The 143,248-nt window shown below is 44.6% G+C and overlaps 26 non-coding genes and 3 pseudogenes across 26 annotated transcripts; all 29 read right to left on the bottom strand.

Moving 5' to 3' along the window:
* Window positions 1-4,795: 4,795 nt before the first annotated feature.
* LOC147145342 (U1 spliceosomal RNA) lies at window positions 4,796-4,959 on the bottom strand. Its single transcript, XR_015087673.1, has one exon. It is a non-coding gene; the product is annotated as a U1 spliceosomal RNA (small nuclear RNA).
* Window positions 4,960-7,828: 2,869 nt separating this feature from the next.
* LOC147145341 (U2 spliceosomal RNA) lies at window positions 7,829-8,019 on the bottom strand. Its single transcript, XR_015087626.1, has one exon. It is a non-coding gene; the product is annotated as a U2 spliceosomal RNA (small nuclear RNA).
* Window positions 8,020-9,626: 1,607 nt separating this feature from the next.
* Window positions 9,627-9,790, bottom strand: LOC147145340 (U1 spliceosomal RNA). Its single transcript, XR_015087672.1, has one exon. It is a non-coding gene; the product is annotated as a U1 spliceosomal RNA (small nuclear RNA).
* A 2,841-nt stretch (window positions 9,791-12,631) lies between these two features.
* On the bottom strand, window positions 12,632-12,822 carry LOC147145339 (U2 spliceosomal RNA). The gene has a single exon (XR_015087629.1). It is a non-coding gene; the product is annotated as a U2 spliceosomal RNA (small nuclear RNA).
* Window positions 12,823-18,119: 5,297 nt separating this feature from the next.
* On the bottom strand, window positions 18,120-18,302 carry LOC147145338 (U2 spliceosomal RNA). Its single transcript, XR_015087640.1, has one exon. It is a non-coding gene; the product is annotated as a U2 spliceosomal RNA (small nuclear RNA).
* Window positions 18,303-34,537: 16,235 nt separating this feature from the next.
* Window positions 34,538-34,621, bottom strand: LOC147145337 (U2 spliceosomal RNA; annotated as a pseudogene).
* A 1,609-nt stretch (window positions 34,622-36,230) lies between these two features.
* LOC147145336 (U1 spliceosomal RNA) lies at window positions 36,231-36,394 on the bottom strand. Its single transcript, XR_015087704.1, has one exon. It is a non-coding gene; the product is annotated as a U1 spliceosomal RNA (small nuclear RNA).
* A 2,793-nt stretch (window positions 36,395-39,187) lies between these two features.
* LOC147145335 (U2 spliceosomal RNA) lies at window positions 39,188-39,375 on the bottom strand. Its single transcript, XR_015087653.1, has one exon. It is a non-coding gene; the product is annotated as a U2 spliceosomal RNA (small nuclear RNA).
* A 25,408-nt stretch (window positions 39,376-64,783) lies between these two features.
* On the bottom strand, window positions 64,784-64,867 carry LOC147145334 (U2 spliceosomal RNA; annotated as a pseudogene).
* A 1,609-nt stretch (window positions 64,868-66,476) lies between these two features.
* On the bottom strand, window positions 66,477-66,640 carry LOC147145333 (U1 spliceosomal RNA). Its single transcript, XR_015087703.1, has one exon. It is a non-coding gene; the product is annotated as a U1 spliceosomal RNA (small nuclear RNA).
* A 2,793-nt stretch (window positions 66,641-69,433) lies between these two features.
* On the bottom strand, window positions 69,434-69,621 carry LOC147145332 (U2 spliceosomal RNA). Its single transcript, XR_015087651.1, has one exon. It is a non-coding gene; the product is annotated as a U2 spliceosomal RNA (small nuclear RNA).
* Window positions 69,622-75,371: 5,750 nt separating this feature from the next.
* LOC147145331 (U2 spliceosomal RNA) lies at window positions 75,372-75,567 on the bottom strand. The gene has a single exon (XR_015087656.1). It is a non-coding gene; the product is annotated as a U2 spliceosomal RNA (small nuclear RNA).
* Window positions 75,568-77,182: 1,615 nt separating this feature from the next.
* Window positions 77,183-77,346, bottom strand: LOC147145330 (U1 spliceosomal RNA). Its single transcript, XR_015087668.1, has one exon. It is a non-coding gene; the product is annotated as a U1 spliceosomal RNA (small nuclear RNA).
* A 5,700-nt stretch (window positions 77,347-83,046) lies between these two features.
* LOC147145329 (U2 spliceosomal RNA) lies at window positions 83,047-83,224 on the bottom strand (annotated as a pseudogene).
* A 7,026-nt stretch (window positions 83,225-90,250) lies between these two features.
* On the bottom strand, window positions 90,251-90,414 carry LOC147145328 (U1 spliceosomal RNA). The gene has a single exon (XR_015087667.1). It is a non-coding gene; the product is annotated as a U1 spliceosomal RNA (small nuclear RNA).
* Window positions 90,415-93,357: 2,943 nt separating this feature from the next.
* LOC147145327 (U2 spliceosomal RNA) lies at window positions 93,358-93,548 on the bottom strand. Its single transcript, XR_015087614.1, has one exon. It is a non-coding gene; the product is annotated as a U2 spliceosomal RNA (small nuclear RNA).
* A 1,612-nt stretch (window positions 93,549-95,160) lies between these two features.
* LOC147145326 (U1 spliceosomal RNA) lies at window positions 95,161-95,324 on the bottom strand. The gene has a single exon (XR_015087666.1). It is a non-coding gene; the product is annotated as a U1 spliceosomal RNA (small nuclear RNA).
* A 2,866-nt stretch (window positions 95,325-98,190) lies between these two features.
* LOC147145325 (U2 spliceosomal RNA) lies at window positions 98,191-98,381 on the bottom strand. Its single transcript, XR_015087620.1, has one exon. It is a non-coding gene; the product is annotated as a U2 spliceosomal RNA (small nuclear RNA).
* Window positions 98,382-99,990: 1,609 nt separating this feature from the next.
* On the bottom strand, window positions 99,991-100,154 carry LOC147145324 (U1 spliceosomal RNA). The gene has a single exon (XR_015087658.1). It is a non-coding gene; the product is annotated as a U1 spliceosomal RNA (small nuclear RNA).
* A 7,624-nt stretch (window positions 100,155-107,778) lies between these two features.
* LOC147145323 (U2 spliceosomal RNA) lies at window positions 107,779-107,969 on the bottom strand. The gene has a single exon (XR_015087613.1). It is a non-coding gene; the product is annotated as a U2 spliceosomal RNA (small nuclear RNA).
* Window positions 107,970-109,587: 1,618 nt separating this feature from the next.
* LOC147145322 (U1 spliceosomal RNA) lies at window positions 109,588-109,751 on the bottom strand. Its single transcript, XR_015087652.1, has one exon. It is a non-coding gene; the product is annotated as a U1 spliceosomal RNA (small nuclear RNA).
* Window positions 109,752-115,644: 5,893 nt separating this feature from the next.
* LOC147145321 (U2 spliceosomal RNA) lies at window positions 115,645-115,835 on the bottom strand. The gene has a single exon (XR_015087611.1). It is a non-coding gene; the product is annotated as a U2 spliceosomal RNA (small nuclear RNA).
* Window positions 115,836-117,444: 1,609 nt separating this feature from the next.
* Window positions 117,445-117,608, bottom strand: LOC147145320 (U1 spliceosomal RNA). Its single transcript, XR_015087690.1, has one exon. It is a non-coding gene; the product is annotated as a U1 spliceosomal RNA (small nuclear RNA).
* A 6,149-nt stretch (window positions 117,609-123,757) lies between these two features.
* LOC147145319 (U1 spliceosomal RNA) lies at window positions 123,758-123,921 on the bottom strand. Its single transcript, XR_015087698.1, has one exon. It is a non-coding gene; the product is annotated as a U1 spliceosomal RNA (small nuclear RNA).
* Window positions 123,922-126,723: 2,802 nt separating this feature from the next.
* LOC147145318 (U2 spliceosomal RNA) lies at window positions 126,724-126,914 on the bottom strand. The gene has a single exon (XR_015087610.1). It is a non-coding gene; the product is annotated as a U2 spliceosomal RNA (small nuclear RNA).
* Window positions 126,915-128,532: 1,618 nt separating this feature from the next.
* On the bottom strand, window positions 128,533-128,696 carry LOC147145317 (U1 spliceosomal RNA). The gene has a single exon (XR_015087643.1). It is a non-coding gene; the product is annotated as a U1 spliceosomal RNA (small nuclear RNA).
* Window positions 128,697-132,305: 3,609 nt separating this feature from the next.
* LOC147145316 (U2 spliceosomal RNA) lies at window positions 132,306-132,496 on the bottom strand. Its single transcript, XR_015087609.1, has one exon. It is a non-coding gene; the product is annotated as a U2 spliceosomal RNA (small nuclear RNA).
* A 1,600-nt stretch (window positions 132,497-134,096) lies between these two features.
* On the bottom strand, window positions 134,097-134,260 carry LOC147145315 (U1 spliceosomal RNA). Its single transcript, XR_015087634.1, has one exon. It is a non-coding gene; the product is annotated as a U1 spliceosomal RNA (small nuclear RNA).
* Window positions 134,261-137,357: 3,097 nt separating this feature from the next.
* Window positions 137,358-137,542, bottom strand: LOC147145314 (U2 spliceosomal RNA). Its single transcript, XR_015087632.1, has one exon. It is a non-coding gene; the product is annotated as a U2 spliceosomal RNA (small nuclear RNA).
* Window positions 137,543-143,248: the final 5,706 nt, after the last annotated feature.

Below are 143,248 nucleotides of genomic sequence, written 5' to 3'. Positions count from 1 at the left end.
GGTCAGTCTTGTCTCCCTTTTTGTGCAATAGTGCGACTATCCCTACTCTGAAGCTATCTGGTAGTCGACTTGTTTTGTCCAACTCATTAAAAACAGTGATTAAATCTGGTGCCAACAAGTCCCAAAAGGTCAAATAGAACTCAAGGCTGAGGCCGTCCTCTCCTGGAGACTTTGCTTTTTTGAATTGTCTTACACATTTATTTATTTCCTCTCAGGTAAAATCTTGAGTTAATAACACTTTGTCAATCACGGTTTTCTCAATGAAATGTAATACTTCTGACATTGTCTCTAATTGAGTATCTTTCTTGTCATACAGTCTCTGGTAGTAAGTTTCGACTTCCTGGTTTATTTCACTGCTAATTTCCGTTATCACTCCATTTCCTTTTTGCAGCTTGAAGATACCCCCACCCTTGCTCATAATTTTTTTGAAGAAATACCTGGTACATTTTTCTCCTTCCTCTATTTCTTTTTCTTTGCTCCTTAATATTACGCCTCTACTTTTGATATTTGCTAGAAGTCTCAGTTCCTTTTTGACCTGTTTAATTTCCTCGTTAAAATTAATGCCCTTTTGTGATAAATTAAAATACCTTTGTAGTCTGTTTTGCAGGCCCAGCATGTGTTTCATTTCCTTCCTTCTTTTTTCCTTACCTGCTCTTTTAAAAAAGCTCTGAGTTCTTAGCTTTATCATTTCCCACCACTGTGCCCTCGATTCGTACAAGTCTTGAAGTGTTTGCCAGTCCTTGTACTGCTCCCTGTATTTAGCAACCAAGGCCTCATCCTCCAGCAGGGAGCAGTTCATCTTCCACAGTCCTCCTCCAATGGTGACACCAGAAGGCGGTGAAAGAGTACATGACAGTACTAGGTGGTCTGAGAAGAAAACAGGCGTTAATCTAGCATCCGTCGGTGGCCAATCACGTGTAAATATGTAGTCTATGCGAGAGGCTCTGGTGCTATCACTACTGAACCACGTGAAGCCCTCCTCTCTTGGATGCATGGTTTTAAAACAATCGTCTAATTTAAAAACCCGACACATGTCTTTCAGTAAAACAGATGTTTTGTCCACTTTAAAATCCTCCCCAGCTCCCTTTCTATCCCTTACAATTAAAACACAATTAAAATCCCCTCCCATAATTAATGGTACACGACCTAGCATGTGGGGCTGCAGGTTTTCTAAAAGTTCATACCTATCATGTTAATCATTAGACCCATAAATATTTAAAAGGTTAAAATCCTGTCCTATAAATGTTAGATGTGCTAACAGTGCTCGTCCATTTTCCACCACCGTGCTCCTTTTCACCTCAATTTGGGAATTGTTTATTAAAATGGCCACCCCGTCATTCCGATTTTCATTTGAGCCACTCCATAATGATGGGTGTGGCCACATTTCCTCCCACTGTTTGTAATTTCTTAAAAAAGGTAGACCACATTCTTGGATTAAAAACACATCAGACTTAATAGTTTTTAAAAAGGACAAGACGTTCTGGGCTCTAATCCTTGATTTCACACTTCTAACATTTATAGTTGAGAAGGTGAGAGTTGCAGGTATGATTTAAAATTAAAACACAAAAGGGAGTATTAAAACCGTCCATTAAGTTATTTCTCGGGACTGCAGTTCCTCCTTCATATGTACGGCAGGAGAGTTGGGTACATGATCATTTCTCCGAGAAACTTTTGGTGATGGTTTCTCACGCAACCTTAAATTCATGGTATTGTGACTTTTGGGCGTTGATTGCAATTTAATATTTAAAAAGGAGAGCTCATTTGGTGTGCTGCAGGGGAAAACTCTGGGCTCATCCACCTCACTGTCTGAGCTCCAAAGCTTTCCCCTCTTCTCTAAAGTCAAAGGGGACTCAGAAGACCTTTCAGATGCAAGCCTTTTAGATTTTTGTGCACAAGGGATCTGAGTGTCCTCACTGTCAGTCTGCTGTAAGATGGCTTCACTTGATTCGCTTGTGGGCGGGTCTTGCAACATGCCACTTTCTTCTGAGCTCCCTGTTGGTGGAGCCAATACATGCCCCTCCCCCTCCTCACCTGTTTCCTCTACTCCAATGACAGGTTTTGGAGGGAGATTTGAATTTTCCTGATGACTTCCAACTTGTTTGTTGCTTTCATTTCCATTAAGCTGTGGAGCCAATACACGCCCCTCCCCCTCCTCACCGGTTTCCTCTACTCCAATAACAGGTTTTGGAGGGAGATTTGAATTTTTCTGATGACTTTCAACATGTTTGTTGCCTTCATTTCCATTAAGATGTCCCATTTCTTTTCCGGCCTTCAATTTGTTGGCAAATGATTTTGGACAATTTCTGTAGAGGTGGTTTGATTCCCCACAGAGATTGCACTTTCTGCCATTGGTACATTCTTCAAAAGTATGCCCAATTACTCTACATTTCCCACAAATGATTTGCTCACATGCTTCTGCCAGGTGCCCGTGCTCACCACATTTGCGGCAGAGCTTGGGTTGACCTTGGTAGTGGATGTAGCCTCGGTTTTTGCCCAAGACTATCATGGATGGGAGATGTTTCAGGCCCTGGAAGCCCTGGGGGTCCTGCCATTGCTGGATGGGTACCCGCCAAGCGCAATTCCAAATGCCGTCCGCATCCCTCACCTTCACAACCTGACCTTTTACCGCGCAATATCTACCCAGCCAAAAACAAATGTCGTCTGCGTTAACTGTCTCATTGAACATTCTGACAATAACTGTTTTGGCAGCATTATCAGTCAGTTTCTCAACGTTAAACACAGAAAACTGGGCTTTTACTGTTTCAAACCAGGTTCAAAATTCTCAAAGGTTTGCAGCAGAATTAAAGCTAACATCAAATCTTTTACTGAACGGCAAAGTTATTATACAATTAAGCTGATTAGCTTTAAACTTTAAGGTCTGGACATCAACCTGGACATCCCCGGGGCCTCTCCACCAGTCTCCTAAAAGGTGAAGCGTACACTGTGGTGCCTCCGCATGCCGGCATAAGTGGCGACATGGTGGGAGGACCACAAAATGAAAGGAAACAAACAACTTAACGTCAGCACCAGACCTAAAACAAAGTGATTTTCAACACAAAACGTTAGGACAATATATCCCCCTGTGAATTAGCTATTTGCCACAACAGACGTAGAACACACAACCAAAGGAGGTGATCACAGACTTATCCAAGAGGCCGAGAAACGATAACTACATATCGGCACAGAGGTCCACTTCATTCCCGACCGGATGAGCTACAGTGACGGTGACAAACGTCAAATAGCCATAACAAACACATTTACAGCCCAAACAACAACTACACGCATTTTAGGTAATGACTAGTGCAACTGTGTTGTTTTTGCCCGCCTGCAAATGAAACGAAAGCTGAGCAATTGCTGGGTACTTTGGGTTATGTGGCCCAAAGTGTCCAATAGCAAAGCAGCAATACACGTGTCGTGGACATGTCTGGTGGACACTAATTTTGCTTGCGCTGAACCCAATGATAAGTTTAGGGCTGCACGATAAATCGAAATTTAATCGACGTCGAGGTTTGACCTGGCGCAATAATCCAATCGCAAGAAAGTGTCATTTTATATTCAAAAATGTATTTTTTTCCTCCCCTTTGGTGTTTGAGTGATAGACGTATTAGCCAACCAGAATTGTCGATGCTCGGGTTTGAATGGTACTGGCCAATCTATGGGGTCATTATTGAAGCAAAACCATTTACAAATGCGCATTTCAATCCACAAATGTGTAAAAAAAATCATATCCGTAAACACAGTCACAAATGCGTAACATGAAGTCACAAATGCCTATCGAGCATCCACAAATGCGTATTGAGAGTTTACCAGAGCTGGGCATTAGACCATTTTTTGTCTGTCCGGCCGCGACCCTCCACCCTTGACTTGGGTACCCTTACGGCCGCGACCCCTCGGCCATATTCATAAACATTGTCGGCCCCGTTCCGCCCTCCGACCAAAAAACAAAGCATCCACAATTGACATCTCTGCGGGAGAAATGCTCTAACGGCAGAGGCTTTTTAAAGATCATTAGCTGACTAATTTACAATTTGAACCCGCTGTGGACACGCTTCAATCTCGCCAGTAGTACTTAGCCAACGTGCGTGTGCTTACTTGCATTGCGAGCCCCGGGCTCGATTTATCGTATAATTATTTGGGTCAAACAGCAGCCAGAAGTCGTAGTCAAGTTACTTATTTATCTTCCACACTTCCCCTCCTTCAAAATAAAAGCATTCCAGCAAACCACTATACACAGCTGCTTGGCTATGGCGTATTTCACAATGCGTTAGTCATGTTAATCAATGTGGCATTTGTTTGTGTAAGAAGAGACGTGCAACAACAACGTGCGTTCAAGCGTGTTTGTGTTTCCTTATTTTCACATCACGTAACCCGCGCCTCCCACCTACAACTGGGGCATACTATTACAAGAGGAGGCGGGCGGTGCTGAGGGGCAATACCACAATCCCTATAACATCAGTTGTCGCTCGCGTCGACGCGGGAGTAGAAAGAAGCCTAAAAAGAAGCCTTTCACCGAGTAGGCTGAGATTAAATTCCACCGCCCCGCGAGCACGTCACACCCATGTGGGCGGAATAGTGGGCCCGACTAAAAGCCACTTGCTTAGTCCTGCTATTTATTAAAAATTTGTCAGCCGACACCAACCACCCCCCTGCCCAAAAAATGGGCATCCGGCGGGGCCTGAGGGTCCGTTTGACAAAACGGTTATGCCACAATTACTATCTGACAGATGTCATCCTACGATGCGCATCATGAAGAAGAAGAAGATATTGACAGGTGTGTTGATTTTGACAAAGTTATCAGGGGATAGCGCGAACGCAGTCCCCCACTACCAGAAATTGTGCAGTCGAGATTCCCACATTTGGGGAATTCGCAGGAGTCAGCACAGCCAGAGTGCAATGGCTGAGCCTCACCCTGGGTGAACCACCTTCTTGATCATGGTATCTCCCCTGCCAGGTAAGTATGAGTTGTCCTCCTCACCAAGGCCAACCTCTTTCGCACACACAGCTTCTTCAGTCACGGCTCATCTGCGAGACACGCGTCGACACATACGCACACATTCACACTGGATGATGCCTCACTCGTCCACCGGTTTAACCCTCCTGCGGTATTTGACCATTTCTTGGATATTTCAGATGAAAGAATTTTACATCAAAGCCAAAGCATAAAAAAATAACACGAGGGAGCTGAACTTTCACCCAGATGGCCAGAACATGCCGAAGTTCAAAATGGCACCATGCTGTCATTTTTAAAATGAGTCCTGCATGAGTTAGCTGGTTTCATTGTTTTAACTACGCAGGACGTATTTTGCCATTTTTTGTCCCATTGACTCCCATTATACAGCATGATTTTGGACTTACTGTAAACCTGGTGTGTTTTCGTGCATTTTCAATGAATACCCGATGAGTACATTGTGTGACGGGTCTACTAAACCGTGAAAATCGAAAATTGGAGTTTAGAGTGTTAACAGCCCTAATCCACCATGTGGCGCTAAAGAACAACTAATGATTTTGCTTCGAGATGACGTATGTGCTTGTGGCATGAGTTCGCGTGAGTCGATTTGTTGTGTATGTGCGTGCGTGCACATACAGGAATATACACTCACGTACACGTGCCTCAGCCGTGCGCGCGTGTGCAAGTGAAAACGCGCGCTCATATTGGAAAATGAAAATGCTGTATGCAAATCTCATTGCTTTCGCTGATGTATGCGCTGTGGGAGTGGCGCTCCATGCATAAAAAGCTGTATTGTGATTGACAAGAAACGTATGTGCATGCGTGCGAGCGCGTGAGCGTGTGTGTGCGTGTGTGCGTGTGTGTTTGTGAGTGTTTGTGAGATGAATGGGACAGTTATGACAAAGAGTATTTTAGTGAAGTAAGAGTACTTACCAAATGTTCATGTGTGGATATGAATGTATGCGCGTGCATGTGCGTGCGTGCACATGCACGGACGTTCACGCATACTCAAGACTTTCAGGCTGTGTACGTGTGTCTGCTTACATCAGCCCACAGACTTATACTGTGCAGTGAGAGTTTATGAGTCCCATTCTAAATCATGATTTTTGATGCATTGTAAACCTGATGTGTTTTCGTGCATTTTTCAATGATTACCGAATGAAACTATTGTGTGACGAGTGCACTACGCAGCCAAAGTATAAAATTAGTGTTGAGAGTGTGAACAGCCCTAATCCTCCAGGTGGCGCCAAGATAAGAACCTTCTAATTATGCTGGGGTCATCCCAGTAGCGTTTCTGCTTCCGGGGTGACATTGGCTGCCATTTGCTAAATTTTGCTTTGCCTTTTGCTGTGCCTTTTCAGACGTGTGTAAGTACACGCACATACGTTCACACGCGCCAGCCGTGCACGTGTGCAAAGGAATACGTGCGGTTGTGCTGGAGCTTAGAGGAATTTCACTTTAGGGGTTTGGCGGATGTCTTAACTACTTCATTATTTGTACCAAATTCAAATGATGTGTAGAGAGAGCGAGAGGGAACCAAATGAACATTAGAGTTTATTAACAATTGACTATTAATGACAAACAATTGGTTATTAATGAGTTGAGCCCCCGAATTAGTTAAATAATAAAATGTTCTGGCCAACGTTGCCGCGGTTACTGGAGGTTCTCCGCCGGCGAGTGAGCGAGTGCAACTGCTGCCGAACGTCGGGGAGGAGCTCCGCTGTCGGGGGCGGCCGACCGTTGTGACGACGGTGGACTCCGAAGACGCTGCCCAATCCAGCCGAGGCTCACAGCCTGCGCCTGCAGACGTGAAGACGTGCAGTGAGAACTTTAACAAAACGCACTTGTTGACTGAATGGTTCAGGGAATTTTGAAGTAAAAGAAAGCCAAAAATATTTTTTTAATTATATCAACTACAACCACGGCAAAGAGACTGTTGACCACCTGGACTAGTTGTCAGAGTTTGTTGTGATCAGATAGGATGGATAGATAGATAGGATGGATTGATAGATAGATAGATAGATAGATAGATAGATAGATAGATAGATAGATAGATAGATAGATAGATAGATAGATAGATAGATAGATAGATCGATAGAGAGAGAGAGATAAAGAGATAGATAGATAGATGGATAGAAACTATATATGTATGGAAGATAGAGAGAGAGAGATAGATAAAGAGAGAGATAGATAGATAGATGGATAGAAACTATATATGTATGGATTTGTCTGGTGCCACTGAACATTTTGAAAGTGAGAAAATATTCAGAAAAGATTGTGTCCATTTTTTGGTCAAAATACCGCAAGAGGCAGAAGGGTTGAATAGTATCGTTCAGTCAGTACATTACCTAAACCATTAGGAATGAGGTAAAATGAATCTGCAAAAACATTCCCATCATGCCTTGCTTCACTTCTACCAAGAATTCAAAGCGGGAATTGTCCCAGCCCCCATGCTTCACTTCCTGTTTCTTTGTGTGGTCAGGAACATAATTTTACGCTGCTGACATCGAGTGGTGTAACAGCATTTTAATAAAATTTGAAGTATGACAAATATCCTTGTTTACTTTAGCTCTTTTTGGAGTAGCGTGGGCAGAGCAAGACAATGTTTTCTTATGGTGGGAAACAAAGGTCTTTCTTGATAAAACTATGACTTTGTATTCTTTTAATTGTTTTTCTATCTTGAAAGGGAAAAAGATTAAAATAAAATACTAAACTATATCCTTCTGAAATGATATTGCAAACTTTCAACATCAGAAGTCTTGCCTTCACTTCTTAGGATACTGCAACATGGGGCATTCGTAATCATGAGTATTGGCTGCAATGACCGAAACACCACCGTGAAACGTCAGACCAAGTTTAATGCTTGTCGTTAACCAGCAGAGGGGGTGCACCATTCCTGGAGATACTGCAATACCAGGTCAATGCATGGAGTGGACAGAGCAAGCCCCTTTTCCATCTCCCAGTTCCAAAAATCAATTTAATATGTAGTCCCCAGATAGGAGACGTATCAGATATTAAACTGATAAGAACAGATACTACACTTGATCTTAGCCAAAAGGCCGAGAAGCGATAACTACATATCGGCACAGGGGTCCACTTCATTCACGACCGGATGAGCTACAGTGACGGTGACAAACGTCAAATAGCCATAACAAACACATTTACAGCCCAAACAACAACTACACGCATTTTAGGTAATGACTAGTGCAACTGTGTTGTTTTTGCCCGCCTGCAAATGAAACGAAAGCTGAGCAATTGCTGGGTACTTTGGGTTATGTGGCCCAAAGTGTCCAATAGCAAAGCAGCAATACACGTGTCGTGGACATGTCTGGTGGACACTAATTTTGCTTGCGCTGAACCCAATGATAAGTTTAGGGCTGCACGATAAATCGAAATTTAATCGACGTCGAGGTTTGACCTGGCGCATTAATCCAATCGCAAGAAAGTGTCATTTTATATTCAAAAATGTATTTTTTTCCTCCCCTTTGGTGTTTGAGTGATAGACGTATTAGCCAACCAGAATTGTCGATGCTCGGGTTTGAATGGTACTGGCCAATCTATGGGGTCATTATTGAAGCAAAACCATTTACAAATGCGCATTTCAATCCACAAATGTGTCAAAAAAATCATATCCGTAAACACAGTCACAAATGCCTATTGAGCATCCACAAATGCGTATTGAGAGTTTACCAGAGCTGGGCATTAGACCATTTTTTGTCTGTCCGGCCGCGACCCTCCACCCTTGACTTGGGTACCCTTACGGCCGCGACCCCTCGGCCATATTCATAAACATTGTCGGCCCCGTTCCGCCCTCCGACCAAAAAACAAAGCATCCACAATTGACATCTCCGCGGGAGAAATGCTCTAACGGCAGAGGCTTTTTAAAGATCATTAGCTGACTAATTTACAATTTGAACCCGCTGTGGACACGCTTCAATCTCGCCAGTAGTACTTAGCCAACGTGCGTGTGCTTACTTGCATTGCGAGCCCCGGGCTCGATTTATCGTATAATTATTTGGGTCAAACAGCAGCCAGAAGTCGTAGTCAAGTTACTTATTTATCTTCCACACTTCCCCTCCTTCAAAATAAAAGCATTCCAGCAAACCACTATACACAGCTGCTTGGCTATGGCGTATTTCACAATGCGTTAGTCATGTTAATCAATGTGGCATTTGTTTGTGTAAGAAGAGACGTGCAACAACAACGTGCGTTCAAGCGTGTTTGTGTTTCCTTATTTTCACATCACGTAACCCGCGCCTCCCACCTACAACTGGGGCATACTATTACAAGAGGAGGCGGGCGGTGCTGAGGGGCAATACCACAATCCCTATAACATCAGTTGTCGCTCGCGTCGACGCGGGAGTAGAAAGAAGCCTAAAAAGAAGCCTTTCACCGAGTAGGCTGAGATTAAATTCCACCGCCCCGCGAGCACGTCACACCCATGTGGGCGGAATAGTGGGCCCGACTAAAAGCCACTTGCTTAGTCCTGCTATTTATTAAAAATTTGTCAGCCGACACCAACCACCCCCCTGCCCAAAAAATGGGCATCCGGCGGGGCCTGAGGGTCCGTTTGACAAAACGGTTATGCCACAATTACTATCTGACAGATGTCATCCTACGATGCGCATCATGAAGAAGAAGAAGATATTGACAGGTGTGTTGATTTTGACAAAGTTATCAGGGGATAGCGCGAACGCAGTCCCCCACTACCAGAAATTGTGCAGTCGAGATTCCCACATTTGGGGAATTCGCAGGAGTCAGCACAGCCAGAGTGCAATGGCTGAGCCTCACCCTGGGTGAACCACCTTCTTGATCATGGTATCTCCCCTGCCAGGTAAGTATGAGTTGTCCTCCTCACCAAGGCCAACCTCTTTCGCACACACAGCTTCTTCAGTCACGGCTCATCTGCGAGACACGCGTCGACACATACGCACACATTCACACTGGATGATGCCTCACTCGTCCACCGGTTTAACCCTCCTGCGGTATTTGACCATTTCTTGGATATTTCAGATGAAAGAATTTTACATCAAAGCCAAAGCATAAAAAAATAACACGAGGGAGCTGAACTTTCACCCAGATGGCCAGAACATGCCGAAGTTCAAAATGGCACCATGCTGTCATTTTTAAAATGAGTCCTGCATGAGTTAGCTGGTTTCATTGTTTTAACTACGCAGGACGTATTTTGCCATTTTTTGTCCCATTGACTCCCATTATACAGCATGATTTTGGACTTACTGTAAACCTGGTGTGTTTTCGTGCATTTTCAATGAATACCCGATGAGTACATTGTGTGACGGGTCTACTAAACCGTGAAAATCGAAAATTGGAGTTTAGAGTGTTAACAGCCCTAATCCACCATGTGGCGCTAAAGAACAACTAATGATTTTGCTTCGAGATGACGTATGTGCTTGTGGCATGAGTTCGCGTGAGTCGATTTGTTGTGTATGTGCGTGCGTGCACATACAGGAATATACACTCACGTACACGTGCCTCAGCCGTGCGCGCGTGTGCAAGTGAAAACGCGCGCTCATATTGGAAAATGAAAATGCTGTATGCAAATCTCATTGCTTTCGCTGATGTATGCGCTGTGGGAGTGGCGCTCCATGCATAAAAAGCTGTATTGTGATTGACAAGAAACGTATGTGCATGCGTGCGAGCGCGTGAGCGTGTGTGTGCGTGTGTGCGTGTGTGTTTGTGAGTGTTTGTGAGATGAATGGGACAGTTATGACAAAGAGTATTTTAGTGAAGTAAGAGTACTTACCAAATGTTCATGTGTGGATATGAATGTATGCGCGTGCATGTGCGTGCGTGCACATGCACGGACGTTCACGCGCACTCAAGACTTTCAGGCTGTGTACGTGTGTCTGCTTACATCAGCCCACAGACCTATACTGTGCAGTGAGAGTTTATGAGTCCCATTCTAAATCATGATTTTTGATGCATTGTAAACCTGATGTGTTTTCGTGCATTTTTCAATGATTACCGAATGAAACTATTGTGTGACGAGTGCACTACGCAGCCAAAGTATAAAATTAGTGTTGAGAGTATGAACAGCCCTAATCCTCCAGGTGGCGCCAAGATAAGAACCTTCTAATTATGCTGGGGTCATCCCAGTAGCGTTTCTGCTTCCGGGGTGACATTGGCTGCCATTTGCTAAATTTTGCTTTGCCTTTTGCTGTGCCTTTTCAGACGTGTGTAAGTACACGCACATACGTTCACACGCGCCAGCCGTGCACGTGTGCAAAGGAATACGTGCGGTTGTGCTGGAGCTTAGAGGAATTTCACTTTAGGGGTTTGGCGGATGTCTTAACTACTTCATTATTTGTACCAAATTCAAATGATGTGTAGAGAGAGCGAGAGGGAACCAAATGAACATTAGAGTTTATTAACAATTGACTATTAATGACAAACAATTGGTTATTAATGAGTTGAGCCCCCGAATTAGTTAAATAATAAAATGTTCTGGCCAACGTTGCCGCGGTTACTGGAGGTTCTCCGCCGGCGAGTGAGCGAGTGCAACTGCTGCCGAACGTCGGGGAGGAGCTCCGCTGTCGGGGGCGGCCGACCGTTGTGACGACGGTGGACTCCGAAGACGCTGCCCAATCCAGCCGAGGCTCACAGCCTGCGCCTGCAGACGTGAAGACGTGCAGTGAGAACTTTAACAAAACGCACTTGTTGACTGAATGGTTCAGGGAATTTTGAAGGAAAAGAAAGCCAAAAATATTTTTTTAATTATATCAACTACAACCACGGCAAAGAGACTGTTGACCACCTGGACTAGTTGTCAGAGTTTGTTGTGATCAGATAGGATGGATAGATAGATAGGATGGATTGATAGATAGATAGATAGATAGATAGATAGATAGATAGATAGATAGATAGATAGATAGATAGAGAGAGAGAGAGAGATAAAGAGATAGATAGATAGATGGATAGAAACTATATATGTATGGAAGATAGAGAGAGAGAGATAGATAAAGAGAGAGATAGATAGATAGATGGATAGAAACTATATATGTATGGATTTGTCTGGTGCCACTGAACATTTTGAAAGTGAGAAAATATTCAGAAAAGATTGTGTCCATTTTTTGGTCAAAATACCGCAAGAGGCAGAAGGGTTGAATAGTATCGTTCAGTCAGTACATTACCTAAACCATTAGGAATGAGGTAAAATGAATCTGCAAAAACATTCCCATCATGCCTTGCTTCACTTCTACCAAGAATTCAAAGCGGGAATTGTCCCAGCCCCCATGCTTCACTTCCTGTTTCTTTGTGTGGTCAGGAACATAATTTTACGCTGCTGACATCGAGTGGTGTAACAGCATTTTAATAAAATTTGAAGTATGACAAATATCCTTGTTTACTTTAGCTCTTTTTGGAGTAGCGTGGGCAGAGCAAGACAATGTTTTCTTATGGTGGGAAACAAAGGTCTTTCTTGATAAAACTATGACTTTGTATTCTTTTAATTGTTTTTCTATCTTGAAAGGGAAAAAGATTAAAATAAAATACTAAACTATATCCTTCTGAAATGATATTGCAAACTTTCAACATCAGAAGTCTTGCCTTCACTTCTTAGGATACTGCGACATGGGGCATTCGTAATCATGAGTATTGGCTGCAAAGACCGAAACACCACCGTGAAACATCAGACCAAGTTTAATGCTTGTTGTTAACCAGCAGAGGGGGTGCACCATTCCTGGAGATACTGCAATACCAGGTCAATGCATGGAGTGGACGGAGCAAGCCCTTTCTCCATCTCCCAGTTCCAAAAATCAATTTAATATATAGTCCCCAGATAGGAGACGTATCAGATATTAAACTGATAAGAACAGATACTACACTTGATCTTAGCCAAAAGGCCGAGAAGCGATAACTACATATCGGCACAGGGGTCCACTTCATTCCCGACCGGATGAGCTACAGTGACGGTGACAAACGTCAAATAGCCATAACAAACACATTTACAGCCCAAACAACAACTACGCGCATTTTAGGTAATGACTAGTGCAACTGTGTTGTTTTTGCCCGCCTGCAAATGAAACGAAAGCTGAGCAATTGCTGGGTACTTTGGGTTATGTGGCCCAAAGTGTCCAATAGCAAAGCAGCAATACACGTGTCGTGGACATGTCTGGTGGACACTAATTTTGCTTGCGCTGAACCCAATGATAAGTTTAGGGCTGCACGATAAATCGAAATTTAATCGACGTCGAGGTTTGACCTGGCGCAATAATCCAATCGCAAGAAAGTGTCATTTTATATTCAAAAATGTATTTTTTTCCTCCCCTTTGGTGTTTGAGTGATAGACGTATTAGCCAACCAGAATTGTCGATGCTCGGGTTTGAATGGTACTGGCCAATCTATGGGGTCATTATTGAAGCAAAACCATTTACAAATGCGCATTTCAATCCACAAATGTGTCAAAAAAATCATATCCGTAAACACAGTCACAAATGCCTATTGAGCATCCACAAATGCGTATTGAGAGTTTACCAGAGCTGGGCATTAGACCATTTTTTGTCTGTCCGGCCGCGACCCTCCACCCTTGACTTGGGTACCCTTACGGCCGCGACCCCTCGGCCATATTCATAAACATTGTCGGCCCCGTTCCGCCCTCCGACCAAAAAACAAAGCATCCACAATTGACATCTCCGCGGGAGAAATGCTCTAACGGCAGAGGCTTTTTAAAGATCATTAGCTGACTAATTTACAATTTGAACCCGCTGTGGACACGCTTCAATCTCGCCAGTAGTACTTAGCCAACGTGCGTGTGCTTACTTGCATTGCGAGCCCCGGGCTCGATTTATCGTATAATTATTTGGGTCAAACAGCAGCCAGAAGTCGTAGTCAAGTTACTTATTTATCTTCCACACGTCCCCTCCTTCAAAATAAAAGCATTCCAGCAAACCACTATACACAGCTGCTTGGCTATGGCGTATTTCACAATGCGTTAGTCATGTTAATCAATGTGGCATTTGTTTGTGTAAGAAGAGACGTGCAACAACAACGTGCGTTCAAGCGTGTTTGTGTTTCCTTATTTTCACATCACGTAACCCGCGCCTCCCACCTACAACTGGGGCATACTATTACAAGAGGAGGCGGGGGGTGCTGAGGGGCAATACCACAATCCCTATAACATCAGTTGTCGCTCGCGTCGACGCGGGAGTAGAAAGAAGCCTAAAAAGAAGCCTTTCACCGAGTAGGCTGAGATTAAATTCCGCCGCCCCGCGAGCACGTCGCACCCATGAGGGCCGATTAGTGGGCCTGACTAAAAGCCACTTGCTTATGTGTTTTTGTTCTTTAATATTACTCTACCTCATACCTTTTTCGTATAATTGATAGTCGTAACTTGCGTAGCAATGGACACCCAAACTGCGGTATTCTTGCTGCTGCTGATGGCTATTTTTTGCGCGATCGTGTCCGGCGACTTGGCTCGGAGCCGAGCCCCCATTGTTTACAGCCGGAATCAGCTGTTAGCACTCCGTGCTAACCATGCGCCGGCTCCCGGGGCGAGACCCGATATCCCCCGTGAGCTGAGGAGGAAGAGACGGGGATCTCGTGCGGGGGTTAAACGCAGGGAAAGGAGGAGACGATACCATCCCGTCCTCCCGTCTGTTATCATGGGGAATGTTAGATCGCTCCCCAACAAGATGGACGAGCTAGCGGCGCTTACCCGGCACGAGAGGGACTTCCGGGAGGCTAGCCTGATGCTATTCACGGAGTCGTGGCTAACAACGCTAACACCGAACGCGGTCGTAGAATTGGACGGCTTCCAAACCATACGCGCGGACAGGACGCTGGAGAGTGGAAAGAGGAAAGGAGGAGGGCTGGCTGTGTTTGTGAACGATAGATGGTGTAATCCTGGGCACATCACGATTAAGGAGCAGCTTTGCAGCAGGGATATTGAGCTGCTAGCTGTTGGCATGAGGCCATTCTACATCCCGCGAGAGTTTAGTCACGTGATCGCGGTGACTGTCTACGTCCCACCAGCTGCCAGCAGCGACACAGCCTGTGATGTCTTGACTGCAGCAGTGAGCAGGCTACAAACACAGCACCCAAATGCCCTGGTACTCATCTCTGGTGACTTCAATCATGCCTCCCCTTCCTCCTCTCTGCCTTCATTCACACAGTATGTCACCTGCCACACCAGAGACAATAAAACACTGGACCTTTTCTATGCCAACACCAAGGAGGCATACACATCACTGCCCCTCCCCCCGCTGGGCAAAGCTGATCACAACCTGGTGGCTCTCCAGTCTGTGTACAAACCTCTGGTCCGCAGGCAGCCAGCTGTGACCCGCACGGTTCAGAGATGGTCTGGAGAGGCAGAGGAGGCCTTAAAGGACTGCTTCAGCACAACTGTGTGGGAAGTATTCAGCGATGCTCACGGGGAAGACATTAGTAGTCTAACGGACACTGTTACAGACTATATAAATTTCTGCATGGAGAACACCATACCCACCAGGACAGTAAGGTGTTTCTCCAACAACAAACCCTGGATCACACCAGACATAAAAGCTCTCCTGAAGGAGAAGAGGAGGGCTTTTGCGTCAGGCAACATAGAGGAGCGGAGGACTGTGCAGCGCCAGCTGAGGAGGAGGATCAGAGAGGGGAAAAGGTCCTACAGGAAGAGGATGGAGGAGCAGCTGCTGCAGAATAACGCCAGGGGAGTCTGGAGAGGCCTGAAGACCATCTCAGGCCACGGACAACCCAAGACCCGGAGTGGGGGGGACCTGCAGTGGGCAAATGAGCTAAATCTCTTTTTCAATAGGTTCGATCAGATGCCTGCCTCCACTCCGTCTCTCCTGCTGCAGTCTCCACCTACTCCTCCTGCTGGGCGTGTCACCCCCTCCCCTCTTTTCTCCACAGTCTCCAGCTCCCAGCTACACCAGATAGCCACCACTCCTTCCTGTCCAGCCTTGGCCTTCACAACATCTCAGGTGAGGAACCAGCTGAAGAAGATGAAGGCGAGGAAGGCAGCGGGTCCAGATGGCATCAGCCCCCAGCTCCTCAAATCCTGCGCAGACCAGCTGTGTGGAATTGTCCAGCACATGTTCAACCTGAGCCTGAAGCTGGGCAGGGTCCCCCAGCTATGGAAAACATCCTGCCTGGTCCCGGTGCCAAAGACCCCCCACCCGAAGGAGCTCAACAGCTTCAGACCAGTGGCGCTGACGTCTCACCTGATGAAGACCCTGGAGAGACTGGTCCTTGTCCACCTGCGCCCCCTGGTGAGCTCCTCAATGGACCCACTCCAGTTCGCATACCAGCCTGGCATCAGTGTGGATGATGCCATCATCTACCTCCTCCACACTTCACTCTCCCACCTGGAGAAGGCGGGGAGCACTCTGAGGATCATGTTCTTTGATTTCTCCAGTGCTTTCAACACCATCCAGCCCACCCTACTGGGAGACAAGCTGGAGCGGGCGGGGGTGGCGCACCACCTCACCACATGGATCCAGGACTACCTCACAAACCGGCCACAGTATGTGAGGACACAGGACTGTGTGTCTGACGTGCTCCTCTGCAGCACGGGGGCCCCACAGGGAACTGTCTTGGCTCCCTTCCTGTTCACCCTCTACACCTCGGACTTCAACTACAACACCCCTACCTGTCACCTGCAGAAGTTCTCTGACGACTCTGCGATTGTCGGCCTCATCACAGGCGGAGATGATCGGGAGTACAGAGAACTTACTCAGGGTTTTGTGGACTGGTGCCAGCAGAACCGCCTCCTGATCAATGCGGGGAAATCCAAAGAAATGGTGGTGGATTTCGGTAGGCGCCAGCACTCTTCACCTGCACCAGTGAACATCCGGGGAACAGATGTTGAGAGAGTCTCAACTTACAAGTACCTGGGTGTTCATCTGAACAATAAACTGGACTGGTGCGACAACACAGACGCCCTCTATAGGAAGAGTCAGAGCAGACTCTTCCTACTCAGGAGACTGAGGTCTTTTGGGGTTCAGGGGACACTCCTCAGGAACTTTTATGACTCGGTGGTTGCATCGGTCATCTTCCAGGGAGTGGTCACCTGGGCAGGCGGCGTCTCGGCCCGGGACAAGAAGCGGCTGGACAAACTGGTCAAGAGGGCCGGCTCTGTCCTGGGCTGCTCCCTGGACTCTGTGGACTCGGTGGGGGACAGGAGGATGTTGGCCAAGCTGTCATCAATGCTGGGCAACCCGGACCACCCCCTCCAGGGCACCCTAACAGCACTCCACAGCACCTTCAGTGACAGACTGTTACACCCTCGCTGTGCAAAGGAGAGATTCCGCCGTTCCTTCTTGCCTGCTGCTGTCAGACTCTTTAACAAGAACATTGTGTAGTCTCTACAAACTGGCGGTCATTAGTGCAATTGTGCAGTCCTGCACCTGAGCTCGTATCGTGCAATACCCAATATTCCCCACTACTGTAATACCGTGCAATACTCAACATTCCCCACTACTGTTAGTCTAGTTTTATTTTTATCCAATGCTGTTCCTTACATTTCACTACAGCACTGCAGCACTGTCACTTAGAGTATTTTTTCCTCTGTACTATGTACAGGCCGAAATGAGTGTTCCTCATATTTTTTATGTAGATGTAGGTTGGTGTGTATACACATGTGTATATACACATGTTACTGCGTATATCTACATAGGTTTGATTCTAAATGTTTGCCGTCAATGTTATACATTAATGGCCACATTATGCCGCCGCCCCTGTGTGACCTATATCTTTGCTACTGTAACAATGAAAATTTCCCCACTGTGGGATCAATAAAGGCATTCTTATTCTTATTCTTATTCTTTACACTGCTGACATCGAGTGGTGTAACAGCATTTTAATAAAATTTGAAGTATGACAAATATCCTTGTTTACTTTAGCTCTTTTTGGAGTAGCGTGGGCAGAGCAAGACAATGTTTTCTTATGGTGGGAAACAAAGGTCTTTCTTGATAAAACTATGACTTTGTATTCTTTTAATTGTTTTTCTATCTTGAAAGGGAAAAAGATTAAAATAAAATACTAAACTATATCCTTCTGAAATGATATCGCAAACTTTCAACATCAGAAGTCTTGCCTTCACTTCTTAGGATACTGCGACATGGGGCATTCGTAATCATGAGTATTGGCTGCAAAGACCGAAACACCACCGTGAAACGTCAGACCAAGTTTAATGCTTGTTGTTAACCAGCAGAGGGGGTGCACCATTCCTGGAGATGCTGCAATACCAGGTCGATGCATGGAGTGGACGGAGCAAGCCCCTTTTCCATCTCCCAGTTCCAAAAATCAATTTAATATATAGTCCCCAGATAGGAGACGTATCAGATATTAAACTGATAAGAACAGATTTTTTTCTTTTTTCTTTTGAACAAGTTTTATTGTTACAATGGACAAATGTTAGTCACATCTCTCCAATACGGAGCACAGCTCTATTCACAAAACAACATGTTCAAACAATATCCTTGTTAGCTTAAAAGTCATCATGTTAACCTTAATAATACCAGGTAAACTATGCATAATATACTGAAATTTAAAAGACAGATTAGATAGAACATATCGAGCCTGTTGTACAGAAGCGTAGTGTCCTTAGTAATTGGGACCTCATCCTACCCTTTCAAACAGCATTCCTCCGGTCCTCTCAGGGCGCCCATAGGAGTTCCTCACCCCTCTTGTTCCTTTTCAGCAGTCTCTCCCGGTGAACCAGACCGTCGCTGCCAAGACCTTTTATGTGTAGCTTCGGTTCCCTCCTCCGGGTGGGCACAGACGACTCTTCTTGGTGGCTGCGTCCTTGGCCTGCCGCCAGCAGCTGTCAGGGTAGCTGCGGCCATTCGGAGCACAGCCACAGGGGGGGTCTGTCTGTGTCTCCTTACCAGCAAGTTTCTGGAGGTCCAGATGGCGTCTTTGATGGCGGCGAGGGTGAGCCACTGCTTTTCAAAGTGTTCTTTAGGGTTTTCCAACTGGCTCACCCCATAGAGCACAAGCTGTGCGTTTAATGCCTCCCTTGCTGGCAAGTCCGGGAATTGTAGGTGGCCGGCTGTCGCCCACAGGTCTACAGCAGCACTGCACTCCCAGAGGAGGTGCCTCACCGACTCGTGGGCGCCACAACCAGGTCGGGGGCAATTTGAAGACGCTGACATTCCTCGGGAGTGCATAACGGACCTCACCGGGAGAATTTCATGGGCCACCATCCATGACAGGTCCCGAAGTCTGTTTGAGAGGGCAGGATGGTTGACATTGCGCCAAACCGTTGTGGGCTCACCAAATGCGAGGCCGGGAACTGGACTCACTGCTTCCCGCTTCTGCACAACAGAGATAAGAGATCTGTGATTTTTTAAAACATGACACTCTTCTTTTTCCAACTCAAACTTTCTTAAAAAATTCCTGATAAAAGAATAAAATGGTGGCAGATTAAAAGACACAGGGATTTTATGATCAGTCGGTATTAATTTTAGTTTCCGGAGGTATGAACCCATCCAGAAACGTGTCATTGCTTGGCTCTTCTGGGCACTTGATGGTTCAAGCGCATTTCTCAGGTGTAGGGCTACATATTGGCTCCCCAAGAAGAGATGGAGGTCCGGCACTCCTTTTCCTCCATTTTCCTTGGTTTTCTTCATGGTGTCTCTTTTCAGTCTCTCCCACTTGGACCCCCAGATAAAATGAAAGAAGGCGCGGTCCAAATCTAAAAGCACATTTCTTGTTGGGGTAAAAACAGAACTGGTCAATAAAAGCAAGGGTAGAATAACAGCTTTTATAATTAAAACTTTCCCCTCTATAGTCAGGTCTCTCAGCCCCCAAAAACCAAGTCTTTTTCTCACTTTCCCTATCACGTCACCCCAGTTTGTTTCCCCGCCCCCATCTTTGCCAAATTTGATCCCAAGTATTCTCTGGTCCGTTTGTATCAGTGTCAGGGGTAGTCCTGTCTTTTCTGTCGCGGTCCACGGTCCATAAAATTGTGCTTGGGTCTTAGCTCTATTGAGTTTTGACCCAGAGGCCCTTCCGTACCAGTCAGTCAAGTCCAAGGCCCTTGTCACAGATAAAAGATCTGAACACAGGATGTTAAAATCGTCCATGTACAAGATGCACTTTGTTGTAAGTCCTCCGCCCCCAGGGATACTCACCCCCTTAATCATTTTGTCCCGTCTCAAAATCTGTGCCAGTGGTTCTATGCATAAAACATAGAGGAGAGCAGATAAGGGACAGCCTTGACGCACACCTGAGTTAATCTGGACTGCTTTTGTCAAATTCCCATTAACCATGAATTTGCTGCTAATGTTCTGATACAGCAGTTCCACCCACCCTATAAACCTTTGGGGAAGACCCAATTTTTTCAATAGCCTAAAGAGGTATTGATGTGAAACTCGGTCGAAGGCCTTCTCAAAGTCCAAGTTTAAGATTACTAACCGCATATTTCTGTCTCTTGTGTAGCAAATTGTGTCCCGGATCAGCGTGAGGCTGTCTGTGATCTTCCTACCCGCTATGGCACAGGTTTGATCAGGGTCGATCAATTCGTCCAGTAAGACAGACAAACGCATAGCTAAAAGTTTACTAAAAAGTTTGCAATCAACATTTAAAAGCGTAATGGGTCGCCAGTTACCAAGGTCAGTCTTGTCTCCCTTTTTGTGCAATAGTGCGACTATCCCTACTCTGAAGCTATCTGGTAGTCGTCTTGTTTTGTCCAACTCATTAAAAACAGTGATTAAATCTGGTGCCAACAAGTCCCAAAAGGTCAAATAGAACTCAAGGCAGAGGCCGTCCTCTCCTGGAGACTTTGCTTTTTTGAATTGTCTTACACATTTATTTATTTCCTCTCGGGTAAAATCTTGAGTTAATAACACTTTGTCAGTCACGGTTTTCTCAATGAAATGTAATACTTCTGACATTGTCTCTAATTGAGTTTCTTTCTTGTCATACAGTCTCTGGTAGTAAGTTTCGACTTCCTGGTTTATTTCACTGCTAATTTCCGTTATCACTCCATTTCCTTTTTGCAGCTTGAAGATACCCCCACCCTTGCTCATAATTTTTTTGAAGAAATACCTGGTACATTTTTCTCCTTCCTCTATTTCTTTTTCTTTGCTCCTTAATATTACGCCTCTACTTTTGATATTTGCTAGAAGTCTCAGTTCCTTTTTGACCTGTTTAATTTCCTCATTAAAATTAATGCCCTTTTGTGATAAATTAAAATACCTTTGTAGTCTGTTTTGCAGGCCCAGCATGTGTTTCATTTCCTTCCTTCTTTTTTCCTTACCTGCTCTTTTAAAAAATCTCTGAGTTCTTAGCTTTATCATTTCCCACCACTGTGCCCTCGATTCGTACAAGTCTTGAAGTGTTTGCCAGTCCTTGTACTGCTCCCTGTATTTAGCAACCAAGGCCTCATCCTCCAGCAGGGAGCAGTTCATCTTCCACAGTCCTCCTCCAATGGTGACACCAGAAGGCGGTGAAAGAGTACATGACAGTACTAGGTGGTCTGAGAAGAAAACAGGCGTTAATCTAGCATCCGTCGGTGGCCAATCACGTGTAAATATGTAGTCTATGCGAGAGGCTCTGGTGCTATCACTACTGAACCACGTGAAGCCCTCCTCTCTTGGATGCATGGTTTTAAAACAATCGACTAATTTAAAAACCCGACACATGTCATTCAGTAAAACAGATGTTTTGTCCACTTTAAAATCCTCCCCAGCTCCCTTTCTATCCCTTATATTTAAAACACAATTAAAATCCCCTCCTATAATTAATGGTGCGCGACCTAGCATGTGGGGCTGCAGGTTTTCTAAAAGTTCATACCTATCATGTTTATCATTAGACCCATAAATATTTAAAAGGTTAAAATCCTGTCCTATAAATGTTAGGTGTGCGAACAGTGCTCGTCCATTTTCCACCACCGTGCTCCTTTTAACCTCAATTTGGGAATTGTTTATTAAAATGGCCACCCCGTCATTTCGATTTTCATTTGAGCCACTCCATAATGATGGGTGTGGCCACATTTCCTCCCACTGTTTGTAATTTCTTAAAAAAGGTAGACCACATTCTTGGATTAAAAACACATCAGACTTAATAGTTTTTAAAAAGGACAAGACGTTCTGGGCTCTAATCCTTGATTTCACACTTCTAACATTTATAGTTGAGAATGTGAGAGTTGCAGGTATGATTTAAAATTAAAACACAAAAGGGAGTATTAAAACCGTCCATTAAGTTATTTCTCGAGACTGCAGTTCCTCCTTCATATGTACGGCAGGAGAGTTGGGTACATGATCATTTCTCCGAGAAACTTTTGGTGATGGTTTCTCACGCAACCTTAAATTCATGGTATTGTGACTTTTGGGCGTTGATTGCAATTTAATATTTAAAAAGGAGAGCTCATTTGGTGTGCTGCAGGGGAAAACTCTGGGCTCATCCGCCTCACTGTCTGAGCTCCAAAGCTTTCCCCTCTTCTCTAAAGTCAAAGGGGACTCAGAAGACCTTTCAGATGCTAGCCTTTTGGATTTTTGTGCACAAGGGATCTGAGTGTCCTCACTGTCAGTCTGCTGTAAGATGGCTTCACTTGATTCGCTTGTGGGCGGGTCTTGCAACATGCCACTTTCTTCTGAGCTCCCTGTTGGTGGAGCCAATACATGCCCCTCCCCCTCCTCACCTGTTTCCTCTACTCCAATGACAGGTTTTGGAGGGAGATTTGAATTTTCCTGATGACTTCCAATTTGTTTGTTGCTTTCATTTCCATTAAGCTGTGGAGCCGATACACACCCCTCCCCCTCCTCACCGGTTTCCTCTACTCCAATAACAGGTTTTGGAGGGAGATTTGAATTTTTCTGATGACTTTCAATTTGTTTGTTGCCTTCATTTCCATTAAGCTGTCCCATTTCTTTTCCGGCCTTCAATTTGTTGGCAAATGATTTTGGACAATTTCTGTAGAGGTGGTTTGATTCCCCACAGAGATTGCACTTTCTGCCATTGGTACATTCTTCAAAAGTATGCCCAATTACTCTACATTTCCCACAAATGATTTGCTCACATGCTTCTGCCAGGTGCCCGTGCTCACCACATTTGTGGCAGAGCTTGGGTTGACCTTGGTAGTGGATGTAGCCTCGGTTTTCGCCCAAGACTATCATGGATGGGAGATGTTTCAGGCCCTGGAAGCCCTGAGGGTCCTGCCATTGCTGGATGGGTACCCGCCAAGTGCAATTCCAAATGCTGTCCGCATCCCTCACCTTCACAGCCTGACCTTTTACCGTGCAATATCTACCCAGCCAAAAACAAATGTCGTCTGCGTTAACTGTCTCATTGAACATTCTGACAATAACTGTTTTGGCAGCATTATCAGTCAGTTTCTCAACGTTAAACACAGAAAACTGGGCTTTTACATTTTCAAACCGGGTCCAAAATTCTCGAAGGTTTGCAGCAGAATTAAAGCTAACATCAAATCCTTTACTAAACGGCAAAGTTATTATACAATTAAGCTCATTAGCTTTAAACTTTAAGGTCTGTTGGACATATTTCCTGGAGAAGTCCAACCTGGACATCCACGGGGTCCCTCCACCAGTGTCCTTAAAGGTGAAGCGTACACTGTGGTGCCTCCGCATGCCGGCATAAGTGGCCGACATGGTGGGAGGACCACAAAATTAAAGGAAAACAAACAACTTACCGTCAGCACCCGACCTAAGAAAAAAAAGCGATTTTCAACACAATCCGTTAGGACAATATATCCCCCTGTGAATTAGCTCTTTGCCACAACAGGCGTAGAACACACAACCAAAGGAGGTGATCGCGGACTTGGCCAAAGATAAGAACAGATTTTTTCTTTTGAACAAGTTTTATTGTTACAATGGACAAATGTTAGTCACATCTCTCCAATATGGAGCACAGCTCTATTCACAAAACAACATGTTCAAACAATATCCTTGTTAGCTTAAAAGTCATCATGTTAACCTTAATAATACCAGGTAAACTATGCATAATATACTGAAATTTAAAAGACAGATTAGATAGAACATATCGAGCCTGTTGTACAGAAGCGTAGTGTCCTTAGTAATTGGGACCTCATCCTACCCTTTCAAACAGCATTCCTCCGGTCCTCTCAGGGCGCCCATAGGAGTTCCTCACCCCTCTTGTTCCTTTTCAGCAGTCTCTCCCGGTGAACCAGACCGTCGCTGCCAAGACCTTTTATGTGTAGCTTCGGTTCCCTCCTCCGGGTGGGCACAGACGACTCTTCTTGGTGGCTGCGTCCTTGGCCTGCCGCCAGCAGCTGTCAGGGTAGCTGCGGCCATTCGGAGCACAGCCACAGGGGGGGTCTGTCTGTGTCTCCTTACCAGCAAGTTTCTGGAGGTCCAGATGGCGTCTTTGATGGCGGCGAGGGTGAGCCACTGCTTTTCAAAGTGTTCTTTAGGGTTTTCCAACTGGCTCACCCCATAGAGCACAAGCTGTGCGTTTAATGCCTCCCTTGCTGGCAAGTCCGGGAATTGTAGGTGGCCGGCTGTCGCCCACAGGTCTACAGCAGCACTGCACTCCCAGAGGAGGTGCCTCACCGACTCGTGGGCGCCACAACCAGGTCGGGGGCAATTTGAAGACGCTGACATTCCTCGGGATTGCATAACGGACCTCACCGGGAGAATTTCATGGGCCACCATCCATGACAGGTCCCGAAGTCTGTTTGAGAGGGCAGGATGGTTGACATTGCGCCAAACCGTTGTGGGCTCACCAAATGCGAGGCCGGGAACTGGACTCACTGCTTCCCGCTTCTGCACAACAGAGATAAGAGATCTGTGATTTTTTAAAACATGACACTCTTCTTTTTCCAACTCAAACTTTCTTAAAAAATTCCTGATAAAAGAATAAAATGGTGGCAGATTAAAAGACACAGGGATTTTATGATCAGTCGGTATTAATTTTAGTTTCCGGAGGTATGAACCCATCCAGAAACGTGTCATTGCTTGGCTCTTCTGGGCACTTGATGGTTCAAGCGCATTTCTCAGGTGCAGGGCTACATATTGGCTCCCCAAGAAGAGATGGAGGTCCGGCACTCCTTTTCCTCCATTTTCCTTGGTTTTCTTCATGGTGTCTCTTTTCAGTCTCTCCCACTTGGAGCCCCAGATAAAATGAAAGAAGGCGCGGTCCAAATCTAAAAGCACATTTCTTGTTGGGGTAAAAACAGAACTGGTCAATAAAAGCAAGGGTAGAATAACAGCTTTTATAATTAAAACTTTCCCCTCTATAGTCAGGTCTCTCAGCCCCCAAAAACCAAGTCTTTTTCTCACTTTCCCTATCACGTCACCCCAGTTTGTTTCCCCGCCCCCATCTTTGCCAAATTTGATCCCAAGTATTCTCTGGTCCGTTTGTATCAGTGTCAGGGGTAGTCCTGTCTTTTCTGTCGCGGTCCACGGTCCATAAAATTGTGCTTGGGTCTTAGCTCTATTGAGTTTTGACCCAGAGGCCCTTCCGTACCAGTCAGTCAAGTCCAAGGCCCTTGTCACAGATAAAAGATCTGAACACAGGATGTTAAAATCGTCCATGTACAAGATGCACTTTGTTGTAAGTCCTCCGCCCCCAGGGATACTCACCCCCTTAATCATTTTGTCCCGTCTCAAAATCTGTGCCAGTGGTTCTATGCATAAAACATAGAGGAGAGCAGATAAGGGACAGCCTTGACGCACACCTGAGTTAATCTGGACTGCTTTTGTCAAGTTCCCATTAACCATGAATTTGCTGCTAATGTTCTGATACAGCAGTTCCACCCACCCTATAAACCTTTGGGGAAGACCCAATTTTTTCAATAGCCTAAAGAGGTATTGATGTGAAACTCGGTCGAAGGCCTTCTCAAAGTCCAAGTTTAAGATTACTAACCGCATATTTCTGTCTCTTGTGTAGCAAATTGTGTCACGGATCAGCGTGAGGCTGTCTGTGATCTTCCTACCCGCTATGGCACAGGTTTGATCAGGGTCGATCAATTCGTCCAGTAAGACAGACAAACGCATAGCTAAAAGTTTACTAAAAAGTTTGCAATCAACATTTAAAAGCGTAATGGGTCGCCAGTTACCAAGGTCAGTCTTGTCTCCCTTTTTGTGCAATAGTGCGACTATCCCTACTCTGAAGCTATCTGGTAGTCGTCTTGTTTTGTCCAACTCATTAAAAACAGTGATTAAATCTGGTGCCAACAAGTCCCAAAAGGTCAAATAGAACTCAAGGCAGAGGCCGTCCTCTCCTGGAGACTTTGCTTTTTTGAATTGTCTTACACATTTATTTATTTCCTCTCGGGTAAAATCTTGAGTTAATAACACTTTGTCAGTCACGGTTTTCTCAATGAAATGTAATACTTCTGACATTGTCTCTAATTGAGTATCTTTCTTGTCATACAGTCTCTGGTAGTAAGTTTCGACTTCCTGGTTTATTTCACTGCTAATTTCCGTTATCACTCCATTTCCTTTTTGCAGCTTGAAGATACCCCCACCCTTGCTCATAATTTTTTTGAAGAAATACCTGGTACATTTTTCTCCTTCCTCTATTTCTTTTTCTTTGCTCCTTAATATTACGCCTCTACTTTTGATATTTGCTAGAAGTCTCAGTTCCTTTTTGACCTGTTTAATTTCCTCATTAAAATTAATGCCCTTTTGTGATAAATTAAAATACCTTTGTAGTCTGTTTTGCAGGCCCAGCATGTGTTTCATTTCCTTCCTTCTTTTTTCCTTACCTGCTCTTTTAAAAAAGCTCTGGGTTCTTAGCTTTATCATTTCCCACCACTGTGCCCTCGATTCGTACAAGTCTTGAAGTGTTTGCCAGTCCTTGTACTGCTCCCTGTATTTAGCAACCAAGGCCTCATCCTCCAGCAGGGAGCAGTTCATCTTCCACAGTCCTCCTCCAATGGTGACACCAGAAGGCGGTGAAAGAGTACATGACAGTACTAGGTGGTCTGAGAAGAAAACAGGCGTTAATCTAGCATCCGTCGGTGGCCAATCACGTGTAAATATGTAGTCTATGCGAGAGGCTCTGGTGCTATCACTACTGAACCACGTGAAGCCCTCCTCTCTTGGATGCATGGTTTTAAAACAATCGACTAATTTAAAAACCCGACACATGTCATTCAGTAAAACAGATGTTTTGTCCACTTTAAAATCCTCCCCAGCTCCCTTTCTATCCCTTATATTTAAAACACAATTAAAATCCCCTCCTATAATTAATGGTGCGCGACCTAGCATGTGGGGCTGCAGGTTTTCTAAAAGTTCATACCTATCATGTTTATCATTAGACCCATAAATATTTAAAAGGTTAAAATCCTGTCCTATAAATGTTAGGTGTGCGAACAGTGCTCGTCCATTTTCCACCACCGTGCTCCTTTTAACCTCAATTTGGGAATTGTTTATTAAAATGGCCACCCCGTCATTTCGATTTTCATTTGAGCCACTCCATAATGATGGGTGTGGCCACATTTCCTCCCACTGTTTGTAATTTCTTAAAAAAGGTAGACCACATTCTTGGATTAAAAACACATCAGACTTAATAGTTTTTAAAAAGGACAAGACGTTCTGGGCTCTAATCCTTGATTTCACACTTCTAACATTTATAGTTGAGAATGTGAGAGTTGCAGGTATGATTTAAAATTAAAACACAAAAGGGAGTATTAAAACCGTCCATTAAGTTATTTCTCGAGACTGCAGTTCCTCCTTCATATGTACGGCAGGAGAGTTGGGTACATGATCATTTCTCCGAGAAACTTTTGGTGATGGTTTCTCACGCAACCTTAAATTCATGGTATTGTGACTTTTGGGCGTTGATTGCAATTTAATATTTAAAAAGGAGAGCTCATTTGGTGTGCTGCAGGGAAAAACTCTGGGCTCATCCACCTCACTGTCTGAGCTCCAAAGCTTTCCCCTCTTCTCTAAAGTCAAAGGGGACTCAGAAGACCTTTCAGATGCTAGCCTTTTGGATTTTTGTGCACAAGGGATCTGAGTGTCCTCACTGTCAGTCTGCTGTAAGATGGCTTCACTTGATTCGCTTGTGGGCGGGTCTTGCAACATGCCACTTTCTTCTGAGCTCCCTGTTGGTGGAGCCAATACATGCCCCTCCCCCTCCTCACCTGTTTCCTCTACTCCAATGACAGGTTTTGGAGGGAGATTTGAATTTTCCTGATGACTTCCAATTTGTTTGTTGCTTTCATTTCCATTAAGCTGTGGAGCCGATACACACCCCTCCCCCTCCTCACCGGTTTCCTCTACTCCAATAACAGGTTTTGGAGGGAGATTTGAATTTTTCTGATGACTTTCAATTTGTTTGTTGCCTTCATTTCCATTAAGCTGTCCCATTTCTTTTCCGGCCTTCAATTTGTTGGCAAATGATTTTGGACAATTTCTGTAGAGGTGGTTTGATTCCCCACAGAGATTGCACTTTCTGCCATTGGTACATTCTTCAAAAGTATGCCCAATTACTCTACATTTCCCACAAATGATTTGCTCACATGCTTCTGCCAGGTGCCCGTGCTCACCACATTTGTGGCAGAGCTTGGGTTGACCTTGGTAGTGGATGTAGCCTCGGTTTTCGCCCAAGACTATCATGGATGGGAGATGTTTCAGGCCCTGGAAGCCCTGAGGGTCCTGCCATTGCTGGATGGGTACCTGCCAAGCGCAATTCCAAATGCCGTCCGCATCCCTCACCTTCACAGCCTGACCTTTTACCGCGCAATATCTACCCAGCCAAAAACAAATGTCGTCTGCGTTAACTGTCTCATTGAACATTCTGACAATAACTGTTTTGGCAGCATTATCAGTCAGTTTCTCAACGTTAAACACAGAAAACTGGGCTTTTACATTTTCAAACCGGGTCCAAAATTCTCGAAGGTTTGCAGCAGAATTAAAGCTAACATCAAATCCTTTACTAAACGGCAAAGTTATTATACAATTAAGCTCATTAGCTTTAAACTTTAAGGTCTGTTGGACATATTTCCTGGAGAAGTCCAACCTGGACATCCCCGGGGTCCCTCCACCAGTGTCCTTAAAGGTGAAGCGTACACTGTGGTACCTCCGCATGCCGGCATAAGTGGCCGACATGGTGGGAGGACCACAAAATTAAAGGAAAACAAACAACTTACCGCCAGCACCCGACCTAAGAAAAAAAAGCGATTTTCAACACAAACCGTTAGGACAATATATCCCCCTGTGAATTAGCTCTTTGCCACAACAGGCGTAGAACACACAACCAAAGGAGGTGATCGCGGACTTAGCCAAAGATAAGAACAGATTTTTTTTTTCTTTTGAACAAGTTTTATTGTTACAATGGACAAATGTTAGTCACATCTCTCCAATATGGAGCACAGCTCTATTCACAAAACAACATGTTCAAACAATATCCTTGTTAGCTTAAAAGTCATCATGTTAACCTTAATAATACCAGGTAAACTATGCATAATATACTGAAATTTAAAAGACAGATTAGATAGAACATATCGAGCCTGTTGTACAGAAGCGTAGTGTCCTTAGTAATTGGGACCTCATCCTACCCTTTCAAACAGCATTCCTCCGGTCCTCTCAGGGCGCCCATAGGAGTTCCTCACCCCTCTTGTTCCTTTTCAGCAGTCTCTCCCGGTGAACCAGACCGTCGCTGCCAAGACCTTTTATGTGTAGCTTCGGTTCCCTCCTCCGGGTGGGCACAGACGACTCTTCTTGGTGGCTGCGTCCTTGGCCTGCCGCCAGCAGCTGTCAGGGTAGCTGCGGCCATTCGGAGCACAGCCACAGGGGGGGTCTGTCTGTGTCTCCTTACCAGCAAGTTTCTGGAGGTCCAGATGGCGTCTTTGATGGCGGCGAGGGTGAGCCACTGCTTTTCAAAGTGTTCTTTAGGGTTTTCCAACTGGCTCACCCCATAGAGCACAAGCTGTGCGTTTAATGCCTCCCTTGCTGGCAAGTCCGGGAATTGTAGGTGGCCGGCTGTCGCCCACAGGTCTACAGCAGCACTGCACTCCCAGAGGAGGTGCCTCACCGACTCGTGGGCGCCACAACCAGGTCGGGGGCAATTTGAAGACGCTGACATTCCTCGGGAGTGCATAACGGACCTCACCGGGAGAATTTCATGAGCCACCATCCATGACAGGTCCCGAAGTCTGTTTGAGAGGGCAGGATGGTTGACATTGCGCCAAACCGTTGTGGGCTCACCAAATGCGAGGCCGGGAACTGGACTCACTGCTTCCCGCTTCTGCACAACAGAGATAAGAGATCTGTGATTTTTTAAAACATGACACTCTTCTTTTTCCAACTCAAACTTTCTTAAAAAATTCCTGATAAAAGAATAAAATGGTGGCAGATTAAAAGACACAGGGATTTTATGATCAGTCGGTATTAATTTTAGTTTCCGGAGGTATGAACCCATCCAGAAACGTGTCATTGCTTGGCTCTTCTGGGCACTTGATGGTTCAAGCGCATTTCTCAGGTGCAGGGCTACATATTGGCTCCCCAAGAAGAGATGGAGGTCCGGCACTCCTTTTCCTCCATTTTCCTTGGTTTTCTTCATGGTGTCTCTTTTCAGTCTCTCCCACTTGGACCCCCAGATAAAATGAAAGAAGGCGCGGTCCAAATCTAAAAGCACATTTCTTGTTGGGGTAAAAACAGAACTGGTCAATAAAAGCAAGGGTAGAATAACAGCTTTTATAATTAAAACTTTCCCCTCTATAGTCAGGTCTCTCAGCCCCCAAAAACCAAGTCTTTTTCTCACTTTCCCTATCACGTCACCCCAGTTTGTTTCCCCGCCCCCATCTTTGCCAAATTTGATCCCAAGTATTCTCTGGTCCGTTTGTATCAGTGTCAGGGGTAGTCCTGTCTTTTCTATCGCGGTCCACGGTCCATAAAATTGTGCTTGGGTCTTAGCTCTATTGAGTTTTGACCCAGAGGCCCTTCCGTACCAGTCAGTCAAGTCCAAGGCCCTTGTCACAGATAAAAGATCTGAACACAGGATGTTAAAATCGTCCATGTACAAGATGCACTTTGTTGTAAGTCCTCCGCCCCCAGGGATACTCACCCCCTTAATCATTTTGTCCCGTCTCAAAATCTGTGCCAGTGGTTCTATGCATAAAACATAGAGGAGAGCAGATAAGGGACAGCCTTGACGCACACCTGAGTTAATCTGGACTGCTTTTGTCAAATTCCCATTAACCATGAATTTGCTGCTAATGTTCTGATACAGCAGTTCCACCCACCCTATAAACCTTTGGGGGAGACCCAATTTTTTCAATAGCCTAAAGAGGTATTGATGTGAAACTCGGTCGAAGGCCTTCTCAAAGTCCAAGTTTAAGATTACTAACCGCATATTTCTGTCTCTTGTGTAGCAAATTGTGTCACGGATCAGCGTGAGGCTGTCTGTGATCTTCCTACCCGCTATGGCACAGGTTTGATCAGGGTCGATCAATTCGTCCAGTAAGACAGACAAACGCATAGCTAAAAGTTTACTAAAAAGTTTGCAATCAACATTTAAAAGCGTAATGGGTCGCCAGTTACCAAGGTCAGTCTTGTCTCCCTTTTTGTGCAATAGTGCAACTATCCCTACTCTGAAGCTATCTGGTAGTCGTCTTGTTTTGTCCAACTCATTAAAAACAGTGATTAAATCTGGTGCCAACAAGTCCCAAAAGGTCAAATAGAACTCAAGGCAGAGGCCGTCCTCTCCTGGAGACTTTGCTTTTTTGAATTGTCTTACACATTTATTTATTTCCTCTCGGGTAAAATCTTGAGTTAATAACACTTTGTCAGTCACGGTTTTCTCAATGAAATGTAATACTTCTGACATTGTCTCTGATTGAGTATCTTTCTTGTCATACAGTCTCTGGTAGTAAGTTTCGACTTCCTGGTTTATTTCACTGCTAATTTCCGTTATCACTCCATTTCCTTTTTGCAGCTTGAAGATACCCCCACCCTTGCTCATAATTTTTTTGAAGAAATACCTGGTACATTTTTCTCCTTCCTCTATTTCTTTTTCTTTGCTCCTTAATATTACACCTCTACTTTTGATATTTGCTAGAAGTCTCAGTTCCTTTTTGACCTGTTTAATTTCCTCATTAAAATTAATGCCCTTTTGTGATAAATTAAAATACCTTTGTAGTCTGTTTTGCAGGCCCAGCATGTGTTTCATTTCCTTCCTTTTTTTTTCCTTACCTGCTCTTTTAAAAAAGCTCTGAGTTCTTAGCTTTATCATTTCCCACCACTGTGCCCTCGATTCGTACAAGTCTTGAAGTGTTTGCCAGTCCTTGTACTGCTCCCTGTATTTAGCAACCAAGGCCTCATCCTCCAGCAGGGAGCAGTTCATCTTCCACAGTCCTCCTCCAATGGTGACACCAGAAGGCGGTGAAAGAGTACATGACAGTACTAGGTGGTCTGAGAAGAAAACAGGCGTTAATCTAGCATCCGTCGGTGGCCAATCACGTGTAAATATGTAGTCTATGCGAGAGGCTCTGGTGCTATCACTACTGAACCACGTGAAGCCCTCCTCTCTTGGATGCATGGTTTTAAAACAATCGACTAATTTAAAAACCCGACACATGTCATTCAGTAAAACAGATGTTTTGTCCACTTTAAAATCCTCCCCAGCTCCCTTTCTATCCCTTATATTTAAAACACAATTAAAATCCCCTCCTATAATTAATGGTGCGCGACCTAGCATGTGGGGCTGCAGGTTTTCTAAAAGTTCATACCTATCATGTTTATCATTAGACCCATAAATATTTAAAAGGTTAAAATCCTGTCCTATAAATGTTAGGTGTGCGAACAGTGCTCGTCCATTTTCCACCACCGTGCTCCTTTTAACCTCAATTTGGGAATTGTTTATTAAAATGGCCACCCCGTCATTTCGATTTTCATTTGAGCCACTCCATAATGATGGGTGTGGCCACATTTCCTCCCACTGTTTGTAATTTCTTAAAAAAGGTAGACCACATTCTTGGATTAAAAACACATCAGACTTAATAGTTTTTAAAAAGGACAAGACGTTCTGGGCTCTAATCCTTGATTTCACACTTCTAACATTTATAGTTGAGAATGTGAGAGTTGCAGGTATGATTTAAAATTAAAACACAAAAGGGAGTATTAAAACCGTCCATTAAGTTATTTCTCGAGACTGCAGTTCCTCCTTCATATGTACGGCAGGAGAGTTGGGTACATGATCATTTCTCCGAGAAACTTTTGGTGATGGTTTCTCACGCAACCTTAAATTCATGGTATTGTGACTTTTGGGCGTTGATTGCAATTTAATATTTAAAAAGGAGAGCTCATTTGGTGTGCTGCAGGGGAAAACTCTGGGCTCATCCACCTCACTGTCTGAGCTCCAAAGCTTTCCCCTCTTCTCTAAAGTCAAAGGGGACTCAGAAGACCTTTCAGATGCTAGCCTTTTGGATTTTTGTGCACAAGGGATCTGAGTGTCCTCACTGTCAGTCTGCTGTAAGATGGCTTCACTTGATTCGCTTGTGGGCGGGTCTTGCAACATGCCACTTTCTTCTGAGCTCCCTGTTGGTGGAGCCAATACATGCCCCTCCCCCTCCTCACCTGTTTCCTCTACTCCAATGACAGGTTTTGGAGGGAGATTTGAATTTTCCTGATGACTTCCAATTTGTTTGTTGCTTTCATTTCCATTAAGCTGTGGAGCCGATACACACCCCTCCCCCTCCTCACCGGTTTCCTCTACTCCAATGACAGGTTTTGGAGGGAGATTTGAATTTTTCTGATGACTTTCAATTTGTTTGTTGCCTTCATTTCCATTAAGCGGTCCCATTTCTTTTCCGGCCTTCAATTTGTTGGCAAATGATTTTGGACAATTTCTGTAGAGGTGGTTTGATTCCCCACAGAGATTGCACTTTCTGCCATTGGTACATTCTTCAAAAGTATGCCCAATTACTCTACATTTCCCACAAATGATTTGCTCACATGCTTCTGCCAGGTGCCCGTGCTCACCACATTTGTGGCAGAGCTTGGGTTGACCTTGGTAGTGGATGTAGCCTCGGTTTTCGCCCAAGACTATCATGGATGGGAGATGTTTCAGGCCCTGGAAGCCCTGAGGGTCCTGCCATTGCTGGATGGGTACCCGCCAAGCGCAATTCCAAATGCCGTCCGCATCCCTCACCTTCACAGCCTGACCTTTTACCGCGCAATATCTACCCAGCCAAAAACAAATGTCGTCTGCGTTAACTGTCTCATTGAACATTCTGACAATAACTGTTTTGGCAGCATTATCAGTCAGTTTCTCAACGTTAAACACAGAAAACTGGGCTTTTACATTTTCAAACCGGGTCCAAAATTCTCGAAGGTTTGCAGCAGAATTAAAGCTAACATCAAATCCTTTACTAAACGGCAAAGTTATTATACAATTAAGCTCATTAGCTTTAAACTTTAAGGTCTGTTGGACATATTTCCTGGAGAAGTCCAACCTGGACATCCCCGGGGTCCCTCCACCAGTGTCCTTAAAGGTGAAGCGTACACTGTGGTACCTCCGCATGCCGGCATAAGTGGCCGACATGGTGGGAGGACCACAAAATTAAAGGAAAACAAACAACTTACCGTCAGCACCCGACCTAAGAAAAAAAAAGCGATTTTCAACACAAACCGTTAGGACAATATATCCCCCTGTGAATTAGCTCTTTGCCACAACAGGCGTAGAACACACAACCAAAGGAGGTGATCGCGGATAAGAAGCGGATAAGAAAGATAAGAACAGATACTACACTTGATCTTAGCCAAAAGGCCGAGAAGCGATAACTACATATCGGCACAGGGGTCCACTTCATTCCCGACCGGATGAGCTACAGTGACGGTGACAAACGTCAAATAGCCATAACAAACACATTTACAGCCCAAACAACAACTACACGCATTTTAGGTAATGACTAGTGCAACTGTGTTGTTTTTGCCCGCCTGCAAATGAAACGAAAGCTGAGCAATTGCTGGGTACTTTGGGTTATGTGGCCCAAAGTGTCCAATAGCAAAGCAGCAATACACGTGTCGTGGACATGTCTGGTGGACACTAATTTTGCTTGCGCTGAACCCAATGATAAGTTTAGGGCTGCACGATAAATCGAAATTTAATCGACGTCGAGGTTTGACCTGGCGCAATAATCCAATCGCAAGAAAGTGTCATTTTATATTCAAAAATGTATTTTTTTCCTCCCCTTTGGTGTTTGAGTGATAGACGTATTAGCCAACCAGAATTGTCGATGCTCGGGTTTGAATGGTACTGGCCAATCTATGGGGTCATTATTGAAGCAAAACCATTTACAAATGCGCATTTCAATCCACAAATGTGTCAAAAAAATCATATCCGTAAACACAGTCACAAATGCCTATTGAGCATCCACAAATGCGTATTGAGAGTTTACCAGAGCTGGGCATTAGACCATTTTTTGTCTGTCCGGCCGCGACCCTCCACCCTTGACTTGGGTACCCTTACGGCCGCGACCCCTCGGCCATATTCATAAACATTGTCGGCCCCGTTCCGCCCTGCGACCAAAAAACAAAGCATCCACAATTGACATCTCCGCGGGAGAAATGCTCTAACGGCAGAGGCTTTTTAAAGATCATTAGCTGACTAATTTACAATTTGAACCCGCTGTGGACACGCTTCAATCTCGCCAGTAGTACTTAGCCAACGTGCGTGTGCTTACTTGCATTGCGAGCCCCGGGCTCGATTTATCGTATAATTATTTGGGTCAAACAGCAGCCAGAAGTCGTAGTCAAGTTACTTATTTATCTTCCACACGTCCCCTCCTTCAAAATAAAAGCATTCCAGCAAACCACTATACACAGCTGCTTGGCTATGGCGTATTTCACAATGCGTTAGTCATGTTAATCAATGTGGCATTTGTTTGTGTAAGAAGAGACGTGCAACAACAACGTGCGTTCAAGCGTGTTTGTGTTTCCTTATTTTCACATCACGTAACCCGCGCCTCCCACCTACAACTGGGGCATACTATTACAAGAGGAGGCGGGGGGTGCTGAGGGGCAATACCACAATCCCTATAACATCAGTTGTCGCTCGCGTCGACGCGGGAGTAGAAAGAAGCCTAAAAAGAAGCCTTTCACCGAGTAGGCTGAGATTAAATTCCGCCGCCCAGCGAGCACGTCGCACCCATGAGGGCCGATTAGTGGGCCTGACTAAAAGCCACTTGCTTAGTCCAGCTATTTTTTAAAAATTTGTCAGCCGACACCAACCACCCCCCGGCCCAAAAAACGGGCATGCGGCGGGGCCTGAGGGTCCGTTTGACAAAATGGTTATGCCACAATTACTATCTGACAGATGTATCCTACGATGCGCATCATGAAGAAGAAGAAGAAGAAATTGACAGGTGTGTTGATTTTGACAAAGTTATCAGGGGATAGCGCGAACGCAGTCCCCCACTACCAGAAATTGTGCAGTCGAGATTCCCACATTTGGGGAATTGGCAGAGGTCAGCACAGCCAGAGTGCAATGGCTGAGCCTCACCCTGGATGAACCACCTTCTTGATCATGGTATCTCCCCTGCCAGGTAAGTATGAGTTGTCCTACTCACCAAGGACAACCTCTTTCGCACACACAGCTTCTTCAGTCACGGCTCATCTGCGAGACACGTGTCGACACATACGCACACATTCACACTGGATGATGCCTCACTCTTCCACCGGTTTAACCCTCCTGCGGTATTTGACCATTTCTTGGATATTTCAGATCAAAGAATTTTACATCAAAGCCAAAGCATAAAAAAAATAACACGAGGAAGCTGAACTTTCACCCAGATGGTCAGAACATGCCGAAGTTCAAAATGGCACCATGCTGTCATTTTTAAAATGAGTCCTGCATGAGTTAGCTGGTTTCATTGTTTTAACTACGCAGGACGTATTTTGCCATTTTTTGTCCCATTGACTCCCATTAAACAGCATGGTTTTGGACTTACTGTAAACCTGGTGTGTTTTCGTGCATTTTCAATGAATACCCGATGAGTACATTGTGTGACGGGTCTACTAAACCGTGAAAATCGAAAATTGGAGTTTAGAGTGTTAACAGCCCTAATCCACCATGTGGCGCTAAAGGACAACTAATGATTTTGCTTCGAGATGACGTATGTGCTTGTGGCATGAGTTTGCGTGAGTCGATTTGTTGTGTGTGTGCGTGCGTGCACATACAGGAATATACACTCACGTACACGTGCCTCAGCCGTGCGCGCGTGTGCAAGTGAAAACGCGCGCTCATATTGGAAAATGAAAATGCTGTATGCAAATCTCATTGCTTTCGCTGATGTATGCGCTGTGGGAGTGGCGCTCCATGCATAAAAAGCTGTATTGTGATTGACAAGAAACGTATGTGCATGCGTGCGTGCGCGAGCGCGTGAGCGTGTGTGTGCGTGTGTGCGTGCGTGCGTGTGTGTTTGTGAGATGAATGGGACAGTTATGACAGAGTATTTTAGTGAAGTAAGAGTACTTACCAAATGTTCATGTGTGGATATGAATGTGTGCGCGTGCATGTGCGTGCATGTGCACATGCACGGACGTTCACTCGCACTCAAGACTTTCAGGCTGTGTACGTGTGTCTGCTTACATCAGCCCACAGACTTATACTGTGCAGTGAGAGTTTATGAGTCCCATTCTAAATCATGATTTTTGATGCATTGTAAACCTGATGTGTTTTCGTGCATTTTTCAATGATTACCGAATGAAACTATTGTGTGACGAGTGCACTACGCAGCCAAAGTATAAAATTAGTGTTGAGAGTGTGAACAGCCCTAATCCTCCAGGTGGCGCCAAGATAAGAACCTTCTGATTATGCTGGGGTCATCCCAGTAGCGTTTCTGCTTCCGGGGTGACATTGGCTGCCATTTGCTAAATTTTGCTTTGCCTTTTGCTGTGCCTTTTCAGACGTGTGTAAGTACACGCACATACGTTCACACGCGCCAGCCGTGCACGTGTGCAAAGGAATACGTGCGGTTGTGCTGGAGCTTAGAGGAATTTCACTTTAGGGGTTTGGCGGATGTCTTAACTACTTCATTATTTGTACCAAATTCAAATGATGTGTAGAGAGAGCGAGAGGGAACCAAATGAACATTAGAGTTTATTAACAATTGACTATTAATGACAAACAATTGGTTATTAATGAGTTGAGCCCCCGAATTAGTTAAATAATAAAATGTTCTGGCCAACGTTGCCGCGGTTACTGGAGGTTCTCCGCCGGCGAGTGAGCGAGTGCAACTGCTGCCGAACGTCGGGGAGGAGCTCCGCTGTCGGGGGCGGCCGACCGTTGTGACGACGGTGGACTCCGAAGACGCTGCCCAATCCAGCCGAGGCTCACAGCCTGCGCCTGCAGACGTGAAGACGTGCAGTGAGAACTTTAACTAAACGCACTTGTTGACTGAATGGTTCAGGGAATTTTGAAGAAAAAAAGCCAAAAATATTTTTTTAATTATATCAACTACAACCACGGCAAAGAGACTGTTGACCACCTGGATTAGTTGTCAGAGTTTGTTGTGATTAGATAGGATGGATAGATAGATAGATAGATAGATCGATAGAGAGAGAGAGAGATAGATAAAGAGATAGATACATAGATGGATAGAAACTATATATGTATGGAAGATAGAGAGAGAGAGATAGATAAAGAGAGAGATAGATAGATAGATGAATAGAAACTATATATGTATGGATTTGTCTGGTGCCACTGAACATTTTGAAAGTGAGAAAATATTCAGAAAAGATTGTGTCCATTTTTTGGTCAAAATACCGCAAGAGGCAGAAGGGTTGAATAGTATCGTTCAGTCAGTACATTACCTAAACCATTAGGAATGAGGTAAAATGAATCTGCAAAAACATTCCCATCATGCCTTGCTTCACTTCTACCAAGAATTCAAAGCGGGAATTGTCCCAGCCCCCATGCTTCACTTCCTGTTTCTTTGTGTGGTCAGGAACATAATTTTACGCTGCTGACATCGAGTGGTGTAACAGCATTTTAATAAAATTTGAAGTATGACAAATATCCTTTTTTACTTTAGCTCTTTTTGGAGTAGCGTGGGCAGAGCAAGACAATGTTTTCTTATGGTGGGAAACAAAGGTCTTTCTTGATAAAACTATGACTTTGTATTCTTTTAATTGTTTTTCTATCTTGTAAGGGAAAAAGATTAAAATAAAATACTAAACTATATCCTTCTGAAATGATATTGCAAACTTTCAACATCAGAAGTCTTGCCTTCACTTCTTAGGATACTGCGACATGGGGCATTCGTAATCATGAGTATTGGCTGCAAAGACCGAAACACCACCGTGAAACGTCAGACCAAGTTTAATGCTTGTTGTTAACCAGCAGAGGGGGTGCACCATTCCTGGAGATACTGCAATACCAGGTCGATGCATGGAGTGGACGGAGCAAGCCCCTTTTCCATCTCCCAGTTCCAAAAATCAATTTAATATATAGTCCCCAGATAGGAGACGTATCAGATATTGAACTGATAAGAACAGATTTTTTTTCTTTTGAACAAGTTTTATTGTTACAATGGACAAATGTTAGTCACATCTCTCCAATATGGAGCAAAGCTCTATTCACAAAACAACATGTTCAAACAATATCCTTGTTAGCTTAAAAGTCATCATGTTAACCTTTATAATACCAGGTAAACTATGCATAATATACTGAAATTTAAAAGACAGATTAGATAGAACATATCAAGCCTGTTGTACAGAAGCGTAGTGTCCTTAGTAATTGGGACCTCATCCTACCCTTTCAAACAGCATTCCTCCGGTCCTCTCAGGGCGCCCATAGGAGTTCCTCACCCCTCTTGTTCCTTTTCAGCAGTCTCTCCCGGTGAACCAGACCGTCGCTGCCAAGACCTTTTATGTGTAGCTTCGGTTCCCTCCTCCGGGTGGGCACAGACGACTCTTCTTGGTGGCTGCGTCCTTGGCCTGCCGCCAGCAGCTGTCAGGGTAGCTGCGGCCATTCGGAGCACAGCCACAGGGGGGGTCTGTCTGTGTCTCCTTACCAGCAAGTTTCTGGAGGTCCAGATCACATCAATCAATCAATCAATCAATCACATTTTATTTATATAGCACTTTTCATACATAAAAATGCAACTCAAAGTGCTTTAAAACATTCAAAGCAAAACATAGAATTATCTTCAATCAAAAGAAAAGATAAATTATTTAAAAGTTGTTGAAAGCCAAACTAAAAAGGTGTGTCTTGAGCTTCCTCTTAAAAATATCAACAGTCTCTGCAGACCTGACATCCTCTGGCAGGCTATTCCAAAGGTGAGGACCAAAATGGCTGAATGCAGCCTCGCCATGCATTTTGGTCCTCACCCTTGGAATAAATAAAAGGCCGGCGCCAGAGGACCTCAGGATCCGCGAGGGCTGGTATGATAAAAGCAAATCAGATAAATAAGATGGCCCAAGACCATTAACACATTTATAAACTAATAAAAGTACTTTAAAATCGATCCTGAAACACACAGGGAGCCAATGCAGCAATTTCACAACTGGCGTAATGTGCTCCCGCCCTCTGGTTCTCGTCAGCACCCGAGCGGCTGAATTCTGCAGTAGTTGCAGTGGTGAAATGCTCTTTTTCGGGAGGCCAGAGAGCAGGGCATTACAGTAATCTAAACGACAGGAAATAAAGGCATGCATCAGCACTTCCGTGTTAGCCTGAGAGAGAAACGGGCGGACTCTGGCGATATTCTTAAGGTGATAAAAACCAATCTTGGTTACATTTTTAATATGAGGAATAAAACTGAGCTCAGAGTCAAAAATGACGCCAAGGTTCTTCACACTGTGTGAGGGATTAAAAATGTGTAGTTTTGGTAAAAGCTTCTCTCTCTGACCTTCGGGACCGATAACTAAAACCTCAGTCTTGTCCTCATTGAGCTGTAGGAAATTATCTGCCATCCATGACTTGATATCTAAAATGCAATTTAAAAGGGTATCAATGGGTCCTGTGTCATCAGGAGACACGGCAATATACAGCTGCGTGTCATCAGCATAGCTGTGAAAGCTGATGCCGTGTCCCCTGATGACATCCCCGAGGGGAAGCATATAAAGATTAAAAAGTAAGGGGCCTAAAATCGAACCTTGAGGAACCCCACATTTAATTTCATGAGTTTTAGAGGAACAAGTATCCATACTTACAAAGAAATATCGGTCTGCGAGATAGGAATAAAACCAGTCAAAAACAGTACCAGAGATGCCCACTAGATTTTTAAGTCTATTTAATAAAATTTGGTGATCTACTGTATCAAAAGCAGCGCTTAGATCCAGTAGCACCAAGACTGTGAGTTTTCTCACGTCTGCAGTGCACCTAATATCATTTAAGATCCTTAAAAGAGCAGTCTCCGTACTGTGGTTCATCCTAAAACCAGATTGATATTTCTCCAAAATATTATTTGTATTTAAAAAATGATTCAACTGGATGAAAACCAGTTTTTCTAAAATCTTACTTAAAAACGGTAAGTTGGATACGGGTCTGTAGTTATTAAAAACGCTCGGGTCAGAACCGCTCTTCTTCAGAAGGGGCTTCACCACCGCCGTTTTAAAGGCAGCGGGGAAGACGCCTGTCTGAAGAGAGCAATTGACTATATTTAAAATTTGTTCTTCAAAAAATCCATAAAATGTCTTAAAAAGAAATGTGGGAATTGGATCCAAAAGGCAGGTTGTTGGGTTTACCTGGGAGAAAACTCGAACAAGTGTCCTTGCATCAACCAGGGCAAAACTTTCCAGTGTTTCCTCATGTAAATATGATTGTCCGGGTTTATTAAAACTTGTGTTTTGACGGGCTAAAAGACTGGATCTTATGTCATCGATTTTACGTCTGAAGTGGTCTGCAAAGTCCTCACAGAGAGCATCTGTTGGTCTCTGTGGGGACTTATTAAAATCAGAACTAGTTAAAAGTTCAAAGGTGGAGAAGAGAACCCTGGGGTTGTTTTTATTGACTGTAATGAGGTTTGAGAAATAGGAAGATCTTGCCAGTTTTACTGTTTTATTGTAGGATTTCAGTTGTTCGCATAAAATTTCATAGTGTACTGTAAGTTTACTTTTTCTCCACCTCCTCTCTGCACTCCTGCATTTTCTCTTTGATATTTTGATAGCATTGTTTCTCCACGGGGGTACAGTCTTTGTTTTTGTTGTTTTAATTAAAAGTGGAGCTACTGAATCTAATGATGATTTAAGATGTAGGTTAAAATTGTCAACAATAAGATCACAGGGTGCAGGTAAAATGTCAGCAGGAGTGTTTTTTAAGATCTCGATAAAATTTGCAGCCACCTCAGAAGATAGGTAGCGTTTCTTCACTGTTCTGACCGGGACTGCTAGATGGTTAAAACTGGCGATGTTAAAATAGACACAGTAGTGGTCTGACACTGCCAAGTCGACAACAGAGGACACACCAGCAGACAAGCCATAGGTTATAACCAAATCCAGGGTGTGTCCTCTGTTGTGAGTTGGCTGCAAGACGTGCTGTTTAAAATCCAAGCAGTTTAAAAGGTTTGAAAAATCTCTGGATAGTGGGTCCGAGATGTTGTCCATGTGTATATTAAAATCGCCAGTTATTAATATCCTGTTATAACTGGAATATAAAATGGATAAGAATTCTGAAAATTCTGTAATAAAAGAAGTGGAATGATGGGGAGGTCTATAGACGGTAATGCAGAGAATAGGGGGACCGCTAAAAACAAAGGCATGGTGTTCAAACGATAAATAGCTGCTAAAAATGATCTCCTTTGATAAAAGAGTATTAATAAAAATTGATGCAGTCCCGCCTCCTCTTTTGCCATCCCTTGTAGAAAATAAAAAGTTAAAATTCGGTGGGCAAGCCTCGTTGAGAGCAACTGGAGCATCTGTACCAAGCCATGTCTCAGACAAAAGTATACCATGTAAATTATTGTCTAAAATCAGGTCGTTTATGATAAAAGTTTTGTTTAAAAGGGAGCGTACGTTCAGCACGGCCAGATTAATTATTGTGCTGGACGTGCGCTCATGGTGGTACGAATGAGCAGTATTAACATATACTAGGTTACCACTGTTAAAACCACGTTGTTTGTGTGTGCAAGGGAAGCGTCTGCCGGTGATGGTTTCAATGGGAAAATTGTCCGATAGTGGTAATGATAATGAGGGCCTGCAGGGGGAGCTAGTGAGGGTGGTGGTACTGTGAGCAGCTGGTATTGGCCTGTAAGTGATGGTAGTGACATTGTCATTGCAGCGTTTATGAGTAGAAGAAGAAATATGATTGGTAAACAAGAGTCAGCTGGCGTCTTTGATGGCGGCGAGGGTGAGCCACTGCTTTTCAAAGTGTTCTTTAGTGTTTTCCAACTGGCTCACCCCATAGAGCACAAGCTGTGCGTTTAATGCCTCCCTTGCTGGCAAGTCCGGGAATTGTAGGTGGCCGGCTGTCGCCCACAGGTCTACAGCAGCACTGCACTCCCAGAGGAGGTGCCTCACCGACTCGTGGGCGCCACAACCAGGTTAGTAATTGGGACCTCATCCTACCCTTTCAAACAGCATTCCTCCGGTCCTCTCAGGGCGCCCATAGGAGTTCCTCACCCCTCTTGTTCCTTTTCAGCAGTCTCTCCCGGTGAACCAGACCGTCGCTGCCAAGACCTTTTATGTGTAGCTTCGGTTCCCTCCTCCGGGTGGGCACAGACGACTCTTCTTGGTGGCTGCGTCCTTGGCCTGCCGCCAGCAGCTGTCAGGGTAGCTGCGGCCATTCGGAGCACAGCCACAGGGGGGGTCTGTCTGTGTCTCCTTACCAGCAAGTTTCTGGAGGTCCAGATGGCGTCTTTGATGGCGGCGAGGGTGAGCCACTGCTTTTCAAAGTGTTCTTTAGTGTTTTCCAACTGGCTCACCCCATAGAGCACAAGCTGTGCGTTTAATGCCTCCCTTGCTGGCAAGTCCGGGAATTGTAGGTGGCCGGCTGTCGCCCACAGGTCTACAGCAGCACTGCACTCCCAGAGGAGGTGCCTCACCGACTCGTGGGCGCCACAACCAGGTCGGGGGCAATTTGAAGACGCTGACATTCCTCGGGAGTGCATAACGGACCTCACCGGGAGAATTTCATGGGCCACCATCCATGACAGGTCCCGAAGTCTGTTTGAGAGGGCAGGATGGTTGACATTGCGCCAAACCGTTGTGGGCTCACCAAATGCGAGGCCGGGAACTGGACTCACTGCTTCCCGCTTCTGCACAACAGAGATAAGAGATCTGTGATTTTTTAAAACATGACACTCTTCTTTTTCCAACTCAAACTTTCTTAAAAAATTCCTGATAAAAGAATAAAATGGTGGCAGATTAAAAGACACAGGGATTTTATGATCAGTCGGTATTAATTTTAGTTTCCGGAGGTATGAACCCATCCAGAAACGTGTCATTGCTTGACTCTTCTGGGCACTTGATGGTTCAAGCGCATTTCTCAGGTGCAGGGCTACATATTGGCTCCCCAAGAAGAGATGGAGGTCCGGCACTCCTTTTCCTCCATTTTCCTTGGTTTTCTTCATGGTGTCTCTTTTCAGTCTCTCCCACTTGGAGCCCCAGATAAAATGAAAGAAGGCGCGGTCCAAATCTAAAAGCACATTTCTTGTTGGGGTAAAAACAGAACTGGTCAATAAAAGCAAGGGTAGAATAACAGCTTTTATAATTAAAACTTTCCCCTCTATAGTCAGGTCTCTCAGCCCCCAAAAACCAAGTCTTTTTCTCACTTTCCCTATCACGTCACCCCAGTTTGTTTCCCCGCCCCCATCTTTGCCAAATTTGATCCCAAGTATTCTCTGGTCCGTTTGTATCAGTGTCAGGGGTAGTCCTGTCTTTTCTGTCGCGGTCCACGGTCCATAAAATTGTGCTTGGGTCTTAGCTCTATTGAGTTTTGACCCAGAGGCCCTTCCGTACCAGTCAGTCAAGTCCAAGGCCCTTGTCACAGATAAAAGATCTGAACACAGGATGTTAAAATCGTCCATGTACAAGATGCACTTTGTTGTAAGTCCTCCGCCCCCAGGGATACTCACCCCCTTAATCATTTTGTCCCGTCTCAAAATCTGTGCCAGTGGTTCTATGCATAAAACATAGAGGAGAGCAGATAAGGGACAGCCTTGACGCACACCTGAGTTAATCTGGACTGCTTTTGTCAAATTCCCATTAACCATGAATTTGCTGCTAATGTTCTGATACAGCAGTTCCACCCACCCTATAAACCTTTGGGGAAGACCCAATTTTTTCAATAGCCTAAAGAGGTATTGATGTGAAACTCGGTCGAAGGCCTTCTCAAAGTCCAAGTTTAAGATTACTAACCGCATATTTCTGTCTCTTGTGTAGCAAATTGTGTCCCGGATCAGCGTGAGGCTGTCTGTGATCTTCCTACCCGCTATGGCACAGGTTTGATCAGGGTCGATCAATTCGTCCAGTAAGACAGACAAACGCATAGCTAAAAGTTTACTAAAAAGTTTGCAATCAACATTTAAAAGCGTAATGGGTCGCCAGTTACCAAGGTCAGTCTTGTCTCCCTTTTTGTGCAATAGTGCGACTATCCCTACTCTGAAGCTATCTGGTAGTCGTCTTGTTTTGTCCAACTCATTAAAAACAGTGATTAAATCTGGTGCCAACAAGTCCCAAAAGGTCAAATAGAACTCAAGGCAGAGGCCGTCCTCTCCTGGAGACTTTGCTTTTTTGAATTGTCTTACACATTTATTTATTTCCTCTCGGGTAAAATCTTGAGTTAATAACACTTTGTCAGTCACGGTTTTCTCAATGAAATGTAATACTTCTGACATTGTCTCTAATTGAGTTTCTTTCTTGTCATACAGTCTCTGGTAGTAAGTTTCGACTTCCTGGTTTATTTCACTGCTAATTTCCGTTATCACTCCATTTCCTTTTTGCAGCTTGAAGATACCCCCACCCTTGCTCATAATTTTTTTGAAGAAATACCTGGTACATTTTTCTCCTTCCTCTATTTCTTTTTCTTTGCTCCTTAATATTACGCCTCTACTTTTGATATTTGCTAGAAGTCTCAGTTCCTTTTTGACCTGTTTAATTTCCTCATTAAAATTAATGCCCTTTTGTGATAAATTAAAATACCTTTGTAGTCTGTTTTGCAGGCCCAGCATGTGTTTCATTTCCTTCCTTCTTTTTTCCTTACCTGCTCTTTTAAAAAATCTCTGAGTTCTTAGCTTTATCATTTCCCACCACTGTGCCCTCGATTCGTACAAGTCTTGAAGTGTTTGCCAGTCCTTGTACTGCTCCCTGTATTTAGCAACCAAGGCCTCATCCTCCAGCAGGGAGCAGTTCATCTTCCACAGTCCTCCTCCAATGGTGACACCAGAAGGCGGTGAAAGAGTACATGACAGTACTAGGTGGTCTGAGAAGAAAACAGGCGTTAATCTAGCATCCGTCGGTGGCCAATCACGTGTAAATATGTAGTCTATGCGAGAGGCTCTGGTGCTATCACTACTGAACCACGTGAAGCCCTCCTCTCTTGGATGCATGGTTTTAAAACAATCGACTAATTTAAAAACCCGACACATGTCATTCAGTAAAACAGATGTTTTGTCCACTTTAAAATCCTCCCCAGCTCCCTTTCTATCCCTTATATTTAAAACACAATTAAAATCCCCTCCTATAATTAATGGTGCGCGACCTAGCATGTGGGGCTGCAGGTTTTCTAAAAGTTCATACCTATCATGTTTATCATTAGACCCATAAATATTTAAAAGGTTAAAATCCTGTCCTATAAATGTTAGGTGTGCGAACAGTGCTCGTCCATTTTCCACCACCGTGCTCCTTTTAACCTCAATTTGGGAATTGTTTATTAAAATGGCCACCCCGTCATTTCGATTTTCATTTGAGCCACTCCATAATGATGGGTGTGGCCACATTTCCTCCCACTGTTTGTAATTTCTTAAAAAAGGTAGACCACATTCTTGGATTAAAAACACATCAGACTTAATAGTTTTTAAAAAGGACAAGACGTTCTGGGCTCTAATCCTTGATTTCACACTTCTAACATTTATAGTTGAGAATGTGAGAGTTGCAGGTATGATTTAAAATTAAAACACAAAAGGGAGTATTAAAACCGTCCATTAAGTTATTTCTCGAGACTGCAGTTCCTCCTTCATATGTACGGCAGGAGAGTTGGGTACATGATCATTTCTCCGAGAAACTTTTGGTGATGGTTTCTCACGCAACCTTAAATTCATGGTATTGTGACTTTTGGGCGTTGATTGCAATTTAATATTTAAAAAGGAGAGCTCATTTGGTGTGCTGCAGGGGAAAACTCTGGGCTCATCCGCCTCACTGTCTGAGCTCCAAAGCTTTCCCCTCTTCTCTAAAGTCAAAGGGGACTCAGAAGACCTTTCAGATGCTAGCCTTTTGGATTTTTGTGCACAAGGGATCTGAGTGTCCTCACTGTCAGTCTGCTGTAAGATGGCTTCACTTGATTCGCTTGTGGGCGGGTCTTGCAACATGCCACTTTCTTCTGAGCTCCCTGTTGGTGGAGCCAATACATGCCCCTCCCCCTCCTCACCTGTTTCCTCTACTCCAATGACAGGTTTTGGAGGGAGATTTGAATTTTCCTGATGACTTCCAATTTGTTTGTTGCTTTCATTTCCATTAAGCTGTGGAGCCGATACACACCCCTCCCCCTCCTCACCGGTTTCCTCTACTCCAATAACAGGTTTTGGAGGGAGATTTGAATTTTTCTGATGACTTTCAATTTGTTTGTTGCCTTCATTTCCATTAAGCTGTCCCATTTCTTTTCCGGCCTTCAATTTGTTGGCAAATGATTTTGGACAATTTCTGTAGAGGTGGTTTGATTCCCCACAGAGATTGCACTTTCTGCCATTGGTACATTCTTCAAAAGTATGCCCAATTACTCTACATTTCCCACAAATGATTTGCTCACATGCTTCTGCCAGGTGCCCGTGCTCACCACATTTGTGGCAGAGCTTGGGTTGACCTTGGTAGTGGATGTAGCCTCGGTTTTCGCCCAAGACTATCATGGATGGGAGATGTTTCAGGCCCTGGAAGCCCTGAGGGTCCTGCCATTGCTGGATGGGTACCCGCCAAGTGCAATTCCAAATGCTGTCCGCATCCCTCACCTTCACAGCCTGACCTTTTACCGTGCAATATCTACCCAGCCAAAAACAAATGTCGTCTGCGTTAACTGTCTCATTGAACATTCTGACAATAACTGTTTTGGCAGCATTATCAGTCAGTTTCTCAACGTTAAACACAGAAAACTGGGCTTTTACATTTTCAAACCGGGTCCAAAATTCTCGAAGGTTTGCAGCAGAATTAAAGCTAACATCAAATCCTTTACTAAACGGCAAAGTTATTATACAATTAAGCTCATTAGCTTTAAACTTTAAGGTCTGTTGGACATATTTCCTGGAGAAGTCCAACCTGGACATCCACGGGGTCCCTCCACCAGTGTCCTTAAAGGTGAAGCGTACACTGTGGTGCCTCCGCATGCCGGCATAAGTGGCCGACATGGTGGGAGGACCACAAAATTAAAGGAAAACAAACAACTTACCGTCAGCACCCGACCTAAGAAAAAAAAGCGATTTTCAACACAATCCGTTAGGACAATATATCCCCCTGTGAATTAGCTCTTTGCCACAACAGGCGTAGAACACACAACCAAAGGAGGTGATCGCGGACTTGGCCAAAGATAAGAACAGATTTTTTCTTTTGAACAAGTTTTATTGTTACAATGGACAAATGTTAGTCACATCTCTCCAATATGGAGCACAGCTCTATTCACAAAACAACATGTTCAAACAATATCCTTGTTAGCTTAAAAGTCATCATGTTAACCTTAATAATACCAGGTAAACTATGCATAATATACTGAAATTTAAAAGACAGATTAGATAGAACATATCGAGCCTGTTGTACAGAAGCGTAGTGTCCTTAGTAATTGGGACCTCATCCTACCCTTTCAAACAGCATTCCTCCGGTCCTCTCAGGGCGCCCATAGGAGTTCCTCACCCCTCTTGTTCCTTTTCAGCAGTCTCTCCCGGTGAACCAGACCGTCGCTGCCAAGACCTTTTATGTGTAGCTTCGGTTCCCTCCTCCGGGTGGGCACAGACGACTCTTCTTGGTGGCTGCGTCCTTGGCCTGCCGCCAGCAGCTGTCAGGGTAGCTGCGGCCATTCGGAGCACAGCCACAGGGGGGGTCTGTCTGTGTCTCCTTACCAGCAAGTTTCTGGAGGTCCAGATGGCGTCTTTGATGGCGGCGAGGGTGAGCCACTGCTTTTCAAAGTGTTCTTTAGGGTTTTCCAACTGGCTCACCCCATAGAGCACAAGCTGTGCGTTTAATGCCTCCCTTGCTGGCAAGTCCGGGAATTGTAGGTGGCCGGCTGTCGCCCACAGGTCTACAGCAGCACTGCACTCCCAGAGGAGGTGCCTCACCGACTCGTGGGCGCCACAACCAGGTCGGGGGCAATTTGAAGACGCTGACATTCCTCGGGATTGCATAACGGACCTCACCGGGAGAATTTCATGGGCCACCATCCATGACAGGTCCCGAAGTCTGTTTGAGAGGGCAGGATGGTTGACATTGCGCCAAACCGTTGTGGGCTCACCAAATGCGAGGCCGGGAACTGGACTCACTGCTTCCCGCTTCTGCACAACAGAGATAAGAGATCTGTGATTTTTTAAAACATGACACTCTTCTTTTTCCAACTCAAACTTTCTTAAAAAATTCCTGATAAAAGAATAAAATGGTGGCAGATTAAAAGACACAGGGATTTTATGATCAGTCGGTATTAATTTTAGTTTCCGGAGGTATGAACCCATCCAGAAACGTGTCATTGCTTGGCTCTTCTGGGCACTTGATGGTTCAAGCGCATTTCTCAGGTGCAGGGCTACATATTGGCTCCCCAAGAAGAGATGGAGGTCCGGCACTCCTTTTCCTCCATTTTCCTTGGTTTTCTTCATGGTGTCTCTTTTCAGTCTCTCCCACTTGGAGCCCCAGATAAAATGAAAGAAGGCGCGGTCCAAATCTAAAAGCACATTTCTTGTTGGGGTAAAAACAGAACTGGTCAATAAAAGCAAGGGTAGAATAACAGCTTTTATAATTAAAACTTTCCCCTCTATAGTCAGGTCTCTCAGCCCCCAAAAACCAAGTCTTTTTCTCACTTTCCCTATCACGTCACCCCAGTTTGTTTCCCCGCCCCCATCTTTGCCAAATTTGATCCCAAGTATTCTCTGGTCCGTTTGTATCAGTGTCAGGGGTAGTCCTGTCTTTTCTGTCGCGGTCCACGGTCCATAAAATTGTGCTTGGGTCTTAGCTCTATTGAGTTTTGACCCAGAGGCCCTTCCGTACCAGTCAGTCAAGTCCAAGGCCCTTGTCACAGATAAAAGATCTGAACACAGGATGTTAAAATCGTCCATGTACAAGATGCACTTTGTTGTAAGTCCTCCGCCCCCAGGGATACTCACCCCCTTAATCATTTTGTCCCGTCTCAAAATCTGTGCCAGTGGTTCTATGCATAAAACATAGAGGAGAGCAGATAAGGGACAGCCTTGACGCACACCTGAGTTAATCTGGACTGCTTTTGTCAAGTTCCCATTAACCATGAATTTGCTGCTAATGTTCTGATACAGCAGTTCCACCCACCCTATAAACCTTTGGGGAAGACCCAATTTTTTCAATAGCCTAAAGAGGTATTGATGTGAAACTCGGTCGAAGGCCTTCTCAAAGTCCAAGTTTAAGATTACTAACCGCATATTTCTGTCTCTTGTGTAGCAAATTGTGTCACGGATCAGCGTGAGGCTGTCTGTGATCTTCCTACCCGCTATGGCACAGGTTTGATCAGGGTCGATCAATTCGTCCAGTAAGACAGACAAACGCATAGCTAAAAGTTTACTAAAAAGTTTGCAATCAACATTTAAAAGCGTAATGGGTCGCCAGTTACCAAGGTCAGTCTTGTCTCCCTTTTTGTGCAATAGTGCGACTATCCCTACTCTGAAGCTATCTGGTAGTCGTCTTGTTTTGTCCAACTCATTAAAAACAGTGATTAAATCTGGTGCCAACAAGTCCCAAAAGGTCAAATAGAACTCAAGGCAGAGGCCGTCCTCTCCTGGAGACTTTGCTTTTTTGAATTGTCTTACACATTTATTTATTTCCTCTCGGGTAAAATCTTGAGTTAATAACACTTTGTCAGTCACGGTTTTCTCAATGAAATGTAATACTTCTGACATTGTCTCTAATTGAGTATCTTTCTTGTCATACAGTCTCTGGTAGTAAGTTTCGACTTCCTGGTTTATTTCACTGCTAATTTCCGTTATCACTCCATTTCCTTTTTGCAGCTTGAAGATACCCCCACCCTTGCTCATAATTTTTTTGAAGAAATACCTGGTACATTTTTCTCCTTCCTCTATTTCTTTTTCTTTGCTCCTTAATATTACGCCTCTACTTTTGATATTTGCTAGAAGTCTCAGTTCCTTTTTGACCTGTTTAATTTCCTCATTAAAATTAATGCCCTTTTGTGATAAATTAAAATACCTTTGTAGTCTGTTTTGCAGGCCCAGCATGTGTTTCATTTCCTTCCTTCTTTTTTCCTTACCTGCTCTTTTAAAAAAGCTCTGGGTTCTTAGCTTTATCATTTCCCACCACTGTGCCCTCGATTCGTACAAGTCTTGAAGTGTTTGCCAGTCCTTGTACTGCTCCCTGTATTTAGCAACCAAGGCCTCATCCTCCAGCAGGGAGCAGTTCATCTTCCACAGTCCTCCTCCAATGGTGACACCAGAAGGCGGTGAAAGAGTACATGACAGTACTAGGTGGTCTGAGAAGAAAACAGGCGTTAATCTAGCATCCGTCGGTGGCCAATCACGTGTAAATATGTAGTCTATGCGAGAGGCTCTGGTGCTATCACTACTGAACCACGTGAAGCCCTCCTCTCTTGGATGCATGGTTTTAAAACAATCGACTAATTTAAAAACCCGACACATGTCATTCAGTAAAACAGATGTTTTGTCCACTTTAAAATCCTCCCCAGCTCCCTTTCTATCCCTTATATTTAAAACACAATTAAAATCCCCTCCTATAATTAATGGTGCGCGACCTAGCATGTGGGGCTGCAGGTTTTCTAAAAGTTCATACCTATCATGTTTATCATTAGACCCATAAATATTTAAAAGGTTAAAATCCTGTCCTATAAATGTTAGGTGTGCGAACAGTGCTCGTCCATTTTCCACCACCGTGCTCCTTTTAACCTCAATTTGGGAATTGTTTATTAAAATGGCCACCCCGTCATTTCGATTTTCATTTGAGCCACTCCATAATGATGGGTGTGGCCACATTTCCTCCCACTGTTTGTAATTTCTTAAAAAAGGTAGACCACATTCTTGGATTAAAAACACATCAGACTTAATAGTTTTTAAAAAGGACAAGACGTTCTGGGCTCTAATCCTTGATTTCACACTTCTAACATTTATAGTTGAGAATGTGAGAGTTGCAGGTATGATTTAAAATTAAAACACAAAAGGGAGTATTAAAACCGTCCATTAAGTTATTTCTCGAGACTGCAGTTCCTCCTTCATATGTACGGCAGGAGAGTTGGGTACATGATCATTTCTCCGAGAAACTTTTGGTGATGGTTTCTCACGCAACCTTAAATTCATGGTATTGTGACTTTTGGGCGTTGATTGCAATTTAATATTTAAAAAGGAGAGCTCATTTGGTGTGCTGCAGGGAAAAACTCTGGGCTCATCCACCTCACTGTCTGAGCTCCAAAGCTTTCCCCTCTTCTCTAAAGTCAAAGGGGACTCAGAAGACCTTTCAGATGCTAGCCTTTTGGATTTTTGTGCACAAGGGATCTGAGTGTCCTCACTGTCAGTCTGCTGTAAGATGGCTTCACTTGATTCGCTTGTGGGCGGGTCTTGCAACATGCCACTTTCTTCTGAGCTCCCTGTTGGTGGAGCCAATACATGCCCCTCCCCCTCCTCACCTGTTTCCTCTACTCCAATGACAGGTTTTGGAGGGAGATTTGAATTTTCCTGATGACTTCCAATTTGTTTGTTGCTTTCATTTCCATTAAGCTGTGGAGCCGATACACACCCCTCCCCCTCCTCACCGGTTTCCTCTACTCCAATAACAGGTTTTGGAGGGAGATTTGAATTTTTCTGATGACTTTCAATTTGTTTGTTGCCTTCATTTCCATTAAGCTGTCCCATTTCTTTTCCGGCCTTCAATTTGTTGGCAAATGATTTTGGACAATTTCTGTAGAGGTGGTTTGATTCCCCACAGAGATTGCACTTTCTGCCATTGGTACATTCTTCAAAAGTATGCCCAATTACTCTACATTTCCCACAAATGATTTGCTCACATGCTTCTGCCAGGTGCCCGTGCTCACCACATTTGTGGCAGAGCTTGGGTTGACCTTGGTAGTGGATGTAGCCTCGGTTTTCGCCCAAGACTATCATGGATGGGAGATGTTTCAGGCCCTGGAAGCCCTGAGGGTCCTGCCATTGCTGGATGGGTACCTGCCAAGCGCAATTCCAAATGCCGTCCGCATCCCTCACCTTCACAGCCTGACCTTTTACCGCGCAATATCTACCCAGCCAAAAACAAATGTCGTCTGCGTTAACTGTCTCATTGAACATTCTGACAATAACTGTTTTGGCAGCATTATCAGTCAGTTTCTCAACGTTAAACACAGAAAACTGGGCTTTTACATTTTCAAACCGGGTCCAAAATTCTCGAAGGTTTGCAGCAGAATTAAAGCTAACATCAAATCCTTTACTAAACGGCAAAGTTATTATACAATTAAGCTCATTAGCTTTAAACTTTAAGGTCTGTTGGACATATTTCCTGGAGAAGTCCAACCTGGACATCCCCGGGGTCCCTCCACCAGTGTCCTTAAAGGTGAAGCGTACACTGTGGTACCTCCGCATGCCGGCATAAGTGGCCGACATGGTGGGAGGACCACAAAATTAAAGGAAAACAAACAACTTACCGCCAGCACCCGACCTAAGAAAAAAAAGCGATTTTCAACACAAACCGTTAGGACAATATATCCCCCTGTGAATTAGCTCTTTGCCACAACAGGCGTAGAACACACAACCAAAGGAGGTGATCGCGGACTTAGCCAAAGATAAGAACAGATTTTTTTTTTCTTTTGAACAAGTTTTATTGTTACAATGGACAAATGTTAGTCACATCTCTCCAATATGGAGCACAGCTCTATTCACAAAACAACATGTTCAAACAATATCCTTGTTAGCTTAAAAGTCATCATGTTAACCTTAATAATACCAGGTAAACTATGCATAATATACTGAAATTTAAAAGACAGATTAGATAGAACATATCGAGCCTGTTGTACAGAAGCGTAGTGTCCTTAGTAATTGGGACCTCATCCTACCCTTTCAAACAGCATTCCTCCGGTCCTCTCAGGGCGCCCATAGGAGTTCCTCACCCCTCTTGTTCCTTTTCAGCAGTCTCTCCCGGTGAACCAGACCGTCGCTGCCAAGACCTTTTATGTGTAGCTTCGGTTCCCTCCTCCGGGTGGGCACAGACGACTCTTCTTGGTGGCTGCGTCCTTGGCCTGCCGCCAGCAGCTGTCAGGGTAGCTGCGGCCATTCGGAGCACAGCCACAGGGGGGGTCTGTCTGTGTCTCCTTACCAGCAAGTTTCTGGAGGTCCAGATGGCGTCTTTGATGGCGGCGAGGGTGAGCCACTGCTTTTCAAAGTGTTCTTTAGGGTTTTCCAACTGGCTCACCCCATAGAGCACAAGCTGTGCGTTTAATGCCTCCCTTGCTGGCAAGTCCGGGAATTGTAGGTGGCCGGCTGTCGCCCACAGGTCTACAGCAGCACTGCACTCCCAGAGGAGGTGCCTCACCGACTCGTGGGCGCCACAACCAGGTCGGGGGCAATTTGAAGACGCTGACATTCCTCGGGAGTGCATAACGGACCTCACCGGGAGAATTTCATGAGCCACCATCCATGACAGGTCCCGAAGTCTGTTTGAGAGGGCAGGATGGTTGACATTGCGCCAAACCGTTGTGGGCTCACCAAATGCGAGGCCGGGAACTGGACTCACTGCTTCCCGCTTCTGCACAACAGAGATAAGAGATCTGTGATTTTTTAAAACATGACACTCTTCTTTTTCCAACTCAAACTTTCTTAAAAAATTCCTGATAAAAGAATAAAATGGTGGCAGATTAAAAGACACAGGGATTTTATGATCAGTCGGTATTAATTTTAGTTTCCGGAGGTATGAACCCATCCAGAAACGTGTCATTGCTTGGCTCTTCTGGGCACTTGATGGTTCAAGCGCATTTCTCAGGTGCAGGGCTACATATTGGCTCCCCAAGAAGAGATGGAGGTCCGGCACTCCTTTTCCTCCATTTTCCTTGGTTTTCTTCATGGTGTCTCTTTTCAGTCTCTCCCACTTGGACCCCCAGATAAAATGAAAGAAGGCGCGGTCCAAATCTAAAAGCACATTTCTTGTTGGGGTAAAAACAGAACTGGTCAATAAAAGCAAGGGTAGAATAACAGCTTTTATAATTAAAACTTTCCCCTCTATAGTCAGGTCTCTCAGCCCCCAAAAACCAAGTCTTTTTCTCACTTTCCCTATCACGTCACCCCAGTTTGTTTCCCCGCCCCCATCTTTGCCAAATTTGATCCCAAGTATTCTCTGGTCCGTTTGTATCAGTGTCAGGGGTAGTCCTGTCTTTTCTATCGCGGTCCACGGTCCATAAAATTGTGCTTGGGTCTTAGCTCTATTGAGTTTTGACCCAGAGGCCCTTCCGTACCAGTCAGTCAAGTCCAAGGCCCTTGTCACAGATAAAAGATCTGAACACAGGATGTTAAAATCGTCCATGTACAAGATGCACTTTGTTGTAAGTCCTCCGCCCCCAGGGATACTCACCCCCTTAATCATTTTGTCCCGTCTCAAAATCTGTGCCAGTGGTTCTATGCATAAAACATAGAGGAGAGCAGATAAGGGACAGCCTTGACGCACACCTGAGTTAATCTGGACTGCTTTTGTCAAATTCCCATTAACCATGAATTTGCTGCTAATGTTCTGATACAGCAGTTCCACCCACCCTATAAACCTTTGGGGGAGACCCAATTTTTTCAATAGCCTAAAGAGGTATTGATGTGAAACTCGGTCGAAGGCCTTCTCAAAGTCCAAGTTTAAGATTACTAACCGCATATTTCTGTCTCTTGTGTAGCAAATTGTGTCACGGATCAGCGTGAGGCTGTCTGTGATCTTCCTACCCGCTATGGCACAGGTTTGATCAGGGTCGATCAATTCGTCCAGTAAGACAGACAAACGCATAGCTAAAAGTTTACTAAAAAGTTTGCAATCAACATTTAAAAGCGTAATGGGTCGCCAGTTACCAAGGTCAGTCTTGTCTCCCTTTTTGTGCAATAGTGCGACTATCCCTACTCTGAAGCTATCTGGTAGTCGTCTTGTTTTGTCCAACTCATTAAAAACAGTGATTAAATCTGGTGCCAACAAGTCCCAAAAGGTCAAATAGAACTCAAGGCAGAGGCCGTCCTCTCCTGGAGACTTTGCTTTTTTGAATTGTCTTACACATTTATTTATTTCCTCTCGGGTAAAATCTTGAGTTAATAACACTTTGTCAGTCACGGTTTTCTCAATGAAATGTAATACTTCTGACATTGTCTCTAATTGAGTATCTTTCTTGTCATACAGTCTCTGGTAGTAAGTTTCGACTTCCTGGTTTATTTCACTGCTAATTTCCGTTATCACTCCATTTCCTTTTTGCAGCTTGAAGATACCCCCACCCTTGCTCATAATTTTTTTGAAGAAATACCTGGTACATTTTTCTCCTTCCTCTATTTCTTTTTCTTTGCTCCTTAATATTACGCCTCTACTTTTGATATTTGCTAGAAGTCTCAGTTCCTTTTTGACCTGTTTAATTTCCTCATTAAAATTAATGCCCTTTTGTGATAAATTAAAATACCTTTGTAGTCTGTTTTGCAGGCCCAGCATGTGTTTCATTTCCTTCCTTCTTTTTTCCTTACCTGCTCTTTTAAAAAAGCTCTGGGTTCTTAGCTTTATCATTTCCCACCACTGTGCCCTCGATTCGTACAAGTCTTGAAGTGTTTGCCAGTCCTTGTACTGCTCCCTGTATTTAGCAACCAAGGCCTCATCCTCCAGCAGGGAGCAGTTCATCTTCCACAGTCCTCCTCCAATGGTGACACCAGAAGGCGGTGAAAGAGTACATGACAGTACTAGGTGGTCTGAGAAGAAAACAGGCGTTAATCTAGCATCCGTCGGTGGCCAATCACGTGTAAATATGTAGTCTATGCGAGAGGCTCTGGTGCTATCACTACTGAACCACGTGAAGCCCTCCTCTCTTGGATGCATGGTTTTAAAACAATCGACTAATTTAAAAACCCGACACATGTCATTCAGTAAAACAGATGTTTTGTCCACTTTAAAATCCTCCCCAGCTCCCTTTCTATCCCTTATATTTAAAACACAATTAAAATCCCCTCCTATAATTAATGGTGCGCGACCTAGCATGTGGGGCTGCAGGTTTTCTAAAAGTTCATACCTATCATGTTTATCATTAGACCCATAAATATTTAAAAGGTTAAAATCCTGTCCTATAAATGTTAGGTGTGCGAACAGTGCTCGTCCATTTTCCACCACCGTGCTCCTTTTAACCTCAATTTGGGAATTGTTTATTAAAATGGCCACCCCGTCATTTCGATTTTCATTTGAGCCACTCCATAATGATGGGTGTGGCCACATTTCCTCCCACTGTTTGTAATTTCTTAAAAAAGGTAGACCACATTCTTGGATTAAAAACACATCAGACTTAATAGTTTTTAAAAAGGACAAGACGTTCTGGGCTCTAATCCTTGATTTCACACTTCTAACATTTATAGTTGAGAATGTGAGAGTTGCAGGTATGATTTAAAATTAAAACACAAAAGGGAGTATTAAAACCGTCCATTAAGTTATTTCTCGAGACTGCAGTTCCTCCTTCATATGTACGGCAGGAGAGTTGGGTACATGATCATTTCTCCGAGAAACTTTTGGTGATGGTTTCTCACGCAACCTTAAATTCATGGTATTGTGACTTTTGGGCGTTGATTGCAATTTAATATTTAAAAAGGAGAGCTCATTTGGTGTGCTGCAGGGAAAAACTCTGGGCTCATCCACCTCACTGTCTGAGCTCCAAAGCTTTCCCCTCTTCTCTAAAGTCAAAGGGGACTCAGAAGACCTTTCAGATGCTAGCCTTTTGGATTTTTGTGCACAAGGGATCTGAGTGTCCTCACTGTCAGTCTGCTGTAAGATGGCTTCACTTGATTCGCTTGTGGGCGGGTCTTGCAACATGCCACTTTCTTCTGAGCTCCCTGTTGGTGGAGCCAATACATGCCCCTCCCCCTCCTCACCTGTTTCCTCTACTCCAATGACAGGTTTTGGAGGGAGATTTGAATTTTCCTGATGACTTCCAATTTGTTTGTTGCTTTCATTTCCATTAAGCTGTGGAGCCGATACACACCCCTCCCCCTCCTCACCGGTTTCCTCTACTCCAATAACAGGTTTTGGAGGGAGATTTGAATTTTTCTGATGACTTTCAATTTGTTTGTTGCCTTCATTTCCATTAAGCTGTCCCATTTCTTTTCCGGCCTTCAATTTGTTGGCAAATGATTTTGGACAATTTCTGTAGAGGTGGTTTGATTCCCCACAGAGATTGCACTTTCTGCCATTGGTACATTCTTCAAAAGTATGCCCAATTACTCTACATTTCCCACAAATGATTTGCTCACATGCTTCTGCCAGGTGCCCGTGCTCACCACATTTGTGGCAGAGCTTGGGTTGACCTTGGTAGTGGATGTAGCCTCGGTTTTCGCCCAAGACTATCATGGATGGGAGATGTTTCAGGCCCTGGAAGCCCTGAGGGTCCTGCCATTGCTGGATGGGTACCTGCCAAGCGCAATTCCAAATGCCGTCCGCATCCCTCACCTTCACAGCCTGACCTTTTACCGCGCAATATCTACCCAGCCAAAAACAAATGTCGTCTGCGTTAACTGTCTCATTGAACATTCTGACAATAACTGTTTTGGCAGCATTATCAGTCAGTTTCTCAACGTTAAACACAGAAAACTGGGCTTTTACATTTTCAAACCGGGTCCAAAATTCTCGAAGGTTTGCAGCAGAATTAAAGCTAACATCAAATCCTTTACTAAACGGCAAAGTTATTATACAATTAAGCTCATTAGCTTTAAACTTTAAGGTCTGTTGGACATATTTCCTGGAGAAGTCCAACCTGGACATCCCCGGGGTCCCTCCACCAGTGTCCTTAAAGGTGAAGCGTACACTGTGGTACCTCCGCATGCCGGCATAAGTGGCCGACATGGTGGGAGGACCACAAAATTAAAGGAAAACAAACAACTTACCGCCAGCACCCGACCTAAGAAAAAAAAGCGATTTTCAACACAAACCGTTAGGACAATATATCCCCCTGTGAATTAGCTCTTTGCCACAACAGGCGTAGAACACACAACCAAAGGAGGTGATCGCGGACTTAGCCAAAGATAAGAACAGATTTTTTTTTTCTTTTGAACAAGTTTTATTGTTACAATGGACAAATGTTAGTCACATCTCTCCAATATGGAGCACAGCTCTATTCACAAAACAACATGTTCAAACAATATCCTTGTTAGCTTAAAAGTCATCATGTTAACCTTAATAATACCAGGTAAACTATGCATAATATACTGAAATTTAAAAGACAGATTAGATAGAACATATCGAGCCTGTTGTACAGAAGCGTAGTGTCCTTAGTAATTGGGACCTCATCCTACCCTTTCAAACAGCATTCCTCCGGTCCTCTCAGGGCGCCCATAGGAGTTCCTCACCCCTCTTGTTCCTTTTCAGCAGTCTCTCCCGGTGAACCAGACCGTCGCTGCCAAGACCTTTTATGTGTAGCTTCGGTTCCCTCCTCCGGGTGGGCACAGACGACTCTTCTTGGTGGCTGCGTCCTTGGCCTGCCGCCAGCAGCTGTCAGGGTAGCTGCGGCCATTCGGAGCACAGCCACAGGGGGGGTCTGTCTGTGTCTCCTTACCAGCAAGTTTCTGGAGGTCCAGATGGCGTCTTTGATGGCGGCGAGGGTGAGCCACTGCTTTTCAAAGTGTTCTTTAGGGTTTTCCAACTGGCTCACCCCATAGAGCACAAGCTGTGCGTTTAATGCCTCCCTTGCTGGCAAGTCCGGGAATTGTAGGTGGCCGGCTGTCGCCCACAGGTCTACAGCAGCACTGCACTCCCAGAGGAGGTGCCTCACCGACTCGTGGGCGCCACAACCAGGTCGGGGGCAATTTGAAGACGCTGACATTCCTCGGGAGTGCATAACGGACCTCACCGGGAGAATTTCATGAGCCACCATCCATGACAGGTCCCGAAGTCTGTTTGAGAGGGCAGGATGGTTGACATTGCGCCAAACCGTTGTGGGCTCACCAAATGCGAGGCCGGGAACTGGACTCACTGCTTCCCGCTTCTGCACAACAGAGATAAGAGATCTGTGATTTTTTAAAACATGACACTCTTCTTTTTCCAACTCAAACTTTCTTAAAAAATTCCTGATAAAAGAATAAAATGGTGGCAGATTAAAAGACACAGGGATTTTATGATCAGTCGGTATTAATTTTAGTTTCCGGAGGTATGAACCCATCCAGAAACGTGTCATTGCTTGGCTCTTCTGGGCACTTGATGGTTCAAGCGCATTTCTCAGGTGCAGGGCTACATATTGGCTCCCCAAGAAGAGATGGAGGTCCGGCACTCCTTTTCCTCCATTTTCCTTGGTTTTCTTCATGGTGTCTCTTTTCAGTCTCTCCCACTTGGACCCCCAGATAAAATGAAAGAAGGCGCGGTCCAAATCTAAAAGCACATTTCTTGTTGGGGTAAAAACAGAACTGGTCAATAAAAGCAAGGGTAGAATAACAGCTTTTATAATTAAAACTTTCCCCTCTATAGTCAGGTCTCTCAGCCCCCAAAAACCAAGTCTTTTTCTCACTTTCCCTATCACGTCACCCCAGTTTGTTTCCCCGCCCCCATCTTTGCCAAATTTGATCCCAAGTATTCTCTGGTCCGTTTGTATCAGTGTCAGGGGTAGTCCTGTCTTTTCTATCGCGGTCCACGGTCCATAAAATTGTGCTTGGGTCTTAGCTCTATTGAGTTTTGACCCAGAGGCCCTTCCGTACCAGTCAGTCAAGTCCAAGGCCCTTGTCACAGATAAAAGATCTGAACACAGGATGTTAAAATCGTCCATGTACAAGATGCACTTTGTTGTAAGTCCTCCGCCCCCAGGGATACTCACCCCCTTAATCATTTTGTCCCGTCTCAAAATCTGTGCCAGTGGTTCTATGCATAAAACATAGAGGAGAGCAGATAAGGGACAGCCTTGACGCACACCTGAGTTAATCTGGACTGCTTTTGTCAAATTCCCATTAACCATGAATTTGCTGCTAATGTTCTGATACAGCAGTTCCACCCACCCTATAAACCTTTGGGGGAGACCCAATTTTTTCAATAGCCTAAAGAGGTATTGATGTGAAACTCGGTCGAAGGCCTTCTCAAAGTCCAAGTTTAAGATTACTAACCGCATATTTCTGTCTCTTGTGTAGCAAATTGTGTCACGGATCAGCGTGAGGCTGTCTGTGATCTTCCTACCCGCTATGGCACAGGTTTGATCAGGGTCGATCAATTCGTCCAGTAAGACAGACAAACGCATAGCTAAAAGTTTACTAAAAAGTTTGCAATCAACATTTAAAAGCGTAATGGGTCGCCAGTTACCAAGGTCAGTCTTGTCTCCCTTTTTGTGCAATAGTGCAACTATCCCTACTCTGAAGCTATCTGGTAGTCGTCTTGTTTTGTCCAACTCATTAAAAACAGTGATTAAATCTGGTGCCAACAAGTCCCAAAAGGTCAAATAGAACTCAAGGCAGAGGCCGTCCTCTCCTGGAGACTTTGCTTTTTTGAATTGTCTTACACATTTATTTATTTCCTCTCGGGTAAAATCTTGAGTTAATAACACTTTGTCAGTCACGGTTTTCTCAATGAAATGTAATACTTCTGACATTGTCTCTGATTGAGTATCTTTCTTGTCATACAGTCTCTGGTAGTAAGTTTCGACTTCCTGGTTTATTTCACTGCTAATTTCCGTTATCACTCCATTTCCTTTTTGCAGCTTGAAGATACCCCCACCCTTGCTCATAATTTTTTTGAAGAAATACCTGGTACATTTTTCTCCTTCCTCTATTTCTTTTTCTTTGCTCCTTAATATTACACCTCTACTTTTGATATTTGCTAGAAGTCTCAGTTCCTTTTTGACCTGTTTAATTTCCTCATTAAAATTAATGCCCTTTTGTGATAAATTAAAATACCTTTGTAGTCTGTTTTGCAGGCCCAGCATGTGTTTCATTTCCTTCCTTTTTTTTTCCTTACCTGCTCTTTTAAAAAAGCTCTGAGTTCTTAGCTTTATCATTTCCCACCACTGTGCCCTCGATTCGTACAAGTCTTGAAGTGTTTGCCAGTCCTTGTACTGCTCCCTGTATTTAGCAACCAAGGCCTCATCCTCCAGCAGGGAGCAGTTCATCTTCCACAGTCCTCCTCCAATGGTGACACCAGAAGGCGGTGAAAGAGTACATGACAGTACTAGGTGGTCTGAGAAGAAAACAGGCGTTAATCTAGCATCCGTCGGTGGCCAATCACGTGTAAATATGTAGTCTATGCGAGAGGCTCTGGTGCTATCACTACTGAACCACGTGAAGCCCTCCTCTCTTGGATGCATGGTTTTAAAACAATCGACTAATTTAAAAACCCGACACATGTCATTCAGTAAAACAGATGTTTTGTCCACTTTAAAATCCTCCCCAGCTCCCTTTCTATCCCTTATATTTAAAACACAATTAAAATCCCCTCCTATAATTAATGGTGCGCGACCTAGCATGTGGGGCTGCAGGTTTTCTAAAAGTTCATACCTATCATGTTTATCATTAGACCCATAAATATTTAAAAGGTTAAAATCCTGTCCTATAAATGTTAGGTGTGCGAACAGTGCTCGTCCATTTTCCACCACCGTGCTCCTTTTAACCTCAATTTGGGAATTGTTTATTAAAATGGCCACCCCGTCATTTCGATTTTCATTTGAGCCACTCCATAATGATGGGTGTGGCCACATTTCCTCCCACTGTTTGTAATTTCTTAAAAAAGGTAGACCACATTCTTGGATTAAAAACACATCAGACTTAATAGTTTTTAAAAAGGACAAGACGTTCTGGGCTCTAATCCTTGATTTCACACTTCTAACATTTATAGTTGAGAATGTGAGAGTTGCAGGTATGATTTAAAATTAAAACACAAAAGGGAGTATTAAAACCGTCCATTAAGTTATTTCTCGAGACTGCAGTTCCTCCTTCATATGTACGGCAGGAGAGTTGGGTACATGATCATTTCTCCGAGAAACTTTTGGTGATGGTTTCTCACGCAACCTTAAATTCATGGTATTGTGACTTTTGGGCGTTGATTGCAATTTAATATTTAAAAAGGAGAGCTCATTTGGTGTGCTGCAGGGGAAAACTCTGGGCTCATCCACCTCACTGTCTGAGCTCCAAAGCTTTCCCCTCTTCTCTAAAGTCAAAGGGGACTCAGAAGACCTTTCAGATGCTAGCCTTTTGGATTTTTGTGCACAAGGGATCTGAGTGTCCTCACTGTCAGTCTGCTGTAAGATGGCTTCACTTGATTCGCTTGTGGGCGGGTCTTGCAACATGCCACTTTCTTCTGAGCTCCCTGTTGGTGGAGCCAATACATGCCCCTCCCCCTCCTCACCTGTTTCCTCTACTCCAATGACAGGTTTTGGAGGGAGATTTGAATTTTCCTGATGACTTCCAATTTGTTTGTTGCTTTCATTTCCATTAAGCTGTGGAGCCGATACACACCCCTCCCCCTCCTCACCGGTTTCCTCTACTCCAATGACAGGTTTTGGAGGGAGATTTGAATTTTTCTGATGACTTTCAATTTGTTTGTTGCCTTCATTTCCATTAAGCGGTCCCATTTCTTTTCCGGCCTTCAATTTGTTGGCAAATGATTTTGGACAATTTCTGTAGAGGTGGTTTGATTCCCCACAGAGATTGCACTTTCTGCCATTGGTACATTCTTCAAAAGTATGCCCAATTACTCTACATTTCCCACAAATGATTTGCTCACATGCTTCTGCCAGGTGCCCGTGCTCACCACATTTGTGGCAGAGCTTGGGTTGACCTTGGTAGTGGATGTAGCCTCGGTTTTCGCCCAAGACTATCATGGATGGGAGATGTTTCAGGCCCTGGAAGCCCTGAGGGTCCTGCCATTGCTGGATGGGTACCCGCCAAGCGCAATTCCAAATGCCGTCCGCATCCCTCACCTTCACAGCCTGACCTTTTACCGCGCAATATCTACCCAGCCAAAAACAAATGTCGTCTGCGTTAACTGTCTCATTGAACATTCTGACAATAACTGTTTTGGCAGCATTATCAGTCAGTTTCTCAACGTTAAACACAGAAAACTGGGCTTTTACATTTTCAAACCGGGTCCAAAATTCTCGAAGGTTTGCAGCAGAATTAAAGCTAACATCAAATCCTTTACTAAACGGCAAAGTTATTATACAATTAAGCTCATTAGCTTTAAACTTTAAGGTCTGTTGGACATATTTCCTGGAGAAGTCCAACCTGGACATCCCCGGGGTCCCTCCACCAGTGTCCTTAAAGGTGAAGCGTACACTGTGGTACCTCCGCATGCCGGCATAAGTGGCCGACATGGTGGGAGGACCACAAAATTAAAGGAAAACAAACAACTTACCGTCAGCACCCGACCTAAGAAAAAAAAAGCGATTTTCAACACAAACCGTTAGGACAATATATCCCCCTGTGAATTAGCTCTTTGCCACAACAGGCGTAGAACACACAACCAAAGGAGGTGATCGCGGATAAGAAGCGGATAAGAAAGATAAGAACAGATACTACACTTGATCTTAGCCAAAAGGCCGAGAAGCGATAACTACATATCGGCACAGGGGTCCACTTCATTCCCGACCGGATGAGCTACAGTGACGGTGACAAACGTCAAATAGCCATAACAAACACATTTACAGCCCAAACAACAACTACACGCATTTTAGGTAATGACTAGTGCAACTGTGTTGTTTTTGCCCGCCTGCAAATGAAACGAAAGCTGAGCAATTGCTGGGTACTTTGGGTTATGTGGCCCAAAGTGTCCAATAGCAAAGCAGCAATACACGTGTCGTGGACATGTCTGGTGGACACTAATTTTGCTTGCGCTGAACCCAATGATAAGTTTAGGGCTGCACGATAAATCGAAATTTAATCGACGTCGAGGTTTGACCTGGCGCAATAATCCAATCGCAAGAAAGTGTCATTTTATATTCAAAAATGTATTTTTTTCCTCCCCTTTGGTGTTTGAGTGATAGACGTATTAGCCAACCAGAATTGTCGATGCTCGGGTTTGAATGGTACTGGCCAATCTATGGGGTCATTATTGAAGCAAAACCATTTACAAATGCGCATTTCAATCCACAAATGTGTCAAAAAAATCATATCCGTAAACACAGTCACAAATGCCTATTGAGCATCCACAAATGCGTATTGAGAGTTTACCAGAGCTGGGCATTAGACCATTTTTTGTCTGTCCGGCCGCGACCCTCCACCCTTGACTTGGGTACCCTTACGGCCGCGACCCCTCGGCCATATTCATAAACATTGTCGGCCCCGTTCCGCCCTGCGACCAAAAAACAAAGCATCCACAATTGACATCTCCGCGGGAGAAATGCTCTAACGGCAGAGGCTTTTTAAAGATCATTAGCTGACTAATTTACAATTTGAACCCGCTGTGGACACGCTTCAATCTCGCCAGTAGTACTTAGCCAACGTGCGTGTGCTTACTTGCATTGCGAGCCCCGGGCTCGATTTATCGTATAATTATTTGGGTCAAACAGCAGCCAGAAGTCGTAGTCAAGTTACTTATTTATCTTCCACACGTCCCCTCCTTCAAAATAAAAGCATTCCAGCAAACCACTATACACAGCTGCTTGGCTATGGCGTATTTCACAATGCGTTAGTCATGTTAATCAATGTGGCATTTGTTTGTGTAAGAAGAGACGTGCAACAACAACGTGCGTTCAAGCGTGTTTGTGTTTCCTTATTTTCACATCACGTAACCCGCGCCTCCCACCTACAACTGGGGCATACTATTACAAGAGGAGGCGGGGGGTGCTGAGGGGCAATACCACAATCCCTATAACATCAGTTGTCGCTCGCGTCGACGCGGGAGTAGAAAGAAGCCTAAAAAGAAGCCTTTCACCGAGTAGGCTGAGATTAAATTCCGCCGCCCAGCGAGCACGTCGCACCCATGAGGGCCGATTAGTGGGCCTGACTAAAAGCCACTTGCTTAGTCCAGCTATTTTTTAAAAATTTGTCAGCCGACACCAACCACCCCCCGGCCCAAAAAACGGGCATGCGGCGGGGCCTGAGGGTCCGTTTGACAAAATGGTTATGCCACAATTACTATCTGACAGATGTATCCTACGATGCGCATCATGAAGAAGAAGAAGAAGAAATTGACAGGTGTGTTGATTTTGACAAAGTTATCAGGGGATAGCGCGAACGCAGTCCCCCACTACCAGAAATTGTGCAGTCGAGATTCCCACATTTGGGGAATTGGCAGAGGTCAGCACAGCCAGAGTGCAATGGCTGAGCCTCACCCTGGATGAACCACCTTCTTGATCATGGTATCTCCCCTGCCAGGTAAGTATGAGTTGTCCTACTCACCAAGGACAACCTCTTTCGCACACACAGCTTCTTCAGTCACGGCTCATCTGCGAGACACGTGTCGACACATACGCACACATTCACACTGGATGATGCCTCACTCTTCCACCGGTTTAACCCTCCTGCGGTATTTGACCATTTCTTGGATATTTCAGATCAAAGAATTTTACATCAAAGCCAAAGCATAAAAAAAATAACACGAGGAAGCTGAACTTTCACCCAGATGGTCAGAACATGCCGAAGTTCAAAATGGCACCATGCTGTCATTTTTAAAATGAGTCCTGCATGAGTTAGCTGGTTTCATTGTTTTAACTACGCAGGACGTATTTTGCCATTTTTTGTCCCATTGACTCCCATTAAACAGCATGGTTTTGGACTTACTGTAAACCTGGTGTGTTTTCGTGCATTTTCAATGAATACCCGATGAGTACATTGTGTGACGGGTCTACTAAACCGTGAAAATCGAAAATTGGAGTTTAGAGTGTTAACAGCCCTAATCCACCATGTGGCGCTAAAGGACAACTAATGATTTTGCTTCGAGATGACGTATGTGCTTGTGGCATGAGTTTGCGTGAGTCGATTTGTTGTGTGTGTGCGTGCGTGCACATACAGGAATATACACTCACGTACACGTGCCTCAGCCGTGCGCGCGTGTGCAAGTGAAAACGCGCGCTCATATTGGAAAATGAAAATGCTGTATGCAAATCTCATTGCTTTCGCTGATGTATGCGCTGTGGGAGTGGCGCTCCATGCATAAAAAGCTGTATTGTGATTGACAAGAAACGTATGTGCATGCGTGCGTGCGCGAGCGCGTGAGCGTGTGTGTGCGTGTGTGCGTGCGTGCGTGTGTGTTTGTGAGATGAATGGGACAGTTATGACAGAGTATTTTAGTGAAGTAAGAGTACTTACCAAATGTTCATGTGTGGATATGAATGTGTGCGCGTGCATGTGCGTGCATGTGCACATGCACGGACGTTCACTCGCACTCAAGACTTTCAGGCTGTGTACGTGTGTCTGCTTACATCAGCCCACAGACTTATACTGTGCAGTGAGAGTTTATGAGTCCCATTCTAAATCATGATTTTTGATGCATTGTAAACCTGATGTGTTTTCGTGCATTTTTCAATGATTACCGAATGAAACTATTGTGTGACGAGTGCACTACGCAGCCAAAGTATAAAATTAGTGTTGAGAGTGTGAACAGCCCTAATCCTCCAGGTGGCGCCAAGATAAGAACCTTCTGATTATGCTGGGGTCATCCCAGTAGCGTTTCTGCTTCCGGGGTGACATTGGCTGCCATTTGCTAAATTTTGCTTTGCCTTTTGCTGTGCCTTTTCAGACGTGTGTAAGTACACGCACATACGTTCACACGCGCCAGCCGTGCACGTGTGCAAAGGAATACGTGCGGTTGTGCTGGAGCTTAGAGGAATTTCACTTTAGGGGTTTGGCGGATGTCTTAACTACTTCATTATTTGTACCAAATTCAAATGATGTGTAGAGAGAGCGAGAGGGAACCAAATGAACATTAGAGTTTATTAACAATTGACTATTAATGACAAACAATTGGTTATTAATGAGTTGAGCCCCCGAATTAGTTAAATAATAAAATGTTCTGGCCAACGTTGCCGCGGTTACTGGAGGTTCTCCGCCGGCGAGTGAGCGAGTGCAACTGCTGCCGAACGTCGGGGAGGAGCTCCGCTGTCGGGGGCGGCCGACCGTTGTGACGACGGTGGACTCCGAAGACGCTGCCCAATCCAGCCGAGGCTCACAGCCTGCGCCTGCAGACGTGAAGACGTGCAGTGAGAACTTTAACTAAACGCACTTGTTGACTGAATGGTTCAGGGAATTTTGAAGAAAAAAAGCCAAAAATATTTTTTTAATTATATCAACTACAACCACGGCAAAGAGACTGTTGACCACCTGGATTAGTTGTCAGAGTTTGTTGTGATTAGATAGGATGGATAGATAGATAGATAGATAGATCGATAGAGAGAGAGAGAGATAGATAAAGAGATAGATACATAGATGGATAGAAACTATATATGTATGGAAGATAGAGAGAGAGAGATAGATAAAGAGAGAGATAGATAGATAGATGAATAGAAACTATATATGTATGGATTTGTCTGGTGCCACTGAACATTTTGAAAGTGAGAAAATATTCAGAAAAGATTGTGTCCATTTTTTGGTCAAAATACCGCAAGAGGCAGAAGGGTTGAATAGTATCGTTCAGTCAGTACATTACCTAAACCATTAGGAATGAGGTAAAATGAATCTGCAAAAACATTCCCATCATGCCTTGCTTCACTTCTACCAAGAATTCAAAGCGGGAATTGTCCCAGCCCCCATGCTTCACTTCCTGTTTCTTTGTGTGGTCAGGAACATAATTTTACGCTGCTGACATCGAGTGGTGTAACAGCATTTTAATAAAATTTGAAGTATGACAAATATCCTTTTTTACTTTAGCTCTTTTTGGAGTAGCGTGGGCAGAGCAAGACAATGTTTTCTTATGGTGGGAAACAAAGGTCTTTCTTGATAAAACTATGACTTTGTATTCTTTTAATTGTTTTTCTATCTTGTAAGGGAAAAAGATTAAAATAAAATACTAAACTATATCCTTCTGAAATGATATTGCAAACTTTCAACATCAGAAGTCTTGCCTTCACTTCTTAGGATACTGCGACATGGGGCATTCGTAATCATGAGTATTGGCTGCAAAGACCGAAACACCACCGTGAAACGTCAGACCAAGTTTAATGCTTGTTGTTAACCAGCAGAGGGGGTGCACCATTCCTGGAGATACTGCAATACCAGGTCGATGCATGGAGTGGACGGAGCAAGCCCCTTTTCCATCTCCCAGTTCCAAAAATCAATTTAATATATAGTCCCCAGATAGGAGACGTATCAGATATTGAACTGATAAGAACAGATTTTTTTTCTTTTGAACAAGTTTTATTGTTACAATGGACAAATGTTAGTCACATCTCTCCAATATGGAGCAAAGCTCTATTCACAAAACAACATGTTCAAACAATATCCTTGTTAGCTTAAAAGTCATCATGTTAACCTTTATAATACCAGGTAAACTATGCATAATATACTGAAATTTAAAAGACAGATTAGATAGAACATATCAAGCCTGTTGTACAGAAGCGTAGTGTCCTTAGTAATTGGGACCTCATCCTACCCTTTCAAACAGCATTCCTCCGGTCCTCTCAGGGCGCCCATAGGAGTTCCTCACCCCTCTTGTTCCTTTTCAGCAGTCTCTCCCGGTGAACCAGACCGTCGCTGCCAAGACCTTTTATGTGTAGCTTCGGTTCCCTCCTCCGGGTGGGCACAGACGACTCTTCTTGGTGGCTGCGTCCTTGGCCTGCCGCCAGCAGCTGTCAGGGTAGCTGCGGCCATTCGGAGCACAGCCACAGGGGGGGTCTGTCTGTGTCTCCTTACCAGCAAGTTTCTGGAGGTCCAGATCACATCAATCAATCAATCAATCAATCACATTTTATTTATATAGCACTTTTCATACATAAAAATGCAACTCAAAGTGCTTTAAAACATTCAAAGCAAAACATAGAATTATCTTCAATCAAAAGAAAAGATAAATTATTTAAAAGTTGTTGAAAGCCAAACTAAAAAGGTGTGTCTTGAGCTTCCTCTTAAAAATATCAACAGTCTCTGCAGACCTGACATCCTCTGGCAGGCTATTCCAAAGGTGAGGACCAAAATGGCTGAATGCAGCCTCGCCATGCATTTTGGTCCTCACCCTTGGAATAAATAAAAGGCCGGCGCCAGAGGACCTCAGGATCCGCGAGGGCTGGTATGATAAAAGCAAATCAGATAAATAAGATGGCCCAAGACCATTAACACATTTATAAACTAATAAAAGTACTTTAAAATCGATCCTGAAACACACAGGGAGCCAATGCAGCAATTTCACAACTGGCGTAATGTGCTCCCGCCCTCTGGTTCTCGTCAGCACCCGAGCGGCTGAATTCTGCAGTAGTTGCAGTGGTGAAATGCTCTTTTTCGGGAGGCCAGAGAGCAGGGCATTACAGTAATCTAAACGACAGGAAATAAAGGCATGCATCAGCACTTCCGTGTTAGCCTGAGAGAGAAACGGGCGGACTCTGGCGATATTCTTAAGGTGATAAAAACCAATCTTGGTTACATTTTTAATATGAGGAATAAAACTGAGCTCAGAGTCAAAAATGACGCCAAGGTTCTTCACACTGTGTGAGGGATTAAAAATGTGTAGTTTTGGTAAAAGCTTCTCTCTCTGACCTTCGGGACCGATAACTAAAACCTCAGTCTTGTCCTCATTGAGCTGTAGGAAATTATCTGCCATCCATGACTTGATATCTAAAATGCAATTTAAAAGGGTATCAATGGGTCCTGTGTCATCAGGAGACACGGCAATATACAGCTGCGTGTCATCAGCATAGCTGTGAAAGCTGATGCCGTGTCCCCTGATGACATCCCCGAGGGGAAGCATATAAAGATTAAAAAGTAAGGGGCCTAAAATCGAACCTTGAGGAACCCCACATTTAATTTCATGAGTTTTAGAGGAACAAGTATCCATACTTACAAAGAAATATCGGTCTGCGAGATAGGAATAAAACCAGTCAAAAACAGTACCAGAGATGCCCACTAGATTTTTAAGTCTATTTAATAAAATTTGGTGATCTACTGTATCAAAAGCAGCGCTTAGATCCAGTAGCACCAAGACTGTGAGTTTTCTCACGTCTGCAGTGCACCTAATATCATTTAAGATCCTTAAAAGAGCAGTCTCCGTACTGTGGTTCATCCTAAAACCAGATTGATATTTCTCCAAAATATTATTTGTATTTAAAAAATGATTCAACTGGATGAAAACCAGTTTTTCTAAAATCTTACTTAAAAACGGTAAGTTGGATACGGGTCTGTAGTTATTAAAAACGCTCGGGTCAGAACCGCTCTTCTTCAGAAGGGGCTTCACCACCGCCGTTTTAAAGGCAGCGGGGAAGACGCCTGTCTGAAGAGAGCAATTGACTATATTTAAAATTTGTTCTTCAAAAAATCCATAAAATGTCTTAAAAAGAAATGTGGGAATTGGATCCAAAAGGCAGGTTGTTGGGTTTACCTGGGAGAAAACTCGAACAAGTGTCCTTGCATCAACCAGGGCAAAACTTTCCAGTGTTTCCTCATGTAAATATGATTGTCCGGGTTTATTAAAACTTGTGTTTTGACGGGCTAAAAGACTGGATCTTATGTCATCGATTTTACGTCTGAAGTGGTCTGCAAAGTCCTCACAGAGAGCATCTGTTGGTCTCTGTGGGGACTTATTAAAATCAGAACTAGTTAAAAGTTCAAAGGTGGAGAAGAGAACCCTGGGGTTGTTTTTATTGACTGTAATGAGGTTTGAGAAATAGGAAGATCTTGCCAGTTTTACTGTTTTATTGTAGGATTTCAGTTGTTCGCATAAAATTTCATAGTGTACTGTAAGTTTACTTTTTCTCCACCTCCTCTCTGCACTCCTGCATTTTCTCTTTGATATTTTGATAGCATTGTTTCTCCACGGGGGTACAGTCTTTGTTTTTGTTGTTTTAATTAAAAGTGGAGCTACTGAATCTAATGATGATTTAAGATGTAGGTTAAAATTGTCAACAATAAGATCACAGGGTGCAGGTAAAATGTCAGCAGGAGTGTTTTTTAAGATCTCGATAAAATTTGCAGCCACCTCAGAAGATAGGTAGCGTTTCTTCACTGTTCTGACCGGGACTGCTAGATGGTTAAAACTGGCGATGTTAAAATAGACACAGTAGTGGTCTGACACTGCCAAGTCGACAACAGAGGACACACCAGCAGACAAGCCATAGGTTATAACCAAATCCAGGGTGTGTCCTCTGTTGTGAGTTGGCTGCAAGACGTGCTGTTTAAAATCCAAGCAGTTTAAAAGGTTTGAAAAATCTCTGGATAGTGGGTCCGAGATGTTGTCCATGTGTATATTAAAATCGCCAGTTATTAATATCCTGTTATAACTGGAATATAAAATGGATAAGAATTCTGAAAATTCTGTAATAAAAGAAGTGGAATGATGGGGAGGTCTATAGACGGTAATGCAGAGAATAGGGGGACCGCTAAAAACAAAGGCATGGTGTTCAAACGATAAATAGCTGCTAAAAATGATCTCCTTTGATAAAAGAGTATTAATAAAAATTGATGCAGTCCCGCCTCCTCTTTTGCCATCCCTTGTAGAAAATAAAAAGTTAAAATTCGGTGGGCAAGCCTCGTTGAGAGCAACTGGAGCATCTGTACCAAGCCATGTCTCAGACAAAAGTATACCATGTAAATTATTGTCTAAAATCAGGTCGTTTATGATAAAAGTTTTGTTTAAAAGGGAGCGTACGTTCAGCACGGCCAGATTAATTATTGTGCTGGACGTGCGCTCATGGTGGTACGAATGAGCAGTATTAACATATACTAGGTTACCACTGTTAAAACCACGTTGTTTGTGTGTGCAAGGGAAGCGTCTGCCGGTGATGGTTTCAATGGGAAAATTGTCCGATAGTGGTAATGATAATGAGGGCCTGCAGGGGGAGCTAGTGAGGGTGGTGGTACTGTGAGCAGCTGGTATTGGCCTGTAAGTGATGGTAGTGACATTGTCATTGCAGCGTTTATGAGTAGAAGAAGAAATATGATTGGTAAACAAGAGTCAGCTGGCGTCTTTGATGGCGGCGAGGGTGAGCCACTGCTTTTCAAAGTGTTCTTTAGTGTTTTCCAACTGGCTCACCCCATAGAGCACAAGCTGTGCGTTTAATGCCTCCCTTGCTGGCAAGTCCGGGAATTGTAGGTGGCCGGCTGTCGCCCACAGGTCTACAGCAGCACTGCACTCCCAGAGGAGGTGCCTCACCGACTCGTGGGCGCCACAACCAGGTTAGTAATTGGGACCTCATCCTACCCTTTCAAACAGCATTCCTCCGGTCCTCTCAGGGCGCCCATAGGAGTTCCTCACCCCTCTTGTTCCTTTTCAGCAGTCTCTCCCGGTGAACCAGACCGTCGCTGCCAAGACCTTTTATGTGTAGCTTCGGTTCCCTCCTCCGGGTGGGCACAGACGACTCTTCTTGGTGGCTGCGTCCTTGGCCTGCCGCCAGCAGCTGTCAGGGTAGCTGCGGCCATTCGGAGCACAGCCACAGGGGGGGTCTGTCTGTGTCTCCTTACCAGCAAGTTTCTGGAGGTCCAGATGGCGTCTTTGATGGCGGCGAGGGTGAGCCACTGCTTTTCAAAGTGTTCTTTAGTGTTTTCCAACTGGCTCACCCCATAGAGCACAAGCTGTGCGTTTAATGCCTCCCTTGCTGGCAAGTCCGGGAATTGTAGGTGGCCGGCTGTCGCCCACAGGTCTACAGCAGCACTGCACTCCCAGAGGAGGTGCCTCACCGACTCGTGGGCGCCACAACCAGGTCGGGGGCAATTTGAAGACGCTGACATTCCTCGGGAGTGCATAACGGACCTCACCGGGAGAATTTCATGGGCCACCATCCATGACAGGTCCCGAAGTCTGTTTGAGAGGGCAGGATGGTTGACATTGCGCCAAACCGTTGTGGGCTCACCAAATGCGAGGCCGGGAACTGGACTCACTGCTTCCCGCTTCTGCACAACAGAGATAAGAGATCTGTGATTTTTTAAAACATGACACTCTTCTTTTTCCAACTCAAACTTTCTTAAAAAATTCCTGATAAAAGAATAAAATGGTGGCAGATTAAAAGACACAGGGATTTTATGATCAGTCGGTATTAATTTTAGTTTCCGGAGGTATGAACCCATCCAGAAACGTGTCATTGCTTGACTCTTCTGGGCACTTGATGGTTCAAGCGCATTTCTCAGGTGCAGGGCTACATATTGGCTCCCCAAGAAGAGATGGAGGTCCGGCACTCCTTTTCCTCCATTTTCCTTGGTTTTCTTCATGGTGTCTCTTTTCAGTCTCTCCCACTTGGAGCCCCAGATAAAATGAAAGAAGGCGCGGTCCAAATCTAAAAGCACATTTCTTGTTGGGGTAAAAACAGAACTGGTCAATAAAAGCAAGGGTAGAATAACAGCTTTTATAATTAAAACTTTCCCCTCTATAGTCAGGTCTCTCAGCCCCCAAAAACCAAGTCTTTTTCTCACTTTCCCTATCACGTCACCCCAGTTTGTTTCCCCGCCCCCATCTTTGCCAAATTTGATCCCAAGTATTCTCTGGTCCGTTTGTATCAGTGTCAGGGGTAGTCCTGTCTTTTCTGTCGCGGTCCACGGTCCATAAAATTGTGCTTGGGTCTTAGCTCTATTGAGTTTTGACCCAGAGGCCCTTCCGTACCAGTCAGTCAAGTCCAAGGCCCTTGTCACAGATAAAAGATCTGAACACAGGATGTTAAAATCGTCCATGTACAAGATGCACTTTGTTGTAAGTCCTCCACCCCCAGGGATACTCACCCCCTTAATCATTTTGTCCCGTCTCAAAATCTGTGCCAGTGGTTCTATGCATAAAACATAGAGGAGAGCAGATAAGGGACAGCCTTGACGCACACCTGAGTTAATCTGGACTGCTTTTGTCAAATTCCCATTAACCATGAATTTGCTGCTAATGTTCTGATACAGCAGTTCCACCCACCCTATAAACCTTTGGGGAAGACCCAATTTTTTCAATAGCCTAAAGAGGTATTGATGTGAAACTCGGTCGAAGGCCTTCTCAAAGTCCAAGTTTAAGATTACTAACCGCATATTTCTGTCTCTTGTGTAGCAAATTGTGTCACGGATCAGCGTGAGGCTGTCTGTGATCTTCCTACCCGCTATGGCACAGGTTTGATCAGGGTCGATCAATTCGTCCAGTAAGACAGACAAACGCAACTGATAAGAACAGATACTACACTTGATCTTAGCCAAAAGGCCGAGAAGCGATAACTACATATCGGCACAGGGGTCCACTTCATTCCTGACCGGATGAGCTACAGTGACGGTGACAAACGTCAAATAGCCATAACAAACACATTTACAGCCCAAACAACAACTACGCGCATTTTAGGTAATGACTAGTGCAACTGTGTTGTTTTTGCCCGCCTGCAAATGAAACGAAAGCTGAGCAATTGCTGGGTACTTTGGGTTATGTGGCCCAAAGTGTCCAATAGCAAAGCAGCAATACACGTGTCGTGGACATGTCTGGTGGACACTAATTTTGCTTGCGCTGAACCCAATGATAAGTTTAGGGCTGCACGATAAATCGAAATTCAATCGACGTCGAGGTTTGACCTGGCGCAATAATCCAATCGCAAGAAAGTGTCATTTTATATTCAAAAATGTATTTTTTTCCTCCCCTTTGGTGTTTGAGTGATAGACGTATTAGCCAACCAGAATTGTCGATGCTCGGGTTTGAATGGTACTGGCCAATCTATGGGGTCATTATTGAAGCAAAACCATTTACAAATGCGCATTTCAATCCACAAATGTGTCAAAAAAATCATATCCGTAAACACAGTCACAAATGCCTATTGAGCATCCACAAATGCGTATTGAGAGTTTACCAGAGCTGGGCATTAGACCATTTTTTGTCTGTCCGGCCGCGACCCTCCACCCTTGACTTGGGTACCCTTACGGCCGCGACCCCTCGGCCATATTCATAAACATTGTCGGCCCCGTTCCGCCCTCCGACCAAAAAACAAAGCATCCACAATTGACATCTCCGCGGGAGAAATGCTCTAACGGCAGAGGCTTTTTAAAGATCATTAGCTGACTAATTTACAATTTGAACCCGCTGTGGACACGCTTCAATCTCGCCAGTAGTACTTAGCCAACGTGCGTGTGCTTACTTGCATTGCGAGCCCCGGGCTCGATTTATCGTATAATTATTTGGGTCAAACAGCAGCCAGAAGTCGTAGTCAAGTTACTTATTTATCTTACACACGTCCCCTCCTTCAAAATAAAAGCATTCCAGCAAACCACTATACACAGCTGCTTGGCTATGGCGTATTTCACAATGCGTTAGTCATGTTAATCAATGTGGCATTTGTTTGTGTAAGAAGAGACGTGCAACAACAACGTGCGTTCAAGCGTGTTTGTGTTTCCTTATTTTCACATCACGTAACCCGCGCCTCCCACCTACAACTGGGGCATACTATTACAAGAGGAGGCGGGGGGTGCTGAGGGGCAATACCACAATCCCTATAACATCAGTTGTCGCTCGCGTCGACGCGGGAGTAGAAAGAAGCCTAAAAAGAAGCCTTTCACCGAGTAGGCTGAGATTAAATTCCGCCGCCCCGCGAGCACGTCACACCCATGAGGGCCGATTAGTGGGCCCGACTAAAAGCCACTTGCTTAGTCCAGCTATTTTTTAAAAATTTGTCAGCCGACATCAACCACCCCCCGGCCCAAAAAATGGGCATCCGGCGGGGCCTGAGGGTCCGTTTGACGAAATGGTTATGCCACAATTACTATGTGACAGATGTATCCTACGATGCGCATCATGAAGAAGAAGAAGAAGAAGAAGAAATTGACAGGTGTGTTGATTTTGACAAAGTTATCAGGGGATAGCGCGAACGCAGTCCCCCACTACCAGAAATTGTGCAGTCGAGATTCCCACATTTGGGGAATTCGCAGAGGTCAGCACAGCCAGAGTGCAATGGCTGAGCCTCACCCTGGGTGAACCACCTTCTTGATCATGGTATCTCCCCTGCCAGGTAAGTATGAGTTGTCCTACTCACCAAGGACAACCTCTTTCGCACACACAGCTTCTTCAGTCACGGCTCATCTGCGAGACACGTGTCGACACATACGCACACATTCACACTGGATGATGCCTCACTCTTCCACCGGTTTAACCCTCCTGCGGTATTTGACCATTTCTTGGATATTTCAGATCAAAGAATTTTACATCAAAGCCAAAGCATAAAAAAAATAACACGAGGGAGCTGAACTTTCACCCAGATGGTCAGAACATGCCGAAGTTCAAAATGGCACCATGCTGTCATTTTTAAAATGAGTCCTGCATGAGTTAGCTGGTTTCATTGTTTTAACTACGCAGGACGTATTTTGCCATTTTTTGTCCCATTGACTCCCATTATACAGCATGATTTTGGACTTACTGTAAACCTGGTGTGTTTTCGTGCATTTTCAATGAATACCCGATGAGTACATTGTGTGACGGGTCTACTAAACCGTGAAAATCGAAAATTGGAGTTTAGAGTGTTAACAGCCTTAATCCACCATGTGGCGCTAAAGGACAACTAATGATTTTGCTTCGAGATGACGTATGTGCTTGTGGCATGAGTTTGCGTGAGTCGATTTGTTGTGTGTGTGCGTGCGTGCACATACAGGAATATACACTCACGTACACGTGCCTCAGCCGTGCGCGCGTGTGCAAGTGAAAACGCGCGCTCATATTGGAAAATGAAAATGCTGTATGCAAATGAGATCTCATTACTTTGGCTGGTGTATGCGCTGTGGGAGTGGCGCTCCATGCAGAAAAAGCTGTATTGTGATTGACAAGAAACGTACGCGCGTGCGTGCGTGCGCGAGCGCGTGAGCGTGTGTGTGCGTGTGTGTTTGTGAGATGAATGGGACAGTTATGACAAAGAGTGTTTTAGTGAAGTAAGAGTACTTATCAAATGTTCATGTGTGGATATGAAAGTGTGCGCGTGCATGTGCGTGCGTGCACGTGCACATGCACGGACGTTCACGCGCACTCAAGACTTTCAGGCTGTGTACGTGTGTCTGCTTACATCAGCCCATAGACTTATACTGTGCAGTGAGAGTTTATGAGTCCCATTCTAAATCATGATTTTTGATGCATTGTAAACCTGATGTGTTTTCGTTCATTTTTCAATGATTACCGAATGAAACTCTTGTGTGACGAGTGCACTACGCAGCCAAAGTATAAAATTAGTGTTGAGAGTGTGAACAGCCCTAATCCTCCAGGTGGCGCCAAGATAAGAACCTTCTGATTATGCTGGGGTCATCCCAGTAGCGTTTCTGCTTCCGGGGTGACATTGGCTGCCATTTGCTAAATTTTGCTTTGCCTTTTGCTGTGCCTTTTCAGACGTGTGTAAGTACACGCACATACGTTCACACGCGCCAGCCGTGCACGTGTGCAAAGGAATACGTGCGGTTGTGCTGGAGCTTAGAGGAATTTCACTTTAGGGGTTTGGCGGATGTCTTAACTACTTCATTATTTGTACCAAATTCAAATGATGTGTAGAGAGAGCGAGAGGGAACCAAATGAACATTAGAATTTATTAACAATTGACTATTAATGACAAACAATTGGTTATTAATGAGTTGAGCCCCCGAATTAGTTAAATAATAAAATGTTCTGGCCAACGTTGCCGCGGTTACTGGAGGTTCTCCGCCGGCGAGTGAGCGAGTGCAACTGCTGCCGAACGTCGGGGAGGAGCTCCGCTGTCGGGGGCGGCCGACCGTTGTGACGACGGTGGACTCCGAAGACGCTGCCCAATCCAGCCGAGGCTCACAGCCTGCGCCTGCAGACGTGAAGACGTGCAGTGAGAACTTTAACAAAACGCACTTGTTGACTGAATGGTTCAGGGAATTTTGAAGGAAAAGAAAGCCAAAAATATTTTTTTAATTATATCAACTACAACCACGGCAAAGAGACTGTTGACCACCTGGACTAGTTGTCAGAGTTTGTTGTGATCAGATAGGATGGATAGATAGATAGGATGGATAGATAGATAGATAGATAGATAGATAGATAGATAGATAGATAGATAGATAGATAGATAGATAGATAGATAGATAGATAGATAGATAGATAGATAGATAGATAGATAGATAGATAGATAGATAGATCGATAGATCGATAGAGAGAGAGAGATAAAGAGATAGATAGATAGATGGATAGATAGATAGATAGATAGATAGATAGATAGATAGATAGATAGATAGATAGATAGATAGATCGATAGATAGATAGATAGATAGATAGATCGATAGATCGATAGAGAGAGAGAGATAAAGAGATAGATAGATAGATGGATAGAAACTATATATGTATGGAAGATAGAGAGAGAGAGATAGATAAAGAGAGAGATAGATAGATAGATGGATAGAAACTATATATGTATGGATTTGTCTGGTGCCACTGAACATTTTGAAAGTGAGAAAATATTCAGAAAAGATTGTGTCCATTTTTTGGTCAAAATACCGCAAGAGGCAGAAGGGTTGAATAGTATCGTTCAGTCAGTACATTACCTAAACCATTAGGAATGAGGTAAAATGAATCTGCAAAAACATTCCCATCATGCCTTGCTTCACTTCTACCAAGAATTCAAAGCGGGAATTGTCCCAGCCCCCATGCTTCACTTCCTGTTTCTTTGTGTGGTCAGGAACATAATTTTACCTGCCACACCAGAGACAATAAAACACTGGACCTTTTCTATGCCAACACCAAGGAGGCATACACATCACTGCCCCTCCCCCCGCTGGGCAAAGCTGATCACAACCTGGTGGCTCTCCAGTCTGTGTACAAACCTCTGGTCCGCAGGCAGCCAGCTGTGACCCGCACGGTTCAGAGATGGTCTGGAGAGGCCGAGGAGGCCTTAAAGGACTGCTTCAGCACAACTGTGTGGGAAGTTTTCAGCGATGCTCACGGGGAAGACATTAGTAGTCTAACGGACACTGTTACAGACTATATAAATTTCTGCATGGAGAACACCATACCCACCAGGACAGTAAGGTGTTTCTCCAACAACAAACCCTGGATCACACCAGACATAAAAGCTCTCCTGAAGGAGAAGAGGAGGGCTTTTGCGTCAGGCAACATAGAGGAGCGGAGGACTGTGCAGCGCCAGCTGAGGAGGAGGATCAGAGAGGGGAAAAGGTCCTACAGGAAGAGGATGGAGGAGCAGCTGCTGCAGAATAACGCCAGGGGAGTCTGGAGGGGCCTGAAGACCATGTCAGGCCACGGACAACCCAAGACCCGGACTGGGGGGGACCTGCAGTGGACAAATGAGCTAAATCTCTTTTTCAATAGGTTCGATCAGATGCCTGCCTCCACTCCGTCTCTCCTGCTGCAGTCTCCACCTACTCCTCCTGCTGGGCGTGTCACCCCCTCCCCTCTTTTCTCCACAGTCTCCAGCTCCCAGCTACACCAGATAGCCACCACTCCTTCCTGTCCAGCCTTGGCCTTCACAACATCTCAGGTGAGGAACCAGCTGAAGAAGATGAAGGCGAGGAAGGCAGCGGGTCCAGATGGCATCAGCCCCCAGCTCCTCAAATCCTGCGCAGACCAGCTGTGTGGAATTGTCCAGCACATGTTCAACCTGAGCCTGAAGCTGGGCAGGGTCCCCCAGCTATGGAAAACATCCTGCCTGGTCCCGGTGCCAAAGACCCCCCACCCGAAGGAGCTCAACAGCTTCAGACCGGTGGCGCTGACGTCTCACCTGATGAAGACCCTGGAGAGACTGGTCCTTGTCCACCTGCGCCCCCTGGTGAGCTCCTCAATGGACCCACTCCAGTTCGCATACCAGCCTGGCATCAGTGTGGATGATGCCATCATCTACCTCCTCCACACTTCACTCTCCCACCTGGAGAAGGCGGGGAGCACTGTGAGGATCATGTTCTTTGATTTCTCCAGTGCTTTCAACACCATCCAGCCCACCCTACTGGGAGACAAGCTGGAGCGGGCGGGGGTGGCGCACCACCTCACCACATGGATCCAGGACTACCTCACAAACCGGCCACAGTATGTGAGGACACAGGACTGTGTGTCTGACGTGCTCCTCTGCAGCACGGGGGCCCCACAGGGAACTGTCTTGGCTCCCTTCCTGTTCACCCTCTACACCTCGGACTTCAACTACAACACCCCTACCTGTCACCTGCAGAAGTTCTCTGACGACTCTGCGATTGTCGGCCTCATCACAGGCGGAGATGATCGGGAGTACAGAGAACTTACTCAGGGTTTTGTGGACTGGTGCCAGCAGAACCGCCTCCTGATCAATGCGGGGAAATCCAAAGAAATGGTGGTGGATTTCGGTAGGCGCCAGCACTCTTCACCTGCACCAGTGAACATCCGGGGAACAGATGTTGAGAGAGTCTCAACTTACAAGTACCTGGGTGTTCATCTGAACAATAAACTGGACTGGTGCGACAACACAGACGCCCTCTATAGGAAGAGTCAGAGCAGACTCTTCCTCCTCAGGAGACTGAGGTCTTTTGGGGTTCAGGGGACACTCCTCAGGAACTTTTATGACTCGGTGGTTGCATCGGTCATCTTCCAGGGAGTGGTCACCTGGGCAGGCGGCGTCTCGGCCCGGGACAAGAAGCGGCTGGACAAACTGGTCAAGAGGGCCGGCTCTGTCCTGGGCTGCTCCCTGGACTCTGTGGACTCGGTGGGGGACAGGAGGATGTTGGCCAAGCTGTCATCAATGCTGGGCAACCCGGACCACCCCCTCCAGGGCACCCTAACAGCACTCCACAGCACCTTCAGTGACAGACTGTTACACCCTCGCTGTGCAAAGGAGAGATTCCGCCGTTCCTTCTTGCCTGCTGCTGTCAGACTCTTTAACAAGAACATTGTGTAGTCTCTACAAACTGGCGGTCATTAGTGCAATTGTGCAGTCCTGCACCTGAGCTCGTATCGTGCAATACCCAATATTCCCCACTACTGTAATACCGTGCAATACTCAACATTCCCCACTACTGTTAGTCTAGTTTTATTTTTATCCAATGCTGTTCCTTACATTTCACTACAGCACTGCAGCACTGTCACTTAGAGTATTTTTTCCTCTGTACTATGTACAGGCCGAAATGAGTGTTCCTCATATTTTTTATGTAGATGTAGGTTGGTGTGTATACACATGTGTATATACACATGTTACTGCGTATATCTACATAGGTTTGATTCTAAATGTTTGCCGTCAATGTTATACATTAATGGCCACATTATGCCGCCGCCCCTGTGTGACCTATATCTTTGCTACTGTAACAATGAAAATTTCCCCACTGTGGGATCAATAAAGGCATTCTTATTCTTATTCTTATTCTTTACACTGCTGACATCGAGTGGTGTAACAGCATTTTAATAAAATTTGAAGTATGACAAATATCCTTGTTTACTTTAGCTCTTTTTGGAGTAGCGTGGGCAGAGCAAGACAATGTTTTCTTATGGTGGGAAACAAAGGTCTTTCTTGATAAAACTATGACTTTGTATTCTTTTAATTGTTTTTCTATCTTGAAAGGGAAAAAGATTAAAATAAAATACTAAACTATATGCTTCTGAAATGATATCGCAAACTTTCAACATCAGAAGTCTTGCCTTCACTTCTTAGGATACTGCGACATGGGGCATTCGTAATCATGAGTATTGGCTGCAAAGACCGAAACACCACCGTGAAACGTCAGACCAAGTTTAATGCTTGTTGTTAACCAGCAGAGGGGGTGCACCATTCCTGGAGATGCTGCAATACCAGGTCGATGCATGGAGTGGACGGAGCAAGCCCCTTTTCCATCTCCCAGTTCCAAAAATCAATTTAATATATAGTCCCCAGATAGGAGACGTATCAGATATTAAACTGATAAGAACAGATTTTTTTTTCTTTTGAACAAGTTTTATTGTTACAATGGACAAATGTTAGTCACATCTCTCCAATATGGAGCACAGCTCTATTCACAAAACAACATGTTCAAACAATATCCTTGTTAGCTTAAAAGTCATCATGTTAACCTTAATAATACCAGGTAAACTATGCATAATATACTGAAATTTAAAAGACAGATTAGATAGAACATATCGAGCCTGTTGTACAGAAGCGTAGTGTCCTTAGTAATTGGGACCTCATCCTACCCTTTCAAACAGCATTCCTCCGGTCCTCTCAGGGCGCCCATAGGAGTTCCTCACCCCTCTTGTTCCTTTTCAGCAGTCTCTCCCGGTGAACCAGACCGTCGCTGCCAAGACCTTTTATGTGTAGCTTCGGTTCCCTCCTCCGGGTGGGCACAGACGACTCTTCTTGGTGGCTGCGTCCTTGGCCTGCCGCCAGCAGCTGTCAGGGTAGCTGCGGCCATTCGGAGCACAGCCACAGGGGGGGTCTGTCTGTGTCTCCTTACCAGCAAGTTTCTGGAGGTCCAGATGGCGTCTTTGATGGCGGCGAGGGTGAGCCACTGCTTTTCAAAGTGTTCTTTAGGGTTTTCCAACTGGCTCACCCCATAGAGCACAAACTGTGCGTTTAATGCCTCCCTTGCTGGCAAGTCCGGGAATTGTAGGTGGCCGGCTGTCGCCCACAGGTCTACAGCAGCACTGCACTCCCAGAGGAGGTGCCTCACCGACTCGTGGGCGCCACAACCAGGTCGGGGGCAATTTGAAGACGCTGACATTCCTCGGGAGTGCATAACGGACCTCACCGGGAGAATTTCATGGGCCACCATCCATGACAGGTCCCGAAGTCTGTTTGAGAGGGCAGGATGGTTGACATTGCGCCAAACCGTTGTGGGCTCACCAAATGCGAGGCCGGGAACTGGACTCACTGCTTCCCGCTTCTGCACAACAGAGATAAGAGATCTGTGATTTTTTAAAACATGACACTCTTCTTTTTCCAACTCAAACTTTCTTAAAAAATTCCTGATAAAAGAATAAAATGGTGGCAGATTAAAAGACACAGGGATTTTATGATCAGTCGGTATTAATTTTAGTTTCCGGAGGTATGAACCCATCCAGAAACGTGTCATTGCTTGGCTCTTCTGGGCACTTGATGGTTCAAGCGCATTTCTCAGGTGCAGGGCTACATATTGGCTCCCCAAGAAGAGATGGAGGTCCGGCACTCCTTTTCCTCCATTTTCCTTGGTTTTCTTCATGGTGTCTCTTTTCAGTCTCTCCCACTTGGAGCCCCAGATAAAATGAAAGAAGGCGCGGTCCAAATCTAAAAGCACATTTCTTGTTGGGGTAAAAACAGAACTGGTCAATAAAAGCAAGGGTAGAATAACAGCTTTTATAATTAAAACTTTCCCCTCTATAGTCAGGTCTCTCAGCCCCCAAAAACCAAGTCTTTTTCTCACTTTCCCTATCACGTCACCCCAGTTTGTTTCCCCGCCCCCATCTTTGCCAAATTTGATCCCAAGTATTCTCTGGTCCGTTTGTATCAGTGTCAGGGGTAGTCCTGTCTTTTCTGTCGCGGTCCACGGTCCATAAAATTGTGCTTGGGTCTTAGCTCTATTGAGTTTTGACCCAGAGGCCCTTCCGTACCAGTCAGTCAAGTCCAAGGCCCTTGTCACAGATAAAAGATCTGAACACAGGATGTTAAAATCGTCCATGTACAAGATGCACTTTGTTGTAAGTCCTCCGCCCCCAGGGATACTCACCCCCTTAATCATTTTGTCCCGTCTCAAAATCTGTGCCAGTGGTTCTATGCATAAAACATAGAGGAGAGCAGATAAGGGACAGCCTTGACGCACACCTGAGTTAATCTGGACTGCTTTTGTCAAATTCCCATTAACCATGAATTTGCTGCTAATGTTCTGATACAGCAGTTCCACCCACCCTATAAACCTTTGGGGAAGACCTAATTTTTTCAATAGCCTAAAGAGGTATTGATGTGAAACTCGGTCGAAGGCCTTCTCAAAGTCCAAGTTTAAGATTACTAACCGCATATTTCTGTCTCTTGTGTAGCAAATTGTGTCACGGATCAGCGTGAGGCTGTCTGTGATCTTCCTACCCGCTATGGCACAGGTTTGATCAGGGTCGATCAATTCGTCCAGTAAGACAGACAAACGCATAGCTAAAAGTTTACTAAAAAGTTTGCAATCAACATTTAAAAGCGTAATGGGTCGCCAGTTACCAAGGTCAGTCTTGTCTCCCTTTTTGTGCAATAGTGCGACTATCCCTACTCTGAAGCTATCTGGTAGTCGTCTTGTTTTGTCCAACTCATTAAAAACAGTGATTAAATCTGGTGCCAACAAGTCCCAAAAGGTCAAATAGAACTCAAGGCAGAGGCCGTCCTCTCCTGGAGACTTTGCTTTTTTGAATTGTCTTACACATTTATTTATTTCCTCTCGGGTAAAATCTTGAGTTAATAACACTTTGTCAGTCACGGTTTTCTCAATGAAATGTAATACTTCTGACATTGTCTCTAATTGAGTATCTTTCTTGTCATACAGTCTCTGGTAGTAAGTTTCGACTTCCTGGTTTATTTCACTGCTAATTTCCGTTATCACTCCATTTCCTTTTTGCAGCTTGAAGATACCCCCACCCTTGCTCATAATTTTTTTGAAGAAATACCTGGTACATTTTTCTCCTTCCTCTATTTCTTTTTCTTTGCTCCTTAATATTATGCCTCTACTTTTGATATTTGCTAGAAGTCTCAGTTCCTTTTTGACCTGTTTAATTTCCTCATTAAAATTAATGCCCTTTTGTGATAAATTAAAATACCTTTGTAGTCTGTTTTGCAGGCCCAGCATGTGTTTCATTTCCTTCCTTCTTTTTTCCTTACCTGCTCTTTTAAAAAAGCTCTGAGTTCTTAGCTTTATCATTTCCCACCACTGTGCCCTCGATTCGTACAAGTCTTGAAGTGTTTGCCAGTCCTTGTACTGCTCCCTGTATTTAGCAACCAAGGCCTCATCCTCCAGCAGGGAGCAGTTCATCTTCCACAGTCCTCCTCCAATGGTGACACCAGAAGGCGGTGAAAGAGTACATGACAGTACTAGGTGGTCTGAGAAGAAAACAGGCGTTAATCTAGCATCCGTCGGTGGCCAATCACGTGTAAATATGTAGTCTATGCGAGAGGCTCTGGTGCTATCACTACTGAACCACGTGAAGCCCTCCTCTCTTGGATGCATGGTTTTAAAACAATCGACTAATTTAAAAACCCGACACATGTCATTCAGTAAAACAGATGTTTTGTCCACTTTAAAATCCTCCCCAGCTCCCTTTCTATCCCTTATATTTAAAACACAATTAAAATCCCCTCCTATAATTAATGGTGCGCGACCTAGCATGTGGGGCTGCAGGTTTTCTAAAAGTTCATACCTATCATGTTTATCATTAGACCCATAAATATTTAAAAGGTTAAAATCCTGTCCTATAAATGTTAGGTGTGCGAACAGTGCTCGTCCATTTTCCACCACCGTGCTCCTTTTAACCTCAATTTGGGAATTGTTTATTAAAATGGCCACCCCGTCATTTCGATTTTCATTTGAGCCACTCCATAATGATGGGTGTGGCCACATTTCCTCCCACTGTTTGTAATTTCTTAAAAAAGGTAGACCACATTCTTGGATTAAAAACACATCAGACTTAATAGTTTTTAAAAAGGACAAGACGTTCTGGGCTCTAATCCTTGATTTCACACTTCTAACATTTATAGTTGAGAATGTGAGAGTTGCAGGTATGATTTAAAATTAAAACACAAAAGGGAGTATTAAAACCGTCCATTAAGTTATTTCTCGAGACTGCAGTTCCTCCTTCATATGTACGGCAGGAGAGTTGGGTACATGATCATTTCTCCGAGAAACTTTTGGTGATGGTTTCTCACGCAACCTTAAATTCATGGTATTGTGACTTTTGGGCGTTGATTGCAATTTAATATTTAAAAAGGAGAGCTCATTTGGTGTGCTGCAGGGGAAAACTCTGGGCTCATCCACCTCACTGTCTGAGCTCCAAAGCTTTCCCCTCTTCTCTAAAGTCAAAGGGGACTCAGAAGACCTTTCAGATGCTAGCCTTTTGGATTTTTGTGCACAAGGGATCTGAGTGTCCTCACTGTCAGTCTGCTGTAAGATGGCTTCACTTGATTCGCTTGTGGGCGGGTCTTGCAACATGCCACTTTCTTCTGAGCTCCCTGTTGGTGGAGCCAATACATGCCCCTCCCCCTCCTCACCTGTTTCCTCTACTCCAATGACAGGTTTTGGAGGGAGATTTGAATTTTCCTGATGACTTCCAATTTGTTTGTTGCTTTTATTTCCATTAAGCTGTGGAGCCGATACACACCCCTCCCCCTCCTCACCGGTTTCCTCTACTCCAATAACAGGTTTTGGAGGGAGATTTGAATTTTTCTGATGACTTTCAATTTGTTTGTTGCCTTCATTTCCATTAAGCTGTCCCATTTCTTTTCCGGCCTTCAATTTGTTGGCAAATGATTTTGGACAATTTCTGTAGAGGTGGTTTGATTCCCCACAGAGATTGCACTTTCTGCCATTGGTACATTCTTCAAAAGTATGCCCAATTACTCTACATTTCCCACAAATGATTTGCTCACATGCTTCTGCCAGGTGCCCGTGCTCACCACATTTGTGGCAGAGCTTGGGTTGACCTTGGTAGTGGATGTAGCCTCGGTTTTCGCCCAAGACTATCATGGATGGGAGATGTTTCAGGCCCTGGAAGCCCTGAGGGTCCTGCCATTGCTGGATGGGTACCCGCCAAGCGCAATTCCAAATGCCGTCCGCATCCCTCACCTTCACAGCCTGACCTTTTACCGCGCAATATCTACCCAGCCAAAAACAAATGTCGTCTGCGTTAACTGTCTCATTGAACATTCTGACAATAACTGTTTTGGCAGCATTATCAGTCAGTTTCTCAACGTTAAACACAGAAAACTGGGCTTTTACATTTTCAAACCGGGTCCAAAATTCTCGAAGGTTTGCAGCAGAATTAAAGCTAACATCAAATCCTTTACTAAACGGCAAAGTTATTATACAATTAAGCTCATTAGCTTTAAACTTTAAGGTCTGTTGGACATATTTCCTGGAGAAGTCCAACCTGGACATCCCCGGGGTCCCTCCACCAGTGTCCTTAAAGGTGAAGCGTACACTGTGGTACCTCCGCATGCCGGCATAAGTGGCCGACATGGTGGGAGGACCACAAAATTAAAGGAAAACAAACAACTTACCGTCAGCACCCGACCTAAGAAAAAAAAGCGATTTTCAACACAAACCGTTAGGACAATATATCCCCCTGTGAATTAGCTCTTTGCCACAACAGGCGTAGAACACACAACCAAAGGAGGTGATCGCAGACTTAGCCAAAAGGCCGAGAAGCGATAACTACATATCGGCACAGGGGTCCACTTCATTCCTGACCGGATGAGCTACAGTGACGGTGACAAACGTCAAATAGCCATAACAAACACATTTACAGCCCAAACAACAACTACACGCATTTTAGGTAATGACTAGTGCAACTGTGTTGTTTTTGCCCGCCTGCAAATGAAACGAAAGCTGAGCAATTGCTGGGTACTTTGGGTTATGTGGCCCAAAGTGTCCAATAGCAAAGCAGCAATACACGTGTCGTGGACATGTCTGGTGGACACTAATTTTGCTTGCGCTGAACCCAATGATAAGTTTAGGGCTGCACGATAAATCGAAATTTAATCGACGTCGAGGTTTGACCTGGCGCAATAATCCAATCGCAAGAAAGTGTCATTTTATATTCAAAAATGTATTTTTTTCCTCCCCTTTGGTGTTTGAGTGATAGACGTATTAGCCAACCAGAATTGTCGATGCTCGGGTTTGAATGGTACTGGCCAATCTATGGGGTCATTATTGAAGCAAAACCATTTACAAATGCGCATTTCAATCCACAAATGTGTCAAAAAAATCATATCCGTAAACACAGTCACAAATGCCTATTGAGCATCCACAAATGCGTATTGAGAGTTTACCAGAGCTGGGCATTAGACCATTTTTTGTCTGTCCGGCCGCGACCCTCCACCCTTGACTTGGGTACCCTTACGGCCGCGACCCCTCGGCCATATTCATAAACATTGTCGGCCCCGTTCCGCCCTCCGACCAAAAAACAAAGCATCCACAATTGACATCTCCGCGGGAGAAATGCTCTAACGGCAGAGGCTTTTTAAAGATCATTAGCTGACTAATTTACAATTTGAACCCGCTGTGGACACGCTTCAATCTCGCCAGTAGTACTTAGCCAACGTGCGTGTGCTTACTTGCATTGCGAGCCCCGGGCTCGATTTATCGTATAATTATTTGGGTCAAACAGCAGCCAGAAGTCGTAGTCAAGTTACTTATTTATCTTCCACACGTCCCCTCCTTCAAAATAAAAGCATTCCAGCAAACCACTATACACAGCTGCTTGGCTATGGCGTATTTCACAATGCGTTAGTCATGTTAATCAATGTGGCATTTGTTTGTGTAAGAAGAGACGTGCAACAACAACGTGCGTTCAAGCGTGTTTGTGTTTCCTTATTTTCACATCACGTAACCCGCGCCTCCCACCTACAACTGGGGCATACTATTACAAGAGGAGGCGGGGGGTGCTGAGGGGCAATACCACAATCCCTATAACATCAGTTGTCGCTCGCGTCGACGCGGGAGTAGAAAGAAGCCTAAAAAGAAGCCTTTCACCGAGTAGGCTGAGATTAAATTCCGCCGCCCCGCGAGCACGTCACACCCATGAGGGCCGATTAGTGGGCCCGACTAAAAGCCACTTGCTTAGTCCAGCTATTTTTTAAAAATTTGTCAGCCGACATCAACCACCCCCCGGCCCAAAAAATGGGCATCCGGCGGGGCCTGAGGGTCCGTTTGACGAAATGGTTATGCCACAATTACTATGTGACAGATGTATCCTACGATGCGCATCATGAAGAAGAAGAAGAAGAAGAAGAAATTGACAGGTGTGTTGATTTTGACAAAGTTATCAGGGGATAGCGCGAACGCAGTCCCCCACTACCAGAAATTGTGCAGTCGAGATTCCCACATTTGGGGAATTCGCAGAGGTCAGCACAGCCAGAGTGCAATGGCTGAGCCTCACCCTGGGTGAACCACCTTCTTGATCATGGTATCTCCCCTGCCAGGTAAGTATGAGTTGTCCTACTCACCAAGGACAACCTCTTTCGCACACACAGCTTCTTCAGTCACGGCTCATCTGCGAGACACGTGTCGACACATACGCACACATTCACACTGGATGATGCCTCACTCTTCCACCGGTTTAACCCTCCTGCGGTATTTGACCATTTCTTGGATATTTCAGATCAAAGAATTTTACATCAAAGCCAAAGCATAAAAAAAATAACACGAGGGAGCTGAACTTTCACCCAGATGGTCAGAACATGCCGAAGTTCAAAATGGCACCATGCTGTCATTTTTAAAATGAGTCCTGCATGAGTTAGCTGGTTTCATTGTTTTAACTACGCAGGACGTATTTTGCCATTTTTTGTCCCATTGACTCCCATTATACAGCATGATTTTGGACTTACTGTAAACCTGGTGTGTTTTCGTGCATTTTCAATGAATACCCGATGAGTACATTGTGTGACGGGTCTACTAAACCGTGAAAATCGAAAATTGGAGTTTAGAGTGTTAACAGCCTTAATCCACCATGTGGCGCTAAAGGACAACTAATGATTTTGCTTCGAGATGACGTATGTGCTTGTGGCATGAGTTTGCGTGAGTCGATTTGTTGTGTGTGTGCGTGCGTGCACATACAGGAATATACACTCACGTACACGTGCCTCAGCCGTGCGCGCGTGTGCAAGTGAAAACGCGCGCTCATATTGGAAAATGAAAATGCTGTATGCAAATGAGATCTCATTACTTTGGCTGGTGTATGCGCTGTGGGAGTGGCGCTCCATGCAGAAAAAGCTGTATTGTGATTGACAAGAAACGTACGCGCGTGCGTGCGTGCGCGAGCGCGTGAGCGTGTGTGTGCGTGTGTGTTTGTGAGATGAATGGGACAGTTATGACAAAGAGTGTTTTAGTGAAGTAAGAGTACTTATCAAATGTTCATGTGTGGATATGAATGTGTGCGCGTGCATGTGCGTGCGTGCACGTGCACATGCACGGACGTTCACGCGCACTCAAGACTTTCAGGCTGTGTACGTGTGTCTGCTTACATCAGCCCACAGACTTATACTGTGCAGTGAGAGTTTATGAGTCCCATTCTAAATCATGATTTTTGATGCATTGTAAACCTGATGTGTTTTCGTGCATTTTTCAATGATTACCGAATGAAACTATTGTGTGACGAGTGCACTACGCAGCCAAAGTATAAAATTAGTGTTGAGAGTGTGAACAGCCCTAATCCTCCAGGTGGCGCCAAGATAAGAACCTTCTGATTATGCTGGGGTCATCCCAGTAGCGTTTCTGCTTCCGGGGTGACATTGGCTGCCATTTGCTAAATTTTGCTTTGCCTTTTGCTGTGCCTTTTCAGACGTGTGTAAGTACACGCACATACGTTCACACGCGCCAGCCGTGCACGTGTGCAAAGGAATACGTGCGGTTGTGCTGGAGCTTAGAGGAATTTCACTTTAGGGGTTTGGCGGATGTCTTAACTACTTCATTATTTGTACCAAATTCAAATGATGTGTAGAGAGAGCGAGAGGGAACCAAATGAACATTAGAATTTATTAACAATTGACTATTAATGACAAACAATTGGTTATTAATGAGTTGAGCCCCCGAATTAGTTAAATAATAAAATGTTCTGGCCAACGTTGCCGCGGTTACTGGAGGTTCTCCGCCGGCGAGTGAGCGAGTGCAACTGCTGCCGAACGTCGGGGAGGAGCTCCGCTGTCGGGGGCGGCCGACCGTTGTGACGACGGTGGACTCCGAAGACGCTGCCCAATCCAGCCGAGGCTCACAGCCTGCGCCTGCAGACGTGAAGACGTGCAGTGAGAACTTTAACAAAACGCACTTGTTGACTGAATGGTTCAGGGAATTTTGAAGGAAAAGAAAGCCAAAAATATTTTTTTAATTATATCAACTACAACCACGGCAAAGAGACTGTTGACCACCTGGACTAGTTGTCAGAGTTTGTTGTGATCAGATAGGATGGATAGATAGATAGGATGGATAGATAGATAGATAGATAGATAGATAGATAGATAGATAGATCGATAGATAGATAGATAGATCGATAGATCGATAGATCGATAGAGAGAGAGAGATAAAGAGATAGATAGATAGATGGATAGATAGATAGATAGATAGATAGATAGATAGATAGATCGATAGATAGAGAGAGAGAGAGAGATAAAGAGATAGATAGATAGATGGATAGAAACTATATATGTATGGAAGATAGAGAGAGAGAGATAGATAAAGAGAGAGATAGATAGATAGATGGATAGAAACTATATATGTATGGATTTGTCTGGTGCCACTGAACATTTTGAAAGTGAGAAAATATTCAGAAAAGATTGTGTCCATTTTTTGGTCAAAATACCGCAAGAGGCAGAAGGGTTGAATAGTATCGTTCAGTCAGTACATTACCTAAACCATTAGGAATGAGGTAAAATGAATCTGCAAAAACATTCCCATCATGCCTTGCTTCACTTCTACCAAGAATTCAAAGCGGGAATTGTCCCAGCCCCCATGCTTCACTTCCTGTTTCTTTGTGTGGTCAGGAACATAATTTTACGCTGCTGACATCGAGTGGTGTAACAGCATTTTAATAAAATTTGAAGTATGACAAATATCCTTGTTTACTTTAGCTCTTTTTGGAGTAGCGTGGGCAGAGCAAGACAATGTTTTCTTATGGTGGGAAACAAAGGTCTTTCTTGATAAAACTATGACTTTGTATTCTTTTAATTGTTTTTCTATCTTGAAAGGGAAAAAGATTAAAATAAAATACTAAACTATATCCTTCTGAAATGATATCGCAAACTTTCAACATCAGAAGTCTTGCCTTCACTTCTTAGGATACTGCGACATGGGGCATTCGTAATCATGAGTATTGGCTGCAAAGACCGAAACACCACCGTGAAACGTCAGACCAAGTTTAATGCTTGTTGTTAACCAGCAGAGGGGGTGCACCATTCCTGGAGATACTGCAATACCAGGTCGATGCATGGAGTGGACGGAGCAAGCCCCTTTTCCATCTCCCAGTTCCAAAAATCAATTTAATATATAGTCCCCAGATAGGAGACGTATCAGATATTAAACTGATAAGAACAGATACTACACTTGATCTTAGCCAAAAGGCCGAGAAGCGATAACTACATATCGGCACAGGGGTCCACTTCATTCCTGACCGGATGAGCTACAGTGACGGTGACAAACGTCAAATAGCCATAACAAACACATTTACAGCCCAAACAACAACTACACGCATTTTAGGTAATGACTAGTGCAACTGTGTTGTTTTTGCCCGCCTGCAAATGAAACGAAAGCTGAGCAATTGCTGGGTACTTTGGGTTATGTGGCCCAAAGTGTCCAATAGCAAAGCAGCAATACACGTGTCGTGGACATGTCTGGTGGACACTAATTTTGCTTGCGCTGAACCCAATGATAAGTTTAGGGCTGCACGATAAATCGAAATTTAATCGACGTCGAGGTTTGACCTGGCGCAATAATCCAATCGCAAGAAAGTGTCATTTTATATTCAAAAATGTATTTTTTTCCTCCCCTTTGGTGTTTGAGTGATAGACGTATTAGCCAACCAGAATTGTCGATGCTCGGGTTTGAATGGTACTGGCCAATCTATGGGGTCATTATTAAAGCAAAACCATTTACAAATGCGCATTTCAATCCACAAATGTGTCAAAAAAATCATATCCGTAAACACAGTCACAAATGCCTATTGAGCATCCACAAATGCGTATTGAGAGTTTACCAGAGCTGGGCATTAGACCATTTTTTGTCTGTCCGGCCGCGACCCTCCACCCTTGACTTGGGTACCCTTACGGCCGCGACCCCTCGGCCATATTCATAAACATTGTCGGCCCCGTTCCGCCCTCCGACCAAAAAACAAAGCATCCACAATTGACATCTCCGCGGGAGAAATGCTCTAACGGCAGAGGCTTTTTAAAGATCATTAGCTGACTAATTTACAATTTGAACCCGCTGTGGACACGCTTCAATCTCGCCAGTAGTACTTAGCCAACGTGCGTGTGCTTACTTGCATTGCGAGCCCCGGGCTCGATTTATCGTATAATTATTTGGGTCAAACAGCAGCCAGAAGTCGTAGTCAAGTTACTTATTTATCTTACACACGTCCCCTCCTTCAAAATAAAAGCATTCCAGCAAACCACTATACACAGCTGCTTGGCTATGGCGTATTTCACAATGCGTTAGTCATGTTAATCAATGTGGCATTTGTTTGTGTAAGAAGAGACGTGCAACAACAACGTGCGTTCAAGCGTGTTTGTGTTTCCTTATTTTCACATCACGTAACCCGCGCCTCCCACCTACAACTGGGGCATACTATTACAAGAGGAGGCGGGGGGTGCTGAGGGGCAATACCACAATCCCTATAACATCAGTTGTCGCTCGCGTCGACGCGGGAGTAGAAAGAAGCCTAAAAAGAAGCCTTTCACCGAGTAGGCTGAGATTAAATTCCGCCGCCCCGCGAGCACGTCACACCCATGAGGGCCGATTAGTGGGCCCGACTAAAAGCCACTTGCTTAGTCCAGCTATTTTTTAAAAATTTGTCAGCCGACATCAACCACCCCCCGGCCCAAAAAATGGGCATCCGGCGGGGCCTGAGGGTCCGTTTGACGAAATGGTTATGCCACAATTACTATGTGACAGATGTATCCTACGATGCGCATCATGAAGAAGAAGAAGAAGAAGAAATTGACAGGTGTGTTGATTTTGACAAAGTTATCAGGGGATAGCGCGAACGCAGTCCCCCACTACCAGAAATTGTGCAGTCGAGATTCCCACATTTGGGGAATTCGCAGAGGTCAGCACAGCCAGAGTGCAATGGCTGAGCCTCACCCTGGGTGAACCACCTTCTTGATCATGGTATCTCCCCTGCCAGGTAAGTATGAGTTGTCCTACTCACCAAGGACAACCTCTTTCGCACACACAGCTTCTTCAGTCACGGCTCATCTGCGAGACACGTGTCGACACATACGCACACATTCACACTGGATGATGCCTCACTCTTCCACCGGTTTAACCCTCCTGCGGTATTTGACCATTTCTTGGATATTTCAGATCAAAGAATTTTACATCAAAGCCAAAGCATAAAAAAAATAACACGAGGGAGCTGAACTTTCACCCAGATGGTCAGAACATGCCGAAGTTCAAAATGGCACCATGCTGTCATTTTTAAAATGAGTCCTGCATGAGTTAGCTGGTTTCATTGTTTTAACTACGCAGGACGTATTTTGCCATTTTTTGTCCCATTGACTCCCATTATACAGCATGATTTTGGACTTACTGTAAACCTGGTGTGTTTTCGTGCATTTTCAATGAATACCCGATGAGTACATTGTGTGACGGGTCTACTAAACCGTGAAAATCGAAAATTGGAGTTTAGAGTGTTAACAGCCTTAATCCACCATGTGGCGCTAAAGGACAACTAATGATTTTGCTTCGAGAGGACGTATGTGCTTGTGGCATGAGTTTGCGTGAGTCGATTTGTTGTGTGTGTGCGTGCGTGCACATACAGGAATATACACTCACGTACACGTGCCTCAGCCGTGCGCGCGTGTGCAAGTGAAAACGCGCGCTCATATTGGAAAATGAAAATGCTGTATGCAAATGAGATCTCATTACTTTGGCTGGTGTATGCGCTGTGGGAGTGGCGCTCCATGCAGAAAAAGCTGTATTGTGATTGACAAGAAACGTACGCGCGTGCGTGCGTGCGCGAGCGCGTGAGCGTGTGTGTGCGTGTGTGTTTGTGAGATGAATGGGACAGTTATGACAAAGAGTGTTTTAGTGAAGTAAGAGTACTTATCAAATGTTCATGTGTGGATATGAAAGTGTGCGCGTGCATGTGCGTGCGTGCACGTGCACATGCACGGACGTTCACGCGCACTCAAGACTTTCAGGCTGTGTACGTGTGTCTGCTTACATCAGCCCACAGACTTATACTGTGCAGTGAGAGTTTATGAGTCCCATTCTAAATCATGATTTTTGATGCATTGTAAACCTGATGTGTTTTCGTGCATTTTTCAATGATTACCGAATGAAACTCTTGTGTGACGAGTGCACTACGCAGCCAAAGTATAAAATTAGTGTTGAGAGTGTGAACAGCCCTAATCCTCCAGGTGGCGCCAAGATAAGAACCTTCTGATTATGCTGGGGTCATCCCAGTAGCGTTTCTGCTTCCGGGGTGACATTGGCTGCCATTTGCTAAATTTTGCTTTGCCTTTTGCTGTGCCTTTTCAGACGTGTGTAAGTACACGCACATACGTTCACACGCGCCAGCCGTGCACGTGTGCAAAGGAATACGTGCGGTTGTGCTGGAGCTTAGAGGAATTTCACTTTAGGGGTTTGGCGGATGTCTTAACTACTTCATTATTTGTACCAAATTCAAATGATGTGTAGAGAGAGCGAGAGGGAACCAAATGAACATTAGAATTTATCAACAATTGACTATTAATGACAAACAATTGGTTATTAATGAGTTGAGCCCCCGAATTAGTTAAATAATAAAATGTTCTGGCCAACGTTGCCGCGGTTACTGGAGGTTCTCCGCCGGCGAGTGAGCGAGTGCAACTGCTGCCGAACGTCGGGGAGGAGCTCCGCTGTCGGGGGCGGCCGACCGTTGTGACGACGGTGGACTCCGAAGACGCTGCCCAATCCAGCCGAGGCTCACAGCCTGCGCCTGCAGACGTGAAGACGTGCAGTGAGAACTTTAACAAAACGCACTTGTTGACTGAATGGTTCAGGGAATTTTGAAGGAAAAGAAAGCCAAAAATATTTTTTTAATTATATCAACTACAACCACGGCAAAGAGACTGTTGACCACCTGGACTAGTTGTCAGAGTTTGTTGTGATCAGATAGGATGGATAGATAGATAGATAGATAGATAGATAGATAGATAGATAGATAGATAGATAGATAGATAGATAGATAGATAGATAGATAGATAGATAGATAGATAGATAGATAGATAGAGAGAGAGAGAGATAAAGAGATAGATAGATAGATGGATAGAAACTATATATGTATGGAAGATAGAGAGAGAGAGATAGATAAAGAGAGAGATAGATAGATAGATGGATAGAAACTATATATGTATGGATTTGTCTGGTGCCACTGAACATTTTGAAAGTGAGAAAATATTCAGAAAAGATTGTGTCCATTTTTTGGTCAAAATACCGCAAGAGGCAGAAGGGTTGAATAGTATCGTTCAGTCAGTACATTACCTAAACCATTAGGAATGAGGTAAAATGAATCTGCAAAAACATTCCCATCATGCCTTGCTTCACTTCTACCAAGAATTCAAAGCGGGAATTGTCCCAGCCCCCATGCTTCACTTCCTGTTTCTTTGTGTGGTCAGGAACATAATTTTACGCTGCTGACATCGAGTGGTGTAACAGCATTTTAATAAAATTTGAAGTATGACAAATATCCTTGTTTACTTTAGCTCTTTTTGGAGTAGCGTGGGCAGAGCAAGACAATGTTTTCTTATGGTGGGAAACAAAGGTCTTTCTTGATAAAACTATGACTTTGTATTCTTTTAATTGTTTTTCTATCTTGAAAGGGAAAAAGATTAAAATAAAATACTAAACTATATCCTTCTGAAATGATATTGCAAACTTTCAACATCAGAAGTCTTGCCTTCACTTCTTAGGATACTGCGACATGGGGCATTCGTAATCATGAGTATTGGCTGCAAAGACCGAAACACCACCGTGAAACATCAGACCAAGTTTAATGCTTGTTGTTAACCAGCAGAGGGGGTGCACCATTCCTGGAGATACTGCAATACCTGGTCGATGCATGGAGTGGACGGAGCAAGCCCCTTTTCCATCTCCCAGTTCCAAAAATCAATTTAATATATAGTCCCCAGATAGGAGACGTATCAGATATTAAACTGATAAGAACAGATACTACACTTGATCTTAGCCAAAAGGCCGAGAAGCGATAACTACATATCGGCACAGGGGTCCACTTCATTCCCGACCGGATGAGCTACAGTGACGGTGACAAACGTCAAATAGCCATAACAAACACATTTACAGCCCAAACAACAACTACGCGCATTTTAGGTAATGACTAGTGCAACTGTGTTGTTTTTGCCCGCCTGCAAATGAAACGAAAGCTGAGCAATTGCTGGGTACTTTGGGTTATGTGGCCCAAAGTGTCCAATAGCAAAGCAGCAATACACGTGTCGTGGACATGTCTGGTGGACACTAATTTTGCTTGCGCTGAACCCAATGATAAGTTTAGGGCTGCACGATAAATCGAAATTTAATCGACGTCGAGGTTTGACCTGGCGCAATAATCCAATCGCAAGAAAGTGTCATTTTATATTCAAAAATGTATTTTTTTCCTCCCCTTTGGTGTTTGAGTGATAGACGTATTAGCCAACCAGAATTGTCGATGCTCGGGTTTGAATGGTACTGGCCAATCTATGGGGTCATTATTGAAGCAAAACCATTTACAAATGCGCATTTCAATCCACAAATGTGTCAAAAAAATCATATCCGTAAACACAGTCACAAATGCCTATTGAGCATCCACAAATGCGTATTGAGAGTTTACCAGAGCTGGGCATTAGACCATTTTTTGTCTGTCCGGCCGCGACCCTCCACCCTTGACTTGGGTACCCTTACGGCCGCGACCCCTCGGCCATATTCATAAACATTGTCGGCCCCGTTCCGCCCTGCGACCAAAAAACAAAGCATCCACAATTGACATCTCCGCGGGAGAAATGCTCTAACGGCAGAGGCTTTTTAAAGATCATTAGCTGACTAATTTACAATTTGAACCCGCTGTGGACACGCTTCAATCTCGCCAGTAGTACTTAGCCAACGTGCGTGTGCTTACTTGCATTGCGAGCCCCGGGCTCGATTTATCGTATAATTATTTGGGTCAAACAGCAGCCAGAAGTCGTAGTCAAGTTACTTATTTATCTTACACACGTCCCCTCCTTCAAAATAAAAGCATTCCAGCAAACCACTATACACAGCTGCTTGGCTATGGCGTATTTCACAATGCGTTAGTCATGTTAATCAATGTGGCATTTGTTTGTGTAAGAAGAGACGTGCAACAACAACGTGCGTTCAAGCGTGTTTGTGTTTCCTTATTTTCACATCACGTAACCCGCGCCTCCCACCTACAACTGGGGCATACTATTACAAGAGGAGGCGGGGGGTGCTGAGGGGCAATACCACAATCCCTATAACATCAGTTGTCGCTCGCGTCGACGCGGGAGTAGAAAGAAGCCTAAAAAGAAGCCTTTCACCGAGTAGGCTGAGATTAAATTCCGCCGCCCCGCGAGCACGTCACACCCATGAGGGCCGATTAGTGGGCCCGACTAAAAGCCACTTGCTTAGTCCAGCTATTTTTTAAAAATTTGTCAGCCGACACCAACCACCCCCCGGCCCAAAAAATGGGCATCCGGCGGGGCCTGAGGGTCCGTTTGACAAAATGGTTATGCCACAATTACTATGTGACAGATGTATCCTACGATGCGCATCATGAAGAAGAAGAAGAAGAAATTGACAGGTGTGTTGATTTTGACAAAGTTATCAGGGGATAGCGCGAACGCAGTCCCCCACTACCAGAAATTGTGCAGTCGAGATTCCCACATTTGGGGAATTCGCAGAGGTCAGCACAGCCAGAGTGCAATGGCTGAGCCTCACCCTGGGTGAACCACCTTCTTGATCATGGTATCTCCCCTGCCAGGTAAGTATGAGTTGTCCTACTCACCAAGGACAACCTCTTTCGCACACACAGCTTCTTCAGTCACGGCTCATCTGCGAGACACGTGTCGACACATACGCACACATTCACACTGGATGATGCCTCACTCTTCCACCGGTTTAACCCTCCTGCGGTATTTGACCATTTCTTGGATATTTCAGATCAAAGAATTTTACATCAAAGCCAAAGCATAAAAAAAATAACACGAGGGAGCTGAACTTTCACCCAGATGGTCAGAACATGCCGAAGTTCAAAATGGCACCATGCTGTCATTTTTAAAATGAGTCCTGCATGAGTTAGCTGGTTTCATTGTTTTAACTACGCAGGACGTATTTTGCCATTTTTTGTCCCATTGACTCCCATTATACAGCATGATTTTGGACTTACTGTAAACCTGGTGTGTTTTCGTGCATTTTCAATGAATACCCGATGAGTACATTGTGTGACGGGTCTACTAAACCGTGAAAATCGAAAATTGGAGTTTAGAGTGTTAACAGCCATAATCCACCATGTGGCGCTAAAGGACAACTAATGATTTTGCTTCGAGATGACGTATGTGCTTGTGGCATGAGTTTGCGTGAGTCGATTTGTTGTGTGTGTGCGTGCGTGCACATACAGGAATATACACTCACGTACACGTGCCTCAGCCGTGCGCGCGTGTGCAAGTGAAAACGCGCGCTCATATTGGAAAATGAAAATGCTGTATGCAAATCTCATTGCTTTCGCTGATGTATGCGCTGTGGGAGTGGCGCTCCATGCATAAAAAGCTGTATTGTGATTGACAAGAAACGTATGTGCATGCGTGCGTGCGCGAGCGCGTGAGCGTGTGTGTGCGTGTGTGCGTGTGTGTTTGTGAGATGAATGGGACAGTTATGACAAAGAGTATTTTAGTGAAGTAAGAGTACTTACCAAATGTTCATGTGTGGATATGAATGTATGCGCGTGCATGTGCGTGCGTGCACGTGCACATGCACGGACGTTCACGCGCACTCAAGACTTTCAGGCTGTGTACGTGTGTCTGCTTACATCAGCCCACAGACTTATACTGTGCAGTGAGAGTTTATGAGTCCCATTCTAAATCATGATTTTTGATGCATTGTAAACCTGATGTGTTTTCGTGCATTTTTCAATGATTACCGAATGAAACTATTGTGTGACGAGTGCACTACGCAGCCAAAGTATAAAATTAGTGTTGAGAGTGTGAACAGCCCTAATCCTCCAGGTGGCGCCAAGATAAGAACCTTCTGATTATGCTGGGGTCATCCCAGTAGCGTTTCTGCTTCCGGGGTGACATTGGCTGCCATTTGCTAAATTTTGCTTTGCCTTTTGCTGTGCCTTTTCAGACGTGTGTAAGTACACGCACATACGTTCACACGCGCCAGCCGTGCACGTGTGCAAAGGAATACGTGCGGTTGTGCTGGAGCTTAGAGGAATTTCACTTTAGGGGTTTGGCGGATGTCTTAACTACTTCATTATTTACACTTACACTGAAATCTTACAATAAAACAGTAAAACTGGCAAGATCTTCCTATTTCTCAAACCTCATTACAGTCAATAAAAACAACCCCAGGGTTCTCTTCTCCACCTTTGAACTTTTAACTAGTTCTGATTTTAATAAGTCCCCACAGAGACCAACAGATGCTCTCTGTGAGGACTTTGCAGACCACTTCAGAAGTAAAATCGATGACATAAGATCCAGTCTTTTAGCCCGTCAAAACACAAGTTTTAATAAACCCGGACAATCATATTTACATGAGGAAACACTGGAAAGTTTTGCCCTGGTTGATGCAAGGACACTTGTTCGAGTTTTCTCCCAGGTAAACCCAACAACCTGCCTTTTGGATCCAATTCCCACATTTCTTTTTAAGACATTTTATGGATTTTTTGAAGAACAAATTTTAAATATAGTCAATTGCTCTCTTCAGACAGGCGTCTTCCCAGCTGCCTTTAAAACGGCGGTGGTGAAGCCCCTTCTGAAGAAGAGCGGTTCTGACCCGAGCGTTTTTAATAACTACAGACCCGTATCCAACTTACCGTTTTTAAGTAAGATTTTAGAAAAACTGGTTTTCATCCAGTTGAATCATTTTTTAAATACAAATAATATTTTGGAGAAATATCAATCTGGTTTTAGGATGAACCACAGTACGGAGACTGCTCTTTTAAGGATCTTAAATGATATTAGGTGCACTGCAGACGTGAGAAAACTCACAGTCTTGGTGCTACTGGATCTAAGCGCTGCTTTTGATACAGTAGATCACCAAATTTTATTAAATAGACTTAAAAATCTAGTGGGCATCTCTGGTACTGTTTTTGACTGGTTTTATTCCTATCTCACAGACCGATATTTCTTTGTAAGTATGGATACTTGTTCCTCTAAAACTCATGAAATTAAATGTGGGGTTCCTCAAGGTTCGATTTTAGGCCCCTTACTTTTTAATCTTTATATGCTTCCCCTCGGGGATGTCATCAGGGGACACGGCATCAGCTTTCACAGCTATGCTGATGACACGCAGCTGTATATTGCCGTGTCTCCTGATGACACAGGACCCATTGATACCCTTTTAAATTGCATTTTAGATATCAAGTCATGGATGGCAGATAATTTCCTACAGCTCAATGAGGACAAGACTGAGGTCTTAGTTATCGGTCCCGAAGGTCAGAGAGAGAAGCTTTTACCAAAACTACACATTTTTAATCCCTCACACTGTGTGAAGAACCTTGGCGTCATTTTTGACTCTGAGCTCAGTTTTATTCCTCATATTAAAAATGTAACCAAGATTGGTTTTTATCACCTTAAGAATATCGCCAGAGTCCGCCCGTTTCTCTCTCAGGCTAACACGGAAGTGCTGATGCATGCCTTTATTTCCTGTCGTTTAGATTACTGTAATGCCCTGCTCTCTGGCCTCCCGAAAAAGAGCATTTCACCACTGCAACTACTGCAGAATTCAGCCGCTCGGGTGCTGACGAGAACCAGAGGGCGGGAGCACATTACGCCAGTTTTGAAATTGCTGCATTGGCTCCCTGTGTGTTTCAGGATCGATTTTAAAGTACTTTTATTAGTTTATAAATGTGTTAATGGTCTTGGGCCATCTTATTTATCTGATTTGCTTTTATCATACCAGCCCTCGCGGATCCTGAGGTCCTCTGGCGCCGGCCTTTTATTTATTCCAAGGGTGAGGACCAAAATGCATGGCGAGGCTGCATTCAGCCATTTTGGTCCTCACCTTTGGAATAGCCTGCCAGAGGATGTCAGGTCTGCAGAGACTGTTGATATTTTTAAGAGGAAGCTCAAGACACACCTTTTTAGTTTGGCTTTCAACAACTTTTAAATAATTTATCTTTTCTTTTGATTGAAGATAATTCTATGTTTTGCTTTGAATGTTTTAAAGCACTTTGAGTTGCATTTTTATGTATGAAAAGTGCTATATAAATAAAATGTGATTGATTGATTGATTATTTGTACCAAATTCAAATGATGTGTAGAGAGAGCGAGAGGGAACCAAATGAACATTAGAATTTATTAACAATTGACTATTAATGACAAACAATTGGTTATTAATGAGTTGAGCCCCCGAATTAGTTAAATAATAAAATGTTCTGGCCAACGTTGCCGCGGTTACTGGAGGTTCTCCGCCGGCGAGTGAGCGAGTGCAACTGCTGCCGAACGTCGGGGAGGAGCTCCGCTGTCGGGGGCGGCCGACCGTTGTGACGACGGTGGACTCCGAAGACGCTGCCCAATCCAGCCGAGGCTCACAGCCTGCGCCTGCAGACGTGAAGACGTGCAGTGAGAACTTTAACAAAACGCACTTGTTGACTGAATGGTTCAGGGAATTTTGAAGGAAAAGAAAGCCAAAAATATTTTTTTAATTATATCAACTACAACCACGGCAAAGAGACTGTTGACCACCTGGACTAGTTGTCAGAGTTTGTTGTGATCAGATAGGATGGATAGATAGATAGGATGGATAGATAGATAGATAGATAGATAGATAGATAGATAGATAGATAGATAGATAGATAGATAGATAGATCGATAGATCGATAGATCGATAGAGAGAGAGAGATAAAGAGATAGATAGATAGATGGATAGATAGATAGATAGATAGATAGATAGATAGATAGATAGATAGATAGATAGATCGATAGATAGATAGATAGATAGATAGATCGATAGATCGATAGAGAGAGAGAGATAAAGAGATAGATAGATAGATGGATAGAAACTATATATGTATGGAAGATAGAGAGAGAGAGATAGATAAAGAGAGAGATAGATAGATAGATGGATAGAAACTATATATGTATGGATTTGTCTGGTGCCACTGAACATTTTGAAAGTGAGAAAATATTCAGAAAAGATTGTGTCCATTTTTTGGTCAAAATACCGCAAGAGGCAGAAGGGTTGAATAGTATCGTTCAGTCAGTACATTACCTAAACCATTAGGAATGAGGTAAAATGAATCTGCAAAAACATTCCCATCATGCCTTGCTTCACTTCTACCAAGAATTCAAAGCGGGAATTGTCCCAGCCCCCATGCTTCACTTCCTGTTTCTTTGTGTGGTCAGGAACATAATTTTACCTGCCACACCAGAGACAATAAAACACTGGACCTTTTCTATGCCAACACCAAGGAGGCATACACATCACTGCCCCTCCCCCCGCTGGGCAAAGCTGATCACAACCTGGTGGCTCTCCAGTCTGTGTACAAACCTCTGGTCCGCAGGCAGCCAGCTGTGACCCGCACGGTTCAGAGATGGTCTGGAGAGGCCGAGGAGGCCTTAAAGGACTGCTTCAGCACAACTGTGTGGGAAGTTTTCAGCGATGCTCACGGGGAAGACATTAGTAGTCTAACGGACACTGTTACAGACTATATAAATTTCTGCATGGAGAACACCATACCCACCAGGACAGTAAGGTGTTTCTCCAACAACAAACCCTGGATCACACCAGACATAAAAGCTCTCCTGAAGGAGAAGAGGAGGGCTTTTGCGTCAGGCAACATAGAGGAGCGGAGGACTGTGCAGCGCCAGCTGAGGAGGAGGATCAGAGAGGGGAAAAGGTCCTACAGGAAGAGGATGGAGGAGCAGCTGCTGCAGAATAACGCCAGGGGAGTCTGGAGGGGCCTGAAGACCATGTCAGGCCACGGACAACCCAAGACCCGGACTGGGGGGGACCTGCAGTGGACAAATGAGCTAAATCTCTTTTTCAATAGGTTCGATCAGATGCCTGCCTCCACTCCGTCTCTCCTGCTGCAGTCTCCACCTACTCCTCCTGCTGGGCGTGTCACCCCCTCCCCTCTTTTCTCCACAGTCTCCAGCTCCCAGCTACACCAGATAGCCACCACTCCCTCCTGTCCAGCCTTGGCCTTCACAACATCTCAGGTGAGGAACCAGCTGAAGAAGATGAAGGCGAGGAAGGCAGCGGGTCCAGATGGCATCAGCCCCCAGCTCCTCAAATCCTGCGCAGACCAGCTGTGTGGAATTGTCCAGCACATGTTCAACCTGAGCCTGAAGCTGGGCAGGGTCCCCCAGCTATGGAAAACATCCTGCCTGGTCCCGGTGCCAAAGACCCCCCACCCGAAGGAGCTCAACAGCTTCAGACCGGTGGCGCTGACGTCTCACCTGATGAAGACCCTGGAGAGACTGGTCCTTGTCCACCTGCGCCCCCTGGTGAGCTCCTCAATGGACCCACTCCAGTTCGCATACCAGCCTGGCATCAGTGTGGATGATGCCATCATCTACCTCCTCCACACTTCACTCTCCCACCTGGAGAAGGCGGGGAGCACTGTGAGGATCATGTTCTTTGATTTCTCCAGTGCTTTCAACACCATCCAGCCCACCCTACTGGGAGACAAGCTGGAGCGGGCGGGGGTGGCGCACCACCTCACCACATGGATCCAGGACTACCTCACAAACCGGCCACAGTATGTGAGGACACAGGACTGTGTGTCTGACGTGCTCCTCTGCAGCACGGGGGCCCCACAGGGAACTGTCTTGGCTCCCTTCCTGTTCACCCTCTACACCTCGGACTTCAACTACAACACCCCTACCTGTCACCTGCAGAAGTTCTCTGACGACTCTGCGATTGTCGGCCTCATCACAGGCGGAGATGATCGGGAGTACAGAGAACTTACTCAGGGTTTTGTGGACTGGTGCCAGCAGAACCGCCTCCTGATCAATGCGGGGAAATCCAAAGAAATGGTGGTGGATTTCGGTAGGCGCCAGCACTCTTCACCTGCACCAGTGAACATCCGGGGAACAGATGTTGAGAGAGTCTCAACTTACAAGTACCTGGGTGTTCATCTGAACAATAAACTGGACTGGTGCGACAACACAGACGCCCTCTATAGGAAGAGTCAGAGCAGACTCTTCCTCCTCAGGAGACTGAGGTCTTTTGGGGTTCAGGGGACACTCCTCAGGAACTTTTATGACTCGGTGGTTGCATCGGTCATCTTCCAGGGAGTGGTCACCTGGGCAGGCGGCGTCTCGGCCCGGGACAAGAAGCGGCTGGACAAACTGGTCAAGAGGGCCGGCTCTGTCCTGGGCTGCTCCCTGGACTCTGTGGACTCGGTGGGGGACAGGAGGATGTTGGCCAAGCTGTCATCAATGCTGGGCAACCCGGACCACCCCCTCCAGGGCACCCTAACAGCACTTCACAGCACCTTCAGTGACAGACTGTTACACCCTCGCTGTGCAAAGGAGAGATTCCGCCGTTCCTTCTTGCCTGCTGCTGTCAGACTCTTTAACAAGAACATTGTGTAGTCTCTACAAACTGGCGGTCATTAGTGCAATTGTGCAGTCCTGCACCTGAGCTCGTATCGTGCAATACCCAATATTCCCCACTACTGTAATACCGTGCAATACTCAACATTCCCCACTACTGTTAGTCTAGTTTTATTTTTATCCAATGCTGTTCCTTACATTTCACTACAGCACTGCAGCACTGTCACTTAGAGTATTTTTTCCTCTGTACTATGTACAGGCCGAAATGAGTGTTCCTCATATTTTTTATGTAGATGTAGGTTGGTGTGTATACACATGTGTATATACACATGTTACTGCGTATATCTACATAGGTTTGATTCTAAATGTTTGCCGTCAATGTTATACATTAATGGCCACATTATGCCGCCGCCCCTGTGTGACCTATATCTTTGCTACTGTAACAATGAAAATTTCCCCACTGTGGGATCAATAAAGGCATTCTTATTCTTATTCTTATTCTTTACACTGCTGACATCGAGTGGTGTAACAGCATTTTAATAAAATTTGAAGTATGACAAATATCCTTGTTTACTTTAGCTCTTTTTGGAGTAGCGTGGGCAGAGCAAGACAATGTTTTCTTATGGTGGGAAACAAAGGTCTTTCTTGATAAAACTATGACTTTGTATTCTTTTAATTGTTTTTCTATCTTGAAAGGGAAAAAGATTAAAATAAAATACTAAACTATATCCTTCTGAAATGATATCGCAAACTTTCAACATCAGAAGTCTTGCCTTCACTTCTTAGGATACTGCGACATGGGGCATTTGTAATCATGAGTATTGGATGCAAAGACTGAAACATCACCGTGAAATGTCAGACCAAGTTTAATGCTTGTTGTTAACCAGCAGAGGGGGTGCACCATTCCTGGAGATACTGCAATACCAGGTCGATGCATGGAGTGGACGGAGCAAGCCCCTTTTCCATCTCCCAGTTCCAAAAATCAATTTAATATATAGTCCCCAGATAGGAGACGTATCAGATATTAAACTGATAAGAACAGATACTACACTTGATCTTAGCCAAAAGGCCGAGAAGCGATAACTACATATCGGCACAGGGGTCCACTTCATTCCTGACCGGATGAGCTACAGTGACGGTGACAAACGTCAAATAGCCATAACAAACACATTTACAGCCCAAACAACAACTACACGCATTTTAGGTAATGACTAGTGCAACTATGTTGTTTTTGCCCGCCTGCAAATGAAACGAAAGCTGAGCAATTGCTGGGTACTTTGGGTTATGTGGCCCAAAGTGTCCAATAGCAAAGCAGCAATACACGTGTCGTGGACATGTCTGGTGGACACTAATTTTGCTTGCGCTGAACCCAATGATAAGTTTAGGGCTGCACGATAAATCGAAATTTAATCGACGTCGAGGTTTGACCTGGCGCAATAATCCAATCGCAAGAAAGTGTCATTTTATATTCAAAAATGTATTTTTTTCCTCCCCTTTGGTGTTTGAGTGATAGACGTATTAGCCAACCAGAATTGTCGATGCTCGGGTTTGAATGGTACTGGCCAATCTATGGGGTCATTATTGAAGCAAAACCATTTACAAATGCGCATTTCAATCCACAAATGTGTCAAAAAAATCATATCCGTAAACACAGTCACAAATGCCTATTGAGCATCCACAAATGCGTATTGAGAGTTTACCAGAGCTGGGCATTAGACCATTTTTTGTCTGTCCGGCCGCGACCCTCCACCCTTGACTTGGGTACCCTTACGGCCGCGACCCCTCGGCCATATTCATAAACATTGTCGGCCCCGTTCCGCCCTCCGACCAAAAAACAAAGCATCCACAATTGACATCTCCGCGGGAGAAATGCTCTAACGGCAGAGGCTTTTTAAAGATCATTAGCTGACTAATTTACAATTTGAACCCGCTGTGGACACGCTTCAATCTCGCCAGTAGTACTTAGCCAACGTGCGTGTGCTTACTTGCATTGCGAGCCCCGGGCTCGATTTATCGTATAATTATTTGGGTCAAACAGCAGCCAGAAGTCGTAGTCAAGTTACTTATTTATCTTCCACACGTCCCCTCCTTCAAAATAAAAGCATTCCAGCAAACCACTATACACAGCTGCTTGGCTATGGCGTATTTCACAATGCGTTAGTCATGTTAATCAATGTGGCATTTGTTTGTGTAAGAAGAGACGTGCAACAACAACGTGCGTTCAAGCGTGTTTGTGTTTCCTTATTTTCACATCACGTAACCCGCGCCTCCCACCTACAACTGGGGCATACTATTACAAGAGGAGGCGGGGGGTGCTGAGGGGCAATACCACAATCCCTATAACATCAGTTGTCGCTCGCGTCGACGCGGGAGTAGAAAGAAGCCTAAAAAGAAGCCTTTCACCGAGTAGGCTGAGATTAAATTCCGCCGCCCCGCGAGCACGTCGCACCCATGAGGGCCGATTAGTGGGCCTGACTAAAAGCCACTTGCTTAGTCCAACTATTTTTAAAAAATTTGTCAGCCGACACCAACCACCCCCCGGCCCAAAAAATGGGCATCCGGCAGGGCCTGAGGGTCCGTTTGACAAAATGGTTATGCCACAATTACTATCTGACAGATGTATCCTACGATGCGCATCATGAAGAAGAAGAAGAAGAAGAAGAAGAAATTGACAGGTGTGTTGATTTTGACAAAGTTATCAGGGGATAGCGCGAACGCAGTCCCCCACTACCAGAAATTGTGCAGTCGAGATTCCCACATTTGGGGAATTCGCAGAGGTCAGCACAGCCAGAGTGCAATGGCTGAGCCTCACCCTGGGTGAACCACCTTCTTGATCATGGTATCTCCCCTGCCAGGTAAGTATGAGTTGTCCTACTCACCAAGGACAACCTCTTTCGCACACACAGCTTCTTCAGTCACGGCTCATCTGCGAGACACGTGTCGACACATACGCACACATTCACACTGGATGATGCCTCACTCTTCCACCGGTTTGACCCTCCTGCGGTATTTGACCATTTCTTGGATATTTCAGATCAAAGAATTTTACATCAAAGCCAAAGCATAAAAAAAATAACACGAGGGAGCTGAACTTTCACCCAGATGGTCAGAACATGCCGAAGTTCAAAATGGCACCATGCTGTCATTTTTAAAATGAGTCCTGCATGAGTTAGCTGGTTTCATTGTTTTAACTACGCAGGACGTATTTTGCCATTTTTTGTCCCATTGACTCCCATTATACAGCATGATTTTGGACTTACTGTAAACCTGGTGTGTTTTCGTGCATTTTCAATGAATACCCGATGAGTACATTGTGTGACGGGTCTACTAAACCGTGAAAATCGAAAATTGGAGTTTAGAGTGTTAACAGCCTTAATCCACCATGTGGCGCTAAAGGACAACTAATGATTTTGCTTCGAGATGACGTATGTGCTTGTGGCATGAGTTTGCGTGAGTCGATTTGTTGTGTGTGTGCGTGCGTGCACATACAGGAATATACACTCACGTACACGTGCCTCAGCCGTGCGCGCGTGTGCAAGTGAAAACGCGCGCTCATATTGGAAAATGAAAATGCTGTATGCAAATCTCATTGCTTTCGCTGATGTATGCGCTGTGGGAGTGGCGCTCCATGCATAAAAAGCTGTATTGTGATTGACAAGAAACGTATGTGCATGCGTGCGTGCGTGCGCGCGTGAGCGTGTGTGTGCGTGTGTGCGTGTGTGTTTGTGAGATGAATGGGACAGTTATGACAAAGAGTATTTTAGTGAAGTAAGAGTACTTACCAAATGTTCATGTGTGGATATGAATGTATGCGCGTGCATGTGCGTGCGTGCACGTGCACATGCACGGACGTTCACGCGCACTCAAGACTTTCAGGCTGTGTACGTGTGTCTGCTTACATCAGCCCACAGACTTATACTGTGCAGTGAGAGTTTATGAGTCCCATTCTAAATCATGATTTTTGATGCATTGTAAACCTGATGTGTTTTCGTGCATTTTTCAATGATTACCGAATGAAACTATTGTGTGACGAGTGCACTACGCAGCCAAAGTATAAAATTAGTGTTGAGAGTGTGAACAGCCCTAATCCTCCAGGTGGCGCCAAGATAAGAACCTTCTGATTATGCTGGGGTCATCCCAGTAGCGTTTCTGCTTCCGGGGTGACATTGGCTGCCATTTGCTAAATTTTGCTTTGCCTTTTGCTGTGCCTTTTCAGACGTGTGTAAGTACACGCACATACGTTCACACGCGCCAGCCGTGCACGTGTGCAAAGGAATACGTGCGGTTGTGCTGGAGCTTAGAGGAATTTCACTTTAGGGGTTTGGCGGATGTCTTAACTACTTCATTATTTGTACCAAATTCAAATGATGTGTAGAGAGAGCGAGAGGGAACCAAATGAACATTAGAATTTATTAACAATTGACTATTAATGACAAACAATTGGTTATTAATGAGTTGAGCCCCCGAATTAGTTAAATAATAAAATGTTCTGGCCAACGTTGCCGCGGTTACTGGAGGTTCTCCGCCGGCGAGTGAGCGAGTGCAACTGCTGCCGAACGTCGGGGAGGAGCTCCGCTGTCGGGGGCGGCCGACCGTTGTGACGACGGTGGACTCCGAAGACGCTGCCCAATCCAGCCGAGGCTCACAGCCTGCGCCTGCAGACGTGAAGACGTGCAGTGAGAACTTTAACAAAACGCACTTGTTGACTGAATGGTTCAGGGAATTTTGAAGAAAAAGAAAGCCAAAAATATTTTTTTAATTATATCAACTACAACCACGGCAAAGAGACTGTTGACCACCTGGACTAGTTGTCAGAGTTTGTTGTGATCAGATAGGATGGATAGATAGATAGGATGGATAGATAGATAGGCGGCACGGTGGTCGACTGGTTAGCACGTCCGCCTCACAGTTCAGAGGTCGTGGGTTCGATCCCGGCTCCGGCCTCCCTGTGTGGAGTTTGCATGTTCTCCCCGTGCCTGCGTGGGTTTTCTCCGGGCACTCCGGTTTCCTCCCACATTCCAAAAACATGCATGGTAAGTTGATTGGATACTCTAAATTGCCCCTAGGTGTGATTGTGAGTGCGGTTGTTTGTCTCTGTGTGCCCTGCGATTGGCTGGCAACCAGTTCAGGGTGTCCCCCGCCTACTGCCCAAAGACAGCTGGGATAGGCTCCAGCACGCCCCGCGACCCTTGTGAGGATAAGCGGTACAGATAATGGATGGATGGATGGATAGATAGATAGATAGATAGATAGAGAGATAAAGAGATAGATAGATAGATAGAGAGATAAAGAGATAGATAGATAGATGGATAGATAGATCGATAGAGAGAGAGAGATAAAGAGATAGATAGATAGATGGATAGAAACTATATATGTATGGAAGATAGAGAGAGAGAGATAGATAAAGAGAGAGATAGATAGATAGATGGATAGAAACTATATATGTATGGATTTGTCTGGTGCCACTGAACATTTTGAAAGTGAGAAAATATTCAGAAAAGATTGTGTCCATTTTTTGGTCAAAATACCGCAAGAGGCAGAAGGGTTGAATAGTATCGTTCAGTCAGTACATTACCTAAACCATTAGGAATGAGGTAAAATGAATCTGCAAAAACATTCCCATCATGCCTTGCTTCACTTCTACCAAGAATTCAAAGCGGGAATTGTCCCAGCCCCCATGCTTCACTTCCTGTTTCTTTGTGTGGTCAGGAACATAATTTTACCTGCCACACCAGAGACAATAAAACACTGGACCTTTTCTATGCCAACACCAAGGAGGCATACACATCACTGCCCCTCCCCCCGCTGGGCAAAGCTGATCACAACCTGGTGGCTCTCCAGTCTGTGTACAAACCTCTGGTCCGCAGGCAGCCAGCTGTGACCCGCACGGTTCAGAGATGGTCTGGAGAGGCCGAGGAGGCCTTAAAGGACTGCTTCAGCACAACTGTGTGGGAAGTTTTCAGCGATGCTCACGGGGAAGACATTAGTAGTCTAACGGACACTGTTACAGACTATATAAATTTCTGCATGGAGAACACCATACCCACCAGGACAGTAAGGTGTTTCTCCAACAACAAACCCTGGATCACACCAGACATAAAAGCTCTCCTGAAGGAGAACAGGAGGGCTTTTGCGTCAGGCAACATAGAGGAGCGGAGGACTGTGCAGCGCCAGCTGAGGAGGAGGATCAGAGAGGGGAAAAGGTCCTACAGGAAGAGGATGGAGGAGCAGCTGCTGCAGAATAACGCCAGGGGAGTCTGGAGGGGCCTGAAGACCATGTCAGGCCACGGACAACCCAAGACCCGGACTGGGGGGGACCTGCAGTGGACAAATGAGCTAAATCTCTTTTTCAATAGGTTCGATCAGATGCCTGCCTCCACTCCGTCTCTCCTGCTGCAGTCTCCACCTACTCCTCCTGCTGGGCGTGTCACCCCCTCCCCTCTTTTCTCCACAGTCTCCAGCTCCCAGCTACACCAGATAGCCACCACTCCCTCCTGTCCAGCCTTGGCCTTCACAACATCTCAGGTGAGGAACCAGCTGAAGAAGATGAAGGCGAGGAAGGCAGCGGGTCCAGATGGCATCAGCCCCCAGCTCCTCAAATCCTGCGCAGACCAGCTGTGTGGAATTGTCCAGCACATGTTCAACCTGAGCCTGAAGCTGGGCAGGGTCCCCCAGCTATGGAAAACATCCTGCCTGGTCCCGGTGCCAAAGACCCCCCACCCGAAGGAGCTCAACAGCTTCAGACCGGTGGCGCTGACGTCTCACCTGATGAAGACCCTGGAGAGACTGGTCCTTGTCCACCTGCGCCCCCTGGTGAGCTCCTCAATGGACCCACTCCAGTTCGCATACCAGCCTGGCATCAGTGTGGATGATGCCATCATCTACCTCCTCCACACTTCACTCTCCCACCTGGAGAAGGCGGGGAGCACTGTGAGGATCATGTTCTTTGATTTCTCCAGTGCTTTCAACACCATCCAGCCCACCCTACTGGGAGACAAGCTGGAGCGGGCGGGGGTGGCGCACCACCTCACCACATGGATCCAGGACTACCTCACAAACCGGCCACAGTATGTGAGGACACAGGACTGTGTGTCTGACGTGCTCCTCTGCAGCACGGGGGCCCCACAGGGAACTGTCTTGGCTCCCTTCCTGTTCACCCTCTACACCTCGGACTTCAACTACAACACCCCTACCTGTCACCTGCAGAAGTTCTCTGACGACTCTGCGATTGTCGGCCTCATCACAGGCGGAGATGATCGGGAGTACAGAGAACTTACTCAGGGTTTTGTGGACTGGTGCCAGCAGAACCGCCTCCTGATCAATGCGGGGAAATCCAAAGAAATGGTGGTGGATTTCGGTAGGCGCCAGCACTCTTCACCTGCACCAGTGAACATCCGGGGAACAGATGTTGAGAGAGTCTCAACTTACAAGTACCTGGGTGTTCATCTGAACAATAAACTGGACTGGTGCGACAACACAGACGCCCTCTATAGGAAGAGTCAGAGCAGACTCTTCCTCCTCAGGAGACTGAGGTCTTTTGGGGTTCAGGGGACACTCCTCAGGAACTTTTATGACTCGGTGGTTGCATCGGTCATCTTCCAGGGAGTGGTCACCTGGGCAGGCGGCGTCTCGGCCCGGGACAAGAAGCGGCTGGACAAACTGGTCAAGAGGGCCGGCTCTGTCCTGGGCTGCTCCCTGGACTCTGTGGACTCGGTGGGGGACAGGAGGATGTTGGCCAAGCTGTCATCAATGCTGGGCAACCCGGACCACCCCCTCCAGGGCACCCTAACAGCACTTCACAGCACCTTCAGTGACAGACTGTTACACCCTCGCTGTGCAAAGGAGAGATTCCGCCGTTCCTTCTTGCCTGCTGCTGTCAGACTCTTTAACAAGAACATTGTGTAGTCTCTACAAACTGGCGGTCATTAGTGCAATTGTGCAGTCCTGCACCTGAGCTCGTATCGTGCAATACCCAATATTCCCCACTACTGTAATACCGTGCAATACTCAACATTCCCCACTACTGTTAGTCTAGTTTTATTTTTATCCAATGCTGTTCCTTACATTTCACTACAGCACTGCAGCACTGTCACTTAGAGTATTTTTTCCTCTGTACTATGTACAGGCCGAAATGAGTGTTCCTCATATTTTTTATGTAGATGTAGGTTGGTGTGTATACACATGTGTATATACACATGTTACTGCGTATATCTACATAGGTTTGATTCTAAATGTTTGCCGTCAATGTTATACATTAATGGCCACATTATGCCGCCGCCCCTGTGTGACCTATATCTTTGCTACTGTAACAATGAAAATTTCCCCACTGTGGGATCAATAAAGGCATTCTTATTCTTATTCTTATTCTTTACACTGCTGACATCGAGTGGTGTAACAGCATTTTAATAAAATTTGAAGTATGACAAATATCCTTGTTTACTTTAGCTCTTTTTGGAGTAGCGTGGGCAGAGCAAGACAATGTTTTCTTATGGTGGGAAACAAAGGTCTTTCTTGATAAAACTATGACTTTGTATTCTTTTAATTGTTTTTCTATCTTGAAAGGGAAAAAGATTAAAATAAAATACTAAACTATATCCTTCTGAAATGATATCGCAAACTTTCAACATCAGAAGTCTTGCCTTCACTTCTTAGGATACTGCGACATGGGGCATTTGTAATCATGAGTATTGGATGCAAAGACTGAAACATCACCGTGAAATGTCAGACCAAGTTTAATGCTTGTTGTTAACCAGCAGAGGGGGTGCACCATTCCTGGAGATACTGCAATACCAGGTCGATGCATGGAGTGGACGGAGCAAGCCCCTTTTCCATCTCCCAGTTCCAAAAATCAATTTAATATATAGTCCCCAGATAGGAGACGTATCAGATATTAAACTGATAAGAACAGATACTACACTTGATCTTAGCCAAAAGGCCGAGAAGCGATAACTACATATCGGCACAGGGGTCCACTTCATTCCTGACCGGATGAGCTACAGTGACGGTGACAAACGTCAAATAGCCATAACAAACACATTTACAGCCCAAACAACAACTACACGCATTTTAGGTAATGACTAGTGCAACTATGTTGTTTTTGCCCGCCTGCAAATGAAACGAAAGCTGAGCAATTGCTGGGTACTTTGGGTTATGTGGCCCAAAGTGTCCAATAGCAAAGCAGCAATACACGTGTCGTGGACATGTCTGGTGGACACTAATTTTGCTTGCGCTGAACCCAATGATAAGTTTAGGGCTGCACGATAAATCGAAATTTAATCGACGTCGAGGTTTGACCTGGCGCAATAATCCAATCGCAAGAAAGTGTCATTTTATATTCAAAAATGTATTTTTTTCCTCCCCTTTGGTGTTTGAGTGATAGACGTATTAGCCAACCAGAATTGTCGATGCTCGGGTTTGAATGGTACTGGCCAATCTATGGGGTCATTATTGAAGCAAAACCATTTACAAATGCGCATTTCAATCCACAAATGTGTCAAAAAAATCATATCCGTAAACACAGTCACAAATGCCTATTGAGCATCCACAAATGCGTATTGAGAGTTTACCAGAGCTGGGCATTAGACCATTTTTTGTCTGTCCGGCCGCGACCCTCCACCCTTGACTTGGGTACCCTTACGGCCGCGACCCCTCGGCCATATTCATAAACATTGTCGGCCCCGTTCCGCCCTCCGACCAAAAAACAAAGCATCCACAATTGACATCTCCGCGGGAGAAATGCTCTAACGGCAGAGGCTTTTTAAAGATCATTAGCTGACTAATTTACAATTTGAACCCGCTGTGGACACGCTTCAATCTCGCCAGTAGTACTTAGCCAACGTGCGTGTGCTTACTTGCATTGCGAGCCCCGGGCTCGATTTATCGTATAATTATTTGGGTCAAACAGCAGCCAGAAGTCGTAGTCAAGTTACTTATTTATCTTCCACACGTCCCCTCCTTCAAAATAAAAGCATTCCAGCAAACCACTATACACAGCTGCTTGGCTATGGCGTATTTCACAATGCGTTAGTCATGTTAATCAATGTGGCATTTGTTTGTGTAAGAAGAGACGTGCAACAACAACGTGCGTTCAAGCGTGTTTGTGTTTCCTTATTTTCACATCACGTAACCCGCGCCTCCCACCTACAACTGGGGCATACTATTACAAGAGGAGGCGGGGGGTGCTGAGGGGCAATACCACAATCCCTATAACATCAGTTGTCGCTCGCGTCGACGCGGGAGTAGAAAGAAGCCTAAAAAGAAGCCTTTCACCGAGTAGGCTGAGATTAAATTCCGCCGCCCCGCGAGCACGTCGCACCCATGAGGGCCGATTAGTGGGCCTGACTAAAAGCCACTTGCTTAGTCCAGCTATTTTTTAAAAATTTGTCAGCCGACACCAACCACCCTACGGCCCAAAAAATGGGCATCCGGCGGGGCCTGAGGGTCCGTTTGACGAAATGGTTATGCCACAATTACTATCTGACAGATGTATCCTACGATGCGCATCATGAAGAAGAAGAAGAAGAAATTGACAGGTGTATTGATTTTGACAAAGTTATCAGGGGATAGCGCGAACGCAGTCCCCCACTACCAGAAATTGTGCAGTCGAGAGTCCCACATTTGGGGAATTCGCAGAGGTCAGCACAGCCAGAGTGCAATGGCTGAGCCTCACCCTGGGTGAACCACCTTCTTGATCATGGTATCTCCCCTGCCAGGTAAGTATGAGTTGTCCTACTCACCAAGGACAACCTCTTTCGCACACACAGCTTCTTCAGTCACGGCTCATCTGCGAGACACGTGTCGACACATACGCACACATTCACACTGGATGATGCCTCACTCTTCCACCGGTTTAACCCTCCTGCGGTATTTGACCATTTCTTGGATATTTCAGAGCAAAGAATTTTACATCAAAGCCAAAGCATAAAAAAAATAACACGAGGGAGCTGAACTTTCACCCAGATGGTCAGAACATGCCGAAGTTCAAAATGGCACCATGCTGTCATTTTTAAAATGAGTCCTGCATGAGTTAGCTGGTTTCATTGTTTTAACTACGCAGGACGTATTTTGCCATTTTTTGTCCCATTGACTCCCATTATACAGCATGATTTTGGACTTACTGTAAACCTGGTGTGTTTTCGTGCATTTTCAATGAATACCCGATGAGTACATTGTGTGACGGGTCTACTAAACCGTGAAAATCGAAAATTGGAGTTTAGAGTGTTAACAGCCTTAATCCACCATGTGGCGCTAAAGGACAACTAATGATTTTGCTTCGAGATGACGTATGTGCTTGTGGCATGAGTTTGCGTGAGTCGATTTGTTGTGTGTGTGCGTGCGTGCACATACAGGAATATACACTCACGTACACGTGCCTCAGCCGTGCGCGCGTGTGCAAGTGAAAACGCGCGCTCATATTGGAAAATGAAAATGCTGTATGCAAATCTCATTGCTTTCGCTGATGTATGCGCTGTGGGAGTGGCGCTCCATGCATAAAAAGCTGTATTGTGATTGACAAGAAACGTATGTGCATGCGTGCGTGCGCGAGCGCGTGAGCGTGTGTGTGCGTGTGTGCGTGTGTGTTTGTGAGATGAATGGGACAGTTATGACAAAGAGTATTTTAGTGAAATAAGAGTACTTACCAAATGTTCATGTGTGGATATGAATGTATGCGCGTGCATGTGCGTGCGTGCACGTGCACATGCACGGACGTTCACGCGCACTCAAGACTTTCAGGCTGTGTACGTGTGTCTGCTTACATCAGCCCACAGACTTATACTGTGCAGTGAGAGTTTATGAGTCCCATTCTAAATCATGATTTTTGATGCATTGTAAACCTGATGTGTTTTCGTGCATTTTTCAACGATTACCGAATGAAACTATTGTGTGACGAGTGCACTACGCAGCCAAAGTATAAAATTAGTGTTGAGAGTGTGAACAGCCCTAATCCTCCAGGTGGCGCCAAGATAAGAACCTTCTAATTATGCTGGGGTCATCCCAGTAGCGTTTCTGCTTCCGGGGTGCATTGGCTGCCATTTGCCAAATTTTTATCTTTGCCTTTTGCTGTGCCTTTTCAGACGTGTGTAAGTACACGCACATACGTTCACACGCGCCAGCCGTGCACGTGTGCAAAGGAATACGTGCGGTTGTGCTGGAGCTTAGAGGAATTTCACTTTAGGGGTTTGGCGGATGTCTTAACTACTTCATTATTTGTACCAAATTCAAATGATGTGTAGAGAGAGCGAGAGGGAACCAAATGAACATTAGAATTTATTAACAATTGACTATTAATGACAAACAATTGGTTATTAATGAGTTGAGCCCCCGATTTAGTTAAATAATAAAATGTTCTGGCCAACGTTGCCGCGGTTACTGGAGGTTCTCCGCCGGCGAGTGAGCGAGTGCAACTGCTGCCGAACGTCGGGGAGGAGCTCTGCTGTCGGGGGCGGCCGACCGTTGTGACGACGGTGGACTCCGAAGACGCTGCCCAATCCAGCCGAGGCTCACAGCCTGCGCCTGCAGACGTGAAGACGTGCAGTGAGAACTTTAACAAAACACACTTGTTGACTGAATGGTTCAGGGAATTTTGAAGAAAAAGAAAGCCAAAAATATTTTTTTAATTATATCAACTACAACCACGGCAAAGAGACTGTTGACCACCTGGACTAGTTGTCAGAGTTTGTTGTGATTAGATAGGATGGATAGATAGATAGGATGGATAGATAGATAGATAGATAGAGTCACAAATGTCACAAATGCGTAACATGAAGTCACAAATGCCTATTGAGCATCCACAAATGCGTATTGAGAGTTTACCAGAGCTGGGCATTAGACCATTTTTTGTCTCTCCGGCCGCGACCCTCCACCCTTGACTTGGGTACCCTTACGGCCGCGACCCCTCGGCCATATTCATAAACATTGTCGGCCCCGTTCCGCCCTCCGAACAAAAAACAAAGCATCCACAATTGACATCTCCGCGGGAGAAATGCTCTAACGGCAGAGGCTTTTTAAAGATCATTAGCTGACTAATTTACAATTTGAACCCGCTGTGGACATGCTTCAATCTCCCCAGTAGTACTTAGCCAACGTGCGTGTGCTTACTTGCATTGCGAGCCCCGGGCTCGATTTATCGTATAATTATTTGGGTCAAACAGCAGCCAGAAGTCGTAGTCAAGTTACTTATTTATCATTGAAACCATCACCGGCAGACGCTTCCCTTGCACACACAAACAACGTGGTTTTAACAGTGGTAATCTAGTATATGTTAATACTGCTCGTTCGTACCACCATGAGCCCACGTCCAGCACAATAATTAATCTGGCCGTGCTGACCGTGCGCTCCCTTTTAAACAAAACTTTTACCATAAACGACCTGATTTTAGACAATAATTTACATGGTATACTTTTGTCTGAGACATGGCTTGGTACAGATGCTCCAGTTGCTCTCAACGAGGCTTGCCCACCGAATTTTAACTTTTTATTTTCTACAAGGGATGGCAAAAGAGGAGGCGGGACTGCATCAATTTTTATTAATACTCTTTTATCAAAGGAGATCATTTTTAGCAGCTATTTATCGTTTGAACACCATGCCTTTGTTTTTAGCGGTCCCCCTATTCTCTGCATTACCGTCTATAGACCTCCCCATCATTCCACTTCTTTTATTACAGAATTTTCAGAATTCTTATCCATTTTATATTCCAGTTATAACAGGATATTAATAACTGGCGATTTTAATATGCACATGGACAACATCTCGGACCCACTATCCAGAGATTTTTCAAACCTTTTAAACTGCTTGGATTTTAAACAGCACGTCTTGCAGCCAACTCACAACAGAGGACACACCCTGGATTTGGTTATAACCTATGGCTTGTCTGCTGGTGTGTCCTCTGTTGTCGACTTGGCAGTGTCAGACCACTACTGTGTCTATTTTAACATCGCCAGTTTTAACCATCTAGCAGTCCCGGTCAGAACAGTGAAGAAACGCTACCTATCTTCTGAGGTGGCTGCAAATTTTATCGAGATCTTAAAAAACACTCCTGCTGACATTTTACCTGCACCCTGTGATCTTATTGTTGACAATTTTAACCTACATCTTAAATCATCATTAGATTCAGTAGCTCCACTTTTAATTAAAACAACAAAAACAAAGACTGTACCCCCGTGGAGAAACAATGCTATCAAAATATCAAAGAGAAAATGCAGGAGTGCAGAGAGGAGGTGGAGAAAAAGTAAACTCACAGTACACTATGAAATTTTATGCGAACAACTGAAATCCTACAATAAAACAGTAAAACTGGCAAGATCTTCCTATTTCTCAAACCTCATTACAGTCAATAAAAACAACCCCAGGGTTCTCTTCTCCACCTTTGAACTTTTAACTAGTTCTGATTTTAATAAGTCCCCACAGAGACCAACAGATGCTCTCTGTGAGGACTTTGCAGACCACTTCAGAAGTAAAATCGATGACATAAGATCCAGTCTTTTAGCCCGTCAAAACACAAGTTTTAATAAACCCGGACAATCATATTTACATGAGGAAACACTGGAAAGTTTTGCCCTGGTTGATGCAAGGACACTTGTTCGAGTTTTCTCCCAGGTAAACCCAACAACCTGCCTTTTGGATCCAATTCCCACATTTCTTTTTAAGACATTTTATGGATTTTTTGAAGAACAAATTTTAAATATAGTCAATTGCTCTCTTCAGACAGGCGTCTTCCCCGCTGCCTTTAAAACGGCGGTGGTGAAGCCCCTTCTGAAGAAGAGCGGTTCTGACCCGAGCGTTTTTAATAACTACAGACCCGTATCCAACTTACCGTTTTTAAGTAAGATTTTAGAAAAACTGGTTTTCATCCAGTTGAATCATTTTTTAAATACAAATAATATTTTGGAGAAATATCAATCTGGTTTTAGGATGAACCACAGTACGGAGACTGCTCTTTTAAGGATCTTAAATGATATTAGGTGCACTGCAGACGTGAGAAAACTCACAGTCTTGGTGCTACTGGATCTAAGCGCTGCTTTTGATACAGTAGATCACCAAATTTTATTAAATAGACTTAAAAATCTAGTGGGCATCTCTGGTACTGTTTTTGACTGGTTTTATTCCTATCTCACAGACCGATATTTCTTTGTAAGTATGGATACTTGTTCCTCTAAAACTCATGAAATTACATGTGGGGTTCCTCAAGGTTCGATTTTAGGCCCCCTACTTTTTAATCTTTATATGCTTCCCCTCGGGGATGTCATCAGGGGACACGGCATCAGCTTTCACAGCTATGCTGATGACACGCAGCTGTATATTGCCGTGTCTCCTGATGACACAGGACCCATTGATACCCTTTTAAATTGCATTTTAGATATCAAGTCATGGATGGCAGATAATTTCCTACAGCTCAATCAGGACAAGACTGAGGTTTTAGTTATCGGTCCCGAAGGTCAGAGAGAGAAGCTTTTACCAAAACTACACATTTTTAATCCCTCACACTGTGTGAAGAACCTTGGCGTCATTTTTGACTCTGAGCTCAGTTTTATTCCTCATATTAAAAATGTAACCAAGATTGGTTTTTATCACCTTAAGAATATCGCCAGAGTCCGCCCGTTTCTCTCTCAGGCTAACACGGAAGTGCTGATGCATGCCTTTATTTCCTGTCGTTTAGATTACTGTAATGCCCTGCTCTCTGGCCTCCCGAAAAAGAGCATTTCACCACTGCAACTACTGCAGAATTCAGCCGCTCGGGTGCTGACGAGAACCAGAGGGCGGGAGCACATTACGCGAGTTGTTAAATTGCTGCATTGGCTCCCTGTGTGTTTCAGGATCGATTTTAAAGTACTTTTATTAGTTTATAAATGTGTTAATGGTCTTGGGACATCTTATTTATCTGATTTGCTTTTATCATACCAGCCCTCGCGGATCCTGAGGTCCTCTGGCGCCGGCCTTTTATTTATTCCAAGGGTGAGGACCAAAATGCATGGCGAGGCTGCATTCATCCATTTTGGTCCTCACCTTTGGAATAGCCTGCCAGAGGATGTCAGGTCTGCAGAGACTGTTGATATTTTTAAGAGGAAGCTCAAGACACACCTTTTTAGTTTGGCTTTCAACAACTTTTAAATAATTTATCTCTTCTTTTGATTGAAGATAATTCTATGTTTTGCTTTGAATGTTTTAAAGCACTTTGAGTTGCATTTTTATATATGAAAAGTGCTATATAAATAAAATGTGATTGATTGAAATGTGATCAAGTTACTTATTTATCTTCCACACTTCCCCTCCTTCAAAATAAAAGCATTCCAGCAAACCACTATACACAGCTGCTTGGCTATGGCGTATTTAACAATGCGTTAGTCATGTTAATCAATGTGGCATTTGTTTGTGTAAGAAGAGACGTGCAACAACAATGTGCGTTCAAGCTTGTTTGTGTTTCCTTATTTTCATCACGTAACCCGCGCCTCCCACCTACAACTGGGGCATACTATTACAAGAGGAGGCGGGGGGTGCTGAGGGGCAATACCACAATCCCTATAACATCAGTTGTCGCTCGCGTCGACGCGGGAGTAGAAAGAAGCCTAAAAAGAAGCCTTTCACCGAGTAGGCTGAGATTAAATTCCGCCGCCCCGCGAGCACGTCACACCCATGAGGGCCGATTAGTGGGCCCGACTAAAAGCCACTTGCTTAGTCCAGCTATTTTTTAAAAATTTGTCAGCCGACACCAACCACCCCCCGGCCCAAAAAATGGGCATCCGGCGAGGCCTGAGGGTCCGTTTGACAAAATGGTTATGCCACAATTACTATCTGACAGACGTCATCCTACGATGCGCATCATGAAGAAGAAGATGAAGAAACTGACAGGTGTGTTGATTTTGACAAAGTTATCAGGGGATAGCGCGAACGCAGTCCCCCACTACCAGAAATTGTGCAGTCGAGATTCCCACATTTGGGGAATTCGCAGGGGTCAGCACAGCCAGAGTGCAATGGCTGAGCCTCACCCTGGGTGAACCACCTTCTTGATCATGGTATCTCCCCTTCCAGGTAAGTATGAGTTGTCCTCCTCACCAAGGCCAACCTCTTTCGCACACACAGCTTCTTCAGTCACAGCTCATCTGCGAGACAGGTGTCGACACATACGCACACATTCACACTGGATGATGCCTCACTCGTCCACCGGTTTAACCCTCCTGCGGTATTTGACCATTTCTTGGATATTTCAGATCAAAGAATTTTACATCAAAGCCAAAGCATAAAAAAATAATACGAGGTAGCTGAACTTTCACCCAGATGGTCAGAACATGCCGAAGTTCAAAATGGCACCATGCTGTCATTTTTAAAATGAGTCCTGCATGAGTTAGCTGGTTTCATTGTTTTAACTACGCAGGACGTATTTTGCCATTTTTTGTCCCATTGACTCCCATTATACAGCATGACTTTGGACTTACTGTAAACCTGGTGTGTTTTCGTGCATTTTCAATGAATACCCGATGAGTACATTGTGTGACGGGTCTACTAAACCGTGAAAATCGAAAATTGGAGTTTAGAGTGTTAACAGCCCTAATCCACCATTTGGCGCTAAAGAACAACTAATGATTTTGCTTCGAGATGACGTATGTGCTTGTGGCATGAGTTCGCGTTAGTCTATTTGTTGTGTTTGTGCGTGCGTGCACATACAGGAATATACACTCACGTACACGTGCCTCAGCCGTGCGCGCGTGTGCAAGTGAAAACGCGCGCTCATATTGGAAAATGAAAATGCTGTATGCAAATCTCATTGCTTTTGCTGATGTATGCGCTGTGGGAGTGGCGCTCCATGCATAAAAAGCTGTATTGTGATTGACAAGAAACGTACGTGCGTACGTGCGTGCGTGCTTGCGCGAGCGCGTGAGCGTGTGTGTGCGTGTGTGCGTGCGTGCGTGTGTGTTTGTGAGATGAATGGGACAGTTATGACAAAGAGTGTTTTAGTGAAGTAAGAGTACTTATCAAATGTTCATGTGTGGATATGAATGTGTGCGCGTGCATGTGCGTGCGTGCACGTGCACATGCACGGACGTTCACGCGCACTCAAGACTTTCAGGCTGTGTACGTGTGTCTGCTTAAATCAGCCCACAGACTTATACTGTGCAGTGAGAGTTTGAGTCCCATTCTAAATCATGATTTTTGATGCATTGTAAACCTGATGTGTTTTCGTGCATTTTTCAATGATTACCGAATGAAACTATTGTGTGACGAGTGCACTACGCAGCCAAAGTATAAAATTAGTGTTGAGAGTGTGAACAGCCCTAATCCTCCAGGTGGCGCCAAGATAAGAACCTTCTGATTATGCTGGGGTCATCCCAGTAGCGTTTCTGCTTCCGGGGTGACATTGGCTGCCATTTGCTAAATTTTGCTTTGCCTTTTGCTGTGCCTTTTCAGACGTGTGTAAGTACACGCACATACGTTCACACGCGCCAGCCGTGCACGTGTGCAAAGGAATACGTGCGGTTGTGCTGGAGCTTAGAGGAATTTCACTTTAGGGGTTTGGCGGATGTCTTAACTACTTCATTATTTGTACCAAATTCAAATGATGTGTAGAGAGAGCGAGAGGGAACCAAATGAACATTAGAATTTATTAACAATTGACTATTAATGACAAACAATTGGTTATTAATGAGTTGAGCCCCCGAATTAGTTAAATAATAAAATGTTCTGGCCAACGTTGCCGCGGTTACTGGAGGTTCTCCGCCGGCGAGTGAGCGAGTGCAACTGCTGCCGAACGTCGGGGAGGAGCTCCGCTGTCGGGGGCGGCCGACCGTTGTGACGACGGTGGACTCCGAAGACGCTGCCCAATCCAGCCGAGGCTCACAGCCTGCGCCTGCAGACGTGAAGACGTGCAGTGAGAACTTTAACAAAACACACTTGTTGACTGAATGGTTCAGGGTATTTTGAAGAAAAAGAAAGCCAAAAATATTTTTTTAATTATATCAACTACAACCACGGCAAAGAGACTGTTGACCACCTGGACTAGTTGTCAGAGTTTGTTGTGATTAGATAGGATGGATGGATGGATGGATGGATGGATGGATGGATAGATGGATAGATGGATAGATGGATAGAAACTATATATATATGGAAGATAGAGAGAGAGAGAGAGAGAGATAGATAGATAAAGAGAGAGATAGATAGATAGATGGATGGAAACTATATATGTATGGATTTGTCTGGTGCCACTGAACATTTTGAAAGTGAGAAAATATTCAGAAATGATTGTGTCCATTTTTTGGTCAAAATACCGCAAGAGGCAGAAAGGTTGAATAGTATCGTTCAGTCAGTACATTACCTAAACCATTAGGAATGAGGTAAAATGAATCTGCAAAAACATTCCCATCATGCCTTGCTTCACTTCTACCAAGAATTCAAAGCAGGAATTGTCCCAGCCCCCATGCTTCACTTCCTGTTTCTTTGTGTGGTCAGGAACATAAATTTACGCTGCTGACATCGAGTGGTGTAACAGCATTTTAATAAAATTTGAAGTATGACAAATATCCTTGTTTACTTTAGCTCTTTTTGAAGTAGCGTGGGCAGAGCAAGACAATGTTTTCTTATGGTGGGAAACAAAGGTCTTTCTTGATAAAACTATGACTTTGTATTCTTTTAATTGTTTTTCTATCTTGAAAGGGAAAAAGATTAAAATAAAATACTAAACTATATCCTTCTGAAATGATAACGCAAACTTTCAACATCAGAAGTCTTGCCTTCACTTCTTAGGATACTGCGACATGGGGCATTCGTAATCATGAGTATTGGCTGCAAAGACCGAAACACCACCGTGAAACGTCAGACCAAGTTTAATGCTTGTTGTTAACCAGCAGAGGGGGTGCACCATTCCTGGAGATACTGCAATACCAGGTCGATGCATGGAGTGGACGGAGCAAGCCCCTTTTCCATCTCCCAGTTCCAAAAATCAATTTAATATATAGTCCCCAGATAGGAGACGTATCAGATATTAAACTGATAAGAACAGATACTACACTTGATCTTAGCCAAAAGGCCGAGAAGCGATAACTACATATCGGCACAGGGGTCCACTTCATTCCTGACCGGATGAGCTACAGTGACGGTGACAAACGTCAAATAGCCATAACAAACACATTTACAGCCCAAACAACAACTACGCGCATTTTAGGTAATGACTAGTGCAACTGTGTTGTTTTTGCCCGCCTGCAAATGAAACGAAAGCTGAGCAATTGCTGGGTACTTTGGGTTATGTGGCCCAAAGTGTCCAATAGCAAAGCAGCAATACACGTGTCGTGGACATGTCTGGTGGACACTAATTTTGCTTGCGCTGAACCCAATGATAAGTTTAGGGCTGCACGATAAATCGAAATTTAATCGACGTCGAGGTTTGACCTGGCGCAATAATCCAATCGCAAGAAAGTGTCATTTTATATTCAAAAATGTATTTTTTTCCTCCCCTTTGGTGTTTGAGTGATAGACGTATTAGCCAACCAGAATTGTCGATGCTCGGGTTTGAATGGTACTGGCCAATCTATGGGGTCATTATTGAAGCAAAACCATTTACAAATGCGCATTTCAATCCACAAATGTGTCAAAAAAATCATATCCGTAAACACAGTCACAAATGCCTATTGAGCATCCACAAATGCGTATTGAGAGTTTACCAGAGCTGGGCATTAGACCATTTTTTGTCTGTCCGGCCGCGACCCTCCACCCTTGACTTGGGTACCCTTACGGCCGCGACCCCTCGGCCATATTCATAAACATTGTCGGCCCCGTTCCGCCCTCCGACCAAAAAACAAAGCATCCACAATTGACATCTCCGCGGGAGAAATGCTCTAACGGCAGAGGCTTTTTAAAGATCATTAGCTGACTAATTTACAATTTGAACCCGCTGTGGACACGCTTCAATCTCGCCAGTAGTACTTAGCCAACGTGCGTGTGCTTACTTGCATTGCGAGCCCCGGGCTCGATTTATCGTATAATTATTTGGGTCAAACAGCAGCCAGAAGTCGTAGTCAAGTTACTTATTTATCTTCCACACGTCCCCTCCTTCAAAATAAAAGCATTCCAGCAAACCACTATACACAGCTGCTTGGCTATGGCGTATTTCACAATGCGTTAGTCATGTTAATCAATGTGGCATTTGTTTGTGTAAGAAGAGACGTGCAACAACAACGTGCGTTCAAGCGTGTTTGTGTTTCCTTATTTTCACATCACGTAACCCGCGCCTCCCACCTACAACTGGGGCATACTATTACAAGAGGAGGCGGGGGGTGCTGAGGGGCAATACCACAATCCCTATAACATCAGTTGTCGCTCGCGTCGACGCGGGAGTAGAAAGAAGCCTAAAAAGAAGCCTTTCACCGAGTAGGCTGAGATTAAATTCCGCCGCCCCGCGAGCACGTCGCACCCATGAGGGCCGATTAGTGGGCCTGACTAAAAGCCACTTGCTTAGTCCAGCTATTTTTTAAAAATTTGTCAGCCGACACCAACCACCCCCCGGCCCAAAAAATGGGCATCCGGCAGGGCCTGAGGGTCCGTTTGACAAAATGGTTATGCCACAATTACTATCTGACAGATGTATCCTACGATGCTCATCATGAAGAAGAAGAAGAAGAAGAAGAAGAAATTGACAGGTGTGTTGATTTTGACAAAGTTATCAGGGGATAGCGCGAACGCAGTCCCCCACTACCAGAAATTGTGCAGTCGAGATTCCCACATTTGGGGAATTCGCAGAGGTCAGCACAGCCAGAGTGCAATGGCTGAGCCTCACCCTGGGTGAACCACCTTCTTGATCATGGTATCTCCCCTGCCAGGTAAGTATGAGTTGTCCTACTCACCAAGGACAACCTCTTTCGCACACACAGCTTCTTCAGTCACGGCTCATCTGCGAGACACGTGTCGACACATACGCACACATTCACACTGGATGATGCCTCACTCTTCCACCGGTTTAACCCTCCTGCGGTATTTGACCATTTCTTGGATATTTCAGATCAAAGAATTTTACATCAAAGCCAAAGCATAAAAAAAATAACACGAGGGAGCTGAACTTTCACCCAGATGGTCAGAACATGCCAAAGTTCAAAATGGCACCATGCTGTCATTTTTAAAATGAGTCCTGCATGAGTTAGCTGGTTTCATTGTTTTAACTACGCAGGACGTATTTTGCCATTTTTTGTCCCATTGACTCCCATTATACAGCATGATTTTGGACTTACTGTAAACCTGGTGTGTTTTCGTGCATTTTCAATGAATACCCGATGAGTACATTGTGTGACGGGTCTACTAAACCGTGAAAATCGAAAATTGGAGTTTAGAGTGTTAACAGCCTTAATCCACCATGTGGCGCTAAAGGACAACTAATGATTTTGCTTCGAGATGACGTATGTGCTTGTGGCATGAGTTTGCGTGAGTCGATTTGTTGTGTGTGTGCGTGCGTGCACATACAGGAATATACACTCACGTACACGTGCCTCAGCCGTGCGCGCGTGTGCAAGTGAAAACGCGCGCTCATATTGGAAAATGAAAATGCTGTATGCAAATCTCATTGCTTTCGCTGATGTATGCGCTGTGGGAGTGGCGCTCCATGCATAAAAAGCTGTATTGTGATTGACAAGAAACGTATGTGCATGCGTGCGTGCGCGAGCGCGTGAGCGTGTGTGTGCGTGTGTGCGTGTGTGTTTGTGAGATGAATGGGACAGTTATGACAAAGAGTATTTTAGTGAAGTAAGAGTACTTACCAAATGTTCATGTGTGGATATGAATGTATGCGCGTGCATGTGCGTGCGTGCACGTGCACATGCACGGACGTTCACGCGCACTCAAGACTTTCAGGCTGTGTACGTGTGTCTGCTTACATCAGCCCACAGACTTATACTGTGCAGTGAGAGTTTATGAGTCCCATTCTATCCATCCATCCATTATCTGTACCGCTTCTCCTCACAAGGGTCGCGGGGCGTGCTGGAGCCTATCCCAGCTGTCTTTGGGCAGTAGGCGGGGGACACCCTGAACAGGTTGCCAGCCAATCGCAGGGCACACAGAGACAAACATCCGCACTCACAATCACACCTAGGGGCAATTTAGACAGTCCAATCAACTTACCATGCATGTTTTTGGAATGTGGGAGGAAACCGGAGTGCCCGGAGAAAACCCACGCAGTTACGGGGAGAACATGCAAACTCCACACAGGGAGGCCGGAGCCGGGATCGAACCCACGACCTCTGAACTGTGAGGCGGACGTGCTAACCAGTCGACCACCGTGCCGCCTAGAGTCCCATTCTAAATCATGATTTTTGATGCATTGTAAACCTGATGTGTTTTCGTGCATTTTTCAATGATTACCGAATGAAACTATTGTGTGACGAGTGCACTACGCAGCCAAAGTATAAAATTAGTGTTGAGAGTGTGAACAGCCCTAATCCTCCAGGTGGCGCCAAGATAAGAACCTTCTAATTATGCTGGGGTCATCCCAGTAGCGTTTCTGCTTCCGGGGTGACATTGGCTGCCATTTGCCAAATTTTGCTTTGCCTTTTGCTGTGCCTTTTCAGACGTGTGTAAGTACACGCACATACGTTCACACGCGCCAGCCGTGCACGTGTGCAAAGGAATACGTGCGGTTGTGCTGGAGCTTAGAGGAATTTCACTTTAGGGGTTTGGCGGATGTCTTAACTACTTCATTATTTGTACCAAATTCAAATGATGTGTAGAGAGAGCGAGAGGGAACCAAATGAACATTAGAATTTATTAACAATTGACTATTAATGACAAACAATTGGTTATTAATGAGTTGAGCCCCCGAATTAGTTAAATAATAAAATGTTCTGGCCAACGTTGCCGCGGTTACTGGAGGTTCTCCGCCGGCGAGTGAGCGAGTGCAACTGCTGCCGAACGTCGGGGAGGAGCTCCGCTGTCGGGGGCGGCCGACCGTTGTGACGACGGTGGACTCCGAAGACGCTGCCCAATCCAGCCGAGGCTCACAGCCTGCGCCTGCAGACGTGAAGACGTGCAGTGAGAACTTTAACAAAACGCACTTGTTGACTGAATGGTTCAGGGAATTTTGAAGGAAAAGAAAGCCAAAAATATTTTTTTAATTATATCAACTACAACCACGGCAAAGAGACTGTTGACCACCTGGACTAGTTGTCAGAGTTTGTTGTGATCAGATAGGATGGATAGATAGATAGGATGGATAGATAGATAGATAGATAGATAGATAGATAGATAGATAGATAGATAGATAGATAGATAGATAGATAGATAGATAGATAGATAGATAGATAGATAGATAGATAGATAGATCGATAGAGAGAGAGAGATAAAGAGATAGATAGATAGATGGATAGATAGATAGATAGATAGATAGATAGATAGATAGATAGATAGATAGATAGATAGATAGATCGATAGATCGATAGAGAGAGAGAGATAAAGAGATAGATAGATAGATGGATAGATAGATAGATAGATAGATAGATAGATAGATCGATAGATCGATAGATCGATAGATCGATAGAGAGAGAGAGATAAAGAGATAGATAGATAGATGGATAGATAGATAGATAGATAGATAGATAGATAGATAGATAGATAGATAGATAGATAGATAGATAGATAGATAGATAGATAGATAGATAGATAGATAGATAGAGAGAGAGAGAGATAAAGAGATAGATAGATAGATGGATAGAAACTATATATGTATGGAAGATAGAGAGAGAGAGATAGATAAAGAGAGAGATAGATAGATAGATGGATAGAAACTATATATGTATGGATTTGTCTGGTGCCACTGAACATTTTGAAAGTGAGAAAATATTCAGAAAAGATTGTGTCCATTTTTTGGTCAAAATACCGCAAGAGGCAGAAGGGTTGAATAGTATCGTTCAGTCAGTACATTACCTAAACCATTAGGAATGAGGTAAAATGAATCTGCAAAAACATTCCCATCATGCCTTGCTTCACTTCTACCAAGAATTCAAAGCGGGAATTGTCCCAGCCCCCATGCTTCACTTCCTGTTTCTTTGTGTGGTCAGGAACATAATTTTACGCTGCTGACATCGAGTGGTGTAACAGCATTTTAATAAAATTTGAAGTATGACAAATATCCTTGTTTACTTTAGCTCTTTTTGGAGTAGCGTGGGCAGAGCAAGACAATGTTTTCTTATGGTGGGAAACAAAGGTCTTTCTTGATAAAACTATGACTTTGTATTCTTTTAATTGTTTTTCTATCTTGAAAGGGAAAAAGATTAAAATAAAATACTAAACTATATCCTTCTGAAATGATATTGCAAACTTTCAACATCAGAAGTCTTGCCTTCACTTCTTAGGATACTGCGACATGGGGCATTCGTAATCATGAGTATTGGCTGCAAAGACCGAAACACCACCGTGAAACATCAGACCAAGTTTAATGCTTGTTGTTAACCAGCAGAGGGGGTGCACCATTCCTGGAGATACTGCAATACCAGGTCGATGCATGGAGTGGACGGAGCAAGCCCCTTTTCCATCTCCCAGTTCCAAAAATCAATTTAATATATAGTCCCCAGATAGGAGACGTATCAGATATTAAACTGATAAGAACAGATACTACACTTGATCTTAGCCAAAAGGCCGAGAAGCGATAACTACATATCGGCACAGGGGTCCACTTCATTCCCGACCGGATGAGCTACAGTGACGGTGACAAACGTCAAATAGCCATAACAAACACATTTACAGCCCAAACAACAACTACGCGCATTTTAGGTAATGACTAGTGCAACTGTGTTGTTTTTGCCCGCCTGCAAATGAAACGAAAGCTGAGCAATTGCTGGGTACTTTGGGTTATGTGGCCCAAAGTGTCCAATAGCAAAGCAGCAATACACGTGTCGTGGACATGTCTGGTGGACACTAATTTTGCTTGCGCTGAACCCAATGATAAGTTTAGGGCTGCACGATAAATCGAAATTTAATCGACGTCGAGGTTTGACCTGGCGCAATAATCCAATCGCAAGAAAGTGTCATTTTATATTCAAAAATGTATTTTTTTCCTCCCCTTTGGTGTTTGAGTGATAGACGTATTAGCCAACCAGAATTGTCGATGCTCGGGTTTGAATGGTACTGGCCAATCTATGGGGTCATTATTGAAGCAAAACCATTTACAAATGCGCATTTCAATCCACAAATGTGTCAAAAAAATCATATCCGTAAACACAGTCACAAATGCCTATTGAGCATCCACAAATGCGTATTGAGAGTTTACCAGAGCTGGGCATTAGACCATTTTTTGTCTGTCCGGCCGCGACCCTCCACCCTTGACTTGGGTACCCTTACGGCCGCGACCCCTCGGCCATATTCATAAACATTGTCGGCCCCGTTCCGCCCTGCGACCAAAAAACAAAGCATCCACAATTGACATCTCCGCGGGAGAAATGCTCTAACGGCAGAGGCTTTTTAAAGATCATTAGCTGACTAATTTACAATTTGAACCCGCTGTGGACACGCTTCAATCTCGCCAGTAGTACTTAGCCAACGTGCGTGTGCTTACTTGCATTGCGAGCCCCGGGCTCGATTTATCGTATAATTATTTGGGTCAAACAGCAGCCAGAAGTCGTAGTCAAGTTACTGATTTATCTTACACACGTCCCCTCCTTCAAAATAAAAGCATTCCAGCAAACCACTATACACAGCTGCTTGGCTATGGCGTATTTCACAATGCGTTAGTCATGTTAATCAATGTGGCATTTGTTTGTGTAAGAAGAGACGTGCAACAACAACGTGCGTTCAAGCGTGTTTGTGTTTCCTTATTTTCACATCACGTAACCCGCGCCTCCCACCTACAACTGGGGCATACTATTACAAGAGGAGGCGGGGGGTGCTGAGGGGCAATACCACAATCCCTATAACATCAGTTGTCGCTCGCGTCGACGCGGGAGTAGAAAGAAGCCTAAAAAGAAGCCTTTCACCGAGTAGGCTGAGATTAAATTCCGCCGCCCCGCGAGCACGTCACACCCATGAGGGCCGATTAGTGGGCCCGACTAAAAGCCACTTGCTTAGTCCAGCTATTTTTTAAAAATTTGTCAGCCGACACCAACCACCCCCCGGCCCAAAAAATGGGCATCCGGCGGGGCCTGAGGGTCCGTTTGACAAAATGGTTATGCCACAATTACTATGTGACAGATGCATCCTACGATGCGCATCATGAAGAAGAAATTGACAGGTGTGTTGATTTTGACAAAGTTATCAGGGGATAGCGCGAACGCAGTCCCCCACTACCAGAAATTGTGCAGTCGAGATTCCCACATTTGGGGAATTCGCAGAGGTCAGCACAGCCAGAGTGCAATGGCTGAGCCTCACCCTGGGTGAACCACCTTCTTGATCATGGTATCTCCCCTGCCAGGTAAGTATGAGTTGTCCTACTCACCAAGGACAACCTCTTTCGCACACACAGCTTCTTCAGTCACGGCTCATCTGCGAGACACGTGTCGACACATACGCACACATTCACACTGGATGATGCCTCACTCTTCCACCGGTTTAACCCTCCTGCGGTATTTGACCATTTCTTGGATATTTCAGATCAAAGAATTTTACATCAAAGCCAAAGCATAAAAAAAATAACACGAGGGAGCTGAACTTTCACCCAGATGGTCAGAACATGCCGAAGTTCAAAATGGCACCATGCTGTCATTTTTAAAATGAGTCCTGCATGAGTTAGCTGGTTTCATTGTTTTAACTACGCAGGACGTATTTTGCCATTTTTTGTCCCATTGACTCCCATTATACAGCATGATTTTGGACTTACTGTAAACCTGGTGTGTTTTCGTGCATTTTCAATGAATACCCGATGAGTACATTGTGTGACGGGTCTACTAAACCGTGAAAATCGAAAATTGGAGTTTAGAGTGTTAACAGCCTTAATCCACCATGTGGCGCTAAAGGACAACTAATGATTTTGCTTCGAGATGACGTATGTGCTTGTGGCATGAGTTTGCGTGAGTCGATTTGTTGTGTGTGTGCGTGCGTGCACATACAGGAATATACACTCACGTACACGTGCCTCAGCCGTGCGCGCGTGTGCAAGTGAAAACGCGCGCTCATATTGGAAAATGAAAATGCTGTATGCAAATGAGATCTCATTACTTTGGCTGGTGTATGCGCTGTGGGAGTGGCGCTCCATGCAGAAAAAGCTGTATTGTGATTGACAAGAAACGTACGCGCGTGCGTGCGTGCGCGAGCGCGTGAGCGTGTGTGTGCGTGTGTGTTTGTGAGATGAATGGGACAGTTATGACAAAGAGTGTTTTAGTGAAGTAAGAGTACTTATCAAATGTTCATGTGTGGATATGAAAGTGTGCGCGTGCATGTGCGTGCGTGCACGTGCACATGCACGGACGTTCACGCGCACTCAAGACTTTCAGGCTGTGTACGTGTGTCTGCTTACATCAGCCCACAGACTTATACTGTGCAGTGAGAGTTTATGAGTCCCATTCTAAATCATGATTTTTGATGCATTGTAAACCTGATGTGTTTTCGTGCATTTTTCAATGATTACCGAATGAAACTATTGTGTGACGAGTGCACTACGCAGCCAAAGTATAAAATTAGTGTTGAGAGTGTGAACAGCCCTAATCCTCCAGGTGGCGCCAAGATAAGAACCTTCTGATTATGCTGGGGTCATCCCAGTAGCGTTTCTGCTTCCGGGGTGACATTGGCTGCCATTTGCTAAATTTTGCTTTGCCTTTTGCTGTGCCTTTTCAGACGTGTGTAAGTACACGCACATACGTTCACACGCGCCAGCCGTGCACGTGTGCAAAGGAATACGTGCGGTTGTGCTGGAGCTTAGAGGAATTTCACTTTAGGGGTTTGGCGGATGTCTTAACTACTTCATTATTTGTACCAAATTCAAATGATGTGTAGAGAGAGCGAGAGGGAACCAAATGAACATTAGAATTTATTAACAATTGACTATTAATGACAAACAATTGGTTATTAATGAGTTGAGCCCCCGAATTAGTTAAATAATAAAATGTTCTGGCCAACGTTGCCGCGGTTACTGGAGGTTCTCCGCCGGCGAGTGAGCGAGTGCAACTGCTGCCGAACGTCGGGGAGGAGCTCCGCTGTCGGGGGCGGCCGACCGTTGTGACGACGGTGGACTCCGAAGACGCTGCCCAATCCAGCCGAGGCTCACAGCCTGCGCCTGCAGACGTGAAGACGTGCAGTGAGAACTTTAACAAAACGCACTTGTTGACTGAATGGTTCAGGGAATTTTGAAGGAAAAGAAAGCCAAAAATATTTTTTTAATTATATCAACTACAACCACGGCAAAGAGACTGTTGACCACCTGGACTAGTTGTCAGAGTTTGTTGTGATCAGATAGGATGGATAGATAGATAGGATGGATAGATAGATAGATGGATAGATGGATAGATAGATAGATAGATAGATAGATAGATAGATAGATAGATAGATAGATAGATAGATAGATAGATAGATAGATAGATAGATAGATAGATAGATAGAGAGAGAGAGATAAAGAGATAGATAGATAGATAGATAGATAGATAGATAGATAGATAGATAGATAGATAGATAGATAGATAGAGAGAGAGAGATAAAGAGATAGATAGATAGATAGATAGATAGATAGATAGATAGATAGATAGATAGATAGATAGATAGATAGATAGATAGATAGATAGATAGATAGATCGATAGATAGAGAGAGAGAGAGAGATAAAGAGATAGATAGATAGATGGATAGAAACTATATATGTATGGAAGATAGAGAGAGAGAGATAGATAAAGAGAGAGATAGATAGATAGATGGATAGAAACTATATATGTATGGATTTGTCTGGTGCCACTGAACATTTTGAAAGTGAGAAAATATTCAGAAAAGATTGTGTCCATTTTTTGGTCAAAATACCGCAAGAGGCAGAAGGGTTGAATAGTATCGTTCAGTCAGTACATTACCTAAACCATTAGGAATGAGGTAAAATGAATCTGCAAAAACATTCCCATCATGCCTTGCTTCACTTCTACCAAGAATTCAAAGCGGGAATTGTCCCAGCCCCCATGCTTCACTTCCTGTTTCTTTGTGTGGTCAGGAACATAATTTTACGCTGCTGACATCGAGTGGTGTAACAGCATTTTAATAAAATTTGAAGTATGACAAATATCCTTGTTTACTTTAGCTCTTTTTGGAGTAGCGTGGGCAGAGCAAGACAATGTTTTCTTATGGTGGGAAACAAAGGTCTTTCTTGATAAAACTATGACTTTGTATTCTTTTAATTGTTTTTCTATCTTGAAAGGGAAAAAGATTAAAATAAAATACTAAACTATATCCTTCTGAAATGATATTGCAAACTTTCAACATCAGAAGTCTTGCCTTCACTTCTTAGGATACTGCGACATGGGGCATTCGTAATCATGAGTATTGGCTGCAAAGACCGAAACACCACCGTGAAACATCAGACCAAGTTTAATGCTTGTTGTTAACCAGCAGAGGGGGTGCACCATTCCTGGAGATACTGCAATACCAGGTCGATGCATGGAGTGGACGGAGCAAGCCCCTTTTCCATCTCCCAGTTCCAAAAATCAATTTAATATATAGTCCCCAGATAGGAGACGTATCAGATATTAAACTGATAAGAACAGATTTTTCTTTTGAACAAGTTTTATTGTTACAATGGACAAATGTTAGTCACATCTCTCCAATATGGAGCACAGCTCTATTCACAAAACAACATGTTCAAACAATATCCTTGTTAGCTTAAAAGTCATCATGTTAACCTTAATAATACCAGGTAAACTATGCATAATATACTGAAATTTAAAAGACAGATTAGATAGAACATATCGAGCCTGTTGTACAGAAGCGTAGTGTCCTTAGTAATTGGGACCTCATCCTACCCTTTCAAACAGCATTCCTCCGGTCCTCTCAGGGCGCCCATAGGAGTTCCTCACCCCTCTTGTTCCTTTTCAGCAGTCTCTCCCGGTGAACCAGACCGTCGCTGCCAAGACCTTTTATGTGTAGCTTCGGTTCCCTCCTCCGGGTGGGCACAGACGACTCTTCTTGGTGGCTGCGTCCTTGGCCTGCCGCCAGCAGCTGTCAGGGTAGCTGCGGCCATTCGGAGCACAGCCACAGGGGGGGTCTGTCTGTGTCTCCTTACCAGCAAGTTTCTGGAGGTCCAGATGGCGTCTTTGATGGCGGCGAGGGTGAGCCACTGCTTTTCAAAGTGTTCTTTAGTGTTTTCCAACTGGCTCACCCCATAGAGCACAAGCTGTGCGTTTAATGCCTCCCTTGCTGGCAAGTCCGGGAATTGTAGGTGGCCGGCTGTCGCCCACAGGTCTACAGCAGCACTGCACTCCCAGAGGAGGTGCCTCACCGACTCGTGGGCGCCACAACCAGGTCGGGGGCAATTTGAAGACGCTGACATTCCTCGGGAGTGCATAACGGACCTCACCGGGAGAATTTCATGGGCCACCATCCATGACAGGTCCCGAAGTCTGTTTGAGAGGGCAGGATGGTTGACATTGCGCCAAACCGTTGTGGGCTCACCAAATGCGAGGCCGGGAACTGGACTCACTGCTTCCCGCTTCTGCACAACAGAGATAAGAGATCTGTGATTTTTTAAAACATGACACTCTTCTTTTTCCAACTCAAACTTTCTTAAAAAATTCCTGATAAAAGAATAAAATGGTGGCAGATTAAAAGACACAGGGATTTTATGATCAGTCGGTATTAATTTTAGTTTCCGGAGGTATGAACCCATCCAGAAACGTGTCATTGCTTGACTCTTCTGGGCACTTGATGGTTCAAGCGCATTTCTCAGGTGCAGGGCTACATATTGGCTCCCCAAGAAGAGATGGAGGTCCGGCACTCCTTTTCCTCCATTTTCCTTGGTTTTCTTCATGGTGTCTCTTTTCAGTCTCTCCCACTTGGAGCCCCAGATAAAATGAAAGAAGGCGCGGTCCAAATCTAAAAGCACATTTCTTGTTGGGGTAAAAACAGAACTGGTCAATAAAAGCAAGGGTAGAATAACAGCTTTTATAATTAAAACTTTCCCCTCTATAGTCAGGTCTCTCAGCCCCCAAAAACCAAGTCTTTTTCTCACTTTCCCTATCACGTCACCCCAGTTTGTTTCCCCGCCCCCATCTTTGCCAAATTTGATCCCAAGTATTCTCTGGTCCGTTTGTATCAGTGTCAGGGGTAGTCCTGTCTTTTCTGTCGCGGTCCACGGTCCATAAAATTGTGCTTGGGTCTTAGCTCTATTGAGTTTTGACCCAGAGGCCCTTCCGTACCAGTCAGTCAAGTCCAAGGCCCTTGTCACAGATAAAAGATCTGAACACAGGATGTTAAAATCGTCCATGTACAAGATGCACTTTGTTGTAAGTCCTCCACCCCCAGGGATACTCACCCCCTTAATCATTTTGTCCCGTCTCAAAATCTGTGCCAGTGGTTCTATGCATAAAACATAGAGGAGAGCAGATAAGGGACAGCCTTGACGCACACCTGAGTTAATCTGGACTGCTTTTGTCAAATTCCCATTAACCATGAATTTGCTGCTAATGTTCTGATACAGCAGTTCCACCCACCCTATAAACCTTTGGGGAAGACCCAATTTTTTCAATAGCCTAAAGAGGTATTGATGTGAAACTCGGTCGAAGGCCTTCTCAAAGTCCAAGTTTAAGATTACTAACCGCATATTTCTGTCTCTTGTGTAGCAAATTGTGTCACGGATCAGCGTGAGGCTGTCTGTGATCTTCCTACCCGCTATGGCACAGGTTTGATCAGGGTCGATCAATTCGTCCAGTAAGACAGACAAACGCATAGCTAAAAGTTTACTAAAAAGTTTGCAATCAACATTTAAAAGCGTAATGGGTCGCCAGTTACCAAGGTCAGTCTTGTCTCCCTTTTTGTGCAATAGTGCGACTATCCCTACTCTGAAGCTATCTGGTAGTCGTCTTGTTTTGTCCAACTCATTAAAAACAGTGATTAAATCTGGTGCCAACAAGTCCCAAAAGGTCAAATAGAACTCAAGGCAGAGGCCGTCCTCTCCTGGAGACTTTGCTTTTTTGAATTGTCTTACACATTTATTTATTTCCTCTCGGGTAAAATCTTGAGTTAATAGCAATTTGTCAGTCACGGTTTTCTCAATGAAATGTAATACTTCTGACATTGTCTCTAATTGAGTATCTTTCTTGTCATACAGTCTCTGGTAGTAAGTTTCGACTTCCTGGTTTATTTCACTGCTAATTTCCGTTATCACTCCATTTCCTTTTTGCAGCTTGAAGATACCCCCACCCTTGCTCATAATTTTTTTGAAGAAATACCTGGTACATTTTTCTCCTTCCTCTATTTCTTTTTCTTTGCTCCTTAATATTACGCCTCTACTTTTGATATTTGCTAGAAGTCTCAGTTCCTTTTTGACCTGTTTAATTTCCTCATTAAAATTAATGCCCTTTTGTGATAAATTAAAATACCTTTGTAGTCTGTTTTGCAGGCCCAGCATGTGTTTCATTTCCTTCCTTCTTTTTTCCTTACCTGCTCTTTTAAAAAAGCTCTGAGTTCTTAGCTTTATCATTTCCCACCACTGTGCCCTCGATTCGTACAAGTCTTGAAGTGTTTGCCAGTCCTTGTACTGCTCCCTGTATTTAGCAACCAAGGCCTCATCCTCCAGCAGGGAGCAGTTCATCTTCCACAGTCCTCCTCCAATGGTGACACCAGAAGGCGGTGAAAGAGTACATGACAGTACTAGGTGGTCTGAGAAGAAAACAGGCGTTAATCTAGCATCCGTCGGTGGCCAACCACGTGTAAATATGTAGTCTATGCGAGAGGCTCTGGTGCTATCACTACTGAACCACGTGAAGCCCTCCTCTCTTGGATGCATGGTTTTAAAACAATCGACTAATTTAAAAACCCGACACATGTCATTCAGTAAAACAGATGTTTTGTCCACTTTAAAATCCTCCCCAGCTCCCTTTCTATCCCTTATATTTAAAACACTATTAAAATCCCCTCCTATAATTAATGGTGCGCGACCTAGCATGTGGGGCTGCAGGTTTTCTAAAAGTTCATACCTATCATGTTTATCATTAGACCCATAAATATTTAAAAGGTTAAAATCCTGTCCTATAAATGTTAGGTGTGCGAACAGTGCTCGTCCATTTTCCACCACCGTGCTCCTTTTAACCTCAATTTGGGAATTGTTTATTAAAATGGCCACCCCGTCATTTCGATTTTCATTTGAGCCACTCCATAATGATGGGTGTGGCCACATTTCCTCCCACTGTTTGTAATTTCTTAAAAAAGGTAGACCACATTCTTGGATTAAAAACACATCAGACTTAATAGTTTTTAAAAAGGACAAGACGTTCTGGGCTCTAATCCTTGATTTCACACTTCTAACATTTATAGTTGAGAATGTGAGAGTTGCAGGTATGATTTAAAATTAAAACACAAAAGGGAGTATTAAAACCGTCCATTAAGTTATTTCTCGAGACTGCAGTTCCTCCTTCATATGTACGGCAGGAGAGTTGGGTACATGATCATTTCTCCGAGAAACTTTTGGTGATGGTTTCTCACGCAACCTTAAATTCATGGTATTGTGACTTTTGGGCGTTGATTGCAATTTAATATTTAAAAAGGAGAGCTCATTTGGTGTGCTGCAGGGGAAAACTCTGGGCTCATCCACCTCACTGTCTGAGCTCCAAAGCTTTCCCCTCTTCTCTAAAGTCAAAGGGGACTCAGAAGACCTTTCAGATGCTAGCCTTTTGGATTTTTGTGCACAAGGGATCTGAGTGTCCTCACTGTCAGTCTGCTGTAAGATGGCTTCACTTGATTCGCTTGTGGGCGGGTCTTGCAACATGCCACTTTCTTCTGAGCTCCCTGTTGGTGGAGCCAATACATGCCCCTCCCCCTCCTCACCTGTTTCCTCTACTCCAATGACAGGTTTTGGAGGGAGATTTGAATTTTCCTGATGACTTCCAATTTGTTTGTTGCTTTCATTTCCATTAAGCTGTGGAGCCGATACACACCCCTCCCCCTCCTCACCGGTTTCCTCTACCCCAATAACAGGTTTTGGAGGGAGATTTGAATTTTTCTGATGACTTTCAATTTGTTTGTTGCCTTCATTTCCATTAAGCTGTCCCATTTCTTTTCCGGCCTTCAATTTGTTGGCAAATGATTTTGGACAATTTCTGTAGAGGTGGTTTGATTCCCCACAGAGATTGCACTTTCTGCCATTGGTACATTCTTCAAAAGTATGCCCAATTACTCTACATTTCCCACAAATGATTTGCTCACATGCTTCTGCCAGGTGCCCGTGCTCACCACATTTGTGGCAGAGCTTGGGTTGACCTTGGTAGTGGATGTAGCCTCGGTTTTCGCCCAAGACTATCATGGATGGGAGATGTTTCAGGCCCTGGAAGCCCTGAGGGTCCTGCCATTGCTGGATGGGTACCCGCCAAGCGCAATTCCAAATGCCGTCCGCATCCCTCACCTTCACAGCCTGACCTTTTACCGCGCAATATCTACCCAGCCAAAAACAAATGTCGTCTGCGTTAACTGTCTCATTGAACATTCTGACAATAACTGTTTTGGCAGCATTATCAGTCAGTTTCTCAACGTTAAACACAGAAAACTGGGCTTTTACATTTTCAAACCGGGTCCAAAATTCTCGAAGGTTTGCAGCAGAATTAAAGCTAACATCAAATCCTTTACTAAACGGCAAAGTTATTATACAATTAAGCTCATTAGCTTTAAACTTTAAGGTCTGTTGGACATATTTCCTGGAGAAGTCCAACCTGGACATCCCCGGGGTCCCTCCACCAGTGTCCTTAAAGGTGAAGCGTACACTGTGGTACCTCCGCATGCCGGCATAAGTGGCCGACATGGTGGGAGGACCACAAAATTAAAGGAAAACAAACAACTTACCGTCAGCACCCGACCTAAGAAAAAAAAGCGATTTTCAACACAAACCGTTAGGACAATATATCCCCCTGTGATTTAGCTCTTTGCCACAACAGGCGTAGAACACACAACCAAAGGAGGTGATCGCAGACTTAGCCAAAAGGCCGAGAAGCGATAACTACATATCGGCACAGGGGTCCACTTCATTCCCGACCGGATGAGCTACAGTGACGGTGACAAACGTCAAATAGCCATAACAAACACATTTACAGCCCAAACAACAACTACACGCATTTTAGGTAATGACTAGTGCAACTGTGTTGTTTTTGCCCGCCTGCAAATGAAACGAAAGCTGAGCAATTGCTGGGTACTTTGGGTTATGTGGCCCAAAGTGTCCAATAGCAAAGCAGCAATACACGTGTCGTGGACATGTCTGGTGGACACTAATTTTGCTTGCGCTGAACCCAATGATAAGTTTAGGG

Source organism: Filicampus tigris, chromosome 7 (assembly GCF_054856515.1).
Source record: "Filicampus tigris isolate MCC_2025a chromosome 7, RoL_Ftig_1.0, whole genome shotgun sequence".
NCBI classification, from domain to species: Eukaryota; Metazoa; Chordata; class Actinopteri; order Syngnathiformes; family Syngnathidae; genus Filicampus; species Filicampus tigris.
This window is presented reverse-complemented; position numbering and strand designations above follow the sequence as displayed.